The sequence below is a fragment of the Mytilus galloprovincialis genome, chromosome 2 (genome assembly GCF_965363235.1).
Source record: "Mytilus galloprovincialis chromosome 2, xbMytGall1.hap1.1, whole genome shotgun sequence".
Classification (NCBI taxonomy): domain Eukaryota; kingdom Metazoa; phylum Mollusca; class Bivalvia; order Mytilida; family Mytilidae; genus Mytilus; species Mytilus galloprovincialis.
The window spans coordinates 13,199,086-13,332,232 of NC_134839.1; the positions used below are offsets into that span (position 1 = coordinate 13,199,086).

The 133,147-nt window shown below is 32.0% G+C and overlaps 3 protein-coding genes and 1 long non-coding RNA gene across 4 annotated transcripts; 2 read left to right on the forward strand and 2 right to left on the reverse strand.

Moving 5' to 3' along the window:
• Window positions 1–2,220: 2,220 nt before the first annotated feature.
• LOC143062937 (protein adenylyltransferase SelO, mitochondrial-like) lies at window positions 2,221–35,957 on the reverse strand. The gene is made up of 13 exons (XM_076234780.1): window positions 35,390–35,957; window positions 25,215–25,353; window positions 23,920–24,065; window positions 23,159–23,282; window positions 22,257–22,372; window positions 19,169–19,272; window positions 17,471–17,640; window positions 16,581–16,615; window positions 15,731–15,931; window positions 15,040–15,160; window positions 10,693–10,850; window positions 4,875–5,053; window positions 2,221–3,701 (listed from the first exon to the last, which is right to left on the reverse strand). Exons 1-13 carry the CDS (start codon window positions 35,872–35,874, stop codon window positions 3,583–3,585), a joined length of 2,097 nt encoding a protein of 698 aa, XP_076090895.1. The 5' UTR covers window positions 35,875–35,957; the 3' UTR covers window positions 2,221–3,582.
• A 3,860-nt stretch (window positions 35,958–39,817) lies between these two features.
• Window positions 39,818–53,342, forward strand: LOC143062938 (cysteine sulfinic acid decarboxylase-like). The gene is made up of 14 exons (XM_076234781.1): window positions 39,818–39,953; window positions 41,017–41,150; window positions 43,545–43,638; window positions 44,616–44,706; window positions 45,225–45,331; window positions 45,900–46,150; window positions 46,559–46,675; window positions 48,463–48,527; window positions 49,169–49,247; window positions 49,544–49,625; window positions 50,163–50,280; window positions 50,939–50,993; window positions 51,732–51,821; window positions 53,038–53,342. The coding sequence occupies exons 1-14, from the start codon at window positions 39,842–39,844 to the stop codon at window positions 53,215–53,217; spliced, it is 1,575 nt and encodes a 524-aa protein (XP_076090896.1). The 5' UTR covers window positions 39,818–39,841; the 3' UTR covers window positions 53,218–53,342.
• A 2,584-nt stretch (window positions 53,343–55,926) lies between these two features.
• Window positions 55,927–94,907, forward strand: LOC143062940 (uncharacterized). The gene is made up of 3 exons (XR_012974891.1): window positions 55,927–56,062; window positions 94,614–94,682; window positions 94,777–94,907. It is a non-coding gene; the product is annotated as an uncharacterized LOC143062940 (long non-coding RNA).
• On the reverse strand, window positions 57,000–100,712 carry LOC143062939 (uncharacterized). Its single transcript, XM_076234784.1, has 48 exons — window positions 100,445–100,712; window positions 96,464–96,691; window positions 95,698–95,744; window positions 94,477–94,557; window positions 94,109–94,153; window positions 93,339–93,392; window positions 93,053–93,106; window positions 92,481–92,534; window positions 91,842–91,895; window positions 91,271–91,324; window positions 89,750–89,848; window positions 89,298–89,396; window positions 88,879–89,022; window positions 88,258–88,356; window positions 87,280–87,387; window positions 86,909–86,962; window positions 86,468–86,575; window positions 85,594–85,638; window positions 85,290–85,343; window positions 83,781–83,879; window positions 82,615–82,722; window positions 82,155–82,208; window positions 81,689–81,787; window positions 80,974–81,072; window positions 79,763–79,816; window positions 78,993–79,046; window positions 77,801–78,019; window positions 77,528–77,581; window positions 76,808–76,861; window positions 76,182–76,343; window positions 75,722–75,829; window positions 75,263–75,370; window positions 74,422–74,529; window positions 74,047–74,154; window positions 73,244–73,297; window positions 72,803–72,856; window positions 72,264–72,317; window positions 71,798–71,851; window positions 71,463–71,516; window positions 70,808–70,879; window positions 70,300–70,335; window positions 65,555–65,599; window positions 64,805–64,876; window positions 62,416–62,569; window positions 60,684–60,790; window positions 59,516–59,587; window positions 58,662–58,865; window positions 57,000–57,865 (listed from the first exon to the last, which is right to left on the reverse strand). The coding sequence occupies exons 1-48, from the start codon at window positions 100,518–100,520 to the stop codon at window positions 57,719–57,721; spliced, it is 4,224 nt and encodes a 1,407-aa protein (XP_076090899.1). The 5' UTR covers window positions 100,521–100,712; the 3' UTR covers window positions 57,000–57,718.
• Between the last annotated feature and the right edge of the window lie 32,435 nt (window positions 100,713–133,147).

Here is a 133,147-nt window from a genome sequence, read left to right on the forward strand (position 1 = left end):
CAGTAACTAGAAGTTGTTTTGTCATTTTATGGTTTGATATTTATTTTAATTCAGCTTAAATTACTCCTTTAGTTTTCTCTGATGTATTGTTTCACATTTTGTTATTTCGGTCCTTTTACATCTTACGATACAGTTCATAATTTGCTCATTATTGGAGACTTTATGCTGATTTGTTGTTGTTCACATTCTTGCCCTGGATAGAACTGGTCACTTGGCAATCAAACCACATCTTCTTATTTTGAGTCCCCTACTTTGGAAGTCGAGGGGACTTTAGGTTTGCATTCTGTCTGTTTGTCTGTCCAGCAAATCAGTTTTCCAAATTTTTTGTTCTTGCTTTGAGATTTTGATTTGATGTTTGGTATATAGTTTAATAATGGCCAATTACAGATCAATTTGAATTTGTTCTGAGCTGATGATTTAGTGCAGAATTATGATCCTTAGAAAAAAATAAAATGGTTGGTTTTTCTCATTTCAGTTATTTCAGAAGTTGGACAATTAAAGCTTACTATCTGGTTAAGATATTGCTCATTGTTGAAGGCTGCATGGTTATCTGTTGTTATTTTTACGATATTTGGTGTAAAACCTTAATCAGGAATGGTCAAAATAACGATATTTGGTGTAAAACCTTAATCAGGAATGGTCAAACCCAACAAATTTTAAAAAAATACTGAAATACATAAAGAGCAATATGACCTGAAGTGACCACATAGGGTTAACCTTTACCACTGATCCATAAAATGAGGTCATGTTCATGTCATCTCTGCCTAACTGCTGAGTAGACCTTGGAATGATTTTTTCTTTGAATTAACTTGTCCTATCACTCTAATAAGTAAGACAAGAGTGCACACGCTGAAATGTTTCACCCTCTTTACTAATCATTGATAGTATGTTGAAAGTCCTAAATATAAAGCTTTCCTACAACTATCACATAAACTTCAAAAAAATACAAAAAAATGAGGTCAAGGTCCTATAAACTGAACAAGAAATAAATGTACACTTTACAATCATTCAATACACTAAATATAGTTGACCTATTACTTATCATGCTTATAGTATCCTAGAAACAGACTTAACCAAAAAAAAATAAACATTGACCAATGAACCATGAAAATAAGGTCAAGGTTAAATAACCTATGCCAGACAGACATGTTCAGCATACGATCCTTCCATACAACACATATAGTTGACCTTACTACTTATAGTTTAAGAAAAACAGACCAAAACACATAAACTTAACACTGAGAAATGAACCATGAAAATGAGGTTGTGGTCAAATAAAACCTGCAGACTGACATGTACATCAAAAAATATTTCCATACATCAAATATAGTTGACATATAGGTCAATGTACGGCCTTCAACACAGAGCCTTGGCTCACACTGAACAAAAAGCTATAAAGGGCTCCAAAATTACTAGTGTAAAACCATTCAAACAGGAAAACCAATGGTCTAATCTATATAAAAAACAAGAAACGAGAAACACGTATATTTTACATAAACAAACAACAACGACTGTACATCAGATTCCTGACAAAAAAAAATTTGCAGCAGGATTAAACGTTTTAATGGTACCAAACCTTCTCCCTTTTTCTGAAACAATAGCATAACATCACAACATAGAAAACCACACGATAAAATATCAATTGGAAGGCTTAACTCAATCAAAAAACTTAAATTCACACACTATGAACAAATAAATTTGATCTGCAATACCTGAATGCAAATGCACAGTTAATAAAATATTAGGGACAAACATTCAAGGCCAAAAAGCAAGCAAACAAGTCCAAACAAAGCCATGGCAAGACACCACCACGAAATATTTAATTAGTCCTATGTTGTCGATAGCTATAAAATGCAATCAGCTGATTATTGCTTTTCTGTCAAAATCTAAATGAGTACAAAGTGAATTCCAAGTATTGTCTGATCAGGTAAAGTCTGAGAAACCTGTAGTCACTGAACCATGAAATGAGGTCAAGGACAATGGACATGTGACAGACGGAAACTTTGTAACATAAGGCATCTTTAAACAAAGTATGAAGCATCCAGGTCTTCGACCTTCTAAAATATAAAGCGTTTGAAAAGTTAGTTAACACCGCCGAAAAATCACTATCCCTATATCAAGCTTTCTGTAACAAATGTTGCAGGCTCAATATTAATCAAAATGAAATCAATACATAAGATAAAGGCACTATTAACAAATGCAATAATTAAATACATACAATTATATTGGTTTTAACATTTATTTTTTCATTTCATTTTGACATACAAATTATAAAATAAAATTCACACAATTCATTCGATCAGAGTGATTTGAAACAAATCTTGAATATTTATACCCGTCAACCTTTTGGAGATACAAAGTGTGAGATGTCCTCCTTTTCTACCTTTCCTTAAGAGGGGGAATTATACAACACAACCTATTGTCATACAAATTTTGTACAAAGATACATTCTTTATATTTAATAAGAACATATTAAGTATACAATCAAATATAACAATACATGTAGTTAATTAGTTATCCAAAATTAATGTAACAACATTCTTCATGAGATGGAATATCATTTTTCTACATTATATACAAATTTGTGTAAAACCATATTTGCTATTCATTAAAAAATAAATAATAGAAATATCATTAAACAAGAATGTGTCCATAGTACACGGATGCCCCACTCGCACTATAATTGTCCATGTTCAGTGGACCGTGAAATTGGGGTCAAAACTTTAATTTGGGATTAAAATTAGAAAGATCATATCATAGGGAACATGTGTACTAAGTTTCAAGTGGATTGGACTTCAACTTCATCAAAAACTACCTTGACCGAAAACTTTAACCTGAAGTGGGACGAACGAACGCACAGACAAACGAACGGACAGAAGGACGGACGGACGAACGAACAGAGGCACAGACCATAAAACATAATGCCCCTCTACTATCGTAGGTGGGGCATAACAATTCAAATGATGGGAGAGCTGATTTTTTTGGTCAACAATTAAAGAAAAAGACCTTACACTCCTATCCAGGAAGACATCAAAAGTGTGGGGTGTATAAAATGTTGTTTTTTTTATGAAAAAGAGGAAGTTTCCTTCCTAGAACTTGTATATATGCAGTTATAAATAAATTTGATTTACACATAAAACATATATATATAAATAAAAGTTGTATGCTACATATTTTCTTTTAAAGACTGAATTTGAACAGATTAATATTATTAGTATTTCTAATGACCTCAATTATCTTAATTTTTTAAACATCATTTTACAAAATTCCCTACATATCACAAGTAACAGTCTGTTGTTATATCAACTTCTGAGAATTTTACAGAAATTCATAAAAAATATATGTGACCAGTACACAGGAATCACTATCAGATACCTGCCATTTGAATATTCAAATTTGGACAGGTATCGTCATTCTAACAGAAAAATCTGAATTGTTATCCTGTGTACAAAATTTGACCACTGCTTACACCACAGACAAACAATTCTCAATACTACTTATAGTTTACAGCACTAAATTAATGTTCAAAACTTAATATAAGTTAGTCTGTCTATGGAATAGTAACAGTGGTGTTTACGATGATCATGTGACCTTTAGATCTAATGACCAATCAGGAGGCTTGCTCTCATACAGCATTCCAGTGTAACTTCTTAATTCACCTGTTTCTTTTGACTTTGAACTAGTAGCTCCTCCATCAGATACTGTAAATATATATTACAAAATTATAGCTACCATTTGAATTCAGTTTCAGAATCTAATTCATGAGGATAAGATAACCTATTATCGTCAAATGCCAATCTGTTGCCACCGTTAGTGTCAATGAACCTTTTTTTTTTTTTTTATCAGCATTCATCAAATCTCATTTTGAAGCTATCTTAAGCATCCAATGGATTAAATTATTAAACGTTAGCATTATTCAATAAATATTCTAATGCAATTTTTATGTAACATTTTTTTTCATTGGCCGTCAAATTCACAGTTGACCAGGCGTAAATAAAGAGGGACCCGCCATTTTGAATTGATTGGATCAACAAATGTTCAATTACAACAATCTTATCGAAAATAAAACACCTACCTCAAATTTGCTGTTTTAATGTGATTTTATCAGAATTTGAATTTAGAGGTAACGTAATAACCTCCAGTTTCTAAGTTATTAGTATGACGTCACTTTTAGCTACAACGTCTTTGCGCCAAAATCATTCATGAAGATTCACAGATTTTTTTTGTATGTCAAATTTATACAAGCATATATTCAAGCTCTAAAGTATTATTTCTTTTTGTAATGCATTAGAATCGGAACAACAGTACTGCAGTTAAAAGAGATGCCACCGTAAATTATGATTTACAGTCGCAAATGTCCATTTTACTGTCTCCGCTACGTGTCGCCAGTAAAACTGTATTTGCAACCGTCAAATTGACAATTGACAGTGGCAACTCTTAAACTACAGTACTGTTATTCCTTAATTTTACAGTCTTACATCATTTGGGGTACCTCATTCATCATGGGTAATATCTTTAAAAGTACGTACATGTAAACATCCTAAACTTCTTTTTTTTTGGTTGCTTTTTCTTAAACATATTTTTGCTAAATTGAAGCAAAATGGACGAGACACAAGTTAATCATCCTTATGAAGTCTTCTTCATTAAGTGTAGCATTATTCTTATTTTTGTGTACAAACATTAAAATTGCCATTTACAATAAAGAAATTGCAGTTTAGAGTAAGTAGAGCTAACTTTTCAAATATTTATTTAGTTTGGCTTTCTTCTTCTTATCATTTACAAAAGTTATATATTCACTTTCAATTTTCATCCCATGCTAAATTTTCAAATGAAAACGTAACAATATATGCATTATGTAATAATTTTTCACTTACATTTATCATCTTTTGACTTTGATACATTTCCAACTTGCTGTGGCAAAGCAAGGTCACCAAGGTCGACCTGATCACTGTAAGGATTTTCTAGTAACTTCAGAACCCTTCTTACTTCGGAGTAATCTCCCTTTTCTGCTGCCTTGATAGCATTCTGAGCAATGTAGTTCCTCAAGATGAATCTGAAAAAACACTTATTCAGTTTATACTAGTTCTCCTAATTACTAAATTCTAATATTTGAGAATTTATTATCAAATCTAAAAGAACTATTTTTTTCAAATACATAGGATTCATTATTATTTGTTGGATACCAATTTTCCTGATTTTTGTGGGTACAGGTGAGCCACGAATTCAAATGATCAACAAATTAGATATTTTCTAAATGCTGTGTATGTACTCTGTAGAGATTAGTAAAACCACGAAATCAAATACCCTAAAAAATGCAAGTTTTCCTCAATCCACAAAAAGATACCCATGAAATTAAATGAATCCAAAGTATTAATATTTGAGAATTTATTACCAAATCTACAAGATTTGTTTATAAACATATTGTTATTTGAGAATCTATTAGGCTTAAATTAAAATATTGTTTGCTTGCAGTTTACCGACCGACCCTTGAAAATCCTCCCGACTGTGAAAATTTTATTGCTTTAAATTTGAAGAAATTTTTTTTAATACTTCTATTGACGCGATCTGGAACTTTGGGTCCTTTCCGGAAATGATTTAAAGTCTGAGTCAATTACGCATTTCAAGTTCGGTTTTTCTTAGCTTCCTGTCAAGCGTTCATGTGACCATTTAATGATAAAGCACATGGAAATTGTTTACAGGTATCCATGAAGTCACGGAGGAGTACTTTACGCTGTCGTCTCGTGTCAATTTTAAGACAAATAACAAACAAAAAAGTTTATTAGTAAACTGTTTATACAGATTCAGGCACATGTAATGATGTGTGATGATATCATTGACGATGATGCAGCGGATATTCATAACTGACACGATAACCATTCTGTCTCAAACAAATCGAGTACAGAATCTGTGGAGCCTGACTTTATGGAACCAATTTCCGTGGTTAAATAATTCGACAGCAGCTTGAAGTATTGCATAATTTCTACAAATCATGGTGAAGATGACAAAGATGAAACCACTCCTCCGTGACTTAAATCTTCATGGATATCTGTAAACACGCCTGTACGGAGGAAGGGCTCATTTGAAATGTTAATGGATATAGATCATGCCAAATCAATAAGAAGCAACCCTAACTACACAAAGATGTAGAGAAAATGAATGGTTAGCTTGAAAAATAAATATACTCTCTCTATATTAAATCGATTGCAATGAGTATGCTCCTTTAGGATACGGGGGGCTGCCCCACTCATTGCAATTATTCTCTTTCTTACAATATTAAATATACCCAAACTGTGTGGCCTGTGTGAATTCAATTAAAACATGTCCTTAGTAGCTATGCTGCCAATTTTTTTTATGCATTAAAAACATTTCAGTACAGACCATTTACTTTTAATGGGGTGCTATGGATTTCACCCCAAACTTTAGATTTCTTTGGTTTTCATCAAAGCCTGGCAAAAATATAACCTTATCACATATAATTAAATATTGTTAGAAATATGAAAACAGTCGAATGTCTTAATACTTTTTTTACAAGTTGCCTTTTTTTTCAATTGTGAAAATTCATTGGTTATTTTTTTTTTGAACAGATATATCATGTTAAGGAGGGGTATTTGCGAAAAATACCAGTCGAGAGAATGTTAAATTTCACGAGCCGTAAGACGAGGGAAATTCATTCTCAAGACTGTTTAAATACACCGAATGTTAATGTACTAAAACGCATTGATGATTGTGACGTTATAAGCGTCTAGTCGGATAGAGAATTTTTTGGCAAATACCACAGGCGAGAGGGTAAAAAAGGCATACCCTTTTAGCAAATACCCCGGCGGCATTAAAAATGAACGATATTCATTTGATAACAGTAAATTGGTGAAAAATACACTGGCTATTAACCAATCAAAACCCCGGATTCTTACATAAGGTGTAATTATATTAAAAATACACTCTTTAATACATTGTCTTATAAATCTTTAATATCTACATTTTTCTGATGAAAATACTCTACTCATGAAAACATTCTAGTCAAGAAGCATACATGTCTGATTATATTTCTTTAAAACAGTTCTAGTCATAATGACATTCCTTGTTTATAAGTGTTCCAGTATTTAATAATTATACCATATTTTATGTCATAAATTGGATAATGACACTATGTTAAAGTTTCAGTTTTGGTTAAAAAAAAATTATCTGAAAATGCCTGTTCACTTTGATGTTGATTTTCAGCATGTCCAGTGTTTGTTGTTTTAAAATGTTTTTTTTCTTCACAAGAAACTTGGTTTAGTGTAACTGAAGGTACAGTCGGAAAACTGCAAACAAACATATTTTTAAGGTTGGCCTTAACAAATCTACCAGAATTACTAATTAGCATATCAAAATTTTTACCCTATAAAAGTGAATACAAATCCTTCAGTGTATTCAGTTAAGAAGCTCTCAGGCTTAAAATTTTACTCAGTACTCAGAGTACAAGATTTGTGCTCAAATCACTAAATCCAGCATTTTGATTGGTTGAATACTGAGCATGAGTATGACAGTTGTTCTCCAAGTTTTGGATGACCCTGATACCAGCTATACAGAACTGGAAAATTAAAGTAGGTGATAATTTACTATATAATCATACCTTGGATTATTATAATTCATGACTGTGACTCTCTCTGTGTTCACTTGAGAGTGTAATAACTAACTTTATAATCATACCTTGGATTATTAGAATTCATGACTCTGACTCTCTCTGCGTTCGCTTGAGAGAGTAATAATTAACTTTATAATCATACCTTGGATTATTAGAATTCATGACTCTGACTCTCTCTGCATTCGCTTGAGAGTGTAATAATTAACTTTATAATCCTACCTTGGGTTATTAGAATTCATGACTCTGACTCTCTCTATGTTCACTTGAGAGTGTAATAATTAACTTTATAATCCTACCTTGGGTTATTAGAATTCATGACTCTGACTCTCTCTATGTTCACTTGAGAGTGTAATAATTAACTTTATAATCCTACCTTGGGTTATTAGAATTCTTGACTCTGACTCTCTCTGCATTGACTTGAGAGTGTAATAATTAACTTTATAATCCTACCTTGGGTTATTAGAATTCATGACTCTGACTCTCTCTGCATTCGCTTGAGAGTGTAATAATTTACTATATAATCCTACCTTGGGTTATTAGAATTCATGACTCTGACTCTCTCTGCATTCGCTTGAGAGTGTAATAATTAACTTTATAATCCTACCTTGGGTTATTAGAATTCATGACTCTGACTCTCTCTGCATTGACTTGAGAGTGTAATAATTAACTTTATAATCCTACCTTGGGTTATTAGAATTCATGACTCTGACTCTCTCTGCATTGACTTGAGAGTGTAATAATTAACTTTATAATCCTACCTTGGGTTATTAGAATTCATGACTCTGACTCTCTCTGCATTGACTTGAGAGTGTAATAATTAACTTTATAATCCTACCTTGGGTTATTAGAATTCATGACTCTGACTCTCTCTGCATTTGCTTGAGAGTGTAATAATTAACTTTATAATCCTACCTTGTGTTATTAGAATTCATGACTCTGACTCTCTCTGCATTCGCTTGAGAGTGTAATAATTAACTTTATAATCCTACCTTGGGTTATTAGAATTCATGACTCTGACTCTCTCTGCATTGACTTGAGAGTGTAATAATTAACTTTATAATCCTACCTTGGGTTATTAGAATTCATGACTCTGACTCTCTCTGCATTCGCTTGAGAGTGTAATAATTAACTTTATAATCCTACCTTGGGTTATTAGAATTCATGACTCTGACTCTCTCTGCATTGACTTGAGAGTGTAATAATTAACTTTATAATCCAACCATGGGTTATTAGAATTCATGACTCTGACTCTCTCTGCATTCACTTGAGAGTGTGATAATTAACTTTATAATCCTACCTTAGGTTATTAGAATTCATGACTCTGACTCTCTCTGCATTGGCTTGAGAGTGTAATAATTTACTATATAATCCTACCTTGGGTTATTAGAATTCATGACTCTGACTCTCTCTGCATTCGCTTGAGAGTGTAATAATTTACTATATAATCCTACCTTGGGTTATTAGAATACATGACTCTGACTCTCTCTGCATTCACTTGAGAGTGTAATAATTTACTATATAATCCTACCTTGGGCTATTAGAATTCATGACTCTGACTCTCTCTGCATTGGCTTGAGAGTGTAATAATTAACTTTATAATCCTACCTTGGATTATTAGAATTCATGACTCTGACTCTCTCTGCATTTGCTTGAGAGTGTAATAATTAACTTTATAATCCTACCTTGGGTTATTAGAATTCATGACTCTGACTCTCTCTGCATTCGCTTGAGAGTGTAATAATTAACTTTATAATCCTACCTTGGGTTATTAGAATTCTTGACTCTGACTCTCTCTGCATTGACTTGAGAGTGTAATAATTAACTTTATAATCCTACCTTGGGTTATTAGAATTCATGACTCTGACTCTCTCTGCATTGACTTGAGAGTGTAATAATTAACTTTATAATCCTACCTTGGGTTATTAGAATTCATGACTCTGACTCTCTCTGCATTGACTTGAGAGTGTAATAATTAACTTTATAATCCAACCATGGGTTATTAGAATTCATGACTCTGACTCTCTCTGCATTCACTTGAGAGTGTGATAATTAACTTTATAATCCTACCTTAGGTTATTAGAATTCATGACTCTGACTCTCTCTGCATTGGCTTGAGAGTGTAATAATTTACTATATAATCCTACCTTGGGTTATTAGAATTCATGACTCTGACTCTCTCTGCATTCACTTGAGAGTGTAATAATTTACTATATAATCCTACCTTGGGTTATTAGAATTCATGACTCTGACTCTCTCTGCATTCACTTGAGAGTGTAATAATTTACTATATAATCCTACCTTGGGTTATTAGAATTCATGACTCTGACTCTCTCTGCATTGGCTTGAGAGTGTAATAATTAACTTTATAATCCTACCTTGGATTATTAGAATTCATGACTCTGACTCTCTCTGCATTTGCTTGAGAGTGTAATAATTAACTTTATAATCCTACCTTGGGTTATTAGAATTCATGACTCTGACTCTCTCTGCATTCGCTTGAGAGTGTAATAATTAACTTTATAATCCTACCTTGGGTTATTAGAATTCATGACTCTGACTCTCTCTGCATTGACTTGAGAGTGTAATAATTAACTTCATAATCCTACCTTGGGTTATTAGAATTCATGACTCTGACTCTCTCTGCATTGGCTTGAGAGTGTAATAATTTACTATATAATCCTACCTTGGGTTATTAGAATTCATGACTCTGACTCTCTCTGCATTCGCTTGAGAGTGTAATAATTTACTTTATAATCCTACCTTGGGTTATTAGAATTCTTGACTCTGACTCTCTCTGCATTGACTTGAGAGTGTAATAATTAACTTTATAATCCTACCTTGGGTTATTAGAATTCATGACTCTGACTCTCTCTGCATTGACTTGAGAGTGTAATAATTAACTTCATAATCCTACCTTGGGTTATTAGAATTCATGACTCTGACTCTCTCTGCATTGGCTTGAGAGTGTAATAATTTACTATATAATCCTACCTTGGGTTATTAGAATTCATGACTCTGACTCTCTCTGCATTCGCTTGAGAGTGTAATAATTTACTTTATAATCCTACCTTGGATTATTAGAATTCATGACTCTGACTCTCTCTGTATTCGCTTGAATTAAATCTGTCTTTCCTTCTACCTCTTTATCCAATCTTTCTTCATATTTCTGTAACCATGAATCCCAGGCTTCCTCATTTGTTTTTCTTTGATCTTCATCAGTCTTGTCCTTAGAAAAAAACCCAAAAAAACAGAATTACTATCAGAAAAAAGAAATGAATATCTTTGTCTACAACTTAAAATTGATTTTTATCCAAGACCTGAAAAGTGTTGTGACTTATTATCAAAATAATGAGAATATATGAAATCAAAGGCCATTTCATCAAAAAGCCTAAAAACATCAAACTGACTTGATGGTCGACATCTTATGACCTACAGGTCCAGATCCTTATCATCGAAGCTATAGTTTTAAGTTTTCAATGTATTTACATTTTCATACTTCATTTGAACACTTAATATTAAACATATTTCCTGTAATATAAGAATCATAGGTAGCTGTCCACAGATAGAAAATAAAATCAAAATTGAACCACAACTTGTTAAATCATCTTCTATTCCTGAAATTTTAATATTTTAAGCCAACATAAAAATTTCAAAAGTTAAAATGGTGAAATAAAATTATTTTTTTGTGTATCCATCTCAACATTCTGCTTTGTTTACCGAAAAATATTGCAAAAAAGAGGGATGAAAGTGTCACATATTCCCTCAAAACTTTGTTTAAACTAGAATTATAATTCCTTTTAGTGATGTATTTTCTGACACCATTATCAATAATCTCCCAAAAATGCAAATGGAAATTGGGCCTTCTTTTTTTGTAAAATTTAATCACAAAAAAAGTTGAGAGAAATATACATAAAAACAATGCCTGAACCAATGTCTGGTATCAATATGAAAATATAGATTGTCATACAGAAAACAGCTCATAATAAAATTGAGAATGGAAATGGGGAATGTGTCAAAGAGACAACAACCCGACCATAGAAAAAACAACAGCAGAAGGTCATCAAAACACTGAACATCATAATACATACATAACAGTCTTGATGTTCATATAAACCTGCCATGAAGGCTACATTTATCTTTAGTTATTCAAAAATGAATTTTATTAACCAACTTACTACAATATGTATAGAAATGCCAATGCTTTATAAAAGGAAAATTTTGACAACTGGTCATTATGATTGGAGAAATTGCTACACCCAGTCATGACAAGATCTCAGCCCCATGCATTATGAACAGATGAAACGGGACATTGATTAAATGTCGTTTATTTCTTTAAATAAGTGACAACTTTTTATACGTTTATTGTTTTTTTTTTTAACTTAATATCAAAAAAATAATTTAAATGATGTTCAGTGTTTTTTCAGTCCATTATTAATACCTCAGGCATGTTACACGGCCAATATGAAAAAGTCCATACATAAGAACTATATTATTGCACACTATTTGAAAAATCTACATACTAGACAAAAATGTGAAACTCCACACCTAACTGTGGAGTGCTACCATAACCAGATTGCTTAAACCACTGAGGGGGTAAAGTATTTAATTCTAAATTAAACATTGGAGGAAGAATGCAAAGAAGCATTATTTTGAATAGAGTTATCTCCATTGTCCAAAATAGCAGGTTGAAAACCTAAGTTCATAACCCTTTTTTGGTTGACACGGGTGACAATAATAAGCAAAGACAAGAACATAGTGGTCCCATTAAAGTTTCATGTTTATAAATAACTAATTTTTGTGATATTTGATATGTAATAAACAGCTGCCCAATGAGCACATGATACGCCGGACGTCTTGTGAGGAAGTTTTATGCAATAATCATAAATAGATTCTGAGAAAGTTTTAAGCAATAACCATTTATTGTTTTTGAGACACGGCAGGACATGTGAAACTTCCCCAACCCTGTTTTTTTTTTTACAAATATCACTAAAACAAAATTTTGAATCAAACCAAAAAGTATACAGATCTTTAGATTAATATAACAAAGAAGTGTGTACAGTTTCAAGCAATAATCATAAATTGTTTTTGAGATACGGCGCAACATGTAAAAAAAAAACCTCCCCTTTTTTACAAAATACTCAATAACTCAAAAATAAATTTTGAGTCATCACCAATAAGTATACAGATCTTAAGATTAATATAACAAAGAAGTGTGTAAAGTTTTAAGCAATAATCATAAATTGTTTTTGAGATACGGCGCAACATGTAAACAAGAGTGCACACACTGAAATGTCTCGCCTTCTTTACTAATCATTGATATTATGTTGATAGTCCTAAGTATAAAGCTTTATTACAACTGTCACATAAACTTAACATTAACCAAGATAGCTAAACAAAGACCAATGAACCATGAAAATGAGGTCAAGGTCAGATGAACCATGCCAGGCAGACATGTACAGCTAACAAAGCTTCCATACAACAAATATAGTTGACCTACTACTTATAGTTTAAGAAAAATAGACCAAAACACAAAAAACTTAACACTGTCCAATGAACCGTGCAATTGAGATCATGGTCAAATAAAACCTGCGAGACTGACATATAGATCATAATATATTTCCATACACCAAATATAGTTGACCTTTGGCATATATAATATAAGATAAAAAGACCAAAACTTAAAAACTTAACTTTGACCACTGAAACATGAAAATGAGGTCAAGGTCAGATGACATCTGCCCGCTAGACATGTACACCTTACAATCATTCCATACAACAAATATAGTAGACCTATTGCTTAAAGTATGAGAAAAACAGACCAAAACACAAAAACTTAACTATAACCACTGAACCCTGAAAATGAGGTCAAGGTCAGATGACACCTGCCAGTTGGACATGTTCACCTTCCAGTCCTTCCATACACCAAATATACTAGCCCTATTGCTTATAGTATCTGAGATATGGACTTGACCACCAAAACTTAACCTTGTTCACTGATCCATGAAATGAGGTCGAGGTCAAGTGAAAACTGTCTGATGGGAATGAGGACCTTGCAAGGTACGCACATACCAAATATAGTTATCCTATTACTTATAATAAGAGAGAATTCAACATTACAAAAATTCTGAACTTTTTTTTCAAGTGGTCACTGAACCATGAAAATGAGGTCAAGGACATTCGACATGTAACTGATGGAAACTTCGTAACATGAGGCATCTATATACAAAGTATGAAGCATCCAGGTCTTTCACCTTCTAAAATATAAACCTTTTAAGAAGTTAGCTAACGCCGCCGCCACCGTATCACTATCCCTATGTCGAGCTTCTTGCAACAAAAGTTGCAGGCTCGACAAAAACCCCTCCCCCTTTTTTACAAAATACTCAATAACACAAAAATGAAATTTTGAATCATCACCTAAAAGTATACAGATTTTAGATTAATATAACAAAGAAGTGAGTAAAGTTTTAAGCAATAATCATAAATCGTTTTTGAGATACAGCGCGACATGTAAAAAAACCCTCCCCTTTTTTTTTACAAAATACTCAATAACTCAAAAATAAAATTTTGAATCATCACCAAAAAGTATACAGATATTAAGATTAATATAAATAAGAAGTGTGTAAAGTTTTAAGCAATAATCAAGAATCGTTTTTGAGATAGGGTGCGACATGTGAAAAAAACAGACCCCTGTTTTAGTTACAAAGTGCCGTAACTCAAAAAGTTTAAATCTTATTTTCACCAAAAAGTATACAGATCATTTGACCATCATAAAAAACAACTATATTAAGTTTCATGAAATTTAGATAAGTTGTTCTCAAGTTACGGTGCGACATGTTTACGCCGGACAACCAGACGGACGGACAGACGGACGGACAGACACCGGACATTTGTATACCATAATACATCCCGTCAAAATTTTGATTGGCGTATAAAAACCTAAAAAATTAATGTAAGAATAATCAAGGTAACCAATAGCTAATCTTTTCATATAATTTGGAAATTATATTTTACGGCAAATTAAGTCCTTTAAAGCCCTACATCTACCAATCAGAATGTTCTGAAAGGCTTATCATGCATAAAACTTATTTGTAAAATTTTTTTTTAAAAATTGCTAAATTGTTACAACTAAAAGTACAGTCAAACCTGTAATAAGAGAACACTCAAGGGAGAGCAAAAAAGAGGTCTCTTTTAATACAGGTTCAATCTATATGAAATGCACTACAAAGTCAAAGGAACTTAAATTAATGGTCTTCTAACACAGTTTTTCACTTAATACATTATATAATTTATACAGGTGGTCTCTTAAGCAGATTTCAGTGTATATCAAAATCAGATAACTAGCTTCCTATACAATTATGTTATGTCCTTTTTTCTAATTCTGCCTTCATTTCGTTATGTCGTTATATCTTTATTACCTCCATTTCTTTAATTTTTTCCAATTTTTCCAAATCTCTAGTAATGGAAGCAAAATTCCTGCCTAAGGCATTCACTAATCCTGGATTTGACTGCACCATAGCAAGGAAGGCTTGTAATTGCCTATAATTATAAATATGAATGTATAAAGGCATACTATTAAAATATAAATACAGCATTATAAAGGATCAATCTTTTAAAATCTCATCTATTACAATATACTTTCTTTCAAAATGAAAAACATGTATGTAAGAAGGATAATAATAACATTTTCATGGGAGATGCTATATAGAAATTTTAAAACATCTCTAGTTTATTTGCTGAGTTGTATCATGCTGTGTCCTACAGAAAAAAAGCTTTACTGTTTGTACATTTTTTTTTAAATGTTTCTACTTTTTCTACTTTAATATGGGGTGTACTTGATGACTCTGAGAACAAATTGACCTAGATGCACTATAGAAGTCTATATCATATTTCTTGCATCTTTGAAATTTCGGCTGTTTCCAAGAAAAGAGTGTCAGAAATTCCAACTTCAGGTTAAACTACCTTACACCAAATCTTGAATCCTTAACCTAAAACACACATAGACATAAGAAAATAAGGATGGACAAACAAAAAGAGATGTCTTTCTTGTCAAACTGATTGTGGTTGTGCAATTTAATTATTAGTTATTTACATGAACCGTAAGTTTACCTTGGATCCATCTCAGGTTTATGCATTGATTTTAATTCTTCTAACGTAGAACATTGTGTGAGGATATACTCTTTCACATCCTTTAATTTGGCTTGAAAACCAGGAGAGCCTGGTAAAGGGAGAATACTCAGACATCTAAAACAATTTGTGAAGTCTGCTCCAGTTTTTTGCATTGTTTCTAAGAAAGAATCGTAAATATCCCTGCAAAATATAGAGAATTTTATCAAAATGTATTCTTTTATATCATCAAAATAAGCATGATTGGTAGTTATTTAAGGTCTGGGCATACTATATTTGCTAAATGAAAATCTTTTGAATATTTTCTTTTCCTCCCCAGTGAGATAATTAACTCTGTGGTCTTGTGGCATGATAGATCATGGAGATGTTAAGTTTAATCCCTGAACAGGTCAAACATAATTTCAAATTTTAAACGACCTTGAGTGGCTATACAGCCCTTGCACGGTCGGTACAATTTCCATATGTATATACAAAGTTAAAAAGCAGTTTACAATATAGAAACAGGGTCGGTATGATGAATCTAGCAACCTGCAATAAGTCAAATAGTTATATTGTGTTCATGTGACTTGACATTCCAAATTTGGACTGTATAACAATAAATTTTTCAAATAGAATTATTTACAAAAGAGTCTAGAAAAAGAAGTGAGAAAATTTTCTTTTAAAGCTATTAAAGCAAACCTGGTCAAATGGGAGACAACTCTAAAATAAATCTAGTATCTTTACAGTTTCATTTGAACAAAAATATGTGTTAAGTAATACCTTTGTACTTTATAATATGCAAATTAAAATCAAACTAAATTTGTAAAAAATAATTTAATTAATTTATACTTACTTATCTGTTTCTAATTCTTTATTTAATAAACCAAACTGCAAAAAAAAAATGAATACTGTACAAGCTGAAATGTCTCACTGTTCTAGCCAGCTTTACTTATTATTATTAATTTAATGCTGAAAGTTATTGTCTGGAAACTAGAAAAATGCTAGTTTATGGCCCTTTCTTTTGATCCTAATTCCTGCTAGAATGGGACAATAACCCCAAAACTCAATCCCAGCCTTCCTTTTGTGATATAGAACTATGTGGTACAATGTCAGAGAAATCCATTAACTAAAACACAAGTAATTGTCCAGAAACTACAAAAATGCTTGATGTTGCCCCTTTTTTGGCCCTTAATTCCTAAACTGATGGCACCATAACCCCTAAAATTAATTCAAACCTTCTCTTTGTGATAATAAACATTGTGGTACAATTTCAGAGCAATTGAAATACTTAAACACAAGTTATTATCCTGAAGTAGAAAAATGCTTGTTTTGGGCCCCTTTTGGGCCCTTAATTCCTAAATGGTTGGGACCATCATCCCCAAAATCAATCCCAACCTTCCTTTTGTGGTATTATACCTTATTACTAAGTTTCAAAGAGATTCATTCATGAAAACTAAAGTTATTATCTAGAAACCAAATGGGTCTCCAGACGACGACGACTCAGACAACATCATACCATTATTCGATCCCAAAATTTTTTTTGCAGTTGTATTAAAATCAGGCCAATATCTCATGGGGTTTAGAAAAAAAGTCTGTATAAATGTGATTTTCAACAATTTATCAAAGTCCAAAGCCCATAATTTTGGCTTAAGCTTAAGGGATGCCTTTTTGATAATAGGAAACCTCCCAAAATTATCTTGGGGTTGATCACATTGTGAATTATGTACTTCAGACTTTTTCTACCTTTTTTCTGATTTTTTGCTTCATATAGTCACTGTAAACCTCATCAAAAATGTCTAAATGTGGTTTTGTTTCTGTCAGAGGTACTGCTCCTTGAATAGCCTCTCCTAATTTCATGCAATTCCATTTGCAAATATCTGGCTGGTTTTTATAGGAGTATCTTCCACTATCATCTGTAAAACAAGAGTGCACACACTGAAATGTCTCGCCTTCTTCACTAATCATTGATATTATGTTGATAGTCCTAAGTATAAAGCTTTATTACAACTGTTACATAAACTTAACATCAACCAAGATAGCTAAACAAAGACCATTGAACCATGAAAATGAGGTCAAGGTCAGATGAACCATTCCAGGCAGACATGTACAGTTAACAAAGCTTCAATACAACAAATATAGTTGACCTATTACTTATAGTTTAAGAAAAATAGAACAAAGCACAAAAACTTAACACTGTGCAATGAACCGTGCAATTGAGGTCATGGTCAAATAAACCTGCGGGACTGACATATAGATCATAATATATTTCCATACACCAAATATAGTTGACCTTTGGCATATAATATTAGATAAAAAGACCAAAACTTAAAACTTGACTTTGACCACTGAACCATGAAAATGAGGTCAAGGTCAGATGACAGCTGCCCGCTAGACATGTATACCTTACAATCATTCCATACAACAAATATAGTAGACCTATTGCATAAAGTATGAGAAACAGACTAAAACACAAAAACTTAACTATAACCATGTGCAGTGAACCATGAAAATGAGGTCAAGGTCAGATGACACCTGCCAGTTGGACATGTACAACTTTCATTCCTTCCATACACCAAATATACTAGCCCTATTGCTCATAGTATCTGAGATATGGACTTGACCACCAAAACTTAACCTTGTTCACTGATCCATGAAATGAGGTTGAGGTCAAGTGAAAACTGTCTGACAGGCATGAGGACATTGCAAGGTAAGCACATACCAAATATCCTATTACTTATAATAAGAGAGAATTCAACATTACAAAAATTCCGAACTTTTTTTTCAAGTGGTCACTGAACAATGAAAATGAGGTCAAGGACATTGGACATCTGACTGACGGAAACTTTGTAACATGAGGCATCTATATAAAAAGTATGAAGCATCCAGGTCTTTCATCTTCTAAAATATAAACCTTTGAAGAAGTTAGCTAACGCCGCGGTTGCCGCTGCCGGATCACTATCCCTATGTCGAGCTTTCTGCAACAAAAGTTGCAGGCTCAACAAAAAACCATATCAAAAATAGAAATAAAAGCAAAACTTTTGATTAACTACCTGTCATCTGAAGAAAAAATAATGTCTTTTATGAGTAACTAATGTTTGTCAATTTCATGGATGCATGAACCTGAAATATAGCTTGCTCTTGCTAAATTTGGATTTCAAAATTAAAGAAATTGCATACCAATATTTTATTCACAAATGAATACAAGAACAGAGTTCCAATGTCTTCTGCATCACACTTATTTATTATTTCCAAGGGGCATAACTCTTCTTTTTTTAAGTTGATCATCCACACATTTTTGACAGAGATATTGCTGATATTAACCTATAATATCAGTTTTATAAAAATCTGGCAAGGATTGTACCTGTGAGAGCAATAACAAAACTGGACAGACAAACAGACACAGGGATGGACAAACAGTCTTAGGAACAACTATAAACTTACCTGACCCATTACATATGTAGTTTGGGTCAAATTTATCCATAAAACCAAAAGGTCCATAGTCTATAGTTAGTCCTACTATACTCATGTTGTCTGTGTTCAATACACTGAAATTTTAAATTAATTCTTAAAATGTCAAATTACTCTTATAGATTTAAGAATATTTTTTTTCTCTAAAACAAAAAAATATGCAATAAGAAAGCTTAATTCTATAATATCATTTCAGTACAAATATCATGTGTGTCAAAGGGACCTTACAAGAAGCATTTAGCATCTTAGTACATCTAAGATATGTTCACTAGTAATACCATATTATTTTCCTTTTAATCAATTAACAAAGAAAACCCAGTATTGTACTGACCTCATAACTTTGAATTTGCACTAAATTTGAGTCTTAAAATACTTAAGCTTATAGATATATAGGACTGTTTCTTGACCCCTACTTAAAAAAAATTCTACAATTTTGAATCTACAAAAATATATACTGTAAATTCAGAAATTATTGCATGCATTTATTATTACAATTTTGTCAATTAAGACTTAAATGAGATTTTATTTTTTTTTTGAGAAAAATCCTGTTTTATTCATATAAAATATTTCAAAATGCGAGTTTTAATTTTGTGTTTACCACTCTGTCGCAATAATAAATACCTCACAATAATTTTTGAGTTTACAGTAATAATTACTAGTGTTGTCAACGATTAACCGGTTAACCGGTTAACCGTTCGAACGACCGAATACCGAATACCAAAAACGCTTACCGGTTAACCAGATTTTTTTTAAATTTTAATAGATTTGATATAAATTTGTATTGAAATCATTAAATATGTATGTTGTCTTTAAAAATTGTCGTCGTGATAATTAATTTGACAGATTAATTGTCCAGTATATTGATTGCTATTGTTAATCCAAAAATATAAAATTAATTAGTACTTGTTTTTCAGCTCGGGGCAAGATATTAAGGAAACATAATTAGTTACATGTTTTTTTTAACAGTAACTTTAAAACAGTAATCCGATTAAATCCTACGGTTTACTTCATTATTATATTTTTGATCTAACACTGTGTAGACCTACATCTGCATGTGCAATCTCCGTCTTGCAAATCTTTGTCATATTTTAAACGAAAAACTATAAAAAAAAAAAACAATGTGAATGTAAGGCCACACCAATTTAATTTCTTGTTCTACGGATTTTTGGACATCAAAATTTGGGGCGAGCGAGCGATTTGAAAATTTAAATAAAAAAATATTTAATTTGCAAATTTTTGAGGCGCAGCTTGAAAAGTAGAGGGGAGCGATTATAATTTTTTTTTGTAAACATAAAATAGTAGGTTTTGACAATATTAAAGCTTGATTTATCACTTGTACTTTGACATTTCTTTAATTTCTGAAGTATTTTTCCCTGTTCACCAAGACATAATTAAATCTGGTCTATGTATGACATGTATGTGTGACTGACAATGAGACAATTCTCCATCCAAGTCATAATCAGTTTGGGGACAACCCTTTAATGTTATAAATATCCCTTTTACATGTTTTATGAGGGATCAATATAAGTTATAATATGTTGTAATATATTTGTTTGTACAAAAGGGCTCATATTTTCTCAAAGAACTATATATCTATCTGGTATTAAATGGTCAAAACATGTCCAAGAATTTTGTAATATTCCTGGACTTTAACCATGTTAACACATTTACTTTAACAGTTTAATATTATTCAAAATAAGTGGACCCCTCTTTTAGAAAAAGTTGTTTAAAATATGATGTAACTCTCCTCTTTTTGAGTACAAAATTCTAAGTTTTCAAATGTTTTGTATAGAAGAACTATACAAATCCTTGGTATTTCTATTTTCTTTTCTACATCAGTAAAATGACCCCTTGTCCATGTTGTCTGATGGAGGGTTGTTCTCAACCTGATATAAATAACAAACATAGGTCAAAGTACGGCCTTTTACACAGAGCTTTGATACAGACCAAACAGCAGGCTATAAAGGACCCAAAATAATTAGCGTACACAATTCGAACAGGAAAACGATCTAATTTATATATCATGTATATATCCAAGCGGGAAAATACCAATGAACAACATAACTAAACGATAACTGCTGAACGACAGGCCCCTCAATCAATCAGGACAGGTGCATAAACATGCAGAGGCTATGGATAGTTTTGTTTCGCCAGCATACAATATAATTGCAGTTGAAGGCAAATCCTTCAGAAGTTCTTTGTACTTTATTCTAACAACGAACATGTTTTGATAGGGAATATAAGTAAGGGGGAAAGTAACCAATTTTTTGTTCTTTACTCCGGTATTTCCGCTGATATAGATTTATATCGGAGATACAAATCCTTGAACGGAGCACTCCCGCTTTGGATAAGTAGGTTTCATGCTGAAACAAATATTCTCACAGATATTTACAAAGTGTGCTGGGGTGCTTTTATGTTTAAAATCGTTATATACAGGTTAGACTGTGATTTTAAAAACAAATGTTGATATCTTTTTATAATGTTTACAAAAAAAACGGTGCGGGAAATGGACATGATTATATTTCCGGATGCAGGAAGCGGGAATATAAAAAAAATAAAAAAATTCCGTTTTGAAAAAAATAGGTGCGGGCGGGTCCGTCGAACAAGGAATCAAATTGGTGTGGCCTAATCAGTATATATACATATACTTGATGCATGGATAAATCAATTAAAATTAAAATACTTCACATTATTTTCGGAAACAACAAGTGAAAATGAAAGAATAATCGGTATCAGACATATTCAAATCTACGAGATCAAGATTTTTTTTTTAAATTTTATTCTGAAGTTAGTACAAACGCCATAGTTGATACCGTGTATTTGATTAAAAAGTTAAAACTTCGACAGGAATCTTCACAGACAAGCCTTATAATACCAAAGGACAAATTTCAATTCATGGTAATATAAAAACGTAAATGTATGACTTATATCTATGTGTAGGGTACTATTGAAAAGACTTTCAAACATCACTTAAAGTACCGGTTAACCGGTTAATCGGTCGAACGATTATCCGAGTAACCGGTTAGGCAAAAGTGTACGATTTGACAACACTAATAATTACCCATGACACCATCCAACACACTGCCATTCTGCTACCAGCATGGCTGTCCTTCTAATTACTTCTTTATACATCTCTATATACATTGTTTGTTTATCAGATTTGTGCTTTTCCCAGATCTACACAATAAAGATAACACAATTTAACAATATCAACATACTCCATAGTGACAAATATTATATTGTGAACTTTAGGGGCCTTATATAGCTGACTATGCAGTGTAGATTTGCTCATTGTTGAAGGTTGTACAGTATAGTTGTAAATTTCTACAACATTTGGTCTCTGGTAGAGCGTCGTCTTCTTGTCTACCACATCTTCTTACTTTCATATTGTTTCTCCAATGGGTTATTATTGATTCTAATATTTTATACTTAATGGCATGTTACAATCTACAATATGATTTAAAGAACAATGTAAGAGAATTATCCTTACTAAGCCATGATAAAGACAAAAATGATTTTCATAACTGTCATGTTTCTAAATCCTTTAAATTGAAACAATTAGAAATTATAGAAGCCAGTTTTCACACACTAAGAAAGATTGAGAAAAGCTTTGATCTAAATCTATTCAGAGAACACTTGGAACAAAAGTTTGTTTAGATGATATTACAAAGTTAAAATCTCCAACAAGTTTAAAGGTTATTACCTGTAAACAAATGTAAAAACATATATTTAACCTGTTCCAAGACAGTAGCTTATTTCATTGTCCTGGTTTTAAATTGAACTTTATGTTTTTGTTTGTTTTTTTCTTGTTTTTTTAAATGAATGCAGAAGTTTATCAAAGTCGTTGTATAGAATTTGTATTTAAATCCTGGGTTTTTTTTAGTGTTGAAATTATTTCATGCTTTTTATGATTTTTTTGCCATTGAAAATAGACTTATGCCATTTAATAATTTTAAATCATACCTCAGGATAAAATGTTTGGGATGTATAATCTAGCATCTGTATCAGAATATCATTTCTGCCAACACTGGGTCCAGCCCTTCCTGTCTGTGGGTCCAGAGTTTTAAATATCTCAAAAGATCCAAATCTAAAATGTATTAAACCAAATAACAATTTATAGTGAATTATTTATTATGACCATTTTGGTTCAGAGGAGAATGTGAAATTAAAAATAAAAAAAACTTGACAGACAATGAACAACTGTTGGAGAATTACAAATTTATATTTACTTTTCAGGTCATGTTACAAATTAAAACACTATATATTCAAATTGATGTATTAATGCATATATGGCATTTCTGAAAATCAAAGAAAAAAACTTCCTCCCCTCCCCAAACAAATAAGGGCTATTCCAGAAAAAAATGTTTGGGGGGGGGTTGGAAGGCAGTTTTTGTCAGCACCCGCCACCCAGACAATTGTAACTGAGAATTATAGTGCATTATAGTGTGAAAAGTTGCTCTTATACCCATCACCCATGTATTATTAATATAATGTGCCTTCCAACCCCCCCCCCCCCCCTCCCCATACAATTTTTTCTGGAATAGCCCTAATATTCAAAATTTTATTCTATTTACAATTTCATTTTTAATAGGTTTCAAATTCAATAGATTTTTTAAAAGGATCTTTGTGAACTCCATAAACACTGTATACTTTATAAAGCTATCACTAGTTACCTGTATCTCCAATTTCAAAATTACAACAGGACTTATCGTAACTAAATGTACCTGAGAAATGTTGGAGCAATTCGTAATACAACAGTACATTTTTCATCTATTGGATCGCCAGAGTAAAATATATCTCTGACAACTGTACTTTCTGAGGTTACACACGTTCCAGCTCGAGTTGTTGGAATTCCAAGATGGTGAATTGCCTACAATTGTAGAACTTATAAATAAAAATATCATATGCAAAAAGTCAATTGATACATTTGAGGGTTCAAGGATAAAAGTGGATTATTGTGACTTTGTACAAAGATCATTTAGAAAAGTTAAGAGTTGAAGACTTATGATCGTTTTACAACAGTCAACACATGGACATTGGACATGAAAAAGTTATGTTGCATGCATATTTATATATACCAAAATGATGATCCTTTTCAGTGATGGTTTGAGATTTCAAATCAATATCCAGTCTGACTGAGACACCTGCATTTTTATATATTCTACAAGCACTTCTTAAGGTATTCCATTTGGGGAAGGCTATCATTCATTGTTTTTTTTTCTTTATCTAGAAATTAGATCCCTCCATAACTTTTTTTACAAATTAATAATTATTACATTTTGTTGATGCGTTTTTACAACCTATTATACTCAAGAAAGAACTATCTTATATGTGATAACTTGTGTCTGTTTTTTTGTTTTATGTAATAGAAAATATTTTTTTTTTAATGTTTCAATGAATGAAAAAAATATATGTCTCTATAACTTTCTGTTGTTTTGGTATATATCATTGTATTGTTCATTTTGTAGTCATCATGTATAATAACAAAATGGTACATTCCTAAATAAATAGCTGTATATAAAACAACAAACTGAAACTAATGCATGCCTTTCATAATATTTGTCATATTTTTGTCATAACACCCTCTTTCATTAATATAATATTTGATAACAAGAATGTGTCCATAGTACAGTAACACGGATGCCCCATCTGCACTATCATTTTCTATGTTTAGTGGACTGTGAAAATGGGAAAAAATCTCTAATTTGGCATTAAAATTAGAAAGATCATGTCATAGGGAGCAGGTGTACTAAGTTTCAAGTTGATTGGACTTCAACTTCATCAAAAACTACCTTAACCAAAAACTTTGACCTGAAGCAGGACAGACGGAAGGATGGATGGACAAACGAACCGACCAACAAACAAACGGAAGCAAAGACCAGAAAACGTAATGCCCATAAATGGGGCATAAAAATGACATACTCATCAAACTGATCAAATATGCAAATCTTGTTCACCCTATAAACTATACATACTATATTTCTCTACTATTGAATTTAAATTTATGTTTATTAATTACTTCACTGCATAAAAATTCTCTAATTGTACTCCTTAAAACTTTTCTACCATCTGCTGTTCTGGAATAGGGAGTCTTCCCTGCTCCTTTGAACTGGATCTCCCATCTTTCACCACTTTTGTTAATTACTTCTCCTAAATACCTGTAACATATTGAATATAAGGAGTCACGCAAATTAATGGGGAATTAACAATACATTTTATTGCATTGTACTCTGAATAAAGCTGTGCAATTTTTCAATGTTTATTCTTGCAAGCAAATCCCTGATAATTGTACATGTATCTTAATCAACATCAGTTTATATTGACTGATTACAGAAGAGGATGGCCCTGAATCACAATGCAAGTAAATTACAAGTACAATGTAACATGTAAACTCACATGACACAACATTCATTTTTAATGTTTTCTCTTGGAAAACACATCTGATTATATTTCAAATCCTAAAAGAGAGGAGGGGGGTCTGTTTTTCTGTAAACATTTAATTTTCACCCCTTTTTTCTTTAATCTTCAAAACAAGAGTGCACATGCTGAAATGTCTCGCCTTCTTTACTAATTATTGATATTATGTTGATAGTCCTAAGTATAAAACTTTATTAAAAACTGTCACATAAACTTAGCATTAACCAAGATAACTAAACAAAGACCAATGAACCATGAAAATGAGGTCAAGGTCAGATGAACCATGCCAGGCAGACATGTACAGCTAACAATGCTTCCATACAACAAATATAGTTGACCTATTACTTATAGTTTAAGAAAAATAGACCAAAACACAAAAACTTAACACTGAGCAATGAACCGTGAAAATGAGGTCGAGGTCAAATAAAACCTGTGGGACTGACATATAGATCATAAAATATTTCCATACACCAAATATAGTTGACCTATGGCATATAGTATTAGATAAAAAGACCAAAACTCAAAAACTTAACTTTGACCACTCAACCATGAAAATGAGCTCAAGGTCAGATGACATCTGCCCGCTAGACATGTACATCTTACAATCATTCCATACAACAAATATAGTAGATCTATTGCATAAAGTATGAGAAAAACAGACCAAAACACAAAAACTTAACTATAACCACTGAACCATGAAAATGAGGTCAAGGTCATATGACACCTGCCAGTTGGACATGTACACCTTACAGTCCTTCCATACACCGAATATACTAGACCTATTGCTTATAGTATCTGAGATATGGACTTGACCACCAAAACTTAACCTTGTTCACTGATCCATGAAATGAGGTCGAGGTCAAGTGAAAACTGTCTGACGGGCATGAGGACCTTGCAAGGTACGCATATACCAAATATAATTATCCTATTACTTATGATAAGAGAGAATTCAACATTACAAAAAATCTGAACTTTTTTTTCAAGTGGTCACTGAACCATGAAAATGAGGTCAAGGACATTTGACATGTGACTGACGGAAACTTCGTAACATGAGGCATCTATATACAAAGTATGAAGCATCCAGGTCTTCCACCCTCTAAAATATAAAGCTTTTAAAAAGTTAGCTAACGCCGCCGCCGTAGCCGCCGCCGCCGCCGGATCACTATCCCTATGTCGAGCTTTCTGCAACAAAAGTTGCAGGCTCGACAAAAATTAAACCCTTTTTTCTCTAATCTTCAAAAAATTAGACCACGCATTTCTAATCTTCATTTTTTTTGCCCGTTATTCTCTAATCTTCATTTTTTAAGGGCATTATTCTTTAATCATTTAACCCCATCCAAACCCTCCTCTATCTAGAGTGTAATATACATTTCTCTAATTCTTTGCCAATTTATCCCTTTCTGCACTCATTGTATAAAAAAAATTTAATCAACGTGTGGGTCGTTTGATCTCAGTACTTCATTGGTTAAAATCCGATTATGACGTCAAATTTTCTTGCTTTCCTCTGAAATTCCTATTGTGACGGCATGAAAAAAGGCGACCATGCCTGATGACGTCACATAGAAAGAACACATCTTTTTGCAGATCATTCGAAAAGGAATAAGTTTGCCTGCATGATGTTAGAAAATCATTAGAGAAACAGATTCCACCACCAAATCTCGTGTAATACGATATTTATCCACTCTCGACAGTTAAATTTTAAATATTTAAAACGCTCGGGCAAGCCTCGCATTTTAAATTTGAAAATTTAACTGTCTTTAGTTGATAAATATCGTATTACACTCAATGCAGTGATAGAATCTATATGTACATGTAGATGATCCACTGATTTCTCATGTTCAGGTCATATATACCTCAGCTTGAGGGGCAGATTTAATGCAATTGTTTTAATAACATGTAAATACATGTACATTGCTCTAGCATGCGTGTAGCCTTACTATTGATGTATAAAAGCTCTCATGTCGATCCGGCCCAAGTCGATCCATCCCACTTCGATCCAGCCCAACATCGATCCGGCCCCATATTTAAAGTCAATCAAGCCCCAATATTTATAAGGAATAAAATGAGATATATATATATATATTAAGTGTAATTCATACATGTAAATGTTTATGAATTTTATGATAATGTAAAAGGTGTACAGTAAAAAAAAGTTGGCCCTTGACAAATATTTTCTTTAGATGAGCATAAAACAACTATGTTGATTATGCTTTCATTACAAGTTTTCAAGATGATTGGGCAGGGGTTCAAATTAACATTTGGTACTGGAAGGTCCAGGACCTTTGACACTCCAAACTGAAAGGTCCACAACCTAAATTACAGGTTCTACTTTTACTTGAAATATTTCATAACTCAGTAAGATACAAAATTAATGTGCTTTTGGTGTTAGGTTAGCTTGTTTAATTGTCAGTGTCACTGTTGTATAACATGTTTAATAATAAATGTAATTGTCTTGTACAATGTATATGAATTCACATAATCTTTTTTTTTGTATTGGGAGGGTGTCACTGTGGGTGTGTGTGTTGTCTTGTAGTTTTTACTATAATATAAAGGGTCATATGTACCTCTTTTTTTATATTGTTCAATTCATACCCGAGAATACAATTAAAGTTCAAATTCAAAGCTGTTTAAGTGTGTCACATCTAGTTGCACTGTTGTATTAGTTCATATGTGAAAATAAAGTAAAAAACTTCCAGATTTTACTGGCCTTCAAAATTGAGAAGAAATTACCTCTTGGAATTGTAGTAATATGTTCACACTATAAAAACATCTACATGTAATATTAACATTTATTAATGATGAAGAAAATAACTGTCACATTTTATTGGATTTTGACATGAAAATTTGTGAACTAAAAGTAATTTAGAGTTTCTGTATAAAAATATTTTCCTTCTTTCACTTTCTTTTCAATATATCCTTTGGTTTTCAATTCTAGTCTTTATATTTCATCATCAAAGATGTATTTTGTCACCTACAGGGAATTATTATTTTTTTAATGTATATTTGATCTGCAAATCCGGAATTACACTTATCTGCCACCGGAATCTGATCCGGTATTGTAATTGTCTTCACTTCCGGTTTATGGCATGCATTGATTTTCAATGATGTTTATGTCAGTCAAATATGATTTTACTCAGATTTACACATTACTTGTTGGCGATTTTCGGTATAAAACTAGCGGTTGAACAAAATGAACATCGCTGTCATAATAATAAAGATAAAAATAAATTTTGAGATCGTTTGGAAATTTTTGTTAAAAAGGTTGGCAAAATTAATTTTTATATTCTTTCAAATCGAAGGTCCGTCGAGCGTAGCTAGTAACAAAAACGAAAGTCCCATTGCAATAGTGGAAGGTCGCGGACCTCGGACCACCGCTAATTTGAACCCCTGTTGGGTATATTATAATATAAATATATAACAGAATTTAGTACAATCAACAGACATGAACATAAATCAGCAGTTAAATCAGTATTTTTTTTCAATTGACTGTGATCTTAACAATTCTTATCTTGTGCAATACATTTAACAAATAGTTACATACATGTACACAACGGTACAAGCCGATCTTAGTAATTCTTTGAATGAAACACATTTTTAAGCTAAGAATATTTTGCTTTTGATGTTATCTTCATATAGAAATATCAGTTTACTTAAATAAATCAAAGCGCTGTAAGCGCTGAAGGCAGCTAACCAAAGACCAAGGCAACCGTAATTATGAAAACTGTGGCAATGATGTCTCAACATTAAACATTCATATATAGTACATTCATGTTTATCTAATGATTTATTTATTAAGGCAAATAATTTATATGTTATCAAGGTTTCAAAAGCAATGCATAAATCAATGTATGTTTTTTTATGGTGAGTCTGCAGTGGTACAAGTTCCCAATGATTGCAGTTGTTCTACTTGGTAGTTAACCTTGGTTTAACTTGACTGCTAGAAGTTCAAGTTGACTTAATATGAACATGTAATAGTATGAATGGACTGGTTTCCCTGGAAAGAAAACTGAGTTTTTGTTCTAAAGTACAAAAGGTATGAGACACGAATCAGACAAATGTTCACTACAACAGGGATCAAAGGTGAGGTCTGACTGACCTGCCCATAGTAAATGTAAATGATTTGTTATTTTGTCCCATACATATGAATATATTTAATTTAAGGGTGGGGATCTCATTCATTTACCATGCATAGATGTATTTTTTTCACCTGCTTGGATTTATTTTGTAAATGATCGCCAAACCCGGAATTATCCTTATCCGCTTCCGGAATCGGATCCGATATTGTAAAATTTTGTCTTCACGGCCGCCAGGCCTGGGGCCATTACATTGCAATGTAATGCATTACATTGCAATGTAATGCATTACATTACAATTACTTTGTGATTCTTTCATTACAATTACAATTACAATTACATTTTTTCTCACATGTAATGCATTACATTACAATTACTTTGCCTATGTAATGCATTACATTACACATTACTTTTTCAATATAAAAACTAAAAACATTTAAAAAAAAACAGATTTTTATAAGAAATTGATAAATAATACAGGGGTATATGAAGATATATATACAGTGTTAGTGACATAGACTTCAAATACTGGTTAATCAATATGTCCATTGAACTTTATTATCATAAGAGGTTCAAAAGTGGTGTCATTAAGAGAACAGCGATCAGTTCTATACACCTTTCTGGCAATACTAAAAGCCTTTCTACAGCAGCTGATGTGTGTGAAATGGCTAAATACTTGATAGCTATATTAGCCAAAGAAGAAAGGCACACTGAATTTGACTTCCATCATTCCAGTGCATTGATTGAAATTTCTTCACACGGCTCAGACAAATAGATGTCAACATCATGTACTGCACCATACCTGTGTCTATACTCTTTGATGGAGTAGTAGGAGGCATGAAACTGGAAAAGTCACTTTTAAAATTCTTAGGTGGTGGTAAAAAAATAAATTATCATATAATTTTGTTTCTTACATTGATCACTTAATCATTAAGACATCATTAAAGGATTTCAAAGGAATATAATAAATGTGTCATTAAAGGATTATCTTTTGAAATGCTTAAGGGCTCTGTGAGGACAAACATAAGTTGAGAAGATTTGATTGCAATAAAAACATTTTGATATTAATTAGGTGAAATAACAACACAGACAGGACCCAAACCACAGTTTGGTTTAAAAATGTTGTTTGACATATTCAATCTTTCACTGAAATACATGTAAGGTGTGTATAGAATTATGTTCATCTTTATGTTTTTTCCATTCATCTAAATAGTTTTGTTTGATAAATTTTTATAAGATTTTTCATTAAACACCAAACCACCAAACACCAAAATATTCCTAATATCATTTTAAACAAATATCAGAAACCAAAATCAAGACTTGATAATTTTAACCATTTTATATTTATTACCTTAATGTGTGTTTTAAAGATTGATATAATTTATTTAATACAGTAATTAACTGTGACAAAACTTTTATTCCATACTTTCTTTTGTTTTTGTTTATATTTTATTTTTATTATACAATATTCTTCAATTTTATGTATTTTACCAATTTGTAATGAAAAGTAATGTACTGTAATGGAGGCATTACATCAATTTTTAACTAAAGTAATCATTACATTACATGTAATTGTAATGCAGAAAATGTGCATTACAAATTACTTTGCATTACATCCAAAAAATGTAATATTACAGTGCATTACAATTACAAATTACCATTACCCCAGGCCTGACGGCCGCCATTGTTATGTGTTTACAATGTTGTTTTTGTCAATCAGATACGACTTTACTCGAATTTATACAATATTTGTCGGCGATTTTCTGTATAAAGCTAGCGGTTGAACAAAATGAACATCGCTGTCATGAATAATAATGATAAAAATAAGATTTTAGCTCGTTTAATTGGAGACTTTGGTGAACATGGTGAAAAGGTTTGCAAAGTAATTTCTTATTTTCTTTCTTCTTCTTCTTATGATATCCAGTTATCCATCAGATTTTTGATGGGGAGGTGACTACGTCGGGCGTAGCTAGAAACCAACTATCCTAGTCGAAATTCCGCTTGCAACAGTGGAAGGTCGCGGACCTCGGACCACCGCTAATTTGCACACCTGCCTCCAAATTGAAAAGCTACGAAAATTTTTTTTTCTTATTTGAAATTGCCGCCAACAGCATGAACAGTTGAACTTATTATATAATAAACTACTGACGTAGTTGTACTACGTATTGATGACAAACAATATTCCTACGACTTGTGTCATTTGGGAAATCTAAACTACTTGTCCTAAGAGATTTTCGGCGATTAAATATTTCATATAATTGTTCTTTGACATCTTAGCTAAAAGCACAAGTCATAATGAAATACACAAGGATTCTTAATAAGCACTACTTCCTATGTGTAACTTTAAAACTTTTGGATAAATCGACGATCATTTAAGGTTTTTCTGGTCATATTTTTTGTTATCCAGAACAAAAAGTATTAAAAAAGTGTTCAATTAGTTATATATAACATAGTAGCGAGCTAGATAATAACAATGGCAAGTATTTCAGCATTTATTGGGTAGAACACAAATCTAGGGTGCTCGCATAATGCAGCTTAACTGCATAAAAAAATCAAAGAGGAGATTGCTCTGAGGGATACGATTGCCATTGTTTTCATTGATACACGTATTAGTATTATTTTCAAAAATAATTATCTGTATGTGTAAAATGTAATTTACGTAATCTGAACAGTTATTTAACTTTAGAAATAGCCAATCCTCGATGCAAGTGTATGAACAATGTACTTATCGTGTTTTATTTTTGTACTATCCATTCCAAGCTTATTTCCACAGCAGTCACTTAGAGTGAGAGAAGGTATTTCACTTCGTACCTTATCACCTATTTTCCTACGTGATTTCTAGGTGGAACCCCATTTCTAACTCTTTGAATATTTAATTTCCTTTGGGTCAGCATGACTCCTTTCCGTACACATTCCTCTGTTTAAATTGCGATCAGTTTTAATATAATACGACGTATCGTCCTTTGACAAAAGTTACTTACGGAAGGGAGACAACTCGAAGCGATAATATGAAACTCCATTTTGGCTAAAGGGGTGTTCTAATTACACCTTTACATTGTGGACTACATTTATTTTAATTTAAATGATGCATATGATTTAAAATTATGCAACAGCAATAACCCCCAATAGCAGACAGACATAGAAAGGATCTCATGAGTTTCAAATTAATCAATGGAGTGGGGAATCCAGAGCAACCATTCAATCAGATAACCCTTCAAGTCAAGAAAACTATATGCATGCGCATAATTACCTAAACAAACCCTAGACTTGTGATTTGTAGAAAGGACGTATATTAAATGTTAAATAAACGACCTCCATTTCTTTATGGAAGTACAATATCAAACATCAGGTTGATAACGGTGACATATAAGAAAACTCCACTTCAGTTCTTATATGACAGAAATAGATTTATCGATCGGAATTCAGAGAACTCTCGCATGTTATCAAAACTGGGGAATTCCCTCTGACATGTTTCTAAATTTATAAAAACACTAAATATAAATACTGCTGAATTCTGATTTTCCGTGTTGTTAAAAACAAGGATACAAGTCAAGGAAAATATCGAAACATGAAGATTATGAGAAGAACATTATAGGACAGTTGTTTAAATTCAATCCTTTTGTTTTTTATACCATTTAAAGCAAGACAATCTCAAGAATCTGAGATGTACCTTGATGTTTAGAATAAAACAGTTGACGCAAGGGCATGGCCCTGAGTCAATGGTATAAGTCTACAGATTTCTTAAAAGCAATCGTATCCCAAAAACTTGTTGATAAAGTATCTTTAATCATCAGGATTTGATTGAATATAAAGTGATTATGAATATGAGTGGCATTACCTTAGTCAACAATCATTAGCTATATATAGACAATTGTTGAATAAACAAACCAATTATAGACTAATGAGTTGATTAAACAAGTCATTATGAGTTAAGTCATTTAAATTTTATAGGTTTCCTAAGACTGTAAATATTTATTTATCTCCAAAGTGTGATCCATCATCGATACTTTTTACAAATTCCATAATGCAGCTTAACTGCATAAAAAAATCAAAGAGGAGATTGCTCTGAGGGATACGATTGCCATTGTTTTCATTGATACACGTATTAGTATTATTTTCAAAAATAATTATCTGTATGTGTAAAATGTAATTTACGTAATCTGAACAGTTATTTAACTTTAGAAATAGCCAATCCTCGATGCAAGTGTATGAACAATGTACTTATCGTGTTTTATTTTTGTACTATCCATTCCAAGCTTATTTCCACAGCAGTCACTTAGAGTGAGAGAAGGTATTTCACTTCGTACCTTATCACCTATTTTCCTACGTGATTTCTAGGTGGAACCCCATTTCTAACTCTTTGAATATTTAATTTCCTTTGGGTCAGTGGGCATGACTCCTTTCCGTACACATTCCTCTGTTTAAATTGCGATCAGTTTTAATATAATACGACGTATCGTCCTTTGACAAAAGTTACTTACGGAAGGGAGACAACTCGAAGCGATAATATGAAACTCCATTTTGGCTAAAGGGGTGTTCTAATTACACCTTTACATTGTGGACTACATTTATTTTAATTTAAATGATGCATATGATTTAAAATTATGCAACAGCAATAACCCCCAATAGCAGACAGACATAGAAAGGATCTCATGAGTTTCAAATTAATCAATGGAGTGGGGAATCCAGAGCAACCATTCAATCAGATAACCCTTCAAGTCAAGAAAACTATATGCATGCGCATAATTACCTAAACAAACCCTAGACTTGTGATTTGTAGAAAGGACGTATATTAAATGTTAAATAAACGACCTCCATTTCTTTATGGAAGTACAATATCAAACATCAGGTTGATAACGGTGACATATAAGAAAACTCCACTTCAGTTCTTATATGACAGAAATAGATTTATCGATCGGAATTCAGAGAACTCTCGCATGTTATCAAAACTGGGGAATTCCCTCTGACGTGTTTCTAAATTTATAAAAACACTAAATATAAATACTGCTGAATTCTGATTTTCCGTGTTGTTAAAAACAAGGATACAAGTCAAGGAAAATATCGAAACATGAAGATTATGAGAAGAACATTATAGGACAGTTGTTTAAATTCAATCCTTTTGTTTTTTATACCATTTAAAGCAAGACAATCTCAAGAATCTGAGATGTACCTTGATGTTTAGAATAAAACAGTTGACGCAAGGGCATGGCCCTGAGTCAATGGTATAAGTCTACAGATTTCTTAAAAGCAATCGTATCCCAAAAACTTGTTGATAAAGTATCTTTAATCATCAGGATTTGATTGAATATAAAGTGATTATGAATATGAGTGGCATTACCTTAGTCAACAATCATTAGCTATATATAGACAATTGTTGAATAAACAAACCAATTATAGACTAATGAGTTGATTAAACAAGTCATTATGAGTTAAGTCATTTAAATTTTATAGGTTTCCTAAGACTGTAAATATTTATTTATCTCCAAAGTGTGATCCATCATCGATACTTTTTACAAATTCCATTTATACTTATTAAAAGTCTATATATAGTTTATGCCTTATTTTATTATGGGGCCTGATTTGACGTGGGGCCTGATCAACGTGGGCCAGATCGACTTTGGGCTGGAACAACAGGATACCGTATAAAACAGGTCCTTGATACTTTTTAGAAGAGAATGCAAGATGTTCATAATTAAATGCTTACATTGTAGCCCCATCTCCCAATTGTCCTGAGAAATAACCAAACTGGTGCCCACAATAGCAGTGTGCCGCTGGATCACTTCCAGGTAACAGTCTATTTCCACTGAAATATTGAACAAAATCATCCCTGTTTATTTCTGAAGGTGGGATACCTAACAAGTATAATGCTGGCTGGGAAACTGCAACTAGTGACGGCTTGTCTACTGGAGTTGGCTTTACTTTTGAAAAGCATGCCCCAGCTACGGATCTTACATAATTGTCAGTTACTGTATCGATAGGGAGAGATCGTAAGGCTGAGTTATCAAAGTTCAACGTTTCTAGAGTTGTCATTCCTGTAGTTTTCCTATGCAGGAATGCAGCACATCGCCAAATGACGAGACAACCACATTTCAAAAAGTTACTTGATCGTGTATTAGCTATAGAAGTTTGTCGTGAAAATGAATCACCGTTTCTTGTGATTATCGAATTAGAAAATATTCGTCTAAACATTAAAAATAAACTGCTGAAACCCTCAGAACTAAAGCATTATCAACTTATGCAACATGCAACTTTCTCTTCTGCTTTCAAGGGGAGATAATAATTTTTTTTTTAAAAGAAATTCTAAAACCCCGTTTAAAATCGGAATTGATTCACAAATATCCGGAGTGAAGATTTCCATTTTGGGACTGAAGTAGGTAAGTACATTGATCTATACATCCAAAGAAGTGCTGATTTGCCTCTCATTTGGAAGTAATGAAGATAATCGGACTGTGAAATTCTCTGTGAAATATTTCGTGGAATTTGATCAATGTATGCAGTGTGTCACATAAACACTTTCATCTAAGTCTAGTAGTCTACACTGAGTACTTGACGATTGAATCGATGATCATCGATGACCATCGATATTATTGAGAAAATAATATCTTTTTATTTAATCAATGTATATCAAACTAAACGCCGATGTAGGATTAATCAAATCAAATCATCTGACTCATTCTTATTTCAAGAACTTCGACCGTATCAATATTATATCTATGATCATAGATCTATCACTTGTATGTATATATTGGTCACTTTCAATCGATGTTATCGAATATTAGAGTTTAACAATTTTACTATAGTCGACTTGTTGTCTAGACTCAGACAACAGTCATGACCACAATGATCGTATTCTATCGTTTCGATCGATTTAGAGTTGACCAATTCAATTAACTGGCTCCATAGATTAGGCACCGACTTTCCTCAGATTTTTTTATTATATATCCCTTAATATAACACTGTGTGTGTTATATTTTGAAGGTATATATATGCAAGGATTTCACGTTATGTATAAAAAAAAATCTGAGACAAGTGCCTGTGACCACAGTCGTTTGAATTTTAGTGATAAATTTATTTATATAACTAAAATTCAAACGACTGTGCTGTGACTGGGCGGCTCTATTGGTTTTCATTGGTGACGATCGTATTTACCATGGCTTACTGGCAACCTCTACTGTTTGCCTTGGTCACGGTTGTATTGATCCGACTTTTTAATCGTTATGATCGATTACACGTTGATCAACCCAATCAATCAACTATGTGGCTTTCTTTATTTAAATACGTACGTTCGCATCAATCATATCCAGTTGGTATGATACATTCAGAGGTGATCAAGTCAGTAAAACCAACTGGCATCCTTTGTTACAAGACACATAATCGTATTATTACCGTACCCTATGTAATTTTATCGAGTACGAGTTTATCGATTCGATTAAATCATTGATTTCTTTTTGCCACGATCGTTCAGTTTGTATTCAATATTGAGATGGACATTTGAGTTAAAAATTTCAACGAATTGGCTCTCGAACATATATTATGTACCTATATCATGAAATTGCTCTCAGGTTTATTGTTTATTATGTTTATTACATATGTATCATTATAATTTAGTTCGTTGGATATTTATTGATTTTATTTGACTGCTTGCTTAGTCTGGGAGAACACTGACAATTTATTGTTTCTTTGTCATTGACGAGTCAAGTCATTTCTGACCGATTTTTACAGTTTATTTTTGTGTTTGTTGTTGAAACACCGTCCCAGTTAATTGGTAGGGTTGAGCACTCAACAACATTTTAGCACACCATATTCTAGATGTGCCTGTATCAAATCAAAAGCATGTAGTTCAGTGGTTGTCGTTGTCTATATTTCGTTTGTTGTGTCGTCATAAATCAATCTGTTGTTGTTTTTAGCTTGAAATATTTCTCATTTTGTCATGATTTGCTTAAATCCTCACCATGTTGTTTCCTTAATGGGAAAGCAGACCAAATCTTCGTATTTTAATCAAACTCTATCTGCAATTTGATTAATACCATTCCAACACGTATGTTCAAATTATGTATTAAAGTTTAATACATAATTTGAACATACGTGAATAAAGTTCCATATGAATCTATAAATTATTAACAATAAAATTGAGACTGGAAATTGAGAATGTGCCAAAGGGAAACAACAACCCGACCAAAAAAGCAGAAAACGAACTAGGACCACCAATTGGTCTTCAACAACGACAGCGAGAAAATCCCGCACTCAGAGACGGACTTCAGCTGGCCACTAAACAAAAATGTGTGCTTGTACAACAGCACAGTAATAATTTTGCAATAAAGATTATTAGTAGTAATTATTAATGCATTCATACGTTATTTCGTGCACGTATTTTGATAAGAAATCACTTTTAAGTTATCATAAAATAACCTCCGAAGAGTGCATGTGACCCTGGTGTATATAGACAGATATGATAAGAACAAAACTTCAACATAATTTCAGTACAACAAACAATTGTATAAGTGTATTCTAATATCATATGACCAAGAGCAAAGAATGGCCCGGCTGATGTGAAAATAATCAACTTTATAAAACATATAATATGTGGATGAAAATAATATATATGTCTACTGATTGGTTGAGTCATTGATGTTTTATACATATTTTTTATTGGATAAAACGTCATGTTCAACAAACATTTGGCAAACCATTTCCGATCTAAAAATCGATGCGTGGTACCGCAATCTGCCGATGTTTGTCGATTTGTTTAAAAAACGTCAATTTATTAAAAAATAAATGTGACAAATCGAACACTCGATAATTGTATTTTTAGTTGTTAACAATATATGACAGACAATGTGTTCAGCTTGCATACATGAAACAACTGGAAAAGGTGATCAATTGTTATAACCGAGGATTTACAATTTTTTTATTGTGTTGATTGGTTTTGCAGCTTTTTTTAATCGTTCGTTATCAACCGTTGCGATGAATTCTTTGCAATGTTCCGTTGACATGCTTGAATTGACAGCCGATCGTTACTGAGTTTATTGCGCTGAAAGCCGGTGATGATCAATCGCGAGAAATCTATATATGTATAATCTACCAAGGCTTTACTTTTTCCGTCAATTGAGTTGACCTAAGGTGTTGCCAAATCTTGATAAATCGAACCTATCGTTAAAAACAACATCAGCAAATATTACGACTTGGCTAAAATGTTTCTAAATCTTTCCGTCAATAATTAAGTTATAGTTTTTGACCAAGCGTGTCGTTATATATCATTTAATCTGCACGGCTCGGGTGACCCTAATTAACCCTATCATGAAATAATTAAAGAGGAAAATGGATCGAGTTACCTAACGGTTTTACTTATACATTTATAAATGGACTTTTATGACATTGTATCTTTCAAATTACCCGCTAAATCTAGTTCAGTCTTCACCTAAGTCAATAATGAAGATAAAATGTTTGACCTCAATTGAAACAAACTTAAGGTAGGTGTCCTAAATTGTGAACGAAATTTTCAAATCTATTATGCTTGGTACTTTATGTCAGGTGTTTTCGACATGAAGTCTTTTAAACTAATGTTATGATACCAGTGCTAGCTAGGTGTCGTGTTGCCATGCTCTGGGCTCATCAGTGGCTTATTTTCAGCTTTGCTGTATTCTGCTGTCAGTGAGTCTCTCCTTCAGTTGACAAGTAACGTAATTATGTAACTTGTTGATTTAATAAAAATCTATTGCAACCTTACTTAGATGCTACATCTATAATAATAAAAGGAAGATCCCTTTTATTTGAATTCTCTCGGTAAACGCTCAAGTTTATATACACTAAAAAAAAATCGAAAGATATTTTAATGAAAACGAATGACATGATCTCAACCAAATGGCAAAATTATTGCAAGATCAGGAATGAACTTGCCAGTGGTTTTATATTCAAAACTGTTTAGCTTTGTATGAACAGCTAAACATAGATTTGTACGAACAGCTAAACATAGCTTTGTATGAACAGTTTAACAGTTTAAAAAAGATAATGTTTTTATCAAAGCTACATGCACACATTCTGTATAGTCTGTTCATTGTGTTAGAAGCAACTTTTTTCTAATTGAATGTCGGCGAGTACAATGTTTCATTATATTTGTTTGAATTACAGATAACATTTGTTTATAGTCAGATGGGTTATGCATAAGCTTATACCAAATTTAACCAGACAGTTGTATAGCAAGCACTCGTCTTGTTTGTTCAGATACAGGAACATGGCGAGCCAGACCCCTTCCAAGTCTATAGCACAAGGTATAATTTATTGCATGGACTACAGATCAATAAAATTATAGGTCCATGAATTACGCGAACCAGACTGATCTAAAGACATCTGACGTATTCTGCTGAAAATTAAAAAAAAAATGATTGTTTAAGATCGATCAATGAGATTTATTTATTCTTTTTTTTTATAAATGGAAACAGATGAATTATTCCTGTTTCTGACTCGAATAAGATCCTTTAATAGTTTCAATCTTACTAAGGGGGAATTTAACCTTTCAGTTCTCAATAAAAATCCTTAAAGCTTTAATTCAGAGTACACTTATCAATTTAGAAAGGAAGTTGATATACAAAAATATGTAAATGAATATTTTTCTACAAACAAAATGGGAACTCCGCTTGGTTTGATATTTTGTCCTCGCCTCGCGATGCAGTCATGCTCTGAAATATGTTATTGCATTTAATATTTGAATTTTCATCATTGAATGGCCATACATTGCATATATTTAAAATGAAACACTTAATGACAACAGGATATGTCGATCTAATTTGGTTATTACGTATTAACTTACATAAACGTTTATTCAAACAATGATGGATAAAAGAGGTGAGTATATAAAAAGCTGTACATTTACATGAGATAAAATTTGATTTGGTTACGTTATTAAATGGTATATGGACTGTCATATTATTGTTGAACATACATTTGTCTGAATAAATTGCATTCCTAAACAGTTTCAACAAAGAATCAGTTTTATACTGGAGCCCGAAATATTTTACGGGGGTTTATAGATATAAGAAGATGTGGTATGAGTGCCAATGAGACAACTATAAGATGTGGTATGAGTGCCAATGAGACAACTAGAAGATGTGGTTTTAGTGCCAATGAGACAACTAGAGGATGTGGTTTTAGTGCCAATGAAACAATTTTAATTCACTTTTCGAAGCTTTTACGTACATTGCTTTTACGTTTACTTAAAAAAAGTCACTAAATACATTCAGCGGAGTGATTCTATATAGATTTTTTTATTCTATTTTTTTTTAAATGATAAAGCCTATGCGATTATCATATTATAAGGCAGTTTACGCATTATAGATTATAGTTACGCAGAACCAGAAATTCAACAATTTGTAAAGGATTTTAGTAAACTGATTCAAGATGAAGCTCTCACACCACAAACAGAGCCAAACACTAAAGTAATCAATTTTAGACAACCTTTAGACTTGCAGGTAAGTGAAATATTTAGATATTATAAAAAACTTGGGTGATAACAGTACTGATGGTTTTAAAAGAAAAAAAACTATATTTTTGCGTGGCTAAAGCACATTTTTTTCTTTAACTTCTAGTGAATCTAGCAGTCACACAAATTTAGTGTACGATGAGCGTACCCCGACTCAGAATTTGACCAATCAACATGCTGGATTTCTGTGGTGTTTCGATCACAATTTGTGTACTTCGAGTATTGAGTTAAGTTTTATGACCGCTCAAAAAACGTCATTTGAAAGTCAGGGATGTATAGATATGTAGAAAGGTTAAGAGATATATAATATGACCTAAATGAACATATATAAAAAAAAATATAAAAATGAAGAGTGTCAATGAGACAACTCTTCATCAAGTCACAATGTGTAAAAAATGTCCAACTTTAAAAGACGACATGACACTGAACAGCCCTCAATTTGACACAAATTAGCATAAGATATAAAGATTATTTTTTTCAAAAGATAATCATATAGGTTAACTCTTGACAGTTCAATTGTGCATTGTATACAAGCTTCACATAAGTGAATAATACTGTTAACTTTTAAACATTCTCATGCAAGAAAGAATGACTCGGTCAGTCGTAGAGTTTCTTTGTTGTGATATACATATACCCAGATGTCGATATCGACGATGTTAACACAATATCAAATCGATATCGATGTTTGCTTAAAACTTTTTGACATCTATGCAAAGTAAGCTTATTAAGAGGAAGAAATTATGACTAGAAACTTTTTAAATAATTATATGAACTCAGAGATACAAAAATTCAAATTTTTAATAAATTTTATTGATATTGACCTTGTTTGAAATGTATAAAAAGTAATAAATCAAAACAACACATCAAAATGGAAAATTTGAATGTCGATTTTAAATTGATATCGTCGATATCGACGATATTGACTCTAGTTAAAGATGAATACAACGTAAAATCTATAAAAAGTTTAGACTGGATGCTACACAATACAAGGGAAATTTAAATATCGATATCGACAATATCAACAGCAAAATCAATGAAATAATTGTGTATACAAATAAATTAAATGCATTCAAAGTGATAAATCAAATCAATAAATATGAAGAAAAAAATTACGAGGGAATATTTTATGTCGATAGTGATTCGATATCATTGATATTGGCGATATCGACTCGATATAATTGATATTGTCGATATAGATTGGATATCGTTCATAATGTCGATATCGATATCGACACTAGTATAAGATACGTACAACGTATACGATTCAAAGCAACAGATGACGATGGAAATTGAAATGTCGATACAGATGTCGTCAATATCCTTGATATCGACACCTAAAGATAAACCAGCACAACTTAGTGTTATTCATGAGGTAAATAAATGGCGTTCTATAGTCATTACGTTAAAATCGATATTGATACGAGATCATCAATATCGATACGAAATCGTCGTTATCGTTGATATCGACACATACAGATGAACCAGGGTAACTGGTGAAGAAGATGAAAGAGGTCTAAAATGATTAAGTTTAAATCGATATTATTAGTTACACAGTGTGCAATTGTCCTAATACGAGAATTTATCGGGTCAATAAAATTCATATCGGGTGAGGCAAAGCCAAACCCGATATGAATTTTATTGACCCGATAAATTCCGTATTAGGACAATTGCACACTGTGTAACTAATAATATCCGTATTAGGACAATTGAACACTGTGTAACGAATTTATCCTGATTTTGTTATATTACATATTATTATATTCAAATTCAATGTTAGGACAATATCAATAAATATATTTTAGATATTAAATGAAAAAATGTGAAAAATAAAAAATATTATGACTACAAAGCAACTCAATTGTTTTTTGTTTTTTTTTATTAGGTCAATGGTATAAGGGAGATAATTCCAATTGACGTAATAAATAGGGGAGATAATTCCAATTGACGTAATAAATAAGGGAGATAATTCCAATTGACGTGATAAAAAAAATGTACTGAAATTTATTAGGACAATATCAGCCAATCAAATTGCGAGAAATTACTCTAAATCACGGGATAATGTAATTACATCGTATCTTGGACATACCTCACATGAACGGACACATGTAATACCATTCGATTGTATTGATTGGAAATCTATATTTTATATCTCGTGTTTCGAACTGATATATATATGTTCATTACTGTTTAATATTTTCATTTATTCATTTATTCAAGTCAAATAGCACTAGTGATTTTGGACTATTATGATTTTCAGTGTAATTGAACTAAAAATATATACTATATTAATATTCTATATGTATCCGAGACGGAAGAGGTTTTGTGTAAAAGACTTCCGTTTTTGTTTATTGAGTTGATGTTTACTACGTTGTTTTTTTTAAAGAAATATTTAGACGTAGAAATTGATGAAGAACCTGTGTCACGTGAGAAGTTGTTGGAATTAGGAAGGAGAGTGATAGATGGCAGTGTTGTTTCAGGTACCGCACGATAAAAAAAAAGTTTATTGAAATTAATACCAATTAAGGTACCATTTAAAACAATCTGTCTATTCTCTCTTATTTATTGTATTAGTTGTGATATACGAGCTGAGAGTACAACAAGTTCATTGTGTATTTTTGATTTCTTCATCTGTTCGCCTTTCATTTAATTTTTCGTAAGGCGAGGAAGATGGTTGAAGACTTATTTTTAATTCTGTTTTACCAAGACAGTGTTGGCTTTTAAATTTGATATTTTTGATGTGTGTGAACCCATATCTTGTTTGACAGAGGGAAAGACATTATGTCTCCTTTCAATGGGAATTAACAAAGTTAAGGGCGTTGCAGATACAGAAAATATGTATGCTTGATAATCTCTGATATATGATCAGCCAGGCTATTTTTTTTTTAAAAATGCAATCAAACCACTTTATGTACGTACTGGTATAGAAAAACAATCAACAGACTTTTGTCATGACAATCATTCATATAAGAAGGAGGGGTAGAAGGGGATGTAATCCCTTATTCCGGTAAAAATTAACACTATATATCCTTTTACCTTTACGAAAATATAACGCATCCATTCACAGATCCCGAAAAAAATATTCTCCTATATCAATTAAAAGACTTTCAAAGAATTTAGTTTGTTTATGATTATAAACTGGTACAATGCCGGAAATTTGAGTAAAATTATCTGTATGTTTATTAGTTTGTATCTTGTTTTTTTTTTTTTTTTTTTTTTGGTTGCTTTATTTGTTGTTTGTTCCGTATTATTGTTTGCTATAATGGAGGATGGCTTTCTTAATTGAATTTTCATGCAGCCATGTATCTAACGTTTAATTTTAATTCTCAAAATTACGTTTCTTGATTTGAAATTATTAAATTTTCTTCTTTTTTCACTGATCTGTGAATTTCTGGTACAATAATACATTTATACAGTATAATAATGATTGTATTAATGTGTATTTATATATTCATAGGCCATCCTCGTTTCTTCAACCAGCTGTACAGCGGAATTGATCCATACAGCCTTTTTGGAGCATGGCTAGCTGAAGTTCTCAATTGCAATGTGTGAGTGTTCGAAGCATGGTTGAGGCTTGGGAGTTCGCCTTGATTATAAATATAAGACAAAAACGCCTTGCCTTATCTACCGACCGTGAAGGGCTGTATAGACATTCAAGGTCGTTAAAAACTTCTATTTGTTGGTTCCTTATAATCTTTTAAGAAGAAGACTGTAAATAATAGGAAAACAAAGGATATGTTGTATCCATCCATGACACGAAATCAGTTAATGCACACAAAAAACACATACACAAAAAGCTAAGATTGCTATTATTCATCTCAATGTCAATGTTCATTCTAATTTCACTGAGTACTAGTATATATAATATTTTACTTCAGAAACGAAGGTGGTGTTCAACCGAATTGCTCTGAATCACAATTTATTTTCTAGTTTCAGTGATCTTCAATGTGCTGATTTGTTGGTTATATTTTTCTTTCATTTTCATAGTCTCTTCTTTTGGCAATTATTTTGGTTTATTATTTATGATTTACTCCTTATTTCTTTGAAATCACAATCACTATTTCAGACACACGTACGAAGTTGCACCGGTAATGGTAGTTTTAGAAAACTATATTTTCAAAAAGTTATCATCAATTATTGGGTACCAAGATGGCGAAGGTGTTTTTTGTCCAGGTATTATTTTATTATTTTCTGGATATTAATTATGGGTAATACGTCTGCGTTTTCTGTGTAAGTGGAAAGGCTAAGACACATTCATTTAAATTTTTAATTTTGAACTGAATCATAAATAAACAATCATACCAATCTTAAGAATGCACATAAATTTACGTCCAAATTATTTTATTGAAAGGGTCTAACGGTACAGTCATGCACGTGTGTTGATATGTTATAAGCGAATAATAGTACCACTGTGTAGCGCAATTTCAAATCCGGAACTCTCTCAATTTTCATTTTTGATTTGTTTTCATGTATGAATCGGGAAATAAATAGTTATGTTGTTACTGCAGTAATAACTATAACTAATGTATGGCCTAAAACACTATTTATTGTACATGCAAACCTCCATTTTAGTACAATCTTCACACAAGTGTGGAAGTAGAATCACGAATTTGGTATCCTGTCGTTCAGCAGTCCGTACTTTGAACTTTTTGGTTTTATGTACCGTTCGGCGTTGTGCTACTTGCACACATCTCTTTTTTTTTTATCATACCTAAGAATCCGAAGCTAATTTATGTTTCAGGCGGTTCGTTTTGCAATATAATGGCTATACATTTAGCTAAACTCAAATACGATCCAACGCTTAAACAAAAAGGAGTGTTTAGTATTCAACCAATGGTCCTTCTGACATCTGAGGATGCGCACTACTCTATAGCAAAAGGCGCCAACTTTCTCGGATTCGGGACAGATAGTATAATAAAAGTGAAAACTGACGACAAAGGCAGAGTAAAACCAGATGACTTAGAAAACAAAATACAACAATGTAAACAAAATGTAAGTTTATGAAGTATATATACCATGTACTACTAGTAGCAAAAATTACAAAGAGTTCCTATATGAATCCTATATCTTTCTAAAATTATTGGAATCGATCATTATTATTACCAGATCTAACGGAGAAGTCAAAGTGAACAGAAACAGGAACATTATTGGGTATCATTGATTATATTGAAAGCATTGGCTCTGTTTCGCATCGGGTATATTTATCTTTTCTATATGTAGTTATAAAATAATCACCGAAGTTACTTTGGTAAACCCAGAGTGAAAAGTTACTGTTGTTATACCTTCCGAATGTAGTCTGTGATACCTATTCATGGCAATCAAGTACAAAGTATAATATTTATGAAAGCTCGTGTGTAATCTTCATGATAGAAATAAAATAAAAACTTTCTCATTATTAAGAAAACTACCCCTGTCATGTTTATGGCGACCTGTGGAACTACAGTGCTTGGTGCCTATGATGATTTGGAGGGTGTAGCTGATGTTTGTCAACGTCATAATGTATGGATGCATGTAGATGTAAGTACTTATATTTGTCTTATGACAAAATACAGATAAAGAAAACAATTATTTGTTATAGAAAAAAATATAATATCTAACTGTAACTTTCAGATTCGTTGTTTGTATCACTTTTCTTTTCATATATAGAATGAAATTTATAACAGTGTAGCTATGGCCATTCATTGACTGGGGGAAATTAGGTGAACGTTCGTCTGTAATGCCCACTGCTCACGACGTACTTATCATAGAAATTTAAACTGTGAGGTCACCAAAGGTTCTAAACGCCTAAATAAAATAATTAAAAATACTAATCAGGAATAACCTTTGTAATTTGAGAATAAATAAAAATGGCCTTCAACACGGAGTCTTGGCTCACACCGAACAGCAAGCTATAAAGGTTGAATACTTAAAATTCTTTACTTGATTTTTTGTTATGGTTTGACCATCAATTTTCCTAATATGATATCGCACGTTCTTTCAGATTATTTTTTTTACTTAATTGGCTTTAAAAGTTACAATGCATGATGTCGTCTGTTTATGTAGTTCATATGTGTTTTTTGTTTCTCGTTGGTTTTCCCGTTTGAATGGTTTTACACTAGTAGTTTTGGGGCCCTCTATAACTTGCTGTTCGGTGTGAGCCAAGGCTCCGTGTTGCAGGTCGTACCTTGACCTATAATGGTTTACTTTTATGAATTATTACTTGGGAGGAGAGTTGTCTCATTGGCACTCATACCACATCTTCCTATATCTATCTTTATCTATACATTTTTTTTTTCAACAAAAGAATATATCACAAGAATAAAAGTTTTGTAAGAAACGTGAGAAATTGTGTTGAACTTGAAGATAAGGCAAAGTGACAAATATCTGAAAGAATGAATCGTTTTATGGTATTGAACAAAGAAATCAAATGATTTTTTAATTATCCAGAACTCTTCACAAACAAAACCCACATGTATACGCATTGAATAAATAGTAGGCCATTCTTAAATGATCACACCGTAGAAGTAGTTGTGCTCTTAATCAATGAGATATTTTGTGAATTAACCCCATCAACTTAATAGTTTTTTTATAATGGATAAACCTATTTTTTTTATTATTATTAAATAATATCATCTCTGAACATTATTATTCTTATAAATGACACGGTTGTATGTGATGATTATAATAAATATTTAAAACAAATTCCTTTCAAGCTTTGTAAAAAGAAAGTTTAATTTTATGTATCGGAATGTGTAACAAGTGAATTTCAAGCCCCACTGGAAGGCCTCTGACAGACTGGGTGAGCATAAAATCATAGCCGTTGACAAACAAGTTACAACCTACAAACTTTTTACTGTCGACCACACTGTTATGCAATTAATTCTAATTTGACATAAAAGTTGACTGATAAAAACGATTCAAAGAATGATACTAAAATAGTAATCTTATGTGTCGTTTTATTAGCGTACCGTAGCGAACGAAGATGGAGTTTAAAGTCATGACGAGAAAAAAACATCACAATCCTCTTGACAATCTCAATTTGCCAAAAGCTTATCTATACAGATATAAGATTAGAAGATTTGATATAAGTGCCAATGAGACAACTCTCCATCACAGTAGCGGCAGGTGAAGCTCTATATTCGTATTCAAGATTAATTATAATAATGTTTTTCCTACTTGGCTTAACTTTAATGTGTGTCCCTTATATAGGTGTTTATAATGTGACAGTCAGCTTTCTTCCATGTTACTTTTGCAACAGGCACTCGGTTTGGATGTTATCGGCAGTTAGAACATTCATTCTGATTTGTTAAATCTTATTTCTGTAGGCTGCTTGGGGAGGCGGTGTTATGCTGTCAGATAAATTAAAACATCTGACGAAAGGGGTCGAGAGGTAATATGTACTTTTGATTAAAACTGCAAGTATAATTTAACACAACAGATATACAAATCTTTACATCGTATATAAGTAAGGACATCCAGACATAAGTCAAGGTTTCACGTATTCAACTTCATACATCAGTTTCAATTAACATTCCAAAAAGTACATGGCATGTACATTTTAGTGACGTTGTCAAATTAGAGTTGTCTTACCATTGTGAATATAGACACTTACGACCTCATTGGATTTCCTGTAGTGTGCACTCAATTCTATTTGAATACCAGTAAAATTTAGAATATAAGAATAATATATTCTAAAATATAAGAATAATATATTCTAAGTAAAATCTTTTATACATGAAAATTAATATTGATGATAAGCCATAACCCCTGAAGAGGTCCACTAAGATCCACACACGTTATCTTCAGTTCTTGGTATCGGATACGCATCTTTTGCGATCTTTTGATTTAATTTCCTGTAGTCAACACATAGTCGCAATGAATCTCTTTTCGTACTAAGGTGAGCAGAGTGGACCAAAATGGTCATTTTACAAATTCTAAAATCAGTATATGTGTGCTTACATAGATTCATCTTTTCTGTTTGATTTATACCTTCAAATGTGAAAGTACAAATGTTTTTTTTTTGGTTTATAGATCAGATTCTGTAGCCTGGAATATTCACAAAATGTCTGGGGCTGGTATTCAGTGTTCTGCTTTAGTTGTGAAAGAAAAGGTACTTTAACAAATACAATTTTAAAATTAGAAAGGATTGACACATTTTTCGTCCATTGAATTTTAAAAATTATTGAGTTAAATGACTTATGTATTAAGTCTGTCATATAGCAGTATCTAAATATTTATATTTTTGGAATAATATCTTGCATTTTCGTCTTAGACCTTCAACCTCTTTAGTTCATTTTCTACAAAAAAAAAAAGTAAAAAAGAAGTTCAAGGCTGTAAAACCGGTTTGTGTAATAATTTCGTTTATTCAAGAAATACCAGATTGATAATACTTTGTCTTTTAAATAGGGTTTTCTAGAAAAATGCAATGCATATAGAGCAGAGTATCTGTTTCAACCAGATAAACTCTACGACACAGAATACGATATAGGTAAATATTAGACATCATAAATATCGTAATAGTTACTAAAACAGTGCTAAACTAGTCTATTCTTGTTAAAGAACATTAGAATAAGAAAAATCAGGCTATAGCGTAGTTAATGTCGTTTAGTCAAAATATACCAGTATGATAATACATATGTAACTAAAACTTACTACATACCCGACCCGACTCTAGAAAATAATCAACGTTCAAATAAAGACTAAATACGTCGCAAAGTTCAAATAACCTGACTTTGTACAGGTCAAAAATGTGGTTGAGGTAAAACCGGCCTTACATGCGCCCAAACGTCACCTTTGTTTATCTAGACCATTTTTGTAAATCTAAATCACACAAAAAAGTCTTCCATGACACTAGTTGATTAGTACTTTGTATACGTATGTCGGCTTGGTTTAATTTCGAAATACCGGCGAATAATATTTCCCCTTGTTCAATACACAATGTCATTTGAAATTTTATTGAAAAGATGTATAATTAGTTGATACTTCAATTTTTGACAACCGGTATTCCACAGCAGGTATTTTTCAGGGGACAGAACTGTCCAATGTGGTCGTAAAAACGATGTCTTAAAAGTATGGTTAATGTGGAAGGGTCGTGGCGACAAAGCAATGGCTGCCAGAGTTGAAAAGGCATTTGATAATGCTAAGTAAGTTGTAATTAACAACTTTTATGTGTAAAGGAGTTTGCTCGGTTAGGGCTATATAGATACGTCAATTGCACGAACACTGGTTCTTTTCCTTTTCCTTTCACGTTAGTCTGAATAGAAAATAGGTCTTTTTCAACATATGACTATGAACCATGGAAATCAATTATGTTTCCTAGGGTTATGCTATCGCAGAGGCCCTTATTACCAATCAACAGCATTCAAGACCCTAAAGTTTTATAAACTTTGAGTATTTTACATTCTTTTTTTTTTGTGTAATTTGTTTTATGTTTTTTTTTGTGCTTCGTGCCAATCAGATGCATCAATCCAGTTCCAATTAATGTTAACTGATTTTTCTTATGTTGTGCTGCTTCTCCAGGTCCCAGGAAAAGGGGGGGAGGTTGACCGTTCACAAACAATTTAACTCGTCAATTCTTCGTGCTTTTTTTACAAGACATGAGTATGTAATCCAGTGGTTGTTATTGGTTGCTGTCTGTCATATTTTTGTTGTTGTAATTTGTTTTAATGAATATGTCGGTTAGTTTGAATATTGTTTAAAATTTGGTGTTTCTGGGCATTTATAGCTCACTATAGGACCACTAATTGTACTAAAAGCATGCAATAATATAAAATAAACATAGAAAAACGTATTTACTTATAGATATTTAACAGAAAAAGTTAGATCAACAGAAGGATTTCGTTTAGTTTTGCCTGAGGTATATCAATTAAATTTAAGTTAAGTTTATAATGATTTGTTAATCGTACAATAATAAAATAAATGGAGGATGATGTTCATCTCAATTCATAACAAGTAACAGAAAACTACAACTCAAAAGTATTGATATGAATATAACTTTAACCGAATACCTTCTACCAATAATAAGTGATTAATATATTGTTGCTAGCTAAACGTCCAGTGTATCCAAGTATTTTAGGATAAGGGCAAATTAGTTATTAACACAATAAATATGTTCTGTAAGGTAGGACGACCAGTATGAAAGGCAAACATTTTGAATGCTTCGGGGAAAAAATGGACAGGAGAGAAATTTTGCCTTGCAATAGGCTACACATACGGATGACTTGAGAGTTGTTTCAAATGTTCTTTAAAATGCAGATAGCATGGCATCCCCCAACATATATCTTTTAATTGTAAAGTTTGGTATGAAATAACATTAGGAGTCATTGATTTCACCGATTTAAAAGATTTCATTTTTATACTGTTTTAATACTTATTTATATTTTTAATTTAATGATTGGAAGTCCGTTATAATTAATCAGAAACGTTGGAAACAAAAAAAAAGGGTTTAAACACTGTACCTTTAGCGTATTGTAACTACTGAAATTGCATTTGAACTTCTTCTTTTTTTAAAGGAGATTGTGCTCGTATAGTAAACACTTTACATTCATTTTATGAATGTGTTTATAGTTGTTTGAATTAAATTGAAATATTTCAGTATCAGTGCACAAACATTTCATTTTGGTACATTCCACCACGGCTACGAGGTAAAGAAGAAACACCAGAGTGGTGGCAAGAAGTGGCAAAGGTAAACTGTGTGGCTCCTTTTTACCAATTTTTAATTCACAATTTGTTTTTGCTATTCGTTTATCGGTGCAGTTATCGATTAACAGGCGGAAATTCGAAATAAGCGAATTCGAATTCAGGACATGTCGCATATGATTAGAATTAACCACAAAAAGGTTCAAACAATGATCAAGGGTTTCCATTGAAAATAATGTCATCAAAATATAATACTGTACTATGCAATTGAAGTCCGCTAACTGCTGGTAATTGATGATAAGCAATATCTAGGTCCTTTGATGAGGTCCACTGAGAACCACACAACCTCAGAGTTATTTTTCGTTCTCGGTATCGGATACGCATCTTTTATAGTATTTTCATTTAATGTCCTGTAGTCAACACATAGTCGCAATAAATCTCTTTTCGTACTAAGATTAGCAGAGAGGACCATAAACTGCATTTTTACTTTGTTCTACTTGTAAATGAAAGCATTTAGGAGGTAGGTTCTTGTCGACTTTTCGTTGAACATGTAGCTTCAACAAAGGTCTTCAACAGAATTTCAGCGCTACTCGACGGGCATCTTTGAAGTACCCAGGATAAAATCTTGATTTACATTAGCTCGGCTGTTTGGAACTGCTGGTTTGGACATATTATGTCTACTGCTCCGGTCGATGGTATTTAAACCATGGTCGATACCATCACTACATCATATACACCGGCCGGTATCTATACACAGTAACACGGATATCTCTAACTCTAAATGCGATTATTTCGAACTTTAACTCACGTAAATGTACTGCGCCAGCATCTTCTGTCAGTACAACAATAAAATGTGTAGTTCTTGTTAAAAGACTTGAAAGGAAATTCAATGTTTCTATTCGGATAAATGAAATTTGGAAAACAATTATAGTTTTCATAATGAAATATTTTTATGTCCCATTTATGGGCATTATGTTTTCTGGTCTGTACATCCGTTCGTCCGGCTTCAGGTTAAAGTTTTTGGTCGAGGTATTTTTTGATGAAGTTGAAGTCCAATCAAATTGAAACTTAGTATACATGTTCCCTATGATTTGATCTTTCTAATTTCAATGCCAAATTCGAGATTTTCACCATTTTCACGGTCCACTGAACATTGAAAATGATAGTGCACATGGGGTATTCGTGTACTGGGGACACATTCTTGTTTATATTTTAAATAAAGCGTTTCATGTCTTTTTAATTTTTTATATTGTATTTCACAGATAGCACCAAATATAAAAGCTCGAATGATGCTCAAAGGATCAATGATGATTGGTTATCAACCGATGTCTACAAAAGGATTGGTCAATTTCTTCAGAGTTATAGTTGGCAATCCTATCTGTGAAAAATCAGACATGGATTTTATTGTAGAAGAAATCATGAGACTTGGAGACACTGTATGAGGTTTTCAATTTTCAAGAAGTCCAATCGTACAAAAGTTATAGGCAGATACAGATGTCAATTCAGTGTTTTTGAAAATGTAAACTACTCTGTTTTATTCATATTATAAAACTATTTATAAATGAAATCGTTATATGAAATTGTTTATCCACACATGGTTCCATTCGTCACAGTTACCAGCTATCAACACAGTTCAATTCAGTATTTCCCTTTTTAAAGAAGAAAATTGCAATAAATCAAACTGCGAACAAATGCAGTTGGACTTATTTGGGCATGGCTCTACTTTTTTAATCAAATATCTCGTCTTTTGATAGATTTACCATAAATATGTGGGCAGGGAAACCAATGGTTAAACGTTTTTTTATTCTTCCTTTAAGAACTAGTATTCGTCCCATGATTTGATTGATTAGTTATAACACTATATATAGTCACTCCTTCTTTCGGTTTGAGTTTGTCACGAGAGCTTGCGTCATGAACCAGAAACGACATATATAGTTGAAGCTGGAAAATCGACAACTTGATGTTGTGTTTTGTAAATCCCTTACACACAATCAAAACGAAGATGGACAATTGTGGTGAAGTATCTAGCGTTTGATCTTTAGACGACAACCTAGAAGGTTTCTTTTTAGAAGATGACAATTAATTTGTATGTTCTTATGAAGGAAGTAGGATTTAGAAAATTAATATCTGACCTGACAAGAGCCTTGCAAGAGACAAAAGAAAAATCCGCCATAAAATGCAGAAAACAAATGTGTAAAAAAGTGATAATAAATAAGCAATGAAGCACAGATGAAAATAAACAGTCTGCTTGAAGTTGTCCCGAGCACGTTTTTGATTTCACTGGTTGATAAAGCAAACAATTATAAAGGGATTGCAAAATGCAATCTTCTTTGAACTTGCTTTGAACTTGCTTTGAACATGCTTTAAGGTAGCACAATACAAAGATTTGTTTACTTCCAATCTCCAACCTTTAAAATTCTGTTACTTTCTTAATAATGCATATAAATTATTAAAAGAGGTATATTTGTTTAGGGGCCAGCTGAAGGACGCCTCCGGGTGCGGGAATTTCTCGCTACATTGAAGACCTGTTGGTGACCCTCTGCTGTTGTTTTTTATTTGGTCGGGTTGTTGTCTCTTTGACACATTCCCCATTTCCATTCTCAATTTTATATATAGATAGATAAAAGATAAATCTTTAAAATGAATGCAATATTTTTGTTTTGCAATCATTATGTAATCAATTATTATGCAATTAATGTCAAAATCTTGGTCAGTTCAATTGATTGAATTTAGTTCTTTCATCTCTTTAACTATACAGGACATTTAAAAAAAATCTAAATAAACACAGCAGGGGCTACAAAAGTGTGTCTCAAATTATCGCTATCGTATTCCATTCTCTCATAATTCTATAATTAGTGTAAACATCCTTACCACATAAAAGTAGAAAATGTTTAATTAGGTGTAAAATTTGATATATTCATTTTATCCAAAATCTGAGACACCTTTTTGTAGATAATGGCTCTAGGAACAACATATTTTTTTATAATAACTCAACCCTCTTTGGGTAACCATGAAGAAGCTAATTTCAATTGAAAGTTGAAATTTCTTGTAAAATTTTGTAGACATAGTTAACATCATAATTGATTACATAACTGTTGTATAATCTAACATTGCATTAATTTGAAAGAGTAATCTGTTAGCTATCCATAAATACCACTCTTTTAAATTTTAAAGCATTATAAAATAAGTTACAGCATTTTAAAACTGGGGAATTGGAGGTATAAAATCTTTGTATTGTGCTTCCTTAAATACACGTCTAGCCTTTAAGTAAAAAGTTCCAAATGCTCTTGTTTTGTGCAAAATTTTATACAATTCCTTGAGATAAGAATTGATTTGATTTTCTGTGTTTTAAAGCTACATTTAAGCTATTTCGTGGCGGAAAGTTTTTATTTGTCGAAGAAGCAGGAGTGGCCGTAGAAATTCACCGACCTTCAATAGGAAAACTGACAACCCTAGTCAATTAAGATTGGAGTCGAGAGCGCCAGCACAAGTTGGGTTCGAATTCACAACCTATGGAATAACCTTTCAGAGATGATATCGGATATGTTCCTTGTGTCGTAACTACAATACCATTCCATTTACACGAATATGACCTACCGAATTAGGCTCATTTACCATATTTGTAATAACAACACGACGGGTGCCACATGTGGAGCAGGTACTGCTTACCCTTCCGGAGCACCCCCAGTTTTTAGTGGGGTTTGTGTTGCTTAGTCTTCTATGTTGTGTCTTCTGTACTATTATTCGTCTATTTGTCTTTTTATTTTTACCCATGACGCCGTCAGTTTATTTTCAATTGGTATAGCTCGAAATTCTGAACATTTCTGCTGTCAGATTTGTCTTTTTATTTTTACCCATGACGCTGTCAGTTTATTTTCAATTGGTATAGCTCGAAATTCTGAACATTTCTGCTCTGTCAGATTTGTCTTTTTATTTTTACCCATGCCGCTGTCAGTTTATTTTCAATTGGTATAGCTCGAAATTCTGAACATTTCTGCTCTGTCAGATTTAATTTTATTTATAACAGTTTTTTAAATAATAGACACAACTTGTATTTTACCCCTATGTTCTATTTATAACCATGTTGGCCATCTTGGTCGTCATGTGGGGTCATCTGACACATTTTTAAAACTGAATACCCTAATGATGATTATGGCAAAGCTTTGTTTAATTTGGTCAAGTAGTTTTAGAGAAGACTTGTGTAAAAGTTAACCAATGATGACAGATGATGAAGGACGTCGATGGATGCCAAGTGTTGAGAAATACTCACTTGGCCCTTTGAGCCAGGTAACCTTAAAAAAAGAAAAACTGTCCAGATAGAGTACACGTTGCCCCTGTTAAACTTCTATGATCAGTTAAACACAAAATCTGGGTCAAAACCTTGATTATATGTTTTAAAAAGATCGCAAAGTAATGATCCTTTATAATATGTTTCAACTAGCTGTAACCTGAACTACTAAAACTAAAATTTTCTCTTCTTTTATCCAAACATTTAACCTGATCAAGTACAGACAGATGAACTGATGGACAAACGCAACAACATATTGCCTTGCTTCTGTCATAGGCAAAAACCTTAAAATACAAACAACGACAATATGTTACATATTGCCCTGCTACTATCATAGGCCAAAAACCTTAAAATACTTAAACTAAACTGTTTGTCCCAGAGAGGAATGTAAAAGAAAATGACTGAGGAAACACAGGGAGATGGACTCTTATTATTGGTGAATTCTAATGAAACCTTGTTGTAATCTGGTAGGTATAAATGCAATTACTGTTGGCTAGATGACAACTTCCTGAAAGAAAAGTCCAGTAGCAGTGGTATCAATCTGTAAATGGTAGTGGATATATTTATAATGGTGGGTAAAAGTAATCCACACAGAAAATGGCTAGCTTTAGATTTTCTATAAAATAGTTTCTTTTTGGTTTATCTTTTGATTTTTTTTGTGTTATGCAGTATGGGTTTTGCTCATTGTTGAACATATGTTGAAGGCTGTAAGGTCATCTAAAGTTGTTAATTTTTAGGTCATTTGGACTATGGTGGAAAGTAGTCTCATAAGTAATCATACCACAACTTATTTTTTTATATTTGCAGTAAATTTCAACTTTTGTTATATATAAGACATATACAAATAATTTTATGAAATTTTATTCCATAGACTGTATTATCAATAAAGCAATAAAACGATGCTGTAAAACATATAAAAAATGAGTTCCTTGAGAGAACGTTCCTGTTTGTATAAAAAAAAAACATGTAATCATATTAAAAAAAAGAATACACATTAAACCCACAGTTCTTTAAGTATTTATGCATGACTTGATTTTTCGTTATAAAATATGAGCTTTGATGTAGTTCACAGTCAAATTTCCTATATGTAAAAAAAAATATTACATATTGAGAAAGACTTACACATATAAACAATTAAAAATACAATTTAATTTTATAAAATAAAATATTGCACACATTCACTATTTCTCTCTCCCTCACAAACACATTTGGACGGAATTGAAAGGGAAACCTACATACAATTATCACATCACAATATCTGCAATGTAATCCACATTATCAAGTTGCCATGATGGAATTTTAAACAAAATAAATACTTGCCATGATTTTTACAAATTTATACATTAATGGTGTCTCAGAAAATCTTCCATTACTTTTTATTATCTGTGCCATGATTTATACTAGTAATAGAAGAGCTTCAGAAAAACACTTAAATGATTATGTTATGGTCCCGTTCATAGATGATCTTAATGTATAATCTTACTGGTCTCCTGACCTAAACCAAGATCAAGGGACCAGTACATATTTAATGTCTGCCACGATTTTCTTTCTTTTGCTTTATACATTGCCATGATTCCAAGTTGCCATATAAATATTACTGCCATGACTTCAAGCTAATTTATTATTAAACTATAAAATTGTATTCTGTCATTTATTTATGTATTAAAACACACTTCTCCTATGCTTAAAGAAAATTCTTGATTTTCAAGTCCAACATCTTTGAGTTTTATGTCCAAAATAGGTAGTACTTCTGATCTTGCTGATTTTATATCGAAGACCATCTCTCCCCATTGGTTATTTTTCTGAAATTATAAAGAGAAATGATATTATTTATATTTATGTAATATGAATTGACTAAAGATAAGTTAAGAAGTAAATGGTAATAAAAAAAAGGTAGTTTTGTACTTCAGAGCAGTTAAACATCTGGTAGTTCAAATAACCAATTGGTAATATAAATTGTTAGAAATTCTGAGAAAAAAAAAGGATTTCTTTTTACTTAACTTATCCTATAGGTAGAAGGTTTAATAGATTAAATTAAACTTAGCATTATGGGGCTGTATGAAAGACTTCCTATTGTATATGTATCTATATTTAAAGTAAATCCAAAAGAGACGAAAAGGGCTCATAAAATCATCCAACTGTGGTATGAATATTTTATTAATAAAACAAATATTTTAAATATATTTTTTGAATAATTGCAAAATTAATCTCAACTTGTATTTAGAAATTATTTTGAGATGATTATGGATGGCTGCTTGACATCCAGACTCATATTAACATGATTAAAGCATATATATTTAGGACAATAACATGTTAATGCAATTTGAATATCAACATGCCTTGTACTAGATTGGCACCCTGAGCAGGAATTTTAATGTCCAGTTTACTAAGTAACAGTCCATAGACATATAAATCACCCTACCCAGACACATTATTTTGACTCTGAAATGATCAGTCTTTGCTTTGACTTCTTAATGCTGCATGCTTAACCAAGAAGCAGAAATACCAATTTTGAAGTCTTTGAATTGACCCCACACCCTGCTGCACTCGAAGTGAACACACTACTAAAGAGACAACCAAATTATTTAGCAAACTTACCTTGCAATCACCAAAGGTGTCTACTCTTGCTGATGAGCTTCTGTCCTGCTTTTTATCTGCTGTTTCTAATTTATCAAAATCGCTGGACAATAAAACAGCACCTTTAGGATCTGAGTTCAGACATTTGTATGTTATTCTTTGTGTTGCACTTGAGCTGTGCATCTGGAGCATCTTCATCTGGATAGCTTCTATTTTATAGGAAAACTATCAAATATAAAAAAGGGTATTAACATGTTTGTAATTTTATCAATATATATATAAAAAATATCAAAAGCATGAGGAAGCAACCATCTAACTTCAAGGTTATGTTCTTTTGTCAGAGTCAGAAAAAAGATTTTTCGACATTATCAATCAAATTGGTTTTTTTCTTCAAAATTTAACAATTTAAGGTAAGGGCTATTCCAGAAAAAAATGTATTGGGGGGTTGGAAGGCACATTATATTAATAATACATGGGTGATGGGTATCAGAGCAACTTTTCACACTATAATTCACTATAATTCTCAATTACAATTGTCTGGGTGGCGGGTGCTGACAAAAACTGCCTTCCAATTAACCCCCCAACCCCCTACATTTTTTTCTGGAATAGCCCAAAGGGGAAAGTATGAATTTTACACACTTGGATGGTGAGTTGTCTCATTGGCACTCACAAAACATGTTATTATCTATATTAGCATTATGATTATGACTATAGGTAAAAAGATTGTTTTTGGGAAAGATTTTAAAATTTATTCTAAACATGCATAGTTCTTTAACTTATAATATTATGATTTTTTTTTCAGAACAGATTGAAACCCCATTTAGGCATTGTATTTCAGAAATTTGATAACTGGATCTAATGTCTGTCATACTGACCTCTGAACTTCCTAGAATATCACCTCCAAACCATTGAGCTCTTGTATCTTTGGTCCATCTTTGTTCTTCGAACTAAAAATAAAAAAGCATCATTTCAAAATTACTAGGGAAAATACAATGAAAAGATTGAACTACCGTGTGTCTTTATTATATGTATGTTAGTTTTTTTTTGTGCTTCTTTTCAATTTGGCTATTTCCAACTAATTTTTATTATCATTTTTGGTTATGCTTTTAACCACTGTACCAAGTTAGGGGAGGTTCATCACTTACAAAATTGTTTATCCCCATTACTAACTACATGTTCCTGTCCAAAGTCAGGAGTCAATTCTGATAATTGGTTACTGTCTTTTTATATTTATTTGTTGTTTTGTCATAAATCAAGTTGTTGTTCTTTTGTTTGTTTGCTTGAATTGTATCATATTTTTATATCAAGGCCTCTTACAGCCGACATAACAGGATTTGCTCATTGTTAAAGATGTTACAGTGACCTATATTTGCTTGAATCCACCTCGTTTTGTCACTGTTGGATAGTTGTCACATTACCAAACATATTATTGTCAGATGTTATATATTGACTCTTCCTGACCCCATCCCAATATTATCATTCATGTGTTTATATATTGACTCTTCCTGACCCCATCCCAATATTATCATTCATGTGTTTATATATTGACTCTTCCTGACCCCATCCCAATATTATCATTCATGTGTTTATATATGGACTCATCCTGACCCCATCCCAATATTATCATTCATGTGTTTATATATTGACACTTCCTGACCTCATCCCAATATTATCATTCATGTGTTTATATATTGACACTTCCTGACCTCATCCCAATATTATCATTCATGTGTTTATATATTGACTCTTCCTGACCCCATCCCAATATTATCATTCATGTGTTTATATATTGACTCTTCCTGACCCCATCCCAATATTATCATTCATGTGTTTATATATTGACTCTTCCTGACCCCATCCCAATATTATCATTCATGTGTTTATATATGGACTCTTCCTGACCCCATCCCAATATTATCATTCATGTGTTTATATATTGACTCTTCCTGACCCCATCCCAATATTATCATTCATGTGTTTTGTATGTTTTTAAAGATTCTTTGCCATATAACCAATATTGTGAAGGTTGGAAACAGAACTCACTGTTTTAGGTGAAGCTGGAATACATGTTTCTCCATCTAATTTCATCCTACAGTAAACTTCAACAGCATCAATGAAGGTTCCACCATTGGGATCAATATAATACCATCCTTAACAAAATAAAAAGTATGAAAATCATAAAAAATATTCCTTCTTCACAATATACATCTTGATTTAATAAAATATAAAGTATGAAAATAGTTGTAAATATATTCCTTCTTCATCTTAATTTTTGTCATTTTAAAATTCCACATTTATATATATATCAGCACACATATAAATGTGGTAGATGAAGGCAGAAAATATTCCACATCACAGGCAATTATTGTTGTGAAGCACTACAAGTGTATGCTTTTTATGTAATATTTAATTATATTTAATTATTTGCAAAATATCATGTCATGTAATTTCTTGCACATCTTTTGATAAATTTTTTTAACTAAAGTAAATATATTCTCATGAACTGAGATTTCAATTATAAACCATAAACCGTCAAATAAAATATAATCTGACGCTTTGCTGACAATTTCATTAATGAAATTTTTCCAGCAGAAGTAAAAATCTCTAGTAATGAGGCCCAAACTACACAGCTACTTTTGCATAGGTACTATTTCTGTACTAAAAATATGTAGTACTGGAAATTTACTTTTAATATTTAGTACTATTTCTTTACTTTAAAATTATTGTAATATTTAGGTACTTGCATTTTACAGTACTTGATTTGGACTAAATATTTTGGTACAGAAATTATACAATATTCCATGTTTGAAAATCATAATTTTAAGTGATTTGAAATAGGAAAACTTTCAAAATGCTGAAAATGTAATGGTAGTAACCAAAAGTCTGTAGTACCTAAATTTCAAGTACAAATTAAGTACTGTAAAAAAAAGGTACCTAAATATTACAATAATTAAGTAACAAAATAGTACTGAATATTAAAAGTAAATTTCCAGTACTACAGATTTTTAGTACAGAAATAGTACCTATGCAAAAGTAGCTGTGTATAGCTAAAAAAATTTCAACCTCCAGTTTTGACTTGACAGCTTTGTTATATGTTATAAGATAAGATAAGGTAAGATAATTTTATTAACCAATCATGGTGCCCAAAATTTGAGCTATACAATCAAATGAATTACAAAATAAAGCACAGAAAATGATTAGAATGATTAAAGTACAATTAAACAAAAAACCACATGAATACACATTTACACTAATTAACCTGATATAAACCAAGTTATTGACAAAACATAGTTGTTATGGGTGCCACTGTGACCTGGAGAAATTACATAAATCTTTAGGATAGTTCTAGGTCTATGGGAGACAACTCCTGATCAATTTTAATTTATAGATATATATATCTAATATATATTTTTTCTTCTATTTTTTTTTTTTTTTTTTTTTTAAACAACAATATTTTCTATAATTTTCTTTCGTTATGTACAATCCTATTGTCAATGCTTTTTTGGACAATAAAATATGTTTAAACTTATGTACCGTAAATTCAGATATTATTATGAGCATTTATTATTGCAATTTTGTCATTTCAGACAAAAATGAGATTTTAATTTTTTGCTATATTGAGAAAAATCCTGTTTAATTTATATAAAATATTCAAAAGCGGGAAATTCAATTATTGCGACTATAAGCCTGCCATATTTTAAGAAATAATAAATACATCGCAATAATTTCTGAATTTACATGTTAGAAATTTCTGAATTGACAGTATTTAGCTTACCATCTTCAGAGTCTGGGTTCTGGAGAAGAATATCTTTGCAGGTGACACCTGGATTATGTTTCTTGCCATTTGGTTTTTTGGTACGTAGGAGGGCCTCTTGAATTCTAGACAAATCTTCGTTTACTTGTGGAGTAGCCTTTGGATCGTCACCGTACTAAAATGAAAAATCAAAAATTTCAACAGTTTTATACAAATTTGGGTACAACTTCATAACTATCATTCTTTTTCACTGTCATTGAACCTGAATTTAAAAACAAGAATTTCAACAATTTTTATACAAATTTTGATACAACTTCATTACTATCATTCTTTATCACTGTAATTTAACCTACGATGCAAGACCCTTATAGGAAGTGAAGGTCTTACAGTGACTTGACTGATAGTGTTGCTATCCAACAATTGCAATTCATTCAAAATTTTGACCAAATTGCAATTTGTTTTATTAAACCAAATTGTTCAACTGGTCAGAAATTTGAACAAATTGTTCAGTCAAAATGTGAAAGTGCAAGGTGATAAAATAAATCATACTTACAATCCTATAAGACTTTACTCCACTGTGTTGATGTTATTTTTAAATTGGTTTATCAGTCTGTATAGGTATATATAGCTATTACCATACTAAAGGTGAACTGTTTTATTTGTAATTGCTATAAAAATGTCCAAACTAAGCTTTTATATAGTTTTTCTTTCAAAATGTATTCTATATTCATAAGAATCACACAGTATATGAATAAAAACATCATATTCAGTAAAATAATTTGTAAAATTGCAATATATTTGTAGGAAGGGGAGATAATCTTTTTTGGTTTCAAAAAGTCTTTATTCAAAAGAATAGTATTTTAGGTTATTTTCCCAAGGAAACTTATCAATAGCATATTGTTATTTCACATATAGTTTACTGAATATATGATGTATTATTTTAAATGATATATGATTCTTATAAATACAAAATCCTTTTCGAAAGAAAAACTATATAAAAGATCATAAAAGCTTAGTTTGGACATTTTTATAGCAATTCAAAATAAAATAGTTGACCTTTAGTATGGTAATGGCTATAATATAACATATATGATATAATATATCAATACAGTGGAGTTAAAGGCTTATAGGATTGTAAGTATATTTTATTTTATCACCTTGCACTTTCACATTTTGACTGAACAATTTGTTCAAATTTTTGACCAGCTGAACAATTTGGATTAATAAAACAAATTGCAATTTGGTCAAAATTTTGAATGAGTTGCAATTGGTATAATTATATTATATCATATATGTTATATTATAGCCATTACCATACTAAAGGTCAACTATTTTATTTTGAATTGCTATAAAAATGTCCAAACTAAGCTTTTATATAGTTTTTCTTTCGAAAAGGATTTTATATTTATAAGAATCATATATCATTTAAAATAATACATCATATATTCAGTAAACTATATGTGAAATAACAATATGCTATTGATAAGTTTCCTTTGGGAAATAACCTAAAATACTATTCTTTTGAATAAAGACTTTTTGAAACCAAAAAAGATTATCTCCCCTTCCTACAAATATATTGCAATTTTACAAATTATTTTACTGAATATGATGTTTTTATTCATATACTGTGTGATTCTTATGAATATAGAATACATTTTGAAAGAAAAACTATATAAAAGCTTAGTTTGGACATTTTTATAGCAATTACAAATAAAACAGTTCACCTTTAGTATGGTAATAGCTATATATAACTATACAGATTGATAAACTAATTTAAAAATAACATCAACACAGTGGAGTTAAAGTCTTATAGGATTGTAAGTATGATTTATTTTATCACCTTGCACTTTCACATTTTGACTGAACAATTTGTTCAAATTTCTGACCAGTTGAACAATTTGGTTTAATAAAACAAATTGCAATTTGGTCAAAATTTTGAATGAATTGCAATTGTTGGATAGCAACACTATCAGTCAAGTCACTGTAATTACCACTCAGTAGTAGTTTGTAAATTCCCTATTTTTTGCAAGTATAAAAGACCTATAAAATGAACAATCATCAATATATTTCCTTTCTCTTAATGCAAGAAATACCAACACCCTTACTTTTATTTGATCACTGATATTTACTGTTAAAAATAATTTGGCTCATTTAATTTTCATAAAATTTTGACAAACAATTTACTTTGACTCTTTGACAAAAATATAATTTCAAACAACTTGAATCACATTGCTTTATAAGAAAAAATTAATTGGATAATTAGCAGTTTGACAAACACCTGTTTTGATCATTGAGAAGCTTAATATTTCCTTAACAATAGAACAAATTAAAATGTTCAGCTAATTTTTACAGAGTTACCTCCCTGCAGTGTAATGTACCACCTTAACTTTTGTAGATTATGTTTACTTACATATAGTGGATCTGGTCCCTTCTGGCCGCCTCCTCCATAAGTTGGTTGTTGAGGCCAGGCAGGTGCATAACCCTGCAATTATAAGAGATTGCATAAAATGAAAAACCTAATCCTAAGTTAGCTTCAAACTTCCTTCTTTATTTTGCCTAATGTTTTACTTTTTTTTCATGCTGCACTGAGGAGTTTTCAATAAGCCTGATTTCTCTAGTTCTTAGCCAGATTTATCCTTTACCTGAACGGTTCATTATTTATATCTAATCAACGTGTGATTTTTTTTAAATTCTTTTATGACGTAAACTTGTCTTGTTTTCTTCTGAATTTCCTGTTGTGACATCACAAAATTACACATCAACATGTCCGATGACATGAAATATTTCAAAAGAACATATCTTTTTGCAGATCATTTGAATTTTATTTTTTTTAAGTTTGCCTGCATTTTGCCTAAAAGTTATTAGAGAAACAGATTCTATCATTAAATTTTGTGCAAAACTATGATGAGTTCTCTTTTTCCAATATCAAATGATTGTAATTTCCATACTGAAATTTGGTTTCACTCCGTAAGCTTCCAATTTCAAATTTGAAAAACACTCAATTCATGGGTAGAGTCTGTATATCTTTGATGAATTCTTTTATTTCAATATTATATGATTGTATTTGCCATACTGAAATTCGGTATTGTTACCTTATGTTTGAAAATTTTCCAAAAATGTTACAGCCTCATTATAATATTATAATAGTATATAAACTTACAGGTGGTCCGGGAGGTCCTGCTGGTCCTTGTGGTCCTTGGGGTCCCTTAAATCATAAAAAGGACCGTTTCAAAGACAGTTAAACACTACCATCACAACAGTCAAATGGAACTTTCAAAATTTTGAGTCTTTTTAAAATCTTTTCTATTTTCACAAAATTTTTAATTTTCACAAAATCTGTATAATCTTTTTAAATCTTTTGGATTTTTCTGCTCCTAAAATTCTTCTGTATTTGATTTTCTAAACACTGAAAATCAAGCAAACCTGAAGGATGTTTTCTGTAGATGTAGAATCCCTCCGGTAGATCATAATCATTAAACAGAACTATACTAAAGTTTGAAACAGAAGTTTAGGTGTTAAAAACGAATTACTCACTTTAGCTATGCAACTTAAAGGGAAACTTCGCAAAAAAATCAAAAATTGATATTATGTCCATTCTGTATAAAAAGGTTCAAATTTATAGATATTAAAGTTTTATTCCGCTAGATAAGAGATCAACATCGATTTTAAAATTTGAGTATCAATTTTCTACGCTCCGCCATCTTGTCATCTTCTACGATTATAATCACGATATGTCTATAAAACACAAAGGACCAAAACTACAGTAACCGATGTAGTCGTAATTGCGTGTCGATATCTTGTCAATCGTACGATTGTTTTATCTGATTAACTATAAACTTGATACGGAAAATGTTCTTATTTTTTTTTAAATGACCATTATTATATATCTGTTATTTTTAAACTGTTAATATTGGAATTAGTTAAAGAGTCACAGTTCAAATAATAAATAAGTGTTCCGTGAAAATTGTTTTCAAAAATCTAATTCGTTCATAATTCTTTAAAGTAATAAACTTTATTCAAATAAATTCGGATCTTTCCTCATCTGATCACCAGCATGGCTAAAGGTATTACTCCCAAAGGTATTGTGAGGGGTGTGAGGACTCAGGTGACACGTCCGGGTATTCAAGCGATTTCCTGTCGGGCTTGCAAGTTCATGCATCGTTTCACTTCTGTAGGTATTGATCAGTGTACACGGCAGACTTATAACTTTCCATTTTGAACTATCAGGTGTATAATACACATCTTTGTCTTGTGTGTCCGAAAGTGATATGATGCCAATAATTTAACTCGTACGCTTGTTTATAAATAACATTTCTGGTGTAAAGAATATTATTTATGAAAATATAAAAAATACCACAAAAAAAAAAAAAAGATTTGAAGAAATAAAAATCTATATACATATTTTTTCCGAGGGTTAATTTGGGAAAATGTAATTTGTCAATTATTTGTCAAGGACAGACTGGTACATACCAAAAATATTGATTTCAAAAATGTACGCACTTGTCGATGTTGGCTTATACGCCTGGATAGAAAGTTACGGAACTATAGTGCAATTTAAAATATATACATGTATCAGACTATATTGTATACCAAAAGAAGAAGAAGAAGAAGAAGAGAACCAGTTTGATTTAAATACAGGTCGATATATATCTTGCTTTGGTTCATCGAAGTTATGAACATAGTAAAATCCCAGTTTTATGTATCAATTAGATTGTTCTCGAATAAAGGAAGAAATTCGTCATCATCACAATTGTTCCGACATTCATGTAAAATATATGCAACTGGACGTACACTAATAATCCCAAAGGGGTGTGAGTATTTTCTAGGAAAACTATTGAGTATTAAAGTTTCAAATCAATTTCGGGATTTATTTTCTTTCTTGCCGTGATATGATAGCAATTTAAAGAATAAACTGCTTGTTCGCTTTAGCGGTATCAGAGACATGTATATATGTCTCTGGCGGTATTCTTGCCAGTTGAACAGCCTTATAAGTTACATTCAAAAATAGGGAAAGATGACATAAAATTCGCTGTCTTTTGTTTTTGAACATCGTTGGTCAAATAGATAGAGTATTATACGTTGTGAGACGAGGACTATTTCAACAAATACTATAAATACAAGTGGAAGTTTTCGTTTTTTGCAATTTGAGAGTAAATGATGTATCAAACGTTCAAGAATACGCATGTAAAATGTGTCACTGGATATAAAAAAAAATCAATCTCAAAACCTACTTCCGTATGGAACTTCCCCTTTCAGTGACCTGCAAATTCAACAGATGATACACTTTATAAGATTTGCATGTCCAACAACGACCCACTACTCTACATGTGTTACTGACAGCCTAAGATAGTAATTCTTCTGTTAGGTCAATTCTCTTTCGAACAATACCAGAAAACATGGAAAATAAGTTCTTTAAATTTTGACTCTGGAATTAACACCATTTTTTCGTGCGACAAACTTTATTTCTGGCGATGAGCAGACATGGACGGAAAACATTAAACAGATAGGTTTAATATTTGTTCATTCATTTAACATGTATAATATGAATACGATTGTACTTAAAAAAAAACTTATATAGTTAGTTTCAAGAACAACCGGGTTCAGACAAACTGTTATGAAATCGATGCTGTTACTTATGCATTCACCCAATTCAATATTACGATCAAAGAGAGTAAATTAGTGGCAACATAGACATTCCGTTAATAACGGCATAAGTATGCAGTTAGTACACGAACACCAATCTGTGTTTTAAAAACTAGCGATGGTTGCTAAGGATATCTTGATTTCGGGAACTTTCTGCAGCTTCCATTTTATGGAGCTCTTCTTCGGTATACCCTGGCTCTAGTGCGTACCCAATATGACCATACTCGTCAAAATCTGACTCTTTTGACTGACTGGAACCACTGTTATAGTACTATCATTCTCCGAACAAGATATTTTTATTTATGATTTTATGATAAATTTTTGGACCATATATAAACTGTTCTATAAAAACAAGCACGCAAAAATCATAAGATAGAAATATAAGTAATATGTGAGTAAAGTTAATTGAATCATTTAAGTTAATATCCTTTGGGCTCGAATGTAGTTAACTAATAAATGTGTTTTATAGGATAGCTCAAATCCTCATCCAAATAATATAATCTAGTATATGTAATAAAACCCTTCCTACTACACCGAGTTTTAATGCCAAGCGGTAGACATATTTTAGGTACCAATTAAGTAATTGAATGAGTAATAGATAACAATAATTAATCATGAATGTGCAAAGATTTAAAAACAAAAGTATTTTTCTTTGTTCGTACATATTATACTCCGCTTCGGTAGATTTATCTACTTATCTTCAGATAGTTTCAGATATACATTAATACATGACTTTCAAAAGTCTAAATGTAAGTGTTCTCGTACATTTGCCTAATAAAGAAAATCAAAATGCTTTGGTAAAGCTATTTCTAATTCCCCCTTTTTAATGAGACATACATCAAGGACAAGAGGTGTATATCTTATTCATTTCATTCTGACACATGAATTAAGTTTCCCGTCTTAACCGAAAATTGTTTAAATTTTATTACTTAGTAAATTTATTTATTTGAATTGAAATAAATGATACAGCAAATATAATTAAATAATTCCACGGCGATCTATTTTTATTTGTAACAAACTTGAAACTTGAATTAGTATTATAGATGTGTATATTGAATGCTCCCTTGTTTTATAATCCACTGCTCCGAATAGACAGTCACACCTGGCAAGGTGTGCCCTAGAGGCGTTGTTAAATACCGAAGTGCAAATAACAATTTACCTTTCAACAAGCCATCTAAGAGTATTCAATTTGCCACAGAACCGTGAATACACACATCGTATAAATCTAGTCAAAGCAGAGATAGTAAAAGGTCAATAAGAGTACACCAACATAATATTGTCTTTACAGATTATTGTACTTTAATTTGTTCACCTCATATATCAGTCCGAAAATGCATTAATTAATAAATTTATAACTTTTTTGGTTGTCTACTAAAATAATTCGAATATATACGTTTAACATAGAAAATTTATCTCATGAATGTGTACAATTGCACGTCTGTGCGTCTTATCTTCTTATTATCGAATGTTTATTAGATAAACCATAAGTCATCGGCGCGCTTACGATTACGTTTAAATATCATTAAAAACTAAGACTTTTACTGATTGTATTTTAAATCCCGGCATGCAAAAACCAGGAGAAAACGTCACGACCTACAGGAAGTAGTTAAAAAAATTTCATTAATTGTTGAATTTCTCCTTTATTACTGGACATATAGCGATAAAACTTTGTGAATAAATATATTTTGTCATAATGAACATATTTAAACCATAAGTAAAAAATCGCGAATTTTCCCTTTAAGGTTACAGCAATCTTTTTGAAGTTGATAATATTCTTTGTTGGAAAAACTGTGAGCATGAAATAAGTTATTATGTCTTTAATGGAAATATGACTTTCATTGTTGAAGGCTTTACAGTGATATTTAGATGCTTCAATGTATGTCATTTTGTCTGTGGTGGATAGTTTCTCTCCAGTGCTTGATTTTCTAGCCATTGGTGGCCTTCAGCTGTTTTCTGTTCTTTGGTCGGGTTGTTGTCTCATTGACACAGTCCCCATTTCCATTCTCAAGTTTATCTCATTAGCACTCATACTTTATCTTCTAATCTCTATATGTCATATATATAATTCCAACATCAATGACTGTGATATCTCAGCATTGATCATTCATAACAAATGACCAACTAACCAAAGCTTGAATCACTTTTTATTTGATTATTTGTACGAGGCATTTTCTCACTTTTATGTTAGTTGTTTAACAATAGCAATAAAGAATGCATGCAGAATTTTCAGAATTTCAAGTATTCTATTTAAATGGTACTCACAGTAAGTCCATCATCTCCTTGTGGTCCTCTGCCTCCCTGAAAAATTTGAAAGATTTGATTGATAATTAAATTTCAAATAAATTACTTAACTATATGTTCTAAATTAAAAAAATTAATTGAACAATTGTATCCCAAACTTAATAATGTATATCTTGCATCTCTAAAATCAAAAGGAAATAATTTCATGGTAGTTTTTTTTTAAACTTTTTAACTATACAAAGATGATAACATATCTTTAAGTTATAAACACAGAAACAATATTAGAATTGGTCTAGTTAAAGTTGATTCTTAAAGTAATTAATACATAAAATAAACATAAAAAAAAAAAAAAAAATGTCTAGAATATACAATAATGAAGGAAAAAAAAAAATATTTACAAGTAGAAAAGAGAAAACCATCTACAGTTGTGTATAATATGCATCCCATATACAAACTGCATATTTGGGTATAAGTTGCAGATTATACACAACCAGATACGGTAGTAACATTTGAATTCATTAGAACTTACAGGTGATCCTGGTTGGCCTGGTGGTCCTGGTTCTCCATCTCTTCCTGAGTTTCCACGTGATCCTGGGCTTCCCTAAAAAACAAATTGTATCTATATTATATATACATAGATATAAGAAGATGTAGTATGAGTGCTAAGAGACAACTCTCCATCCCAGTCACAATTTGTAAAAGTAAACCATTATAGGGTAAAGAACAGTCTTCAACACGAAGCCTTGGCTCACATGTACATCAGACTGATTAAATATCACAAAATTAAGTTTTTTTTGTAACAAGTTCCTATTAATTAATCATGTTATTGTCTTGAAATTAAATAACTCGAGTTCATATGAAGAAATATCCAATTCACACTCTTTATATAAAACATAAAATTAAAGTTAAAATATTCATCTTTGGATGCTTTAATCCTGTTCTAACATGAAATAATCTTTTCATAATAAAAGTTAATGTAAGAGACCTTTAACTAACCAATAGAATCAAAATTATTTGAACTTTTAAATTCCAAACTTCATTTGTAAAAATATTCAGTTCTTACTTCACTTTGTCCTTATATTTAAGGTGTATAGAGTTGCTACAACTATACCTATGGGTAGTGCTCCACAATTAATGGAGAACATACAAGAAACAAAACTGAACTGAACTCTAATAAAACTTACTGATGGTCCAGGGGGTCCGGGTGGTCCACTTGTTCCAATTTCTCCTCCAGGTCCCTAAATTCACAAAAAGAGATTTAATATTTTTCATCAACAAAACATATAAACTTAAATCTATCACAAAAGTTAATCAAGTTTTTGATGATATCAGTCTGCTGGTTCAGTGAATAGTCTAGTTAAATGAACTTAAAAAATAATTCTTTGAATTGTTATTCTTTCAATTTTAGTAACTTGAATGTTCATTTCTACAAGGTTTTCTTTAATGATATTTCCCCATGTCTTATCTGCTATAATTTGTACCAAATGTTTTATCATAAAGAACCTCATCCTTAACTCACCTGAGGTCCTGGGAGTCCTTGTCCTCCTGGCATACCGGGCCATCCTTTGTCTCCCTAAAATAGACATTATCAAAGTATTATAATAGTTAAATACCTGGCCATCCTTTGTCTCCTTAAAATATACATTATTAAAGTATTATCAACCGTTTTTTTTGTATCCCATTTTCAACATCCACAAAAACACACTTTATCTTTTTTTTTTTTTAGACAAGATGAAAAGACTTGATAATTTTACTCATGACAAAATGATAAGATTAGTTCTTTTTTGAACTTTGATAAAAATGAATAGACTAAATCTTTAAACTTCAAGATATGAGGGTTAACTACCATTAGCTTTTCATCATTCTGAATTTGAACACGTCTGACAAACTACCTCAAGTTATCCAAGTTTTTGAAACAACCAGGTCTGACTATATTAGCACTAAACAATGAATGAGTCTGGACTCTGATGAATAACAACATTTACCTTAGATCCTTGTCTTCCGGATTCTCCAGTGGCACCAGCGGGTCCTGATGGTCCCTGCACAACAAATATAATAATGACAATTATTTTAATTCAAGACATATTGGAAAGGAATAGTATTTTATCCTTAAAGAAAATTGATCTTCATCTGAACTTTTACACAATTAAATTATTTGGAAATCGCAAAGGCTGAATTCTCATGTGGTACTAATATGAAACAGGATGTAGTCATAGTAACTGCTCAGTTATTCATACCCCAACCTTGAGTAAATGAAAATACATATACCAACATAGAGATTAGTGATGCAATAAATCCCATGTAATAAGTTACCAATATCAGGGTACTGGTAAAATGTCCCCTATATATTCTTTTGGCCAGTTTAGCGCTTAAATCATTTTGATCAGATCCCTGAGGCTAGTATTTTGTATAATGGTTTTGAATTTGTCCATTTATGAGTTGATTGATTATAATCTTTTCAGAGAACCTATTGTTGAACCGTGTTATCATGGGATGCTATTAATAATCTTTTTAAAGAGCTTACTGTTGATCCTTGTTGTCCTGGGGCTCCAGGAACTCCAGATTCACCATTTTGTCCCTAAAAAAATAAAATTGTATTTTTAACTGAAATTGAGACTAATATACAAATGAACAACATCAATGTAATATAATTGAAGTACACAATAAATGAATTCAGATTATGAAATTTCTTTAAAATATTATTCTATTCACATTTTGATTAGAAGTATTCACATTTTGATTAGAAGTGAAAATAAAAAATATGAAATAATAAAAATGGATTTGGATCATGTCACTGACAAAATACAGAAATAAACATTGAAAACACAAAGGTTACATGAACTTAATAAAAATTCATGGGCCATCATGAAATAAAACAAATTCAGAGGCAGACATGAAATAATATTCAGAAGACATGTACATGAAAGTAATAACTATAGATACATTAAACTAATAATCAACTTACCCTCTCTCCACGTTCTCCCTGTGGTCCATCATTTCCTAATGGTCCATTTGGTCCCTAAAAATATCAACAAATATAGAACAGCTCAACGTAGAAAATATGTCAACCCAATGCAAGTTTAACTGATTTAATTACACGAAATATAAATTGTTGAGCTAATACCTCTTTATCTGTAACTATGAAGCCAAACTTCAATGAAAATTTAAAAAAAAAATCTTTTCTAATCTACAATGGGTTTTAGTTATGTTGTAGTAATGTCACAATCTTTTTAAGGTATCTATGCATTTAAGCATATCATTTGTTAAAACCTTATATTCAAATCAGATTCAAGTTAAAACTGCTTCAGGACAAATACTTCTTTGCTTCCTTTATTACACACTTTTTAAACAAATTACTTCCCTTTGTCACTCATAAACTGGTACTATACCGTTGTTTTTCCCCACACAATTCATGATAAATTGAAAGTGATATATCAGCATTTAAATAAATTTTTATTGACAAATATCTCCTGGTATCAAAAGTATTAAGCTTAGCAAAAAAATAAATGTAATTAAAATATTTGAAGCACTTTAAAGGTTAGACACATTACGCACAGATAAATTTCCTTTTTTTAATCTTCCATTGTCAATAAAAAAAATTGTCCCTCCTAAGGGAGACAACGAAAAAAGGATGTCTAATTACAGGATAAATTACGGGAATTAGCAAACAGATTATTGAGTTGGTAGTATTAAGGTCCCTGTAATCCTATCAGATTATTGAGTTGGTAGTACATTTGTATTAAGGTCCCTGTAATCCTATCAATTTACCTGTGGTCCTGGGGGTCCCTGTAGTCCAGGAGATCCTGAGATTCCTCGTCCTCCCTTGTCTCCTTGACGACCTGGTGCGCCAGACATACCATTTAATCCAGGAGTTCCCTATTAGAAAAAAATAAAATTCAGCATAAAAGGTAAACTTAAGTAGTCCTAAATAAAACTAGTTTGAACTTACAAGATTTAACAACATCTTTAATTCTTACTACTGCTTTTATTATATTCATGTGCACTTAATATTCTGCTTAGAAATGAAATAGCAAAGTTAAAGTTTGTGCAGAAGATATAGAAACTCATAAAAATTTTAAGAATGAATCACATATTTTTTTTGTATTAAAATTTAGAAACTTGAACTGTAGCCCGCTAACTTACAGGTTCACCTGGTGGTCCGGTCATTCCATTTTGTCCCATTGGTCCAGGGGGTCCGGGTGGTCCACTGTATCCATCTTTGCCATTATCTCCTGAAAGGCCGGGTGGACCCTAAAATATAAATTAAAAAAACCCATATTAACTATAAAATGTTTAAATATTCCGTCACCTGCTTGTTTGAAAGATAATACAGTTTTTTGTTTTCATTATTAATACAACTTCTGGTTATTATACATTTAAAGGAACATGTAGCAAGGATGTAGAGGTTCCAATATTAGGAGTTAATGGAATTAAAGGAACATGTAGCAAAGATGTAGAGGTTCCAATATTAGGAGTTAATGGAATTAAAGGAACATGTAGCAAAGATGCAGAGGTTCCAATATTAGGAGTTAATGGAATTAAAGGCTTTCTCTTTGCAGAAAAGTGTTAAAACAAAGATTCTTTCAAAGTAAAGACATGTGAAAACTCAAAAATTTACAACACCATTTACAGTAAAAAAATACAATATCAAGGTGTTCATTCACGATTTTCTCACTTCTGAAATAAACAGTTTTAACAACTTGAAACATTGCTGTTTAGTTTTTGTTGTTTGGTCAGATGACCAATTCACCAAATATCACAAAGACGATGGATGAAAGTTAATAGTGCAGGGATACAGGCAATCCCCTCTCAGTAAATGACATCATAAAAGCTTGCATAATTGATGTTTTTTTTCCAGTGAAGGACATAACTGGAAAGTGGTCTATTAAACATTGCCATCCTACTGGAACCTGAGAAAAATTTCTAACCATCAAAGGTAAAGGCAAACCAACAAATTTGGACTGTGTATAAACAAATAAATTACCTGTGGTCCTTGTTCACCACCGGGTCCAGGTTCACCTTGAGCTCCTGGGTATCCTGGTTGACCTCGCTCACCCTGTGGTCCAGATGGTCCTTGAATACCTGATGGTCCCTATATAACAAATAATAACATTAGTTAACCTTTTTTGTCAACCCTTTGGACAGGGGATTTCATTCATATACTTGTGGTAAGTTAGATTTAATCACAGGACTGAATGTTATTTTGTCTTTATTAACTTTGTTTATTTAAATTTTCAATTAATTTTTTTTTACAGTTAACTTTGTTTGTGATACAGTTGTGGTTAGCTAAAAAAATTTAAAAAGTGTAAAAAAATCATGTATGTGATACAGTTGTGGTTAGCTAACAAAATTTAAAAAGTGTAAAAAATCAAATTATTTTCTTTAATTATTGTGAAGCATTACTTTTTCTGCCACAACCTTCTAAATATAATATCAAACTTACTATTGGACCAGGATTTCCTCGATCCCCAGATTGTCCATTCTGACCAGGTGGTCCAGATTCTCCATCTCTTCCTCCGGGTCCAGGTGGACCAGTCTCTCCACGGTCTCCCTAAAACAACCAAAACTTCAGAGTCTAATTTTAATAATTCTTAATTCAATACTATATTTTCTAATTTATTTTTGAAATAAGGTATTCCAAATATGTAAAAATGATATATAAACAGCTTATTTTAATCTATCCTTTTTCTGAAATTTGAGCTGCAAATATTCATTTGAAAGCATCACAGCTAAAAAGAACTTTCATTATGCTAATTTGCATCACAGATACCACACACACAGTACATATACTCACATCACAGATACCCCAAACACAGTACATATACTCTTGAATAAAAATTATCCTTGTTTGGTTTTAAAATAAAATGAAGTTAAAAGTACTAGATTCTAAATCAGATTCTTACCCTTGATCCCATCTTTCCAGCAGCTCCCATAAATCCAGTGTTTCCTTGTGGGCCTTGTGGTCCTGGTGGACCAGGTCTGCCAGGGGATCCTGGGGCACCTGCAGGTCCTTGTTGTCCAGGTTCTCCATTACCTCCTTGTTCACCGTCATTACCATCACGTCCCTACATTAATAAATAACATTCTTTCCTCAACAACAAAATTCTTTCTTCAAATTGTTATTATTATCTGTTTTAATACTTTGAATTGTTAATTTCTCGTAAACTGTGGATTCATTATTATCAGTTAGATACCAAGTTCTGTAGTTTTTGAGGATAGTTGATACAGGTGAACCATGAATCTAAATGTTCAACGAATTACAATTTTTTTCATAAGGTTGTATGCAAACTTCGTCTAAAACCATGAAATCACATATCCAGGAAAAAGCAAATTTTCCCCAATCCATGAAAATTGATACCCACAAAAACAAATTAATCCTCATTAGTCAAAATATAGAAATCATTCAAAAAAGGATCCAGCAAAGTTTTAATTATGTGTTTAATTTTCTGAATATGTATCAGTTATAAAATGGCATTATTTTGCTATCAGATGTTTTTTTTAAACATGACAATGTTTTATTCAAACTTACGGCTTCACCAAGTCCTCCTGGCTCTCCTGGGTATCCTCGGGGTCCAGAATCTCCCTAAAGTAATAAAAGAACATTTGTTATTTTACTTACCATTATATATTTATGTTAAACCATGACATGTATATTAATTGTATTTAGTCATAAAGCTTGTATGTGTGTATCATTCTTTACTTAGGGTTTTGGATTGATTTATTGATTGTTGTTGTTCAACGCCTCTTTAAGAAATCTTTGTTATATTGTGATGTCAAGATTTTATTGGTGGTGAAGGTGGGAAGAACCACTGACCTTCAGTAGGAAAAATGGCAATTCTAGTCAATATAATTGAGGTGGAACACACCTGCTGTGTGTGGCTTTTAAATTCAGCGTGTTGACAAGCTAGTGATTGCTGTAGATCGGATTATACCATCTGGCCACCTTAGGTTTTGGAAAAGTTTGGTATGCTCAAAAATGCTGAATCACTCAAGAGTGTTGAATCAGTCATTTACTTCAAAAACCTTTTTTCTTAAAATTATCATCAAATAGGCAATACTGTGCAGATAATATTAAAAAATTATATAAGTCTTAAGATTTGCATAACAATAATAATCTAAAATTAGCTGAAATATTTGTCATTTTGATTTTTTTTTTAAATCCTTTTCATATATTATCATTAATATTAGTATTGTGAACAAATCGCAAGGCTATATATAAATATGAGAATATAAACATTTCTATACTTACTTGTGGTCCAGCTCTTCCCTCAGATCCGATTTCTCCAGCTGGTCCTGGTGGGCCCTGTAATCAAAGAAAGTATTAATCTAACACACCTAAATACTAATGCATTAATCAATGACTGAAAGTTGAGGTATAACAATTTGTATAAAACCGAGTTAAAATATTGAAATAATAATTTACCTTTACTAAAAAAGGGTTCAAATATCAAACAAATATTTGACATGAAAAGATCAGAAATATAATTAGTTTGCTTTTGATTGCTGTCATGAAAAAAATTACCGGTGAGCCTTGTTGACCGACTGGTCCTGGGGTTCCTGGGTATCCTCTTGGACCTGCTTCACCATTTAATCCTTCAGCACCACTTTCTCCAGGTGGTCCGGGCTCTCCTTTTGGTGGTTGTATGTTATTAGCTGGTCCTGGTGCTCCTGGGAGTCCTGGGTTTCCTACCTCACCTGGTTGACCTACTGGTCCATCATTTCCTCTTTCTCCAGGTGCTCCCTTAAAAATAAAATAATAATTTCAATATTTTACAATTTCTGGTTAATATAAATAAAGTAAGATATATATACTAGGTATTATATAGGATTAAACACATTTTTTCAAGACGTTATTGATGTGTAAACCGGGGCGATTAACTCACAAACTGAATAAAAGTCTAAAGTTTGTGAGTAAGAGTCCCGGTTTACACATCAATAACCTCTAGAAAAAATGAGTTTAATCCTTATAATTCTTCAGCCAAACATTTGTGATATTTAATAAACATTTGTTTTGTTGATGGCTACTATATATACTTACCATCAAAAGCAAAATGGCAAGTCGTAACTAAGGAGTACGCCACCATCTTGACTTTCTAAAAACCAGAAATGTCCGATAAATACAACGGAATATTAAATGAAATAGTACTTAACTCCAAAACTTCATTTTAATTAAATATTATCTGAATTTGAAGCGTACACGTAACGAAATAATCTTTCCCTTGAAAATTTCCATTCGTATGACGTCGTGTTTTGCCATGACGTAAATTCGCCAAATCCCTCATGAAATTTCGCTGAATTTTATTAAATTTTATTTTTATACATTTTAGAAGCTTAAGTGCTTTAAATTTCTTTCTTTTTTTGTTATATATGCACTAGAATAGTCACAACTGTTACACAATTGTTTTTAAATCTCAATTTGCTGAAAATCCCGGGATTACTGCAAGCTTGTGTATCGCGCATGAATAGATTACAAGTAGTTTCGGAAACATGGTTTATCGAAGTGTAAACTTAGAGAAAAATTCTAATGACCAATCCAATTCAAGTATTCATAGATATGCAAATCATATAAGAATTATAAAACATTAGTCCATGGAAACATAAGTTCTGCAAAAATGACCTAACAGAGGTCAACATAAAAGTCGAATCTGTCCTCAATGTAACTGATGAAATGAAATGTTGATAATTAAAATAAATGTAGATTTATAAAAACTTACTCTTCCTCCTCTTGATCCAGGGGGTCCTGCTGGTCCTCGGTCACCATTCAAACCCTACAAAATATAATAACATATAATTACACCAGCTAATTTTTTTTTTTTTTTGTGCAGTGTTAAATCAGTATTTTTGGTATTTTAACTCTTGTGAGAGAAAAATATTGATACACCAGCTAAATGTGTAATTTTTGTGCTGTCTTATTTTTGTGACATACTTAAGAGATTGGTATTTTGGTATTTTAACTCTTGTGAGAGCAGAATATCAATACATCAGCTAAATGTGTAATTTTTGTGCTGTCTTATTTTTGTGACATACTTAAGAGATTGGTATTTTGGTATTTTAACTCTTGTGAGAGCAGAATATCAATACATCAGCTAAATGTGTAATTTTTGTGCTGTCTTATTTTTGTGACATACTATATAGATTGGTATTTTGGGTATTTTCATGTAAGACAGGTAAAACCTCTAAATAAAACAGGTAACAGGCCCGTAGCCAGGAATTTCCAAGAGGGGGTTATTTGGACTCATGAACTTGACTTAAACAGTCACAATTTGAACGGAACGTTGACTTTAACAGTTTTTATTTGGTTTCAGGGGGGGGGGGGGGGGGGGGGGGGGGGGGGTGAAACGCTTATGTGAGACAGGGAAAACCCTTACATGAGACAAGTTAATCCTTAAAGTGAGTTTCTTTCAAAAGCAATCTGTAAACTGTCCCTTTTTTTTGGCATTTAAAGATATGAACAATGCATTATAACTCATGTATAAATACTTACCACTACACCAGGTGATCCAGTATTACCACGCTCTCCTATTGGTCCAGGTGGTCCCTAAAAGTAGTTCATATCAAGATATACTCTAAAATTCACAAATTACTATAAATATATCAAAAAAAAATTAAATTCACCAACACTTAAACAAAAACAATATCTTTGAAATGTCCTTGTATCAATACAATGCACATTTCGTCCATCATCAATAACAAATTAAAAAAAAAAATGGTCATGCATGTCAGAAGAGGGATAGATATAAGTGAATTATATTTGCAACCCTTAAGAAGTAAAATTATATACAATCACATATTTTTCAACCTTTTATTTTTAGGAAAATTGCAACAATATACGTTTCTCAAAAATTAAAACTTGCATAATATATAAATTTAAATGTTTTTTTCTCTATATAGAATTTCTATATTTAATAACTAATCTAATCTAAATTTGACCATTAGCATCAAAGGTACATCCAATAATGATAGCTATACCCTATAAGCAACTTGTAAGTTGATCAATTACCCGGAACTTGATTTATTTCCCCTTTTTATGATGTAATGGGAGTTGCTTCATATTCCATCTTTATCATTCTGCTTGCTTTGAAGAAATCTTATGTCCTGCCAGAGTTCTAACTTTGTAAGAATGGTCAATTTGAAGTAAAAATAATTTTTTAAGGACAGTCTATAGTTTTTTAAAAATAATACATATGTGACGGTAGTCACTTTACTGTTAGTCCTTAAATATTTCAGGGGTTCGGTTAACTTTCTTTTCTTTTATTCTATCTCCGTTTTATTAATAACTCTTGTAGATCCGGCCATTTTGTTTTCCCCCACCGGGCCACTTCCGGTGTCCCGGTAGCCCGGCCGAGCCTATGACGTCATTTTGGGGATAGAAATACGTAAGCTCTAGGGTTTGGGGGAGTGGACTTTTGGGATTTGAACGCTAGTAAATAGTTGACTTTATTATATTCTACATTTTATCTAAAACAATATATCTTACTAACCAGGTAAGGACTTAACCGTAAACTTGACCATTCGTATCTAAGTATTTATATCTTATTGAAATGTATTGTAAATGTGAACTACAAAATACATGCAGGTAAAAAGCACGTAATAAAACATATATAAACTTTAATAATTGTCAGTTTATTAGAGAACCTGGGAAAACATTACACTAATCTGTTACACATACAACCCTATTATGATGGAGGCACTTACAAGTGACCCTGGTTCTCCAGCGGGTCCAGAAGGTCCTCTCTCTCCAGATGGTCCTCGTTTACCTATTGGTCCAGCATTTCCTGGGAATCCTTGTTCACCCTATAATATATTGTCAAATACAGTCTAAAGAAATTCTTTTATAAATGCAGAAATGTGACATAGGTTCTAATTAGAAAAGTCTATTCATAATTTCAGTTGTGATTTTCCTTCACCAAATTTTTGCAATTACATTAAAGTGGTACCAAACACCGACTAAAATTAATTTGGCTTGTTCAATTTTCATAAAATTTTGACAAAATATTTACTCTGACCCTTTCAAAAAACTTGAACCATACATTTTTTCAGAAAAATTTCAATATTCTTTGGATATATATAGCAGTTTGTAAAATATTAGTTTTGATCATTGAGAAGCTAAACATTAAAATCTGGTTAAAAATCATCAGCTGTTTTTTAAAGAGTTATCTCCCTGCAGTTTTATGTATCACCTTAATGAGATCTCAGCATTCAGTCAATTTCAGTGTATAACGTTATTAAATATTCACATTAACTTCCGAAATTTATTAAATGCAATATTAATTGAATGGTGAAATTGAAACTGTTCCTATAACTATCAACTTGCATTCAAGGGAAATATTGGTAAAAAAAAAAAGCACTGCTAAAATTGTAGACGTTTTAAAATACATTAAACAAAGGTCTCTGGTTCCATAAAACTTACTCTTTCTCCTTGGGTTCCAGACTCTCCAGGGGGTCCAGGGGTACCAGGATCTCCGGCTCTACCAGGCTCTCCAGGGGCACCAGATATTCCAGCCAAACCCTAATGAACAAAAGATATAAATATCAATGTTAATCACTGTTTTTCCTAATAAAACATATCTCTTCTAAATAAAATTTATAAATCAAAATGGGTAATAACTTTATAGGTGAATTCTGTCATGATAGAATTGTCATCATAGCTGGATAAAAATCTAACATAAAGTAAAATACTATAAAAGCAGGTCACACAGCATCTGATTAATTAAATAATAATAAAAAAAAATTGTCAGGCCAAAATAATACATCTGTTTTCTGCTTCTCAACTGACCATTTGAAGGTGGTCAATAGACCACAGGGTACATAATCCAGTTTTCATCCTTAATTTGACATGAAGGTCAGTTGCAAAAATATTACATTAATCTACTTACGATACCACCGGGTTCTCCTTGAGTTCCTGGAGCTCCCCTTTCTCCTTGTGGTCCCTACAATAAAAACCTTACTGTAAGTACATATCTATATAAGTATAATAAACATCTTCAAATGGATTCAACAACAAATCAATATATTTTTCTTTAAATTGCTTAGTACATGGTCTTTCTTCCATAATATCAAAATTTTTTCATCTTTTTATGTTAATTAAGTTGGTAATATTGTTAATATTTTGCAATTGAGAAAGCAACTTTATTAACTTAATCACTAGATTTAAAGTTCTAAGGATATGTCAGCAAACAGGATCATTACACAATATTTTCATTTTTATTTATTAGTAAGCATTTTTTTTTTTTTTTTCAAATTACTATGAAACAAATGTCAACACTGTCTAAACAAGCAACAAATGCTGTTTTTGTTATTTGGGTCAAATCAGAATTGATCATAATTTTTTCTTACAGAATTTCCTGGTGGTCCGACTGGTCCTCCCTCTCCTTGTGAACCTCGTTCTCCTCTTGGTCCAGCTGGTCCTCCGGGTCCAGTCTCACCATCTCTACCACCGGGTCCCTACAAATGAATATCAGACATATGGCTTATAAAATCATAAAAATACTGAACTCAGAGGAAAATCAATACCGAAAGTCCCTAATCAATTGGCAAAATCAAAAGCTCAAACACATCAAACGAATGGATAACAACTGTCATATTTCTGACTTGGTACAGGCATTTACTCATGTAGAAAATTGTCAATTTAATCTGGTTAAAGTATTCTATCTAATTTTTTTTTCTTTCCCTAATGTAACAGCTGAAGGAAAACCGTCAAAACAGTTAGCGTCAACAATTCACATAGAATCATTAGTGGTCATATTTCCAGAAGTACTGTGGATTCATTACTATTCGTTGGATACCAATTATCATGGGTTTCATGGATACAGGTGAACCAGGAATTCAGCTGTTTACCAAATAACATATTTTCAATAGGCTTTGTATACAGAGGAAAACCAAGAAATCAAATATCCACTGATATGAAAGTTTTTATCAATCCACGAAAATTAATACCCACGAAAATAAATGAATCCACAGTAAAAGTCTACAGTTACAAATTCAACAGGTTATAAAATGGATTGAAATAAATGACCTTAGTTTCCTCGTTTGAATTGTTTTACATTGTCTTATCAGGGCCTTTTATAGCTGACTATGCGGTATGGGCTTTGTTCATTGTTGAAGGCCATACAGTGACCTATAGTTGTTAATGTCTGTGTCATTTTGGTCTCTTGTGGACAGTTGTCTCATTGGCAATCATACCACATCTTCTTTTTTTATATTATATTGCAACAGTGCTTGCAGCATTAAAGAACCTGTTACAGCTTATTTTAGTGAAACAATATCTGATGTTCAGTTGACCTAGATAGTTTTATTGAATGTAATATTTGCACTTTTAATGATTTTCACCGATCATTGGAGAACGGTTATCATTAAAGTCATTGATTTTTTTTTATGGCATTTATATAGAGAATACTATGTGATTCAAGATAATAGTTTTGTTTTACAAGCAAACAAGTGGACTTAGTGAAAGTACCACATTAAAACATTTCCATGACCTATATTGTAGCACATGGTCTTACCGCTTCTCCTGGGAGACCAGTTTGTCCGTTCAGGCCTGGAGGTCCAGGGGGTCCGGAGTTTCCTTGCTCTCCTGGTCGGCCATCTTTTCCATTTAGACCCTAGAATATCAAAAGTATTTGACTAAGAAAAAAGTAAAGTAACAAAAATACTGAACTTCAAGGAAAACTCTAAACAGATTGTCCCTAAGCAAATGGCAACCAGATGCTCAACATTTAAGCTTGATACAGCTCTGAATTTGGATTGTGATTAAATAGTTGACACAACATAGGTTTCTGAAACAGAATGAATGTGGTATAAGTCTTGAGATTTATTACGTATGTTGGTTGAAGGAACCGCATTTCATTATAACTTATTTTTAATTGGACATTTACCTATTATGGTCCAATATCCAAAATCTAAATACCTGGTTAGATTCAGCATATCATAGAACCCCAAGAATTCAATTTTTGATGAAATCAAATAATGTTCAATTTTAGACCCTTTAGACCTCAATGTGGACCAATTTGATAACTGGGCCTAAATATTAAAAATCTAAATACATGGTTAGATTCAGCATATTGAAGAACCCCATGTATTCAATTTTTGTTGAAATCAAACAAAGTTTAATTTTGGACCCTTTGGACCTTAATGTACACCAATTTGAAAACAGGACCAAAAATTAAGAATCTAAATACACGGTTAGATTTGGCATATCAAAGAACCCCAATAATTCATTTTTTGATGAAATCAAACAAAGTTTAATTTTGGACACTTTTGGCCCCTAATTCCTAAACTGTTGGGACCAAAACTCCCAAAATCAATCCCAACCTTTCTTTTGTGGTCATAAACCTTGTGTTAAAATTTCATAGATTTTTATTTACTTATACTAAAGTTATTGTGCAAAAACCAATATAAATACTTATTTGGGACCTTTTTTTGGCCCCTAATTCCTAAACTGTTGGGACCAAAACTCCCAAAATCAATCCCAACCTTCCTTTTGGTCATAAACCTTATGTTAGAATTTCATAGATTTCTGTTTACTTACACTAAAGTGATTGGGCGAAAACCAAGAAAAATGCTTATTTGGGCCATTTTTGGCCCCCTTATTCCAAACTGTTGGGACCAAAACTCCCAAAATCAATCCAAACCTTCCTTTTATGGTCATAAACCTTGTGTTTAAATTTCATAGATTTCTATTTACTTATACTCAAGTTATAGTGCGAAAACCAAATGTCTTCGGACGACGACAACAACCACGACGACGCCAACGTCATACCAATATACGACCAAAAAATTTCAATTTTTGCGGTCGTATAAAAACTGTTATATGCCTGAATAGGTACATACATTTTTCAAGTAGAAGTTATATTCTAATTTGTCAAATTATTAAAGCTTTAGAGGGGGCATAAAAATTGAATAACTCTATTTAGAGGGTAAAAAGAGCTTAGGAATTTATGGGTTTTTTTTTTAAACTGTAGCTATAAGCTTATGAGCTAAACTATTAGAGACAAGGAATGAGCTGAACTTACTGCTGGTCCTTGAGCTCCGGGTTTTCCTTCATTTCCAGTTTGTCCCATTGGTCCCTGTAAAAAAATACAATCTGTTGTAAAATTCCATATAAGAAATTGAATATAATCTATATAAATAAATTTGTTTTTTAAAAGAAAGTTTTTTATAATGCATATTTAGCTTTGGTCATGTAACTATATAAGTTGAAGAAAAATATATCACTTTATCCATTACATCAAGAATAATTTGCAAAATGTTAAAAACATTCTGCATGAAAGGGAACAAATTTTGTTTGAAGAAAAGATTAGACATAAAAGGACTTACCCTTGGGCCTCCTGGTCCGGGTGATCCTGGTGTTCCAACTGTACCCTAAAAATAATATCACAGAAAATATTAAACTCAATTTAGTCTTCACTTTTCAGTGGTTGTCCAACATAATAGATATTCTTCTATTGAATAGTCCTCATACAGATAAATAAGCAAGTAAAACACTGATGACAGTCCCCGTCTATCTCAATACAAAAGTTTGGTCCATGGGCTTTTAAAGAAAATAACTAAATGTTACCCACACCCAGGCATGTATGTTTCACATGTTAGACAAATATGAATTTCAATTTAGAAAAGTTGAGTTTTTCAATCATTTTCTAAAACATTTGCAATCATATTTTGTTTCTTTTTAAAAATTATATTCTATGTTTTGTCATTTTTGAAATCTGAAAGTTTTATCATTTCCTTGTTAATATAACTTTTGTATTTCTGTTAATCCAAACTGCAAGTGCATGAAAAATGTTTTGGGACACAGTTCATGGGATATTTGTGTTGATCTGCTCAAGTTCAAGTCCAAAGGAGGAAAGTATATAAATTTGTAAGTGCAATAAGGCAGTTCTAATATTGTAGGGCTCAATATACAAGATGGAAAAAGCAATTACTGTAAATTCAGAAATTATTGCAAGGTTTTTATTATAGCAAAAAATGCGACAGAGTTGTAAACGCATTAATTTGAACTTGCATTTTGAAATATTTTTTTTGAAATATTTTTTATAAACTAAACAGAATTTTTCTCAAAATCATAAAAATTAAAATCGCAATAATAAATGCACTCAATGATTTCTGAATTTACAGTAATTGACAGAAGGTCAAAGTTGAAACTAAAGAAATCACAGCTTATTGAAAATTCCTAAATGGATTAGAATCTTACAGCTTCTCCTGGTGATCCCTTCTCTCCCTCTTGTCCACGTTCTCCATCACGTCCTCTGGCGCCTGGGGGTCCCTGTGGTCCTGGGCCTCCAGTTTGACCAGGTGATCCCTACAAAATTAAATACAAATATAAGTATAAACTCCAAACTCTCAGAGAATTTTTAGGCCCAGGTATAATTTGCAAAACCTTACTAATGGCAACCCTTTATGGGTTACAAGTCCCTGCAAATTGATAAAAACTTCAAAAAAACTAATTGAAACTAGTACCGAACCTATTAAAGTACAGTACGAGCTTGCAACAAATACTCATAAAAATGCTAAAATACACAATTAAGCTGCTTTTTTTTTTATTATTGCAAAGCAATTAAAAATCCTTTAATAGTTCTGGTTCATTATAATGCATGTCTTTTTTTTTACAAAAGGCCTATTGTATTGTACTTACTCTTTCTCCTGATACACCTGCAGGTCCTGATGGTCCGGGGATTCCTGGGGCACCCTAAGTAAAACAAAAATGTATATTTCAATTTTTGATTAAATTCAAACAAAGATGTAATTGTTTCAAACAAAACAAAATCTGTAGTTTGTTCCTACAGTGTTTCTGTAAAAAATAAAAATTATCACAACTGAAAATTAGTAGGGTCTATATTTTAAACAACAAAGCTTGTAACTGTAACTGTATGGCAGATTAAGTAGTTGGTCTGTATACAATTTTAAAAGGGAATCAAATTTCGTAGAATTTTAATGAATTTTCTGTCAAAATTGTTCAATGGGTGATTGTTAATGATCTTTAGGAACAATCATTAATTGACCTACCCTCTTTCCCTCTGCTCCAGCTAGTCCTGCAAGACCAGGTTCACCTGGGGCACCAGGGTATCCTCTTTCTCCTGGATCTCCATTACGTCCATCTTGTCCTCCTAATCCCTAAGGAGTAATTTGAACATTTATGTATCAGAACATTGAATACAACACTTTATTCATTATGTGAATATGTAAACAAAAAAATATTTAAGAAAAACAAATATTTTGATCAGCACATCTCAGAATAAAATTGAGCTTGGCTGAGCCACACAATTCTTTGTTTTATCTAATTAATCTTTCAGTTTAGATTTTGTGATTTTCGGCAATCAAGATAATCTTTTGTGAAGCAAGGACTGATATGTGAATGATTAATTCTTTCTTTTCCAATTCTACGAACTGACATTATAGTTCTTACATTGATAGCTCTATTAACTGACAGTGCACCCTTTGAGGTGAAGAACATAAGAGGATTTACAGAACATAAGAGGATTTACAAATGTGATTATTCTTCATCATAACATTAAAAATTCACATATGAAACTGCTTTTGTTTTCAAGCACATGTTTTCTAATACCAGATGTCGACTTGGCAGCAATTAAGTTTGAAAACAGAGACAGAGAATCTGAAATCTGTGTATTTTTGTCAAGCATCATTGAGTTTAAGTAGATCTCGGCACCTAATTGCTTCTAGTAAATACTTGAAATGAACATAAAATAAATGGAATAGGTTATGTAAAATTATATTTTTCATCATTCTTAAAGCCTTCTGATGCATAATTAAATTTGACACCTGTGCACAAATACACAGATTTTATACTAACACTTTTCTTCTGATTTGTTTCGCTCATAAAAACGATTGGCTTATGTCCAATGTTATAAAGTTTTTCGATTATATCAATGTGTTCCAAGTATACTTCACCGTTTATGTCATCTTTATTATCAATTTTTCAACATAAAATGAAGAGAATAAAGTATTGTGAGTTATGGATCTTACTTGTTCTCCAGCAGCTCCAGGAATTCCTGGTTCTCCAGCCTGGCCAGGGGGTCCTTGTGGTCCAGGGAATCCAGAATTTCCAGGGGCTCCGGCTTGACCCTACAAAAATCAATTCATCTTGTTATACTACCTGTTGTGAGCATAAAAACAACATATCATTTCCTATCATGTTTTATGCCAAATTATGAAAAAAAAAAAATTCTGTTTCATTGTTACACCAGATCCGAAGATTTCATTCAATGCAAAATGCTAAAGCAAAAATCTGACCAACATTGATTGCAGCAAAAATGACAGATGTGCTTGGTGTCTTTTATAATCAGTTCTATTCGTACTCTGCCTGACTTCATTTATCTGTGTATCTCTTTCAATGCATACTATTTTGATAAGCAACAAAATCAATGTATGTTTAAAGTCCATATAGTTTTACTATTATTCTATAGAATATCCGGTAGCATTATAAACTATCAAAGGATATTTGTAAAATTTTCTTTACAGAATCTCTTGTATTCTGGGTAATATTTCTAAACATGTACCCCATGATATCATTTGCTAACAGTTTTCTAAGCAACAGATATAACCAATAGTACTTCAGATTGTGATATGGGGTATGGCAAAACTTACGACATCCCCCTTTCCTCCTGGTTCTCCGTCCCGTCCTGGGGATCCTGGTCTTCCAGACTCTCCTGGTTGTCCGGGTAAACCACCTACTCCTGGAGGTCCTTGTAATCCTTGGTCTCCTCTTTGTCCAGATTGTCCAGAATCTCCCTTTAACAAGATAAATCACTCAATATATATGTAGTTACAGAGAAAGGAATTAGTGATCTATATTACATATAAATTATTATTATGAAAGGATTCAGTAAAACTTTACTTATAAGTTACCATATGACAAGGATGCACAATACTTTAGCATAAGTTATTCTAGAAATAGGTCTTAGTAAGACTTTATATTTGATCATAATAATTAATCTTTTCAATCTCTCCAGTCATTTTAATCAAAGCAAATGTTTCATGTATATTTTTAATAATTCCAAAACTACCTTTGGTCCTCCACTGCCAGGGAAACCTGGTGCTCCAGGGGATCCAATTGGTCCAGGGGGTCCAGATTCTCCAGAATTACCATCTTGTCCTCTCATTCCCTGAAGAAAGCAAAATATATTATATATGCAAATAAGTCTACAAAACTGGTAAAAATGCAATTGTTTAAAATGTTACTCTAAATCACTTTTTTACCTTGAATATTTAGTTATTGGATTTCTAAAAAGTTTGTGGAGAAAGTGGGCTAAGGGCTTTCCCCACCTAGAAATTGATATGTGAATACATTATCTTGACAAAAGCCTTATTTTGAATGTCACTGAAATTTAACTTTAATTGCAGAAAAATAAATAATGTTTTTTTTATTTATTTCAATGATTTACAAATTTAAAAAAAATCATCAAACAACAGATAGACTGGTACTGTTGAATAAAATTTCAAGAGTCCAAGAGTTTACCTGTGCTCCTGGGGATCCATCTCTCCCTCTTTCTCCTGGTGCTCCTCTTGGTCCCAATGGTCCTGGGTTTCCGGGAGGTCCGTTAGGTCCTGGTGGTCCCTGAAAAAGGTTAGTGATCAAATTAAGTAGTGATAAAAAAAATAGGAATGTTCTTCCCTATTGACAGAAACCATTTTCTTTCCACACAATATATATGGAATAAAGAACCTTTTATTTTTGATACGGACTTTATCACAGTAAAATATCAGGTGAGCCCGAAGGGTGAGCCTGATATTTTCTGTAATAAAGTCAGTATCAAAAACAAAACGTCCTTTATTCTGTTTATCGGTAATTTAAAAAAAATAAAAAATCACTATAATAATAGAGAAAATAACAAACAAACTTCTTTTTCGCGTCGAATCATGGCGAATCACACTTGACGTCACAGGCTGCATTATGTCATTTGAAATTTTGTCACAGTGCAGTAAGCATGGTGTTCTTTTGCACAAAGTTTGAAAAGGAATTATTGCATGCTATGGACATGACGCTAACAATGGCAAATATAATGGTTGCATACCGGTAAGTCAAATTTCTTTATTTTTTCACAAAGCATCAGCATAGTGATAGTCAGAAATAAGAATGATACAATATGAATCAGCAGATTTTTCATCGTTCATCATTTTGAGTTCAAAGACAAGTTATAATTATATTTTACTTAGTCAGCTAGTACACATCAAAGGAAAAATGTCCAAATTACCGATAATAAAGCATATCAATTATGAAGTCTATTTCTTTCTTTTTTTCAACTGAATTCTTAATCTTTTACTTTTCTTCTGATCTGTTTTTTGCAAAAGTTTTGGAATCTCCTTTCTGCAGATTTCCTGATATCTATAAGCCATTGAAGTTTGTAGCAAATTTAAAATTTGGATTTCCAACTCAAAAGCCTTTCTTGGTACCCTATCAAATTTTGTTGTAAGACTTTCTTGGTATTCAATTCATATAACGTGGTATTTTTTTTCAGATGACCAAAAAAAGTTTCGCATGGGGTTCATCAGATCGATGTAAATATAATGAGAGGAAAAAGATGAAAACTTTTTAACGGAATTTTCTTACAATTTTTTTTTGTGTAGCTTAAGATGGAAGTTATAAATTTCAGACTCTTATAAACAGTATCCTCTGATCTTTCTTATCAAGGAATGAAATCTTTAGATGTGCATGTCTTTTAACTTTGCACGGTTAATTTACTATAATGATCCCTAAGTATGTCTGAACCATACTATAGGTCAATTCCATCAAAATATCTATGTCTGTAGATAAGAATTAAATCTTCTTTTACCAGTATTCTGACCTTTTTAATTAATTGACATATTGCAGTATCAAATTCTTGACATGAACTGTAATTGTACTTTATATTTTTCCAGTCTGATCTGTTTTATGGACAATATATTCTTTAATGATTTGAATATCTTTGAAGTAGCATAGCTCAGTCCTCTACATCTTTAATGAGATTTCAATGCAATCACAAATAACAAGAAATCTGACCTTTTCTCCTGCGCGTCCTTCTTCACCAGTTTTTCCGGCCATTCCCAACATTCCCTGAAATGTAAATAAATATTATAATAGGCAGCTGTGTCAAGAGCGCAACACTACCAACCCACCCTTTTTACACATGTATGGAAATTGTTGCAAAATTGATATGGGAAATTTAGAAGGCATTTAACAAGAAAGATATGTAATGGCTCTGTGGAAAAATAACCATGAGAATATCCTTAGGCATTTAAATATTGTGTCAAATATGACTGTTAAAAGTTCCAATACACAAGATTAAAATACAAAAATTTCAAACTAAAAAGTGAGTTGACATTCATCGATCGGAATAACAGTTTTAAGTCAACATAGCAAACTCAGGTTCACTTACAAAATATATCCTTTGGATTCTTTAACGCATTTAAGTATACAACTGGGCTACTCTTAAACACATTTAAATATACAACTGGGATAAACTTAAAGGCATTTAACTATACGACTGGGCTAATTTTAAAGGCATTTAACTACATGTATATGACTTGGCTTAACTTAAAGGCATTTAACTATATGACTGGGCTTAACTTACTCTGTGTCCTTTGGGTCCTGGCATGCCGGGCATTCCTGGTTGTCCTGCATTTCCCTAAAATAAATAAATAAAATTAGAAAATTCTGCAATTTAATTCATTATCTAGCCTCTGACAGGAAGTAAGTTAATAGCTAGACATAGGACTGTAAATATTTTAAAGCATATGAGCCATGTACTCTTGTACATATATGTTGTCTTGGATTTTTAAGGCAGTGATATTATGTTAAAGTTCGTATGCATATTCACACTTCTTGAAGGTAAATATGTGCTGCTGTGTCGACCATCAGTGGCGGGTCCAGAAATTTTCATAAGAGGGGCTCACTGACTGACCTAAAAGGGGGCCCCGCTCCAGTCACGCATCAGCAACTCCCTATATAGTAACCAACTTTTTTTCCCTGCCCCCCCCCCCCCCTAAATCCGCTTCTGACCATGCTATAATAATTATGACTAAAACTATTTTTACACATTTCTTTTCAAAAAAAATATGTGCTGTGTCTGATATCCATTTGACTGATTAAGAAATTACAAATATTTTATACAATTAATTGTTATAGCAGGATTTAGATTTTAAAACAATCTATCATTAAAACACAAAACAAATTATCTTTATTTTCAGAGTATAATAAAATGCCATCTTACTGATGATCCAACTGGTCCAGTAGGTCCCTGTTCTCCTGGTAAACCTTCTTCACCCTGCAAACAAATATATTGGATTGTTTTATTACTGAGGATCAATTATTGCATACTACTTACATTCATTTCATGAATGTCAAATATTTTATTTTCTAATACTACTTGAATTCTATAACAAGCAGCCATGATATTAAACATGACTCTTTTAAAGAAACAAAACCTTTAAAATGAAAAAAAAAATATATACACTTAACATTTAAACATTTTCACATGCTTTTAAGATGGATGGTGTCAAAATTTAAAAAGGACAGTAAAAATTTTAACATTAGGACCTTTAACTGCACTATATGGACAATATTATATATATTACTTTAAAAAAATCAACAATCTATAACTGTTATTTCATTTTAATGTCTATTGAACATGACATTCCTTAATATAATTTTTAATCCCTTTCTATTGAAAAAATACTGACAAGCTCTCTGATCTTCCTATTTTTCAAGTTAGTGTAAACAAAAATAGCACTTCTTTCCTAAACCTGGATTATAAATAAGCAAAAATATTTGAACTGCACTTACATTTGATCCTTGGAGTCCTGCAGGTCCTGGGAATCCCCTTTCTCCTGGTGATCCCTGAATAATACAAAAGCATTGTCGATTTAAAATACAAATTACAATGCAACAGTGAGGCTGAAATATTACTTGAAATGGTTAAATTAAGCTAATTAAAGCTAAAGTTTCAAATATTTCTGTCATTCAAAACTTTGGATTTTATATAGTAGACCTATGTATGTGTGTATATATCTTGATTTGCATTAAATTTTCATAACATTTTTGAAAAATGTAAAAAAATAAACAAACTTACAGGTTGTCCCGGGTCTCCTGGTTCCCCTCTTGCTCCTTGGTAACCTGCGGGTCCCTAAAAATTAATACAACATTAAAATAATTATCGTTTATTTTTATTTCTTCTCACAACTCCACAGTTTATTTATAAAAAGCATACACTTCATATGATATATAAATTGAAAAATGCCTGAATAGAGAAATAAATCATAATTAAAGAAAAATATGTCCAAGATTAAAGAAAAATGTGTCTGAGAACATGAATGCCCACGCTCAAGATTTACAATTTTCCAAGTTAAAAAAGGGCATAACTCTAGAACGATAAATGACTAAAAACCAAAATTTGTAACTCTGTCTGTGTGTTATGGTTCGTATCACTGTGTATAAGTTTCATAAAACTTATATGAGGCAATTTAAAGTTAAATGACAGTGATCTTAAGTTGTTAATTTCTGTGTCACTTGGTGTATTGTCCTGAGTTGTCTTATTGGCAATCATACTTCATTTTCTTATTCTTATATTAGAGTTTAAAATCGAAAAATGGCAGATGGATGGATCATGGATGTATGAACTGTCAAGAATAACACTTAATGCCTCTATTGCCATGGCGGGGGCCTAAAAATATCATCTTCTAAACTTAAACTTGTAAATTGAATTAAAAATACCAAAAAAACAGTCCTCTCTTTAAATTAAAATTTAAAAAAAGTATCTGCCAAAACAGAAAAAAAGTCCTGAAGAGGTTTTGTTTGAACAGGTTTTACTGTATTTCAATTCTCTCATTAATATTAACTTACAGGTGGTCCTGCAGGTCCGGCTGGTCCTCTTGGTCCAGGGGGTCCCTGAAAAATACAAAGTTAACAGTTCAGTTTTCACACATAGTATTTCACTTTAAGCATAAATTGACAAAATTGAACCAAACTGGCTGCAAAACCCATACCCAAATTATTCACTTTCATTATTGATTGAACGATATATTTTTTTTCTTCATATTTATCGCTTATGCCTCTTTAAAACATCAATCCTCTTACCATAATGTTCATATTCATTATTTTGTGTAATATTATTCAAAATTTGGTTATTGATGCTTTGAAAAGTCTTGTTCATTTTGTGTTGTTAAAAGAATGTGCAATTTAAAACATAACACCCTCAATAGTTGACCTACCATTACAGCACCACCAACGGGTCCGGGATAGATGTTTCCTCCTCCATTAAATCCTCCTGATTTTTCATCCCCCATTATAACCTTTGAAAAAAATAAATAACCAAGATTACATTACATTTACACAATTATAATTTCAGTAGAAGAAAGGCAAAAGATTATCAAAAGAATGACAGGAATTACATGGTTACAAAGATCAAATGACAAAAGTTAGTATGGCATCTTACTAAAATCAATTTGGCATTAAAACTTCTTACAGAGTTAATATATTTTTTTAAAAACTTTTGTGTTATATGTCTTCAGGTGTCACTGTTTTAAGAAGGCCAATTAGAAGTCGTACAAGGGTGAGAAGAAGGCAGAGAAGAAACTGGTTATTTAGAAGATGACATATAAAGATATTCACAAACAACATTTGTATTCAGTTTCCCTTTTCCCACCATTTTTATATACCATGTGCTTTTGTTTTGTAAATAAAAATTGAATCATATATATAAACACTGAGCTTCCATTTGTTTATTCCTATTAAGTTCATCCAAGTTTCTACAAAATTAGGGTGATATTCTTTCCCATTCAAGATTTTCATCAAAGTTGTCTTAATCCATTGATGCTGTAAAAAATCTTTCATAAACATTGAACAAGATTTTATCATATTCATTATCTCTTGAAATTATAAAATGGTAAAATTCAAATAAATCTTTTATCCGAAGTCAAGTACTGCATTATTATTTACCAGTAGATGGATACTATTAGTTACACAGTGTTCAATTGTCCTAATACGAGAATTTATCGGGTCAATAAAATTCATATCGGGTGAGGCGAAGCCAAACCCGATATGAATTTTAATGACCCTATAAATTCCGTATTAGGACAATTAAACACTGTGTAACGAATTTATCCTGATCTTGTTATATTACATATTATTACATTCAAATTCAATTTTAGGACAATATCAACAAATATATTTTAGATATTTAATCTAAAACTGTGAAAAATAAAAAAAAGTATTATGAGTACAAAGTAACTCAATTGTTTTTGTTTTTTTTATTAGGTCAAATGTATAAGGGAGATAATTCCAATTGACGTGATAAAAAATTGTACTGATATTTATTAGGACAATATCAGCCAATCAAATTGCGAGAAGTTACTCTAAATCAGGATAATCATAATTATCATACTTATCCTATTTATCTTACTACCATATCTATACATATATTGACAACTTACCTTTCCAGATTCAATGGCAGCGGGAAACTTAGGATGTTTCAAGATTGCTATAAATACAAAAAATAATAAGTTATATCTACTGATATGTGCATGTATAACATATAAGGGTATTATAAACTTACAGAATAATGATTATTTCCCTTTTTCAGGGAATTCCAAGTAAGATTTTTCTTTCTTAGGTCAATATTTGGTACTCTTATTATAGTGCAAAATGTCCAACTATGCCTACAATACATTGTTGAAGGCCGTATAATGACCTATAGTTGTTTACTTCTATGTTATTTTGTCTTTGGTGGAAATTTGTCTTATTGGCGATTACAGTTTTACTTCACATCTTCTTATTTATATATTTACAAGAATAGACTTCACACATTACTCCCAGGTCAAGTTTTAGGATTTTTGCAATTATACATTATCCATTTATATTTAACCAATATTAGTCATGCATTAGTGATCAAATTGTCAAAAACCTTTCAGGGAGTAAAATAAATGTATATAAGAATTAGATATGTCATCATGCTATAATAAGCCAAAAATGGAAAGGTGAATTATCTCCTGTAAAAAAAGTCAGATCAAAAAGATAGTATACACAAGATGGAATACATGTAGGATCTTAACATATACATTTGTATAACCTTTGAACATAATTATGGTCTCAAAGATTAAATATGTCAATGAAGGTTGTTATTACCCTTTTAAACTTTTCATTCATATAAGTATGTTTTAGCTAATTACTGAGTACTAACAATATATCTTTAATACTTACGTTCACATGAAGTAGGACAACAGTCTCCATCCAAACGGACCTCTTGTGTGTCTTCTTTGCAGTTTAAGGCAACACATGTCTCCGTGCGACAGAATACGTCCAGTTGTCCATTTGAGTTTAGATTTGGTGTACATTCACAGGTATAACATGGTACATTTATAGGATCAGGTTTAAATGGTTTTCCAACATCATATTCTTCACCTCTATACCTACATTTTGTTGGTTTATCTGTAAAAAATAAATAATTACTGTAATTTGCAATATAAAGTACTTTTGAAAAGTATTTTAAAAGCATAAACCAAAACACTGATTGGTAAACATACATCATACATGTTTATGACAGAGACAGATTTAAGGTTAGGTCCTTTGTGGAGCTTCATGTAAAAATGTACATATATGGCTTATACAAAGATAAGAGATGTGGTAAAGTTGCCAATGGTACAACCATCCACCAGAATACAAATGAAGTAGTTATAAGCAACCACTGTATGGCCTTTAACAATGAAAAAACTAAATACTGTATAGTTGGCTATAAACATTGTAAAAAGTCCTAAAGTGAAAAATGACAAACAATTTAAAGTAGGATAAGACCCTATCTAAAATAAAACAATTCACAAAATGAACTACTGACAAAAACTGAACTACAGGTTCCTCACTTGGAACAGACACATAAACCCTGATGTACTGAGTGCTCATGGTGCTTGGCAAATTGAAATGAAGAAAAAATGATTTTTTTTAAAATGGGGAATATTTTACTTACAGGCCAATTAGGATGAAAAAGCTTTTTCCAAAATGAAGGTATTCTTCGATATTAAGATATTGTAGATAATTCTTTTTTTATCAGTTTCAGGAATGTTTCAGATCTATGGATTTAGACATCATTAATTTAATATAATTGCATAATCACTTTTCTTATAATAGAATAGAGTTCCAATGTCCCCTGCATTGCAAATATTTTATCTATCCAAGGAACAAGGGAACATTAAACATGTTAAATTAAAAAAAAACACTCTTTTTTATCTAAGACTTTTGATTAATATGTCAAGAAGTGAAGGCTTCAGAGCAAATGCAATGTAATTTCCATTATAATTAATATTTCAAATAGGCATAACTCGTACAAAAATATTTTATCAGAACTAATTTTTGTAAGTTTCAGATATTGCTGATATACATGTAAATGTATATGATACAAGTTTCATAAAATTCTGGCAAGTATTGAACTTAGTAGGGCGCTAACTGCAATTTTCCTTGTAAATCAATATTTTCACGGGGCATAACTCTTTCAAAAATAATTGATCAGGACCTGGCCATAGCTAATAAGAGCTCCAATTTATTTAAATAAAAAGAATTCAACAAAAAAAAAAATCTTTGTGCTTGACTTTCTATCACTACACTTTTTTCAAAAGGTATTTAATAACTTAAATTCGTGAATTTTTTATTATTAATATTTATAAGAGAAAACCATATCAAGAGAAGGTGTTCATGTTGATGTGTATTCGAAAGTAATAATGAACCTCAATTTTATAATTTACAGATCTATAATACAGGGAAAGGAGTCAAATTCAATATTCTTGTGACTGAAACCTGGTTAGATTCTTTGAGGAACATGTTGAGAGGGGACAGAAACATGCAACTATACGCTTAAGTGAATATATAGAAAGGGGAAAGAAACTACATTTTCTCACTTCTTAAAATCCCATTGATTATCGATCATACCGCTTTTAATACAGTGGAAAGAACCACTCTAGGAAATAAACTCTTTTTTTATTTGTTCCATCATTTTTATATGACTTAAACAGAAATCGCAAATGTTCTCTCATATCGTGTTCAGATGAGGGACCGTTGTACTGCCTCTGTTCAGATGCAGGATTTTGAGAACACGGGAACGGGGACCAACAAAAAGCAAAGCGTGGATACATTTTAAAAAGGGGTTTCCAAATTAGAATAAAGGGATGGGTAGGGTTTCAACCTTAGGTCCAATTCAAAAAGCATTGATTATCAAAACAAAAGGGAGTCTTTCGGATCTGCCTTTGAAAAGGCAACAATCAAAAGGAGTGGGACTTTTAAGTAATTAGTCTTTATATATATTAACCAAATATACGTAGCTCCATACGGGCCCCGGCTCCCTAAAACAACATCTGATATTCAGTTCTATTATTCTCGCCGGCACTTTTTATCTGTATCTGTATGATTCAGTGATATTGGTTTAAACAACGGTATCAAGTTTCAAAAAGTGCACATGGACAGACTTTATCTTTTTTTATAAGTATTTTACAATCTGTTAACATGTGCATTTTGGTCCATTTTTTGTTTTTACCAAATCGAACCGGCAGAACTACAGTAAGCTGGTATATCTAATCTTTTTAGATTCTATAATGGAATAAACATCTGTCGGCAAAGTACCATCCAGTTAAAAAAACTTGGCGGATGTAATAAAAAACTGAGTTGAAACGTTTCTGATATATGGATAACACTGACCCTTTTTTACGGTATGAATATGACAAAAAGCAACCATCCGCTAAAACGCAAACTACATTGCAAAAGTGAAATCTGAACAGGATGATGGATAAATGTTTTCATTAATTATTCATTATCTTCTATCATGCATGACTTCTGAGCAGCACGGTATGCGAAGCCGCATAGGTAGTCGAACGAAAGCCACCACCCACTATCTACTCGCGTTTGCAGAAACGCAAGTGGTCAGACTTGCAGCTCCGAAGTTCATAGACGATCATAGACTGCTTGTACTACTCCCGTGATACCTGACCAATCTGAAAATTGTCACTGTAGAACTGCACGAGCATATAATATTCAACTAATTAAAAATTAAATCAAAATGGCCGGAGTACGTACAACTTGAAATTTCCTATTAGTAAACTATTGTCGCCTCGTACTCTCGAGCTCGTACAAGTATTTTTAAATATGATGCCGATGTCATGATCCTGCATATCGAAAAATGTGTCGTATGGCGGCCAAATCAAATATCCGGTTAAAGGCGGTATGAGTTTTTCGAAATATAACCGCCTATTAAGCCGCCAACATCAGTTAAAATCTCGGTTAAGATACTCCAAAAGAAATTATTTCATGACAATTTAAGATTGTTTTACTTATGCATATTTGCATATTTCTTTTGTCAATTTGATGACGAAATGCATCCATAATAATACCAAAGAACTAATTTAATAACATTTCGCCTTCGATAATTTCGCTTTCGATAGCCTTTACATAGCCTAACAGCCCTTATGTTTCAGTGACCAAAAAACAAAATTGCCTCGAAATCCCAATATAAAATGCGTTAGTGAGAAAAAAAAAATTGCAGAAAAAGTGTCGAAAGCGTTTTCCGAATACTAACAGAATTTCATATGACAGATGCTTGGAATTAAGACGACATACATAAAGCAAACCAACCCTTGCAAAGGATAATCTCTATTGCATGATTTTAATGAGGTTTATAAGTAAGTTTTTTTAGACGTGAGCCAGAAAATATGTAACCGTATTAGTAATAATAATAATGGTACACTGAATTACAATATAAAGAGAAAATATCAGATTAGTACCTTAAACCAAGGTGCTTAAACCATTAGAATCAATATTGACTGTACATGCATTTTTGCCATATCTGGTACGAATTGAACTACTTTTTTTAATCTAATTGACTGTTTAGAACAAAATACGCACATTGAAATACAATATGCATTTAAATGTTTGCAAAGTTGCGTCTAAATCTCCTCCGTTTTTGGCAGCCAAAAAAACACTTCTCAATTAAAATGGTAGAAACGTATTTTATATAACCACTTCCATAAGTGTTTTAATTATTCTGCCAATTTTATTTTTTAATAAAGTGCATGCGAGAAGCTAAGATGCATACAAAAATATGTATGAAAAAACACAAAATTTATAGTTGACTTGGAATAATTTAGCGTTGCATTATGTCTGAAGACATTAAAGCTTAAAATAAGCAGTGAATGCCATGTAACTTACCTTCAGATTGAGCATCCACAGTCCATATCACAACTAACAGGCCTAAAAGGCCCCACCGCACATGGCTAAGCTTCATTATTGTTATTTAGGTCTATTGTCTATCAGATCATTGAAAAACAACAAAACAGTTTATGGAATAAAATTTCAACAGAGTCCTGTTGGAAAGACTAAATATTGGGCCTGAGTTGACAAGCCGTTTATCTAGGAAGGGCCGTGCTGCCTTTTTGCAAAAGCAACAGCGGATTCCTAGGTTCAATTTTGAAAACTTAACGGCAGCGGCCAGTCGCCAACTGTTCTATCCAGGGCAATCTAAAATTTGTACACAAACATCGGTTGCTGCAAGAGCCAATCATAAATGAATATTTTTTGGATTGCTGAGATGGGGTAAACGCCCGAGAAAGTAAAACGGCTGTCAGTCAAGATTTAAGCGTCATCTGGAACCCATGATACCGCCGGAGAGTAACAAACTGATGGGAACCTAGATGATTTATTACGAAACGAGCTGAGCGAAATTCTATCTTGCTGACATGAATAAAACATACACCAGCATAATAAAAAGTTTTATACGTGACCTACAAGATAACCTTTGTCTACAAAAAATCAATTACCAGATTGCAATCTTACACAGTGTCTGTTTAAAAAGTGCTTATGTGTGTAAATTAAAAAAAATCTCCACTTTCTGTGCTATGGGGTAGCAGAAGGGACGAAAATCACACTCTAAGTAATTTTAAATCAAACTAATTTTATTCAATAAACAAAGAGAATTTTAGTATAAAAAAAAAGTGATTTTTCAGATAATGTGTATATATATTTCTTTTTAATATAACAAAGAAGATGTGGTATGATTGCCAATGAGACAGATTAACTTCTCTTGATATTTTTGAAATATGGAAAAACAGTTTTTTTAAGGAGTTTATTAAATCTACAATTAAGATGAACGTTAAATTCTAGGAACCATTTTTAGCCATAATAATGGCACAAAAACTAGAAAATAGACAAAGGGTCATTTCAGCCAATTAAACGTTCCAGTTATAATTTTCACAATCTACATGATTGTAAAAAATACTTTGGAGCAATTGCATACCCAAATCCATTGTTTGGAGTTCTTTGCTTTGGTGTTTACGAGGGGCGATACATGTCTCATTTGAATAATAAAAAAAATCACATTTCTTGTTTTACATGTAGCAAAAAGGAACTGATAGCTAATTAAATGTTTTGTATGTGGTTTTGTATATTTGTGTGTTTCTTTTTTAACCATGTATTTCATCTTGTTTCTTTTTTTAGTTAAATAACTAAAAAATTTATCATTTGTAGCTGCAAATATGATCCCCCTTTTATACAAAGGGAAAATGTTATCGTTTACTTGCGACTTTGTGTATGTTGTACTGTACTATAGTGTGTAATTGCGTGTGCTGCACGAGCGTGAATGCAAAAGGCCAAGCAAATAATTTTTTATGATTTCTGTTTCTTCATAATAACGTGTATAACATATGCTCATAAAACGTGAATTAATCAAATATTCTATGAAGATCAAATTATAGAGCTTTGGTACTAAATTCACATATGTATGCGACTTTTTTAATGACCTTAAAAGTAGCTAATTAAACACAAACGTTTCATATAATTATGAATGATGTATTTAACTTCTTGCGACAAAAAAAAGCGATTTTATTTTTACGTGTTTATATGCAATGATAAAGTTGCATTTTAATTCTGATAATGCACGAACAAATAATAGGGTAATCATTGGTTTCAAGATTAGATTGGCTTGAAATTCAGCTTAACCTTTAATTGTTTATGTCTGCTTGGGTTGCTGTCTGATCGACATATACGCCATATCTCATTTTATGGATTACTTTCTAAATATATTATGTGAAAAACTGTAATTTTGAAGACAAAATGAAGACGGCGATCGTTGTTTGGCTCTAAATGTTAAGCGTGAAGAAAAGGGATATCATTGGGACATGTAACACCTGTATGCATGACAACTACATTACACCTGTAATAACGACTACTTAACACCTGTAATGAAAACTACATAATACATGTAAAGACAACTACATAACATCTGTAATGACAACTACATAACATCTGTAATGACAACTACATAATACATGTAAAGACAACTACATAACATCTGTAATGACACTTCATAACACCTGTAATGACAACTACATAACACCTGTAATAACGACTACATAACGCCTGTAATGACAACTACATAACATCTGTAATGACAACTACATAACATCTGTAATGACAACTACATAATACATGTAAAGACAACTACATAACATCTGTAATGACACTTCATAACACCTGTAATGACAACTACATAACACCTGTAATAACGACTACATAATACATATAATGACAACTACATATCATCTGTAGTGACAACTAAATAATACCTGTAATGACAACTACATAACATCTATAATGACAACTTCCTAACACCTGTCATGACAACTACATCACACCTGTCATGACAACAACATAAAACCTGTAATGACAACTACATAACACCTGTAATGTCAGCTACATAACATCTGTAATGACAACTACATAACACCTGTAATGACAACTACATATTACCTGTTACGACAAGTTAATAACACTTTTAATCACAACTCCATAACACCTGTAATGTCAATTGTATAACACCTGTTATGACAACAACATAACACCTGTTATAACAACTATATAACACCTGTAACCACAACTTCATAACGCCTGTAATGAAAACCACATAACGCCTGTTATGACTACATTATACCTGTAATGACACTGCATTCACCTTTTATGACAGCTATATAACACATGTAATGACAACTATATAATACGTGTAATAACAACTACATAACACCTGTAATGACAACTTCATAACACCTGTAATGACAACTACATTACACATGTAACGACAACTACATTACACCGGTAACAACAACTACATACCACCTGCAATTACCACCATATACAACCTACAATAGCAATTACATAACCCCTGCAATGACAACTACATAACACCAGCAATGACAAATACAAAACACCTGTTACGACAACTACATAACAACTGCAATGGCAGCTACATAAAAACTAACGACAACTACATTTTACCTGTAATGACATCAACAAAATACCTGGATCGACAACTTCATTACACATGTAATGACAACTGCATAACACACGTAACAACAATTACATAACATCTGTTATGACAACTACATTATACCTGTAATGATGACTACATAATAACAATAATGACGACTACATAACACCTTTAATGGCAACTACAAAACACCTGTAATAACAACTACATAACACCTGTAATGACAGTTACATAACACCTGAAATAACGACTACATAATACAGGTAATGACAACTACATAATACATGTAAAGACAACTACATAACACCTGTAATCACAACTACATAACACCTGTAATTTCAACTGCATAACACCTGTTATGACAACTATATAACACCTGTAACCACAACTTCATAACGCCTGTAATGACTATATTATACCTGTAATGACAACTATATTATAGTATTAATGAATGGGTGTTTTTATAATGGCCCTGTTATATGTCCAAGGTCTGTTATAATGGTCGAGGAAGTCTGTAATGGCCCGAGGCAACGCCGAGGGCCATTACAGACATCCGAGGCCATTATTACTGACCAAGGACATATAACAGAGCCATTATAAAAACACCCATTTCTTAATACATTTATTAACCAACTGAATAACAGTGTATGTGTTAATATACCAAATATTCAAGATATTAAGTTGACAGAAGTTATGTGTTGAAAAACAGGAGGAACAGTGATCCCTATATATGGTTCTTTAATGTTGGTTGCTGGTTACTAAATTAAATAAAATACAAAAAAGTATTATACTCTTTACAACTTAATTTTATTAACTTTATTAAAAACCCTTACTGTGCTTTATACAGACAAACCGGGCATTAATACAGGGCCATTACAGAAAAAAACAGGGCCATTACAGAAAAAAACAGGGCCATTACAGAAAAACAGGGCCATTACAAAAAAACAGGGCCATTACAGAAAAAAACAGCTATTACAGAAAAACAGGGCCATTACAGAAAATATTTTATTTTTAATAACCAGTCATTTTTGGCAATAATGTACTTAGTTGGTTAATAAAATACATGTAATGACAACTACATAATACATGTAATAACAACTACATAACACCTGTCATGACACCTGTAATGACAACTACATAAAACCTGTAACAACAACTACATATTACCTGTAATGACATCAACAAAATATCTGGATCGACAACTTCATAACACCTGTAATGACAACAACATAACACCTGATATGACAACTACATTTTACCTGTAATGATGACTACATAACACCTGTAATAACAAATTCATACACCTGTAAAATGACACTACATAACACCTGTTTTTCCAAAAACATTATACATGTAATGACACTACATACCACCTGTAATGACAACTTCCTAACACCAGTAACCACAACTACATTTCACCTGTAATGACAACTTCATTTTACCTGTAATGACATCTACATAGTACCTGTAATGACAACTACATAGTACCTGTAATGACAACTACATAGTACCTGTAATGACAACTACATAGTACCTGTAACCACAACTTCATACCACCTGTAATGACAACCACATAACACCTGTAATGACAACTACATTATACCTGTAGTGACACTACATAACAAATGTTATGACAACTTCCTAATACCTGTAACTACAACTTCACACCACCTGTTATAACAACTACATAATACATGTAATGACAACTAACGTAACAGCACCCAAATTATATCTATATTCATCAAAAATAGCTACAAAACTTTACATGTCCAGGGGCGGATCCAGCCATTTTAAAAAGGGGGTTTCCCAACCCAGAGTAAAAAGGGGGGTCTAACTATATATCCCATTCAAATGCATTGATCGTCCAAAAAAAAGGGGGTTCGAACCCCTGGAACCCCCCTCCCCCCCCTGGATCCGCCAATAATGTCTTCCTAGACACTAAACAATTTGTAGTTTCAGTTATGAATTGACATTTTTAAAAATATACACAAAACGTTCACAGTTTATATCAGCAGATGAAGCATTCACTGGAAAAGGTAAAATCTACGGAAATGTCGCAATAGGTGCGATTTGGATACCCTTGCGTTACATGAAATAAGGTGGAAATGTGTCCAAGCTAAAAAAGAAATCAAGCCAATTTGTCATAAACATATGCATTTTTCTTATCTATAAATTTGTTTTAATTTATGTAATTTTGTCATCCCCCCTAACAAGAGTTTGTTTTATCTCATTAGTATCTGCTAATTACTGGACATTTGTCAATTTTTATTCGGTCAGTTTTATGGACCGAAAGTAAAAATGCAAATCGACGGTAATTAGTTTTAGAAATGCACACATCAGCACTTCTTGAAAGAATTGGTTTTTTTTTAACAACCGTCTAGTTTTTGATTGATTATGCCACTGCACAACGGGGAGTTTGATTTCAAGACATGCATGACACAGCTTTTTGTTGTCATGATGTATGATATTTTGTGGTTGCATATTATGAAATTTATGGTGTTATTCAAGGCATTTTGCATCAAATTAGAAACACGTGATATTTTAATGCTGACTGTTCTAGTAAAAAGCGATGTCATAAAAGTTATAAAGCGTGATGCCTTAATGCGTCACACCCAAGTTTTCTATGTCAGCAGAAAAAAAGAAAAGTCAGCTCTGACGAATGCATAATGAAGTAGAAGATTCTAGATATACTTTTCTCTGTTCTAGGTTTGACCGTACCCGTAGTACAGTTAATTATAGTACCCGGGTGCTGATCCAGCCATTTTAAAAAGGGAGATTTGGTATGATTGCCAATGAGACAACTCTCCACAAGAGACCAAAATGACACAGAAATTAATAACAATAGGTCCCCCTACGGCCTTCAACAATGAGCAAACCCCATACTGCAAAGTCAGCCAAAAAGTGTTCTCTTAAGTTTATTCATATTAAAAATGTGTATGGAAATGTGTTTATGTGTTTGCTAAGCTGCAATAGACCCCAAGGAACGATTGGATTGGAATTATTGACTTTAAAAGTATCAATTATCTCATTGTCCATGATGCAGAGAAACAAAAATTAGTCTTGGGAAACAAGTTTTATTTATTGGTTATGTTTGTTTTGAACTGGCTTCATTGACTGAAAGTACTCTTACTTAAGTACATTGTGGTTTTTGTCGTTATATAATCATCATGTATTTGTGGTCTGTGCCAGTCTGATGAGTCAAAGTATATCCGACTAATTTTTACTGTTTGCTCTTATGTTGTGTCTATCCTAAGTCTGTGATTCAGCGGTTGTGGTTTATTGCTGTGTTTATATTTGTTTTTCGCTTATTTGTCACAAATCAGGCTGTTAATTTCGTTTGAATTGTTTCACATTTTGTCATGCAAGTCCCTTTCTTCTGTGTAGGTTTTACTCATTGTTGAAGGCGTGGTCGATACGGTGACACATAGTTGCATTAATCCACGGCATTTGTACTTTTGTCGGATAGTCGCTTCGTTGGCAATCATGCTGCATCATGGATCTTTGTTTTATATAAGGTAATAAAGTTCAATAGATAATACTTGTGAGGTTTTACCATATATATGAGACACAGGCTGACTGGTACTGTCAGATGCGGCTTAACGGTGTTTAAGGAAATGGGACATTACATAAGCTTTTTACAAATATCGGGTCTCTTTATTAAAATAGTGAATCTGTGTACTAAATTCAAAGGAATATGTGAAAACTAATGGTCACTCCTGAGGGTCAAATAGATACACTAGTATATTTTCGGAGAATTCCTACCAAAATCCTAAACTTTACCAAAATGAATCTGAATTTGTTTACATGGACAGAAAACTATTAGAAGCGATAGTATATGTCGTTTCAAAATTAAAATAATGTTTATACAAAATAAGATATTTTTTTCTGATAATCTACAGTAAGTATGATTATCTAACTTAAAATATAATAAAATCAACGGTACTAATTTTGTTGCACCAGATGCGCATTTCGACAAAATATGTCTCTTCAGTGATGCTCGTGGCCAAAAAATTTGAAATCCAAAGCTTATATAAAAGATGAAGAGCTATAATCCAAAAGGTCCAAAAAGTATAGTCAAAGTCGGGAAAGGAATCAGAGCTTTGCATGAGGGAGATACATTCCTTAATTTATAATAATTTCTAATATTTTGGAACAGCAAATTTAAATAACACAAAAAATCCGTATTTTCATGCCAGTACCGAAGTACTGGCTACTGGGCTGGTGATACGCTCGGGGACTAATAGTCCACCAGCAGAGGCATCGACCCAGTGGTAGTAATAAAATCAACGGTACTAATTTTGTTGCACCAGATGCGCATTTCGACAAAATATGTCTCTTCAGTGATGCTCGTGGCCAAAAAATTTGAAATCCAAAGCTTATATAAAAGATGAAGAGCTATAATCCAAAAGGTCCAAAAAGTATAGTCAAAGTCGGGAAAGGAATCAGAGCTTTGCATGAGGGAGATACATTCCTTAATTTATAATAATTTCTAATATTTTGGAACAGCAAATTTAAATAACACAAAAAATCCGTATTTTCATGCCAGTACCGAAGTACTGGCTACTGGGCTGGTGATACCCTCGGGGACTAATAGTCCACCAGCAGAGGCATCGACCCAGTGGTAGTAATAAAATCAACGGTACTAATTTTGTTGCACCAGATGCGCATTTCGACAAAATATGTCTCTTCAGTGATGCTCGTGGCCAAAAAATTTGAAATCCAAAGCTTATATAAAAGATGAAGAGCTATAATCCAAAAGGTCCAAAAAGTATAGTCAAAGTCGGGAAAGGAATCAGAGCTTTGCATGAGGGAGATACATTCCTTAATTTATAATAATTTCTAATATTTTGGAACAGCAAATTTAAATAACACAAAAAATCCGTATTTTCATGCCAGTACCGAAGTACTGGCTACTGGGCTGGTGATACGCTCGGGGACTAATAGTCCACCAGCAGAGGCATCGACCCAGTGGTAGTAATAAAATCAACGGTACTAATTTTGTTGCACCAGATGCGCATTTCGACAAAATATGTCTCTTCAGTGATGCTCGTGGCCAAAAAATTTGAAATCCAAAGCTTATATAAAAGATGAAGAAATTTGCACAATAAGAGCAACAGAAATGGCATATGTTTTATTTCAGCACCTGTTGTTACCACTTATTTAGTTATTATACAAAAGATTTACTAGTTTTGAGACACATTTATAAATATGCGAGTGAAATGAATATAATTAGAAATCTGTTACACTGTCAAAATAAAAAAAAAAAAAAAAAAAAAAAAAAAAAATTGTGATTTTAATATACACTGACTTGACATTTTATTCTTTCATTGGTACAGTATGTATTTACCTTCACCCATAATCTTGTCAGTTGAAAAAAAAAATGAAATGTATTGCCCAAAGAGTATTTATTAACATGATGCCCAATACATTTTTTTAATTATATCATTTTAGTTTTATATGACTTATATATTAGAAACAGCAATCAGTTGGGAGTCTACTGCTGGTCATTGAACTTTTTCTGGCAGTTCAATGGAGCACTAACCTACATTTGTTTTATAGATTTCATTTCATAACAAAGGCACTCAGTTACCAAAAAACTCCAATGATATATGGAGGGTCAATGTACTGGTTCTCATGGTGACTGAAAGATTACATTGCACAAACTAACCAAAGAAACATTGAACTGTGAAAAATGTTAAACATAAATATTGCCGAACTAATATTTATAACTGACTTCTAACGGCCTAACTCAACTTACTGATTAGTAGTCAACGGAAGACAATTCATTTTCAGATCTAGTTTGTCCACTCTAAGAGGTAGAAAAACGTCGTCATATCGGGGAGCGTTTAATTTAGAGGCTTTGCTATGATTTGCTACAGTGGGTCATGGTTTGGTTAGGTCATTTCATAGAACGATTACCAAGTTCTTTTCAAAATGCAAAAAAAAGATGTTTGGATCCATTTGTACGTCAGGATAAGCAAAATGTCGAAAGTGACATGGTTTGATGAGCGATTAAAATGCTACACACAAGCCATTAAACACATCATCTTCCTTTGACAGTGAAAATACAGTGCGAGATAGAAATAAAACATACCGACAAACTTATTACAGACTGTGCTATAATAAAAGATAAGCTGATCTTTACATGGTTGCACACTCCGAAGATAATTATTCATGATACTGATGGAACATTAATTTGATAGAGAAATTAACTTGTCCTGCAAACCATTAAAAATATCGCCAATAGATGGCAATACTGTAGCTGTACTATACAACAAATTAATAGCAAAATAAAATGTATCACTCTGTCAAAGGGTATTGAACAGACGTCTATAAAATCAAGGAGGGATTGCAGTGGACTATCTTACATGGACGGATTATTATATGTGGTTAATGGTTAATCAATAGACGTGTTCAGTCTAGAAGGGAATTTGATACGAACACTCCGTTGTCCATCATCTGCAATAGAAAACATCGCTTTGACAAAAGATCAGATGTTTCTTACAGATTGGTTTCATGAAGGCCTTTATTGTTGTGATTTATACGGAAGGGTATGGACTTGTTTTAATAATGATCAAATTCTTCTGCAGGGTTTGACAACAGATGATTGTCATGATTGTGGCAATGTTGATGTGGCTGGTCTCTACTCTTGAAATATGTTTGCAATATCTTCAGATGGCATTGAACAGTCAGAATAACTTACCAGTTCAAATGATTTAAATTTACCTGCAGCAATTCATTTTGATAAATTACTAAAATATTTGCTGGTCTGTAATGCAAATAATATGCGTTTTTGTTTCAGATAAACTGGTTCAGTGGTCAAAGTTATCCGGAAACGTCTTCTAAACACTTTTGGACTGTATATGATGAAACAACACAATCCGCATAGTTGAGTACCCGTGGAATTTGGTCTCTATTCTTCATAAGTCTGATACACGACAGTGTTATGTTGTAGCTTTTAAAATTGCGGTTTGAGATGAAAAGATCCTCATCATCTTCATTTATAAGGTCAAACAAAAGAGAAACAAGTTGTTTGGACACCATTTTTTTCAATAAACTTTACATTTGTTGAAAAACATCTAAACCTAAACCAGCTTTGAAACCTAACCAAAAACCAATCCAAACCAGTTTAAAACCAAAACCTCAAACTAACACCTAAAAAAGTTTTGCTTTAACAAATACGCCTAAACTTCTTCGACCGTTGTACATTTACGCCAAACAATATGCACGGTCCAGGGGCGGATGCAGGAATTTTCGAAAGGGGGGGGTGCTAACCCAGGGCACCCAGGGCAAAGGGGGGGGTGCAAAACATATGTCCCGATACAAATGCATTGATCGGCAAAAATAAAGGGGGGTGCGCACCCCCGGACCCCCCCCCCCCCCTGGATCCGCCACTGCGGTCTAATTAACAATTCAATTCAATTCAATTCAATTCAAAGTTTTATTGCCATATAAACTTTACAGTTTGTGACATATAACAACAACAAAAACAAATAAAGACAATAACTAAGTAACTCAATATATATACACAAATTAAATATTAAAGGGTCCCCTGTCCTCAGTTCCATTGACTTTTTTATAAAGGTTCCTAGTTTATTTACTTGTGTTGGTGTTGATGGGTTAAGTATATAGATCTATGTAACTTTGTCATTGTCAGTGAGATTAGCAAATGAATTACTTTCTCTGTTAATGCAATTAAAATATGTTAATCTAATATTTGAATTATGAGAACAATTTATTAAGAAATGTTTCTCATCATCTAGTACTTTGCATTGCTTGCAAAGTCTCTCTTCGCGAAGAATTTTAAAATGCCTTCCTTTTTCAATTAATAATGAATGGTCACTGATTCTAAGTTTTGTAATTAATTTTCTAAATTCAAAGTTTGGGTTAGAGAGGTAAGGTTTGATCAATAGATTTGGCTCAAGTCCTTTATAAAAATTTAATTTACTTTTATCATCAATATATTTCAACTTATCCATCAACAGGCTGTTGTAGTATGAGTTTATTTGGGGTTTAATATAGCTTTTAATATTTTTTAATTGTTTTAAATTATCACAGGTTTTTATTAACCGACCTATATTCATAATTCTAAGAATGATAACCACATCAATGTGTGTGGTAACGCGTGTACGAAAATCAACTGATTTAATGAGAACATTATTTATCACTACTCTTGTTTACCTGTAGATTTTAACAAACATCTGTATATTTTGTTTTCATTTAAACAGAGCATTGCGGCATTAAGAGTCGCTATTGTGATTTTTTTTTCCTGGCATGAAGGAAAAAGTTCATAAAGCAATTTATCAAACCTCCACACAATAACAAATTATTCATAATTAAAATGTCAGTCAACCAAAAAACATCCTGTTTTAAGTCATGCGTATGGCGTATCAAGAGGGTCAAAAGTATTTGTTTTATGCAAAAGCACTTATTTAATGCAAATGCTGTATTTAATGTTGCAAATGCTATATAATTGTAGCTTTTGCGCTTCTTGTAATATTTCGTAGCAAATCCGATCGGCTAACATAGTTATTACCATTAGGGTCATAAATTCATTTGGTGCATTTGCGGTATTTAATGTTGAAATTGCGGTATTTAATGTAGCGTTTGCGGTATTTGTTGCCGCATACGCTTAATCTTAACACAAACATATACAGAGAAGAGCAATTGTATATTTCCTTCTTCTGATTCCGAGAGGTTCAAAAGTATAAATAGCAAATGCAATGCTTCGTATTTAAATTAGAAGGTTGTTTCTTCAACTTCGCTTAATTCTCCGCCCATTTGTACTTAGAATGAAATTCAAAACAGTGTGGCTGTTGCCATTGATTGACACATTAAATTCATCCATTGACTGGGACAATTTAGGTGAACGTTTGTATGTAACGACCACTGCTCACTATGTACTTTTTAAAGACACTTCAACTATGGGGTCATCAAAGGTTCTCAACACCTTAATAAAGTAATTCGAAAAATTAATCAGAAATAACACGATGTTTTGAATTATACCAATTATATAAATCAAAACATAAAGGTTATTCCTGATTAATTTTCGAATTATTTTATAATTAAAGGCGTTAAGAAACCTTTTGTGACCCCACAGTTTAAATGTCTATCGTAGGTACTTCGTGAACAGTGATCGTTGCAGACAAACGTTCACGTAAATTGTCCCAGTCAATGGATGAATTTAATGTGTCAATCAATGGCCACAGCCGCACTGTTTGGAATTTCATTCTTAATAGAATTTGTATAACAAGGAGACAATTTATCACTTTCTTGTTCTGTAAATTGCAACACACTTCTACCTATCGAATTTAACGCGAAGCTTCAGGTGTTTATAAGTCGGTTCAGGTGTTTATAAGTCGGTATTTGCATTTCATTTTGTATTAACTTTTGATATCCAAAATCCCCATCTGTGAAAAGAGATTCGTAAAATTATTATACTGATGATTTGACATGTGTCTAATATCGGATCAAACTAACTATAAGTATTTGATTGTCCCGTAAGATTTGACACAAAGTCAATTTTTGTATGCACTTTCGAAATTCATAAGAACAAATATTCCTCAATGACTTACTTATCGGGATTACAGCTTTAATTCGTATTTTATGTAAACATACACATAGTTTAATTTCTAATACTTTTCCGAAAAATTGAAACACCTCTAAATTGAAAGAGACATGTTCACCCGATATTTTGGATATTTTTCTATAGTGTAGGATAGTCAGTGGCAGAAGCGAAGGATTAGTGAATGAGCATATACAGTGTTTGAAAAGAGGGCCAAAAGATACCAGAGGGACAGTCAAACTCATGGATATTATACACATTTCTTGCCAATACAAAGCCATAAAGAAAATAATACCGTGATTGCTTTCTGATATAATTGAAAACCATTCTTTAAACAGTATAATCAAGTTCTGAAGTAAACAAACATTAGGGTCCATATAAATCAGAGGATGTGATAAGAATGTCAATGAGACTCTACATCCAAGTCCCAATCTATAAAGAAAAATAACAATTAAAGGTTACAGTACAGCCTTCAACACGGAGCATTGGCTCACACCGAACAGCAAGCTATTCAGGATATTCAGGGCACACACATGACTAGTGTAAATTAATTGAAGCTTAAAATAAGTGACTATATATATATATATATATATATATATATATATATATATATATATATATATATATAGTAGAAAGGTGTTTTATACGTTTCTTTTATGTGTATTGATAGTGTGTCTTAAACGACAGAGTTTATGAGTTTGGAATAACACACGGCTGAACATTGTTTTAAATGAGAGAATAATTTAATTTCCGTCTGGTCGTAAAAAGTTTCTATGGTCACATTTTTGTATTTTAGCCCTTTACTGGGGTACCCCTTAATTTACGGTTTTGGGTAGTCACTTTAAATTCCAAAAACTAAATGTTTTTGGTAAATTTCTTAATATTTTCGTTAATATTTTCGATGCACATATTATCGAGGAACATCGGAATGATGAAGACATAAATATTATACCATCCCAAGTAAAACTTTCACAAAGCACAAAAATGTCAGTATTCACCTCAAAAGCTTACAAAACAGACTTATTAAGAAAGGATATAGTTACGATACTGTTGTCAGGTCATTAAAGATTGCATATTTTGGCTTTAATATTGGTTCACTTATAAATAGGGTCTTTGCACCGGAACTAAACACATTTATTTAAAAAAAAAACCCAGATGTTGGCATGACACGGGTTATATTATTCTCATATATTTTATGATAGTATGATACTAAAACCCTAACGGGAGGGATTGTGTCTGATATTCATATGATGAAGACATACAGTGGAGATCACTTCTAACCTCTCATTAAATCTGTCAGAATCTGACAGGAGAACTGTTCTAGGACAGTACGTAGAACTGTCAGCCTGACACCTTTTAGTCAGTTCTAGGTTAGAACTGTTCTAGCTAGAACTGATTTGGTCAGTTTTACCTAGAACTGATTTGGACAGTTCTACCTAGAACTGGTCCTGACAGTTCTACCCTAGAACAGTTTTAGACAGTTCTACCTAGAACTGACCAAATCTGTGGTCAGTTCTACTTCTAGAACAGTTCTACGGTTAGAATTGATTACAAATTCTACGGCCAGAATTGATTTATAAATTCTACGGCCAGAATTGATTTATAAATTCTACGGCTAGAATTGATTTATAAATCCTACAGCTAAAATTGATTTATAAATTCTACGGCTAGAATTGATTTGGTTTAAATTTAAGAACTCTTTGTCTAAATATAAAGGCTTCGGCAAAATAGCGATTAATATTATAAAGGCACTGGCTACGGTTACATGGAAATGTAACAATAATAAAAATATTATTGTTTCATTGGAGACTAAATGCCGGAATGCATGGTTGGGTAAGGACCTGTTTAATTAAGAATGTAACAATAATTATTGAGGCTACGGTTACATTGCGTTATTGTTACATGAAAAAAAGCAATGTACGATGGGACTAGTAATATGTACTAAATAATAAAAGTTTAGGACATTTATTACATACATTTATAACATACAATTTATTTACTGTAATTTTTTATTTACAATGACAATTTCTACAAATCCAGTAAGTTGTTTTTAAAGTCCGACACATTTTTGATGAACGAAATTACGTCCTCCACGGATACGTGTACATACAGAATTTCTTAGTATTTAAGTTACAGTTAGCAAACTTTGCTTTTGATTATCAATTTGCGTCAAGTTATAAAGCTGTATGAAATGTATGTCTTGATATTGTTTCAGTTTCGTTTAAAACGCATCCCAAGTTTAATTTTTTCACGATAAACAAAATTGGTCCAAAGTATAATGACAGTAATAAGAGTAGGTGTGCAGTTAAATACTTTAAAAAGGTGAAACCATGGAAGTATATTTTTCGCCTTTGACAGTCACCCTCCTAATCTAGATTAGTAGCTTTAAGAACATCAAAACCATTAATACGTAGTAAAACTATTCAAGTTGTACACCATTTGTTGAATAATAATATTTTATTATTTATCAGTATTAAATTACAAGTATTGTTTAGTACATATGAAAGAATGAAGCAATACAACTATAGAAGATTTAAGTTTAATCAATCTAGCGTACATTGCTCCGCAGTGTTTTTCATGTAACAATAACGTAATGTAACCGTAGCCTCAGTAATTATTGTTACATTTGTAATTAATCGGTTCCTCACCCAACTTTGCATTCCGGCAATTAGTCTCCAATGTAACAATAATATTTTTATTATTGTTACATTTCCATGTAACCGTAGCCAGTGCCTATTATAAAGAGTTTTGCTATTTTGCCGGTTTTAACCCCGCCATATTCTGCATGTATGTGACTGTTCCAAGTCAGGAGCCTGTTATTCAGTGATTTTCTTTTGTTGATGTGTTACATAAATTATTTGTTTTTCTTTCATTTTCTGAACATAAATTAAGCCGTTTTTTTTTTTTTGGGGGGGGGCATTATTATTTCATTTATTTTACATTTGTTATTCGGAGAATCAGGATGACTCGTTTTACATACATGTAACAAAATTATCTGACCTTAATGTAATACATTATTCCGGCCCAAACCACCAGGGACGGATCCAGCAGTTTAAAAAAAAAAGAGGGGGGGGGTCCAACTAAAATTTATTGTCCTCATTCAAATGCATTGATCGTCCATAAAAAGGGTGCTGTACAGTAATAAAGTTATAATTTTAGGTCAAGAGGGACTGTAATATATACAAGTTATAGCAAAATTGGAAAACAATGGCCTCAAAATTTTGTACGCATGAATTTATAGTGCCAGCATGTCCTCTTTTTATTCAAAGTATTGAATCGTAAACAAATATCAGTAGTTTTCATACTTCAGACTGAGTCGTGTAATAAAATCTTTTGACCGCACCAATCTAAACTGACCTTATTTGCTCTTTCGTTCTGCAAATCTATATAGCTGTACAGTAATTCAGTTATAATTTTAGGTCAAGAGGGACTGTAATATATACAAGTTATAGCAATATTGGAAAACAATGACCTCAAAATTTTGTTCGCATGAATTTATAGTGCCAGCATATCCTCTTTTTATTCAAAGTATTGAATTGTAAACAAATATCAGTAGTTTTCATACTTCAGACTGAGTCGTGTAATAAAATCTTTTGACCGCATCAATCTTAACTGACCATATTTGCTCTTTCTTTCTGCAAATCTATATAGCTGTACAGCAATTCAGTTATAATTTTAGGTCAAGAGGGACTGTAATATACAAGTTAGAGCAATATTGGAAAACAATGACCTCAAAATTTTGTTCGCATGAATTTATAGTGCCAGTATATCCTCTTTTTATTCAAAGTATTGAATCGTAAACAAATATCAGTAGTTTTCATACTTCAGACTGAGTAGTATAATAAAATCTTTTGACCGCATCAACCAAAACTGACCATATTTGCTTTTTTTTTATGTGAGTCTATATAGCTGAACAGTACCTCAGTTATATTTTTTTTTTTACTGTAGTATATATAAATAACTGAAATATTGGAAATTGAACAAACATCAGTAGTTTTCATACCTCAGACTGACTCATGTAACAAAAATATGTGTCTGCATCAATCAAAACTGACCATATTTGACAGCATCAACCAAATCTGACCATATATGACTGCATCAGCCAAAACTGATCATTTTGCTTTTTTTAATGTAAAAATGCGCGAAGCGGGTTTTTTGATAGTGTGCACCACATTTTTTATGTTATTTCGAATAGACAGAAAAAAAATGATAAGTCATTTCTTATAATTTAATTCTAAATTCCATTTTAAACCTTGCCAAACCATGAAAAAACGTTGATGACATTACGGTCACATGACTAACTTATGTCTATGGGCGCTGATAACACAATAACGACAGAAGACCTGTTACATCCAAACTTAAATTATTGAATAATGAACCGTCACAAAAAGTGACTTTTTAAGTCAGTAGTTCATGATGTTTTTTTTTAAACAAAACTATTTAACGGCATCATCCAACACTCACATCACTGATTCATATACTTTATTTTAAAATGAAAAGTACATGTATGAGAAGTTCTCTTCTTGGAAAGGTATACTGACTATACTGTTAATATAATTTGAAGAAGGAAAATGATTGGTTTTGTTTGTAGCCTTACGTCCAGTGGCAAATATTTCATTCATGTTCAGATCGAGTATATTCTGACGTTCCAGACTACCAGATATTATTCATTATCGTTATGGATAAGATTGGCAACGAGATAATGCAAATCTGAGACCTCAGTGCAAATGTACATAGTTTTCTTGCGTTTAAGGTTTATGTACCCTTCTGTAGCCATTTTTGTACGAATTTTTAAAACCTCAATTGTATCAAAACTAAAGATATAATAAATAATAGAGATAGGCCATTTAGTACATGTTCCAAGGGGAAACTTGATGCAAAGCATTATTTTTTACTGTTTCATTGCATTTGATAGAAAAAGAGGACTTTGTGGCAAATAAATCAAGATTTTTATAGAAAATCCACAGCCTTTAATACAGAGATTTTTGTTATAAAATTTGAAACATAAATTACTCACTTGATTTTCTATGATGTGCTAGTGTTTATTTTTTACAAAAAGTTCTAAGTAACCTGTAAATTCCAAAACACCTCGTGCTGAGTCACTAAAGTCGAGCGCACCCTAAAAATTGTACTTGATTTTGGCCATATTTATACTTGTTTCAACCTATAACTACATTTATAAACTTGTCCATATTTTTATTTGTTTTAACCAATAGCTACATTAATAAACTTGTTTTAGGGAAATCAATGCTAGCACTGCATGCAATAATCCTATATCTATCAGTCATCAAATTGCCAAATATGAGAGTACAAGGATAAAGGCTGTGGATTTTCTATTTATTTGCCACAAAGTCCTCTTTTTCTATTTAATGCAATGGAACAGTAAAAAATAATGCTTTGCATCAAGTTTCCCCTTGGAATATGTACAAAATGGCCTATCTCTTTTATTCATTATATCTGTAGTTTTGATACAATTGAAGTTTGAAAAGTTCGTACAAAAATGGCTACAGAAGGGTACATAAACCTTAACCGGTTAACCGAACCGTATGCAGTCTTAAGTCAATTGCTATGCATGGTCCTTGAAATCATTACAGCAGATTCCAACGAGTATGAAGCTACATGTAGATTCTTTGGTTAGCTTCCTTGTTAGCTCAACCATGAAATGATTATTACCTCAAAATTGGGAGGAACATAGCACCAGTTCATCATCCAATGAAAACACTCATATCAATGGCCTATTTATAATATGAATGTTTCATACAAACAGGTTTCCCTAAACAACTTTGCAAATTAAATTTCATTTCTTATAGTTTTTGATTGAATTAAAAAATTCTATGTATTACAATAAATTAGAAGCGGAGTTAGGGTTTATTTTTTGTTCAAGGATGATGTATCCTTGTGTTGATTCAATGCTAAACAAATGGAAATTTTATAGAAAATCCACAGCATTTCCCCTTGCACTTTCATAGTTGGCAATTTAGTACTTGATATATTGAGGATTTTTGCAAGCAGTGCTAGCAATGATTTCATTGAAACAAGTTTATAAATCTAGGACTTTTGTAAACAATAAACGCTAGCACATCATAGAAAATCAAGTGAGTAATCTATGCTTAAAATTTTATAACAAAAATATCTGCGGATTTTCTACAATAATCTTGGTTTATTTGCCACAAAATCCCGTTTAACTTTTAAATGCAATAAAACTACAAATAATAATGCTTAATCGAAGTTTCCTCATTGTAAATGTACAAAATAGCCCATCTCTATTATTCATTATCTTTGCTGTTTTTATATTATTGCAGTTTGAAACATTCGTAATTCAAAGGCTACAGAAGGGGTCATTAACCTTATACATATAACCAAACTTCAACCAGGTTAATGGTTAAAGAAAATAAAACACGCCTATACACATAACTGGATTTATAAATGAACTGAGTAATTGATTAAAATAAAATTGGCAAATCAAACACACCTACAACATGCTTGTGGATTAGCTTATACTTATCAATAAATTTTAAATTTAGATTGAAAACTTTTTTTTAAACTGACTTGTAAAACAAGTTTTACAATGTTTATATTCTGTCACTAGTTCTGATTGGCTATCTGTTTAACTATTGACTCCAACCAAATGCTTGTGTTCCTTACCTAATAATGATTTCATGGTTGAGCTAGCAAGGAAGCTAACCAAAGAATCTACATTTAGCTTCATACTCGTTGGAATCTGCTGTAATAATGTTGTTAAATTTTAATTTGATCATCGTGCTACTTAATTTGGCAGATTGTCGAGTATATTTTTTGCTATCTTTGCCAAAAGGCAACTTGTCTAATAGCTCCGGGAAAGATCTAAAGTAAGAATAATAAGCATACATGTATTTGTTGCATGTTTAAGTTGTCAATCAATGATTGATTATTCTATGTTCTTCATTATTCTATTCTTGATTTGATAAGTGCAAAAACCTTCATGTAAATATGAGACCTCCTTCCTTCTGGGGTTTTGTAATACTCTAAACAAAATGCCGATCCAAAACTGATGAAATTCAAATCATGTGAAGGGAATAAATTGTTAATTTTACGAGATAAAGAAGATGTTTGTCTCCTAAATCACTGAGAAGTTTTTACAAAATACATAGTAGACGTGGTAGTATTGGATAATTAAAAGTCAAACTTCACCAGGAATGCTAAGAATTATAATTTGTGTCTATCTGATGCGTTTACCCCTTTTCAACTTATTGTAACAGGGTATTTTTATGTCAGGTTTTTACACTTCTGTCCTATATGTGTTAGGGAAAGTTTTGGTTGCCCGGAAACCTCCCGTTTAATCCCCTCACATTCTGTGATTTAGTGAATGTCGATTGTCGCTGTTTTGAAATTTCTTTTTCGCTAGTAAAGGGGAGTGTTTGGTGCTCGCTGACACGTTTGACCCTGACTTATTCCCTGTGTCTGTCCAAATTCGCGAGCATGTAATTCAATGCAGTCGTTTTTAAGCAAATCGTATTTGTTTTTCGTTTATTGTTTTGTACATAAATCAGGCCGTTTATGTTATTGCTTTCTTGTTTTACATTTGTAATTTTGCTTGCTATATGGAATATAGTTTCGCGTTGTTGACGGTTGTATGGTGACCTCATAGTGGCTAAGTTCATCGTCAATTGGTCTGTGGTCGAGTGTTGACTTATTTTCAGTCATACCACGTCGGGCTCTAAGTTTATAGAGGACTTTGAATACTGTGTTGTCGATTTCACGGGAAAGGAATTATTTGCAGTTCATAACAATTAGTAAAATTTAAAATTGATGGATATACTATTTACGGTACATACATTACATAAGATGGACAAAAAAGTTACTCGAAATTCTGAGTTATCTTTTCAATCAACTGCCAACTGTGTTCTCTTAAGTGAAATAAAACTAGTAGTAGTCAAAACAGGTATTGTGGTTCATTGTATCGGTTGCATGGTTTAATTTACAGAGGCATATTTACATTTTGAAAATAATATGTAAAGGTATTATAAAGTCAAAATTATAGTAGTCTCATCTGTTATATAACTATTGAACAGTGGTAGACTACTGTTGCCTTTATCTGGCATAGTGTAGGTTTTGATTTATAAGTGCCCGACAATATTCCTTTGAATTTAACCAATCGCATGTGTTCCGAAATGACATGCAAAACTTGCTGCACATGTGGCACCCATCGTGTTAAACTGTTCTTTTTATATGTATTAAAGTTGCCCATGGACAAATATTTCCCGTGGACACTATCTGTATTTAAAATGATTTTCGTTATTTCACACAAGTTTCGTTGTTTTTAAATGCAATTTATATATTTGGATTACATAATAACATTAACGGTACCAATTTTACTGCACCAGATGCGCATTTCGACAATACATGTCTCTTCAGTGATGCTTGTGGCCAAAATATTTGAAAGCCAAAGCTTATATAAATGATGAAGAGCTATAATCCAAAAGTCCAAAAAGTATAGCCAAATCCGTTAAAGGAATGGGAGCTTTGCATGAGGGAGATACATTCCTTAATTTATAACCATTTCTAACATTTTGTAACAGCAAATTTTAATAACACAAAAAAATCCGTATTTTCATGCCAGTACCAAAGTACTGGTTTGGTACTGGCTACTGGGCTGGTGATACCCTCGGGGAATAACAGTCCACCAGCAGAGGCATCGACCCAGTGGTAGTAATAACATTAACGGTACCAATTTTACTGCACCAGATGCGCATGTCTCTTCAGTGATGCTCGTGGCCAAAATATTTGAAATCCAAAGCTTATATAAATGATGAAGAGCTATATATTATTAAAAACCAATTCTTCAGAGAACAATTGAAGGTCTTTCCACCTCGATAATAAGAATGGAATTTAAAACACGATGTTAGAAAATGTCACTCTTTGTTGATGTAATTTGGTTCTTCGAATTGATATAAAAAAATAAGATTAATAGGTATATGCAGAAGACTTAATTGTTTTAGTATATACAGAAGTAATTTTTAGCAAAGGTCAAAATCTAGAACGTCAAATTGACCTTTGACCTTGACCTCAACTTCAAGGTCATAGGTCAGTGATCTCAAATCAAACGACCCCAGGTCAATCATTTGTATGGTTGTGGAGAAATACTAATTTCAAATACATAAGGGGAGAACACTCGTATAAGGGTTAACCAAAACACTTCGACTGAAATAGGTTGAAGTTGCGCCTTTTTGTAAACAGTAATTTGGCAAACAAATCATATCATTATCTGTAACAGTTTCTTTTGAATAACGATAACAAGCAAAATTCAAAATTTATAACATGACCTTGCACTTCGACCTTGATCTCAATTTCAAGGTCATAGGTCAGTGAACTCAAAACGGAAGACCGGAGGTCAATCACTTGAATGGTTGTGGAGAAATACTGATTTGAAATACACAAGGGGAGAAAACTCCTATAAGGGTTAACCAAAACACTTTGACTGAAATAGGTTGCAGTTGCGCCTTATTGTAAACTGTTATTTGGCAAAGACATCATATCATTTACTGTCACAGTTTCTTTGGAATAACGATAACAAGCAAAATTCAAAATTTAGAACATGACCTTGACCTTTGACCTTGACCTCAATTTCCTTCAAATGGAAAAAGGACTTCATATCAAGACTGTAGGCCTCTACGACTTATAACGTATGAATTTAACCAACAAATCTCCTATCTTAAATTTTCAAAGGGAAATAACTCCCATAAAATGTCTTCCGATCACTCAAGTCAAATAAACCAAATCATTCTCAAGTGGAGACGAACAATTTGGTGAAAACAGTTTGCAAAAATCTTTTACGGTTTTAGAGATATAGTGATAACAAGAAAAAGGGGACACGGGGAGATAACTCCTATAAGAATAAGTGTTCGGTCACACAGGGTGAGTTTTGAAACCCCCATTACTGTACAACATCATTGGCCAAAAAATCCATTCGATATGTTGTAAGACAAAAAAGCATCTCAGACGGCAGAAGAAGAAAAAAAAAATAATCAGAAGAAAAACAATAGGTCTTTCCACGAAAAGTGGAAAGACCTAATGAAATTAAAAACCAATTGTTCAGAGAACAATTGAAGGTCTTTCTACCAGTTAATATCTATTTTGATATTAAAATATTAAAAATCAGTCTAAAATGTCTCTTCATATGGCTTTATGATGTATAGATATGAATTTAAAGCAAAGGTCAAAATCTAGAACTTCAAATTAACCTATGACCTTGACCTCAAATTCAAGGTCACAAACTGAGTATCTCAAATCAAAAGACCCTAGGTCTCTAATATGTAGGGTTAATAAGTTAAATCACTTTACACATAATATTAGATATGATAGGGGCAAAAACTCCCATTCATTGTCTACGCACCCTTTCAACTAAAATGATTAAGTTACGACATGTTGCAACTAACAATTTAGTCAAAATAATTTGTCGATATCTTATACGGTTTCTGGAAATGAGTGGAAATAAGCCTAATTCAAAAATTAGAATATGACCTTGACCTTTCACCTTGACCTAATTTTCATTTTTTTGGACCAAGGACCTCAAATCAAAAGATCCTAGGTCTCTATCACTTATGGTGTTCCAGTTTAAAATACATTTCAAAATTTCAAATACAAAAGGGGAAATAACTCTCATATGGAGCGTTCATATTGCTTCAGTCGATATTGGACAAATCATGCGAAGGATATAACGAGCAATTTGATAAAATAAATTTGTCGTAATCTTTTACGGTTGCGAAGGAGTCGTGGACACAAGGCAAACAGTGTTTGGGGAGATAACTCCTACAAAGAAAAGTTTTCGGTTACGCAGGGTAAATTTCAAAAGCGCATAAACTGTTCGATATCATATACCAAATATCTAAGCGACATATTGCGAAACAAATATTTATCGCAAGAACAAAATTAGGCGGAAGAAAAAAAAAATAATCAGAAGAAAAACAATAGGTCTTTCCACAGAAAAGTGGAAAGACCTAATAAAAACCAATTCTTCAGAGAACAATTGAAGGTCTTTCCACCTCGATAATAAGAATGAAATTTAAAAAACGATGTTAGAAAATGTCACTCCGTGTTGATGTAATGGGGTAAATCAAACTGATATAAAAAAAATAAGATTAATAGGTTTATGCAGAAGACTTTAATTGATAAATAATGAACCAGAAAGAATTTTTAGCAAAGGTCAAAATCTAGAACGTCCAATTGACCTTTGACCTTGACCTCAATTTTGAGATCATTTGTCAGTGATCTCAAATCAAAAGATCCCAGGTCAATCACTTGTATGGTTGTGGAGAAATACTGATTTCAAATACAAAAGGGGAGAAAACTCCTATAAGGGTTAACCAAAACTCTTCGACTTAATAGGTTGAAGTTGCGCCTTTTGTAAACATTTATTTGGCAAAGACATCATATCATTTACTGTCACAGTTTCTTTGGAATAACGATAACAAGCAAAATTCAAAATTTATTACATGACCTTGACCTCAATTTCCTTCAAATGGACCAAGGACTTCATATCAAAAGACTAGGCCTCTACGACTTATTACGTATAAATTTATCCAACAAATCGCCTATCGTAAATTTCCAAAGGGAAATAACTCCCATAAGATGTCTTCTGATCACTCGAGTCAAAATAAACCAAATCATTCTTAAGAGTAGACGAACAATTTGGTGAAAACAGTTTGCTTAAATCTTTTACGGTTTTAGAGATATAGCGATAACAAGAAGAAAACATCATGGGCCAAAAATCCATTCGATATGTTGTAAGACAAAAAAGCATCTCAGACGGCAGAAGTAAAAAAAAATAATCAGAAAAAAAACAAAAGGTCTTTCCACGAAAAGTGGAAAGACCAAATAATCAGAAGAAAAACAAAAGGTCTTTCCACGAAAAGTGGAAAGACCTAATAATCAGAAGAAAAACAAAAGGTCTTTCCACGAAAAGTTGAAAGACCTAATAATGTGCATTAATAATGTGGTTGTGTTACATAAGGACAACATCTATCATTTCACATCCTTATACTGACATTTCTAAACATGGCTTTAATTTATTTTCTGGTTAATAGTAATACATCATGAGGTTGGTTTTTGGTACATCGCTTTTTTATACGTCATAGGAAACTATTATATACGTTGAAGCCCGAACATATTTTCTCAGTTTTATACATACAGACACCACGATGAAGACGTGCACATTTGTTGTATTTACCTTTCTATATATTGTCTCCTCGGGTGTACATGGTAAGCATAAATACATTTACTAGCAATATGTTATGTGATTAAACGGGGATTTCTGTATGAAATGAAGGACAAACAAAAGCAAAAAGATAAATATCAGAGATTGAGTTCTTATTTTTACACAACATTTTTGGCTTTCTCTTAATATGGTTGATTAGTTATATGAGCTTTTGTCCATTTATGTGTAGATTGAATTTCACAAGGATAACCAAACTTGTAAAATAACCAGTGGAAATATTTAACTTGATGGGCATGGAATAGCGTTAGATATCAACTTAAACCACACATTTTCATTTGATTTAACTAAATCGTCAAGGTACCGTAAATGGGCTGTTCATCCAGACCAACACTTTGAAGTATGTCATGTATGTGTACAATAATAACAAAGTTGGCGACTCCATATTTTACATCATTTAAAGGAAATATACATTACATATATTTGAAAATCTCAATAATGTAGTATGTTTCCCAAATTAAGATGGCATTACATTCATAGTATACCGTTGGCGGTTGTGAGCGTTCTGTTATGTTCTTTTTGTTTTGATTGTTTTGTTTTCATCAGAAACAACGTTCTTAAATCTGTTAACTTCTGTGTCATTTGGTCTCTTGTGGAGAGTTGACTCTTTGGAAATCATACCAACTGTTCTTTTTTTATATATATATGATTAAGACTATAATTGAGTTGGAACTAATGATGCTAAAATGTCATTCAGTACGGGACTACCGTAGCACTGGCCAGTGATTTGACATTACAGGTATTCATGTTTGGGATATGATATACAATTATAGCGTCAATATATAATGCAGGAAGGGCTATCACTATAATGACGGGTTGCGTTTCAATTTTTTTTTTAAATGTACAGTTGACAATAAATTAATTCAGAAGTCAAAGCGGAAAACACATCAGCATATCAAATAACTAAAGTCAAAAACTTCGAGACAGCAATAAAGACATTATACTCTTTGCGGTGTCACTAATGTGATTCTAAAAAAGAATGCTAATATTGACATGATTTTTCAACGCAATTATGGTTATTTTTGAATTTTCAAATCATTTTCAGAAAATTGAACTAAATAGTGAATAAATTAACCTAAACATGAAAAAAAATCCAGTCCGGTAAACCCAAAATGGCTCATAACTTATGAAAATAAATAGATGTACTATGCATTCAAATGAGATAAAAATCCAACACGGATCACATATAACGTAAATGTAAACAACTCAAAATCATACTTTATTATTGTTTTTTATTTTGGTTATTATTTGAAGGTTGTAAACTGATTGAAACCCCAAATCTGTACAGATACAAACTATTGTCCGACTTTGGCATTGCTATTGGAAATCCAGTAAGCGGTAGTATAAAAATCACTGTAAAGGCAAGAAACGATGCGCACATAGCTTTAATGTCTTCAAATTCTGAGCAAAGTCCTCTTTATGAGATAGTATTGGGTGGTTGGTCTAACTCAAAGTCGGTAATCCGTGACAGGAAACAAGGTAAAGCGTTGGCAACGCATGTTGGAAGAGTTCTAAATGAAAACAGTTACAGAACATTTTTTATCAAATGGAACAATGGACGCATCACAGTGCAAAATGGACGGAAACAGAGAATCGTCGAATGGACTGATGTCTCCAACCCATTAAGAATCAGAAATATTGGAGTTTCTACAGGATGGGGTGCAACTGGAGTTTGGAATATTTCATGTTAAGGTACCTACTTTGGTTTTTTTTATAAAGTCGCAGTTATTTTTGTTTTATTATTTTTTTATTTATTTTAGTTCTTTCATCAATCAACACTAACTACCAAATAAAGATTATAGTACACATAATGGCGTAAAATCATGTAAACTGGTCGTACAATAAATAGTATGCTAGACAAATTAAATTTAAATTTCGTTATTAAAAAAACTCGTAAATAAACTCATCATAGATACCAGGACTAAATTTTGTATATACGCCAGACGCGCGTTTCGTCTACAAAAGACTCATCAGTGACGCTCGAATCCAAAAAAGTTAAAAAGGCCAAATAAATTCCGAAGTTGTAATATATAGATATAGGAAGATGTGGTGTGAGTGCCAATGAGACAACTCTCCATCCAAATAACAATTTATAAAAGTAAGCCATTAAAGGTCAATGAACGGCCTTCACCACGGAGCCTTGGCTCACACCGAACAAAAAGCTATAAAGGTCCCAAAATTACTAGTGTAAAACCATTCATGTCTATTTTTTTTCTCTCAATCACATATTCCACTGGGGTAAAGCTGATGACGGTAACTGCATTCACGGTCATCCCAAGATGTCGGAGAACAATTAGGTCAGTATCTGTATTGTCTGTTACAGTGTTTCTTTATCATTATCTTTACAAAGTATACATTGATACGATGTAAATTATAAAAGATTCACACAGAAATCACAAATTACTACCAAAAAATACTTAGGAAACGGGAAATTCAATTTGAAAAAATCGCTTAGATGTCCGTAAATCATTATCAAAATATTTTCAAGATGACCGTAACATAAACCGTGATTGGTAAACAGATGACCGTAACTTGTAAAAGATGACTGTAATTTATAAAGGATGATCGTAACTTTTAAATGATGACCCTCAATTCTAAGAATATCCGTATTTGTATTCATAGCTTTTTGTTGTGTTTGTCTCAATAGGGGCTCAGTTAGCGGATATAAACATGTTTCATAATTTATTTTTAACTATTTGCCGTATTTTGAGTTCATGACAATTATAGTAAATTGCAAAGGAGTAGGTCCGGTAAGGGCCGATTTTGGCCTCAAATTTTAGGTTCATCTAACGAAAGTTTTTGGACACTTTTTAAACACTAAAGTGTCTATTTCAATTGATTGGATTAGTTTATGTGAAAGATTTTAACTGATCTAGTCATTAAAAACGCTCTGATTCAAGCTTAAAAAATATAAATATGAAAAAGCTCTCAAATATGCCAAAAAACGTCACGTTTCACATGGTTTTTGTCAAAATGAATGTGGCCGCATCCGTGTTCATCCTCAACCTTTATATATGTTTTGTATTATCATCAAATACAACTTGCATTTCAATATCATGAATGAACACGAATGCGGCCACTTTCATTTTAGACGAAAACCGTCTAAAAATTTACCAAAATGCTTAAATTTTTTCAGATTTCAGTAATTTAGCATGACTTAATGAGGCTAGAACGCGATATTTGTGCATTGTATTGTCAAAAACAGCTCATATTAATGTAGCAGAAGCATTTTACTTTCCAAAATATAGCTTAAAGATTACATTTTCACAATTTTCTAAAACTGCTATATTTTGGGGCCAAAAAGGGGTCTTACTGAACCTACTCCTTTCTCGTAAACAATGAAATATTTATTGATAACGACTTTAAAATTTTAATACAAATTGACAGAGATACGACGAAAAGTTGAAGAAACAAGAATGTGTCTCTAGTACATGCCTCATCTACATTATAATTTTCTATGTTCAGTGGACCGTTAAAATGGAAAAAACCTGTAATTTGGCATTATGATTAGAAAGATCATATCATAGAAAACATGTGTACTAAGTTTCAAGTTGATTGGACCTCCTCGACCAAAAACTTTAACCTGAGGTGGGACAGACGGACGAACAAACGAACGGACGCACAGACCAGAAACATAATGCCCATAAATGGAGCTTAAAAAAAACACTAATCAAACATATGAATATCCGGTAATCGAGCCTGTGTATATGGTTCCAGAGGAAGCAGATTAAAATCGTAGTTTGTCTTTATATATGAATAATATTGCTGTATATGCAAATTGACAAGGTTCCCCTCAGTGGTGGATCCAAAAGGGGGGGGGGGGTCCGGGGGTTGGAACCCCCTTTTTGTTTACCGATCGGTGCATTTGAATGGGGACATATAGTTTGAACCCCCTTTACCCTGGGTTGGGACCCCTTTTTTTAAATAGTTAATCCGCCCCTGCCCCTTGTGATACGCTTTACGCACAAGACTATTTTAAAGATCTATTTTGCTGGAGCTCGCCTTCACTAGTTTGATCGTAGTATTTTAAAAACAGGTTCTGTTATTTTACTTGCAAGACAAAATAGAAGACAAATCGAAGACGATATAAAATCAATGGGTGTACATCCATTGGAATTTTTAAAAAAGTTCATTTATTATATGTCATTACAAGGAATTCCAGAAATAAAACAAATCTTTTGGCTTTTAGTTGGAGGCTGTGCAGCACAATTTTTTTTTTATTTACTTGTAATGTGTCATTTAATCGCGCTTTTGTTGCATGTTTTCCCCACTTTTTCATGTGCATGTCTTGTTGTATGTTCATTTTAAAAATTATACCCTCTACCGTAAAAAAGATATATATGATGAACTATGTAATCAAAGCACGTCTTATTTTCTCCTACCTATAGGATAATACTCTCATATAAATACGTTTTATAAAATATCAACACCTTTAATCATTTGATACAAAAAAAAGTAGTTATACAAATACAGATATTTCTTAGAATTGACGATCATCCTTTAAAAGTTACGGTCATCATTTAGAAGTTACAGTCATCCTTTACAAATTACGGTCATCTTTTAACCAATTACGGTCACCCTTGTTATGAATTGCTGATTTTGTTACGGTCATCTCGATTGTGATTTACGGTCATTAGCGATTTTTTTAAAGTAAATCGAATTTCCTGTTTCATGCACATTTCTCGGTAGTAATTTGTGATTTCCGTGTGAATCTTTTATAAATTTACATCGTATTAATGTCTCCTTTGTAAAGAAAATGATATAGAAACACTGCAACAGACAATACAGATACCGAGCTATTTTTCATCCAACATCTTGGGATGACCGTGAATGCAGTTACGGTCATCAGCTTTACCCCAGTGATGTTCATTCATAATTGAAGAAACAATCAACTAGTACAATACGGATCAAATTGGATTCAGGATTGACTTTTAAGTGATCGATATTGTGGTAGGATATAAAACCAAAAACTGTGGTGGCAGATTTTAAATAAAAGTAGTTGGGTCGGTAAGATTGTTTGAATGTATATATGTAACATGTTTATATATGACACCCTCTTCCAAACAATTACCATGTTGTTTCATTTTCTTCGAAGCTAAACGACAATAATCACTTCAAAAAAAGTTCTGACTAACATAAGACCGGCAACTAAGTTTAAATAATGTCACATGGAATTTATAACTTATGTGAAACTGTTACATGTATTTTATCTAATCGTTACAGTATGGTTATTTTTTTTCTCTTTGTAGCTATTTAAAGAGAATAAGAAGAATCCCTATAAAGCAGACGATTAAAACTGTTGTATTAAAAGTTTGATATTTTTCTGAATTTTTATTGAATATAATCAGATTTATATATATACTTTAAAACAGGTTATATTCCTGTGGTGTTTTTTTTTCATTCGTATAAATCTCACATAATTCACAAAAAAAGAAATTCTTTAAAAAACAAAGTAATACAAGCGTAACCATTTTTATGGTTGAATATGAAATAATAAGTTATTTCTATGAATTAAAGTTTGCCATTAGTTTCCTTGTGATGTAGTTATTCAGTTGAAGTTAACTAAGTGTTGATAGCTCAGCGGAAAATGTATGTTTTTGCTTTTGAGATTTTGCATGTGCAGGAAATAGAATTGCATTTAATTACGCTTTGTATGGGCACATATGAATACGGTCTGTGTATATTTGTGTTCATTCATTTTTCGTTTTGAAATATCAAAAACAAAAAACAAAATACGAAAGTGTTTTCATTTTTCGTTTCTGATTTTTTAAAAACCAAAATGAGTTTTCGTTTTTCATTTTTTATTTCTCGAAAACCAAAATGGGAAACGGAAGTGTTTTCATTTTTCGTTTTTGATTTTTCCAAAACCAAAATGAATATCGAGAGTGGTTTTGTTTTTCATTTTCCCTGTCTTTTATTTATCATCCACGCACGAACTAGTCTCAGAAAAAAATCTGTACTTTAACCTCACTTTAAGGTATAAAGATGTGATTTTTTTTCTGAGACAAGTGCTTCGGTGACCATCCACAAGAAATTGCTGTAATCCGATGTTCAGTACTTCAGTACTTTGATTTCCCAATGTAATCACATAATCATTAAGTAATAATTTTGCTTTGGTAATCAGAAAATGATTTTCTTTAGTAATCAAATAATCATAAAGTAAAAGTTTGGTAATTATTTAATAATATAACAGTTTAAATGTAAAATATTAATAACAAATCAAATCAAATATTTTATTGTCGTAGAAACTTTACAGTTTGTGACCAACATATATTAACACAATAACCATATATACATACTTACTGTATATCAAACATACACCATAAAACAACATCAAAATGTATAACAAACAAGCCGTTAAGAGTCCCCTGCCCTCAGTTCTAATACTTTTTCAAGAAGGATCCTAACTTATTTGTTTGTAAGGGCGTTGATGGATTTAGTAAATAATGATTTTTTTTCTTCTTCAGTTAAATTATTGAAGTTATTATTTTCAGTACATATGTGTTGAAAATAGGCTTTTCTTCGAGTTTTATTATAATCACAATAGAGTAAAAAATGTTTCTCATTCTCTAGTATTTTACATTTATGACTACAAATTCGTCGGAACCCGTTTAGTTAAAAATAAATAGGAATCGTTGCGGCTTGGAGTATGGAATGTACGGGGTTGGTCGCTTAAAAGTAACGATAATTCTCAATTTCGCAAACAAGTACTTGAATACACAAATTGTGACATTTTAGCCTTAACCGAAACATTTCTACGAAAAGACGAAAAGTTGAACATTCCGGGGTATACTTTCTTTGGCAACAATCGGAAAACTATAAACAGAAATGCTAATCGAGGATCAGGTGGCGTTGGCGTTTTAGTGAAGGATGAAATTTACAATAGCTACACTTTCGAAACTTTGGACTCTGAAGTTGACGGAATTTTATGGATTAAAATGAGATCAAAAACAGATTTTTTAAGTTTATGCATTGCGATTTGTTACCTACCCCCAGCCGAGTCGTGTAGAGCGCTGGACCATCATGTATTTTTTCAAACTTTATTAGAACAAGTGTATACATACCAAAACATGGGAAGAATTGTTATTTGTGGCGACTTCAACTCTCGAGTAGGACGAAATTTAGATTATATCGAAGGTGTTGATAACATTAAACCCCGAAGTGTGGTAGACTTTACAGATAATCATCAAGGTGATGCTTTTATAAATTTTCTTAGTGACGCTAATTTTGCGATGTTAAATGGTCGCTTCGGTGACAATGATTTTACATATATTTCACCAACTGGACGTTCAGTGGTCGATTATGTCTGCGTGCCATATGAAGATATGGAATGTATTTTAGATTTTAAAATAATGCCGATGTCGAACATAATTAACGAACTAAATGTCATGCCTGATAGGATCCCAGATCATTCTTTAATGTATTGTGACATTTTATTGCCGAAGGCAGTTAGCAATTCGAGTTATTGTGATCGTAATACAACAGGATTAAAACGAAAATTTAAAGTGTCTGCATTACCGATTGATTTTCTTAACAATGAGGAGATAACTCAATTGATCAACGATACTATTAGCACTATAGAAAATTCAATTCAAATAAATGAAAACATTCAAATGGCCTATGACCAGTTCCAATCTTTGATAAAAAGCGAAATGGAAAATAAATTACCTGTGTATGAAACAGATTATAACAGAAGTGATAAGCGTAAAAAGTCTATGTTTAAACCGTATTGGAACGATATTCTGCGTGACCAATGGAATAAAGTATGTATGTCTGAAA

Coding starts and splice junctions, on each gene's coding strand:
- LOC143062937 (XM_076234780.1), bottom strand. CDS start 35,874: ATGTTTAGACGAATATTTTCTAATTCGATAATCACAAGAAACGGTGAT. Junction 17,641..19,168: donor CTACATATGTAATGGGTCAG/GTAAGTTTATAG, acceptor CTTGTTTTACAG/ATGATAGTGGAAGATACTCC. Junction 5,054..10,692: donor ATGAATTCTAATAATCCAAG/GTAGGATTATAA, acceptor GTGTTTTTTCAG/ATTCATCTTGAGGAACTACA.
- LOC143062938 (XM_076234781.1), top strand. CDS start 39,842: ATGCATAAGCTTATACCAAATTTAACCAGACAGTTGTATAGCAAGCAC. Junction 41,151..43,544: donor GACAACCTTTAGACTTGCAG/GTAAGTGAAATA, acceptor TTTTTTTTAAAG/AAATATTTAGACGTAGAAAT. Junction 49,626..50,162: donor CGACACAGAATACGATATAG/GTAAATATTAGA, acceptor GGTATTTTTCAG/GGGACAGAACTGTCCAATGT.
- LOC143062939 (XM_076234784.1), bottom strand. CDS start 100,520: ATGAAGCTTAGCCATGTGCGGTGGGGCCTTTTAGGCCTGTTAGTTGTG. Junction 96,692..100,444: donor TGTGGATGCTCAATCTGAAG/GTAAGTTACATG, acceptor TATTTTTTACAG/ATAAACCAACAAAATGTAGG. Junction 85,344..85,593: donor CCGGACCAGGAGGCCCAAGG/GTAAGTCCTTTT, acceptor ATTTTTTTACAG/GGACCAATGGGACAAACTGG.